Here is a 142,172-nt window from a genome sequence, read left to right as displayed (position 1 = left end):
ACAATTCTGCAGGACCTCAAATATATATTTCAACTTGGGAGGGGCGGGGGGTCAAGGTGATTAGGCACCACAGACCATCTGTGTTTGGGCACCCAAACAGTTAGCACTGGCTTTGCTGTCTTCACTCCATTACCACTCTAACACCAATGTTGACTGAAATGTCATGTAGGTCCTGACCTTTCACAAGAAAGTAGCTTTGGTGTTTCTTCAATCAAGCTTACCTTCCAAAGCCGCCTTCTTCTGTAAACCACACAGCAGCTTTCACTGAAGGAAGGAGCAGTGAAGAACCCGTTAACCCTTTCAGAACAAAGAAGCTTAATTATCTTTCATTTCTTTTTCTTTCCATAATTCAACAATTCATTGATAAGGTTAAAATCCAGATGTCTGTAATGCAGAATGTGTTGAAATGCAGGCTTTCCTAGGTTCAGTTTGCACCTGAGGCAAACCACAGATCATGGCATTTTCGCTGAAAAGCCAAAGAAGGAAAATGAATACAGTGCCGGGAGAGATATGAGCAGAAAAAGGGCCATGAGAAAGATTTCATATCTTCCCTCTCCTGTGCTAGTGCACACTGCTAGAAAAGAACTATATTTATTCACAATGATCTATTCAGAAACTCAATTTTAACTCAATTAAAGCTTCTCTCCCTGTCGGTCATGCCTTTGTTGCAGTAATTGTCAGACTCTGCTTCTCAGACTTGAGTTCTTTGAACATGAATCGTGGTGGAGCTCAAACCTTCAGCAGAGTGAGGGGGAACATTTTAATTCAGCCACACAAGAGCGAAGAAAAACCATGACAGAGAAGCAGGTAGGAGTGGGTTTGAGAGCCTGGAGCAAGCTGTGCCAAACACACACACAAACACACACACATAGTGGCAGAGTAAAGTGAATCTATGCAAATTGTTGAGCTAATGAATTTCTGAATTCCAGCCTTGGCTCCTGCGAAGGTAATGCGCTTATTTTGGCATGAGCTCATAGAAGAAAAGGAAAATGAACAAAATCACACACACATGCACACCCCCTCCCTCTCTGTCCCCCCTCCCCCACACACACACACACACGCACACACACAGGCATGAACAATGCAGTGATCGAAGCCAAATGGTCTCCTGCTGACAGCAGCTCATCACACCTCCTCACTTCTCTCTGGTCTGTTGTCTTTCCAACATGCCTTTCTTCTTCCTGATGCCACCTGTGTAAACTCATTAGGACATGTAAACAAAACACACCACAATGCACAACATCTGCAAATCTTTCTTCACACAAAGTCCAGTATATGTGTTTAGCTCCAATACATGAAGGGTATCATACTTTTGTAACAGAGCTGATAGAGCAATTAGGTCCTTCATTTTATCTCCAACCAAAACAAACAAAGCTACATCAGAACATATAAAATGCTCACATCCATCTTTCTTTAGCAAACTGAAAAGGGTTCATGAAAAATGATAACTTTTAATTCACTGACCTTTCCCTATTCTTTGATTTAAAAACCCCATAACTAAAGAAGCCAACTCTGTAAATACTAAAATCAATTCAGAGAAGCTGAAACACAAACTAATAAAGCGTGATGCAGTAGATTTATGTTCTTAAGATCAAAAGTCCAGTTTTTACACTCTTTTCAGTCTTGACGACATTATTATGCATTATACACTGTAAAATCCAATAGCTACCCTGACACAAAAATTAACCTTACTAACCTTACTACCAACAAAATGCACTTATGACCTATATGTATTAAGTAGCAATTACACAATGAAAAACACAAAATATTATTGGTTTTGAGTGAGCATTATTTATTTTGAGTTAAGCTCACAAACAGTAAGTTACCAACATCTCTTTCGCTGTTCATTCAAAGAAGAAGAAATGTGCTTGCAGTTCAGTCCCTTCTGCTCAGTAACAGATCAGTTCATCACACAGGAGAACGGAGGGAAACAATGATTGTGAGACATCATAACGTTTGCTTGTTTTCTGCAGTTTCCTGAAGGTCTTACCTGACAGCTGCAGGATCTGTTACTGCTGGGATGTGAGGTTGTTTGAGTTTGATTTTGGAGTTTTGAGGTTCCTTAGTTTCTTCTATTTAGTTCTGCGTTGTTTTCCACTGCTGTTCTTCCTTAATGATTCTAGTTATGTATATTTCATGTTTCTACTTATTTTCTGTTGTTCTAGTTTTGTTAGGTTCCTTTAGTCCAGCTATTCCTTAGTGTTTGTATATGTTCCCCTGTGTGCTCTCCCTCGTTTCCCTCTCTCTCGATGAGGCCGAGGCTGCCCGGGGGGCCGCCGGGGCTGGTAGCGATGCCGCCGGGGCGGGTAGCGATGCCGCCGGGGCGGGTAGCGATGCCGCCGGGGCGGGTAGCGATGCCGCCGGGGCGGGTAGCGATGCCGCCGGGGCTGGTAGCGATGCCGCCGGGGCGGGTAGCGATGCCGCCGGGGCGGGTAGCGATGCCGCCGGGGCGGGTAGCGATGCCGCCGGGGCGGGTAGCGATGCCGCCGGGGCGGGCCCCACGGCTGCTGGTGGTTTCGAGGTAGCCGGTGCGGATCTTGATGCTACTGGAGCCGCGGTTGCTGGTGATCCTTCTGTTGTTACTGTAGCGGAACAGCATGAGGTGTGAACCTCTATAACTGGTGATCACTTTAATGAAGGTGATACCACTGATGGTATCATGATCAATCTATCAATAGGTTTGAAGCAGATTCAGAGGAAAAAAGATCTGATGACATTTTTTGTGAAGACCTTTGTGAGGATGACAGCATGCTTGATGATGATTTGTTGAAATTGTCTCAGAAAAGGAAAAGTTCTGAACCTGCTAACAGCAGCACTTAAGCTCTCAGAGCTAAGAGAGCAAACAAAGCAGAAGAGAGCAGTTTAGAGTCTGATAATAGCTTTTCTTTGAGCCAAGATCAGCAGAATCTGTATCCTGCTGCTGAAATTCAGAAGTTTTTGCAAAAACCTAAAGGACTCAGGATTAAAGTAGAAGAATATTTTCCAGATCTAAAATTGTTTGTTGAATCCTCTCGGGTTTTAACAGAAAACTGGACATTTTGTTGATGACGTGTCAACAGATCAGGAAATATTTCGCTTAAAGAAACTGATTTTGAAAGTCAGAGCCCAAATATTCGCTGCTGATGAAGATGGGGACATTTAGAGACATTTTTTACATGTCTTTGTGTCTTTTCTGTTGTTTCTTCATTTCAATGTGTGACTTTAAAATAGGCACATTAAATCTAAATGGTGCCAGAGATGAAGACAAGAGGGCTGATTTTTTTAAACTTATGGCTCTAAAGAACATTGATATAATGTTAATTCAAGAAAAACACAGCACTGCTGATAATGAGAGTGATTGGAAGAAGGAATGTGGAGGGGAGGTCTTTTTTAGCCACAAGACCAGTTGTAGTGGAGGTGTTGGGATTATGTTTTCAAAGAATTTTTTGCCTATTTCTTGTGAAGTAGAGGAAATAATTGAAGGTCACTTATTAAAAGTTAAAACCAAATACGAAAATGTGAATACAGTTTTTCTTAATGTGTATGCTCCATCTAAAGAGGTTGATAGAATGGTTTTATTGAATACTTTAGGTGACATTGTAAATGACTGCAGTGATAATGACTGTTTTTGTGTGGAGATTTTAATTGCACTGAGAATCCGTTAATTGATAGGAACCACCTAGAACCTCATGCTGAATCCTCTCGGAGGCTCAGGCAGCTGACTGCGACCTCTGACCTTTCAGATGTGTGGAGAGATTTCAACAGGAATCAGAGACAGTTTACATGCAGTCATTTTAAAGATAATATTTTATCCTTGGCAAGATTGGATGGTATACATGCTTTTAAACATAATTTGAATATATTTAAAAATTGTCAAATAATTCCTGTTGGTTTTTCTGATCACTGTTTGGTTTGTTGCTCTATGTTTATTAAAAATGTCCGTATACAGAGTGTCTATTGGCATTTTAATACAGTTCTTTTGAATGATACAGCTTTCAGAAAAGCTTTTGAGTATTTCTGGATCGGTCATAAACAATCTAAGTCAGTTTTTTCTTGTGTCCAACAGTGGTGGGATTATGGTAAATATCAAATCAAGCAGTTGTGTCAACAGTTCACTCGCAATGTCACTAGAGACATAACCAGATCTATGAGGGACTTGGAGGCTCAGATAGTAGAGCTGCAGGGTTTGACAGCGTCTACAGGAAACCGAGGGTTTTTAACTTCCCTCAAAGATAAAAAGGCCGTTCTGGCCAACCTGTTGGGCACAGCAACCAAAGGAGCCTTGGTCAGATCACGTTTCCTGAGTGTATCGGAGATGGATGCCCTGTCTCACTTTTTCTTTGGATTAGAAAAAAAGAATGGACAAAGGAAGATTGTTCACTCCCTAAAGACTGACTGTGGTCCTACTATCTCAGCTGACAGAAGTTTGCTGTCAGCTTCTATAAAGACCTTTTCAAGAGTGAACATTTGGAGAATCCGGATGTGAGCGATGGTTTCTACGAAGGACTTCCTCAGGTGGATGCTGAAGCCAATCATAAACTGGAGGCTCAGCTAACGCTGCAGGAACTGTATACTGCTTTGATGAGCCTAAAGAGTGGTAGATCCCCTGGATTGGACGGTCTTCCTGTTGATTTCTTCTGGTCTGTGATTGGCGAGGACATGTTGGAGGTGATCACAGATAGCCTGCAGAGAGGTTGGCTGCCTCTGAGCTGCAGACGGGCAGTCGTTACTCTGCTTCCAAAGAAAGGAGACCTACAGGATCTAAGAAACTGGCGACCAGTCTCTTTGCTCTGCACGGATTACAAGATCTTTTCCAAAGTCCTGGCTACCAGACTTAGGGAAGTGATGTCTTCAGTCATTCACGGGGACCAGTCGTATTGTGTGCCTGGCAGGCTAATAAGTGATAATGTCACTTTAATCAGAGATGTTTTGGAACTCTCCAACTCATTGGGCTTAGATATTGGTCTGATTTCTATAGATCAAGAAAAAGCTTTTGACCGGGTTGAACACCAACATTTGTGTCAAACTTTGACTGCTTTTGGTTTCAGCCCTGGTTTCATAGCTATGATCCAGGTTTTGTATCGTGACATTGCGAGTGTACTTAAAATAAATGGAGGCTTAAGCGCTCCATTCAATGTTTTAAGAGGAGTGAGGCAAGGCTGTTCTTTGTCAGGGATGCTTTATTCCTTGGCATTTGAACCTTTGCTTCATAAACTGAGGAGAGATTTATGTGGTGTTTCTATTCCTGGGTGTAATGTCTCTCTAAAGTTGTCAGCTTATGCTGATGATCTAATAGTTTTTGTAAACAAGCAGGAAGATATTGATGTTTTAGTCAACACTGTTTTTCTTTTTGGATGCATTTCTTCTGCTAAAATAAACTGGAGTAAGAGTGAGGCTATAACTGTTGGATGTCGGCTGGGGGATCAACTCAGTCTGCCTGGAGACCTAGTGTGGAGAAAAGGTGGGCTCAAGTATTTAGGCGTCTTTTTAGATAATGAAACTTTTATGCAAAGAAATTGGGAAAATGTTTTAGATACTGTTAAAGGTCGACTTTTGAAATGGAAGTGGATTTTACCTAAAATGTCATATAGAGGACGAGTTCTTGTTATTAATAATTTAGTTTCTTCCGCACTGTGGCACCGGTTGATGTGTGTTGATCCTCCAGTTTCTCTTTTATCAAATGTTCAAAGGGTTCTGGTGGACTTTTTTTGGGATAAGCTTCATTGGATTCCTCAAAGTATTCTCTTTTTGCCGAGAGAGGAAGGTGGACAAGGTCTGGTCCATCTGGCCAGCAGAGGTGCTGCTTTTCGTTTTCAGTTCATTCAGAGACTGCTCACAGGACCCACAGACCTGGTGTGGAGAAGAATATCGTGCTGCATTCTTCAGAGAATGGGATTTGCCTCTCTTTCTGATGGACTCCAGCAAACTGAACTCTTCTCTTCTTCCAGGTTTTTATAAGAGTGTTTTCTCTGTGTGGACTTTGCTGAGGAAGGAGAGGCAGCAGCAGGGTGAGTCTCTGTACTGGCTGCTCCAGGAACCGGTTCTGTTTGGGAGTTTGTTGGGATTGCCCTGTGTGGGGAACAACAACCTGGTCCAGACTGCTCCACACTGCAAAAGTGTTTTGCCTTGGGAGGGTGGTAGAGATGACTGGACCTCGACTAGACGATCCTGTGGAACTCACTGCTTGTTTGGGGAAAATATCTGTTAGAGTTGTTGGTCAGCTTTTGAGCTACTGGAAACACAAGTTGAGTGAACATCAATGTTCCATTTTGACTGACTATTATGAAGGAACTGTGCTACCGAATCATCTGGACCCGTTTCCATCCATCAGACTGTTTCCTGGGATCAAGAACTGCTCTGGTCCTTTACTGGATTCGGGGGACAGTAAAGGAATCTCCCTAGAAGGAGCTTCTGGGAAAATGATCTATAGGCTGATTGTAAAAACTCTCAATCAAAACAAACTGAATGGACGCAGTGACACAGTATGGAGAACTCATCTCTCCCTAACATCTGAAGTCAAGCCTGAATGGAAATGGTTGTATAAGCCTCCACTACTGAAAAAACATGCAGATTTACAGTGGAGAATCCTTCATGGTATTGTAGCCGTTAACTCATTTGTTTCTGTTATTAATCCTGCTGTAGGAGAAAAATGTCCATTTTGTGAACAGAGAGAAACAGTGTTTCACTGTTTTTCTGACTGTATTCGTCTGTCAGCTCTTTTTGTGCTTTTGAGAACTATTTTTAACAGATGTGGTGAAGTTTTCACTAAACAGGGTTTCATTTGTGGTGTTAAATTCACACGCCAAAGAAAGTGAAAATGTGAGCTGATGAACTTTTTGTTAGGACAGGCTAAAATGGCCGTGTACATAAGCAGAAAGAGGAAGGTAGAAGAAGAGTTGAATATTGACGTGGTTTCTTTATTTGTTAACCTGGTGAAATCTAGGTTATTGCTTGAATTTAATTTTTATAAATCAGTTTCAGATTTAGATACTTTTTGTCACACTTGGAGTTATGGGGAAGTAATTTGTAGTGTGGTAGAAGGAGAACTCATTTTTGGAAGGGTGTTAATGTAATGTATTGTGTGGAGTATGTTTAGTTTTTTTCTGTTCTTTTTTTTATTTTTATATAGTTTGTGATAATATGTCAATTATTTATTGAAAAATAAATGAGCTATTAAAAATAAAAAATCTCTCTCTCTCTCTCTCTCTCTCTCTCTCTCTCTCTCTCTCTCCTCTGTCTACCTTCACTCCCTCCATTCACACCTGCAATCAGTTAGTTCATCAGCCCAGGTCTATTGTTCCTTCGCTAAACCTTCCAGTGTTTGAGCTCCTCATTATTGGTCACTACTGGTTTGTCACGTCACTTCTCCCTGGTTTCACTGTGATCTCTTTGTATCTTCTGTTTGGCTTTGTTTGGATTTTTTTTTTTTTGTTCCCCTATATATCCGTCAGTTGTCACCTGAACAAATTTGCTGCAACTTGTATGCATGTACAGTGGAGTAAGTTTCCTGTAGTTGCTGTTGAGGGAGACTACATTACCTGCTTTCTGCTGCAAAAAAATCAGCAAATTATTTACATTTTCATTGATTGGATTACAGCAGAAGGAGGGGCTTGCCCATGGAACTATTCCTGCAAAAAGTACAACTTTATGCATATTTATGTTACAAGTTATTCATACAGATTAATCATGATTATTCACAGCACAATAGTGCCATTAATCTAATAAAATGTTTAAATTGACTGACAGCACTACTTTAAACTGAACTAAATGACATTGCTTACTTAGGTAGGTCTTTGTGAGAGCTCTTTTCACTGTTCAATAAAAATTATATGCCTTTGATAAAAATGGACCTGATATTAGACAGCCACTTAAATCCACATTACCAACTTGAAAGAAATGACTGAGTAGATCACCCCACACCTCAGATATTTGCGTCATCCCATTTCAGAGAAAGTCAGAGAATGTGATGGCACTCAGACAAGACAGATTTTGCACATGCACAGAGCAAAAGCAGAATGGAATGATGGGAAGAGAGATCGATCAGGAGACAATAAAAAACAGATTACAGGCGGCTGTTAAGTTAAAGACCTGCCAGAGCTAAAATCAGACGCGGTTGATGGATGATTGTTTGAACTGAGTACTTTTTTTGTGTAGTTAAAGATGGTTTTAAAAATAAGCTCAAATAGAAACAATATTAAAAACAAGACTATATCTGATGTAGCCTCAACAGAGGGAGGTTACTCTGTTCTGCTACACCGTGGAGCTGCATTTGTGGTTCTGCAAACTTGATTTTTCTTTCGTTTCTATGATGTTTTAATGATTCTGTCTTTCCTCTATTTCTTTTACCTGCACACTGCTGCACGCTTACGTGAACATGACATATTTGACTGGCTACAGTCACATACAAACAGAAACTGATTAAGCAGACCAACACTCATTAGAGAGGGTGCAGAATGAGGAGAAGATAAAAGCAGAACTTGCGTTCCAATCTTTGCTTCCCTTGGTGTGTTCAGTGGAGCCCAGCACTGGGTCACTCTGTGTCTGTTCCTCAGTTCAGTTCAGTGTCTTTATTGTCCCCCAAGGAGGAAAATTAGTTCTGCAGCCAGTCGTTTCAAACATACAAAAACTGCAAAGATACACAGACAATGTTAAAAAGATACAAAACATGCAAGCAGCAATTCATAAATATATAAGATGGAATTTAAAAATTCACAAGTTTAGGGACCTGACTGCTTTGGATACAGGAAGTTCTTCCATCTGTTGCTTTTAATCCCAGGAATCTTAAATCTCCAGGTGGACTTGAGTGTTGCACTGATGGGAAAAAGGATGGAGAACAACATTTCCTTGTTAAATTAGTTAATTAGTTTTATTTATCAAATTACCAAAATAATTGTTTGCAACAGCCCTTTAAAAATGATCCTTTCAAATACTGACATGCCCTTTGTCTGTGATCTGACCACCCACACCCTCAAAACAAAAAGCAGCAGCTTAGCAGTAGTCGTGTCAGTGTCATGCTCGTGTATGCGCTGCTCACAAACTCCTCCTTGCTCTCTGCTATGCTGTAGCTCCTCCCCCACAGCGGAGCCCACTGTGAATGCTCAGGCTAGTTAGCATGTTAGCATGGCCTGCCATGATGGTGGATGAGCTGTTTTCCTGTAACGTTCAGATGGCAGCAGGTTCACAGGGAGAAGGCAGAGGAGCTCCACGTTTTCAGATTATGTCTCATATCATACTATCAGAACATAGATAGTTTAAACAATTAATTAAGAAGAATTTTTGTAAAAGTTGCTTACTGCAGCTTTAAGGTGAGCTTACTTTCTTTTTCACCACTGCTGTATGAAATATTTTTTTCCTTTTACATCAAAACTTCAAGGTGATGTTGATGGCTCAAGTGGGATTCTGTTTAGATGCAGCGGCCCATCTCCTGTATACATACCAGCTGTTTATCTGCTTCCTTTTTCTTTCGTGGCCTTGACCGATGATCTGCCAGGTCATCGGTCTCCTCTACATATGAGAGGAGGAAGTTTAAGTTTGTCTGACTTTTCTTTCTCCTACCTCCAGGCAGCGTAGTGTTTAATTTAGGTTGTCTATTCCTAGCTTTCAGTATTCAAGGTCAAAGCCTAAATGTGTGTTTTTGTGTGTAATGGTAATTGTGTTAAATATGAACAAAAACTAGGACTGAAAAAGCAGGAAGATTGGATAAATTGTGTATGTAGACGGCAGCAGCTGGGTGACATGTTGCAGTGGTTCATGCTGCCCCTAGCAACCACACATTTTGTCTGTCCTGCTTCGTCCTGCTCCAACCTGCTCTGCTCCAGCCACAGTCTCACCTCTTATCGCTGCTCCCACTCCTAAATCTTGCATGTAGACATTTAGGGTTGAGGGGGTGAAGAGGCTCCGCCGACTCTCTGGCCACCACCCCGTCTCCTCCATTTTAAATGCACTATGTAACAACACGCATCAACACCAGCACAAGAGTCTTATCAGTTATGTATTTGTAAACAATGTCTGAGACAACTATTTAGCTGTTATGTCCTGATGGTGGTGTCTCATTTTGTAATTTTCATCTAGTTTTGTTTATTATTACCCTAAGCAAATATTTATAATCATTTATAGCCAAACCAGACTGGCAGCAGATGAGCGTTTCAGCTTAGATGGGGAGTCAGGGCCTGACCTTCTATGTGAAACCTGGCTGAGAAAGAAAGGGTAAAGATTCTAAAGATTCTATGTTTTAACAAATAAAGATGTAAAAGGTTGCAGGAGATCGTCTGAACAAGTGTGGGTTTGCTTTGTGTACGTAGTATCTTCCAGGTTTAGCTACGCTCGGCTTTGTCTTTCGGTCAGTCTGGAATCCTTTTTAATTTCTTCTTTCATAGTTTGTGGCTTGAGGCAGCAGCTGCCCTGCCGCCCACACAGGAGCCTGGCTGATGAAGTAGCTTAATCTGGAACCTCTGATAATAAACCCTGCAGGCAATTATTCAGATACATGGAATAGTTGACATTTTCTCCTCAGATGCATCCTTCTTCTACCCCTCCACCTTATTTACCTCAATCCCCGTGAATAGAGATTATCAACATGGCAGTTTGCTGGGTGTTAATTGAACAAAGTGGTGCAGCCAAATAACCATGTGTGTTCAGCAGCACATCAGAGGCCATGTTGTTTCCATAGGTGGGAGCATTTGTCACAGCTCAAGGAAAGTGTTGTGTTTATCTCAGCTATGAAGCAGAAAGAGATAACAGTAACAGTAAAGGTCATATGCAGGCATGTTGCACAAATAGCCACATAAAAATGAACCACTGTTGTTAGGAAAGCAGGATGTTCAAGTAAATTGTGTATGGTAGCTGATGTGGGAGTAAAATAACATGCCAAGAAGTCAGCATGTTGTGCTACATACAAGAAAAGCAACAGTTGAGTTAAAGTTTAAAGAAAGCGATGAGTCGCTTCTTTCTGTTCTTTGTTTCATGATGTTTTATTGAACCCATTTTAGGAATCTTTAAAATTGTTTCTGCAGCCAAAGATTACATAGGCTCTGTGTAACTGCTAACAAACTGTACCCTGAAAAAGGATTTGCTCCCTTCAGTCTTTTTTTTTTTTTTTGTTCTTATTTTTTGTCACATTTCATCTAACAAATTTTAATGTCATTCAAAGATAAACTGTTAAACCAAAATGAATAAATTGCTTCTTTCATTTTGGGGGAAAAGCTGTCCAAACCCACAGGGCTGAATATGAAGTGTAATGACTGAACCCTGGACCCGATGGCTGGGTGTGCTTCCCTTTAGGTAAGTGGAAACAGCCTGATGGAAGTTACATGACAACATCTCAACCAGATTTTAGCCCTCTCTTGGACTAGGCCAACTGAAAACCTTTTTTGAGACGTTGAAAGCTGAACGTGCTGCTGTTATTTGGTTCAGCAGAATAACCCTCAGCAGACTGTATCTCTGCTTTGAGAACGGATCCTGTCTCTGCCAGAGCAAGAATGGAGTCAACATACAAAGGTCCCACTAACAGATGAACGAGCACATCTGGATTTTCAAACTAATTCAGCAAAGATGTAGACTGCATATCCTTACAATTATAGCTATTTTAATAAATATATGGGTATATCCATATATGTGTTGTCAAAATGTATCATATGGCTATGCATACGCATATAATATTAACAAAAATGTCATTGTGAAAGTCAAGTCCTCGCGCTAATGTTGTGGTAGGAGCATCAGACAAGGCAGACAAATGGATGGAGAAATATTATTCTAGAAGTTGAGAACTACAATACTTTATGATTCCACTCATCACTGGCTTTATCACGCGATGACCAGACATTCTTCTTCTTCTACTGCAGAGCAGAATTTACACTCCGTCATGTCCAGAAAGTATACTGAATATAATCAGAGTTGCTCCCAGTTTCTCAGTGGGAAATCTGACTACGGAGAATGTTCCAGTTTTTTTTGTCTGAGAAGTCAGAATGTCACATTTGTGAGTAAAATAATTTTCGTTCGTTTAAAATAAAGTAATTCTAGGATCATGACAACTGAGACTATATACATTTCAAATGAACAAACCTAATTTATCAGCTAAACCAATATTCTGTCATTCTGAACACAATCAGAGATGTTGCATGTGGCACCAGACTGCATTTGTTGGTTTGTCTTGGTGTGACATTATTCTCATCCTTTTCTCATTGGTTGTACATGTGTAGAAACTAATGTACACTTGAGAAATAGTGGGAAAAAAATCAGGAAATTAGGAACATAATGAGTCCAATAAGCATAACTTTATGACTTCATTGTAGTAAAGCGGCCGCACAGTGGAACTCTTAAAAACTGATATTGAGCTTAAAGAAAAGCAAATTAATGTGAACTCTCCCTATAGAGCTCTGAAATCTAGCTACACATAAGAAATTTGAAGCCTTTACATTAAAGGAGCATAGAGTTATTCTGTTAAATAGCTCATTTGACTCTCATATTGAGCTAATTCTATCTTCACTTCTCTGGAGTTCTCTAAATGTGAAGCAAAAACTGGGCTGGAGTGATTATACTGGAGAATCAAGGGAAAGTGAGAAAAGACAAAACGTTCTGCTGTTTCTCTGCTGTGAGCCTCATTAACAATAAATATATTGTTAGTAGTGTAAAGATTCACCACATGTAGGCAGAGGGCCATGTCTCCTGGGTCAACGTCTCAACTCCCAGAAAGGTTTTCAGAGTAAAGCTACATTCTTGGGTTCTGAAAATATAAACGAATCACCAACACACCAGGCAGAGTCCAACAAGTCTCTGTAACTGAACGGGAAGTCGTAGAGTGGTGGATATGTTAGTATTTGCATTGAGTAAATAAATTGTAACAAAAACACAAATTAAATGTTAAGAATGATTTTTACATTCATTTCAAATGTCCAGAAAGCCTGTGAGCTAAAATACAACATATGCATAATGTGTCATTTTTATATTTATATAAAATGTGTTTATTAAATGGTCTGATGCTGAGAAAAAACAACTGAGACAAACAAAACAAAACCATGCATGGATGAATGTAATAGTTAGTTGTGTCAATCAATTAGAAGATGTAATCAGATTAATCACACATGCAATTATCAGTTTTTGGTTTTTATTTTTTCTTTCAGCAGGAAGCAGCTAATGTAGTTTGCCAGAACTCTACAGCAGCTAAGGGAAACTAACCCCACTACACATGAATACAAGTAGGAGCAAATATGTTCAGGAGACAACTGACAGATAAGATTTAGTTTATTCCCTAGTTCTTAGGCACTCCATGCCTTTCTGATGCCGCCCTGGGCAACTGCCCACATAGCCCATATCAAAATCTGCCATTGTATGCACATTTTCTAAAAATGTTTTGTTTCAACCAAATATGTCTGAAGATGATCATGTTTCCAGATTTTTTTTATATTCAAGATTTAAAGGAAGTTATTTTGTTCCGTTAATTTAGAAATGTAAAAAGTTTGGTAGTAACTAGTTATATTTACTCAGTTACATTTACTTGAGGAATTTTTTGGGGGAAAATTTACTTTTAGGAGTATTTTGACTACGCTGTACTTTTTACTTTTACTTGACAAATTTGATCATGACATATCGCTACTCTTGCTTGAGTAAAAATATGTTGAAGTAGTTCTACTCTTACTGGAGTACAGTTTTTGGGTCCACCTCTGGAAATGTCCCCCTCTCCCTTGCTGGACATCAATAAAACGTAACTCTCTGGTGTGCACCAGAAGGTTCGTTTATCTTTCCTTCAATGCCCCGTTAGATCAGCGTTCTCAAACTGCGTTCCTCGAGGGCCGCAGCCCTGCAACTTTTACATGTGTCCCTTGTCTTACAGCTTGGATGAAATGGATAAACTGCATCACCAGCATGCAGGCGGGCTCTACAGAGCTCTGCTGATGAGCTGAGAATGGAACCAGGTGTGATGAAGCAGAGAGACGTCTAACTGGACACCGGCCCTTAAGGACTGGAGTTAGAGACCACTGCTTTAGGGTCTCTCTAGGATTTCACTGTTAGGTCTATTAATATCATCCACATGAAATGAAAGCGTACAAAACAGACACTCGTAAACAGATCAGAGTAAAGCTCTGCTAGACATAGTCAATATATCGGTTTTATAGTAAAGGACAGGAATTATGAACACATGAGACAATCTGGATCCCAAGAAGCTGCAGAAACCAGCCTCTCCAGGACAGCTTTGGGTTCGCAGCTCAGATTGGTTATTTCAATGAAAGCTCATCAGCATTAAAATAAAAACAAAACATGGCCATAAGCTGTAATAGTTCCTCTGCTATTCTCCTGAGCTCCACTGCAGTTTTCAATCCCCTGGACTCTGTCCTGGGTTTTCCATACCTGTAGGATTCTCTGTGGATGGCAGCCTGTGATGTTCCAGCTGTTATTAATCAAGAACTGCTCTGAGAAAATGGGATTTTAGCCTTTTACATGAAGCTTAACTCACTGTTTAAATGAAACTTTAAGTGCTCATTTATAAAGTCTGACTGTATATGTATGTGATGAAGAAAATAGTCTAATCATAGATGTAGCCAGGTTAAATATTTACTGTCCCCGTTCTGCTGGAATTCTTCAACCTTTTTATGTGCAGATGGAAAATATGCATAAATTGGGCAAATAGAGCAAACAACACAATCTGCTGCTATCAGGATTATTTAAAAGTTATAATAATAGCTTAAGAATCCCTCTGAGTACAGTTCATGTGAGCAGCAGAACTCAAAGGCAGTTCCGGAGGATGTTAAAGAAGGAATAAAACAATTAATAATTCAAAAGTCAAGCATTGCTGAAAAAAATAATTCTAACTTAAAGCTGCTGTTTCTGTGAGGTTTTATTTTCTTTTTCTTTTGGCTTTTTGTGTTAGACTGATGTGTGCCAAAGTCTTATCTCAGATTGAGGTAGATAATAATCCAGCTGGACAGATATTGACAAAAATAACAGCTTTTATTTTCTCACCCAGGTTTTCCGTTCCCTTCACTTAACCATTCCTGTTTTATTTCTCAGTCCGTGCCTCTGTCTCCCCCCACCTGTCCCCTCGTCTCGCTGCCATCCACTTGCTCTCCACTCTACTTATTTCTGACAGTTCGACAGGTCTGTAAGATGCCACACAATGATACCCATTTACAGCAAGGAGTGTTAATAATGACTTCAAATCGCCTGTAATGGCTCATAATAGGCACTTCCCCTGCAGGCATGTGCGTGGTACATTGTGTTCTTATCGTTTCTTATTGTGCCTGTATGGTCATCAGAACAGTACAAACATTGAATTTAATGCATCTCCTATTGCTCATGAAAATGTATGAGCCACTGAAGAATATTTTACTGCACTGCTGTGAGAAAGTATTTGCTCCACGATTTTCTTTTTTTCACATTTAAATGTTTCATGTCACCAAAGCAAAAGTATAAGAAAGAAAATAAAGTAAACACAAACATTTGTAAATCATATTTCAAAAGATAATTTTATCAGTTTAAGGAATACATGAATTTTAATAGATTTTTTTCCTCTCTTTGTCTTGTCCAGCTCCCAGTCTCAGTCAGTAAGACTGTCTGCCTTTAAGACAGAGCTTTAACGTTTTCCTGTGGATAAAATAAATAAGTAATGTTTGTCTGTCACAGACAGATATAAATCATGTCAAATTGTGTCATCAGATGAATGTACTTGATGCGCATCTGATCTGAGGTGAAATATATATATTTTTAAATCCCCTCCTTTTTGCTGCAGGGTAACACTGTTGCCCTGCAGCAAAAAGGTGGGTTCGATTCCCGGCCCTGTCTTTCTGCATGGAGTTTGCATGTTCTCCCTGTGCATGTGTGGGTTCTCTCTGGGTACTCCGGTTTCCTCTCACAGTCCAAAAACATGAATTGCTGCCATGTAGTTGGTTGATTCGTTTTTTGGGGGGGTTTTTGTTAACAAGCATCTAAACTGATATATCTAAGATTGTGGTTTTATATATATATATATATATATATATATATATATATATATATATATATATATATATATATATATATATATGCATGCATGTATTTGACATTTGTTTTAACCCAAGAGCTCAATAAGTATCTTACTGTTGCATTCAGCTTGTTTCTAAATGCATCTAAAAATGAGATCACAAGAAATCTTTCAGCTACAAGGAAAACAGACAGAAAGGGAAAACCTTGTATGTGTGCGTTCAGATCAGTTTACTGCTAAGAAAAGCAATCTACCACTTACAACAGAGCTGAACGTTGTGGCTTTTTTGATTAGCTTGAGTACCTCTTGTGGACAACTTTACAGTAAACTGAACATTTTTACTACTCTTCTGGTGCATGGTCAGTGCAGCATTTTATTTCCTTTCTAGCACACAGTGGGTAGCACAGAAATAACAGAGGGGATAACTGATGACACACTTGGTTGTTACTGAGGGTGCTTTAACGCCGTCAAGAGGAAGAAGTCCATCAGAGTTCTTTCTTCAGCACAAATAGACCCGGACAGAAGAGTAGAGTGATGCTCCATGTCTTATGACATGACGTGAATCTTTAGCATTCTCCTTTCCAGTCGTATGGTTACATGTTTCCCTTAGTAATGATGAATTATGTAATGTTAGCTCTTTCTGAATAACTCAATGTTTTTGATGCTGTTGCAGCATAATAAAAAATAAAAATAGTGGTTAGTGTTGTATTTCCATTAATTGTGTAACAGAGCAGGACAATGACAAATGGTTTGACTCTCTAGGACTTTAGGAATTACGACGTTTTCAGCAGCATCCAGCAGAGCCAGACCTTAAGCTGTAAGGCTTTTAGTCTTAACTTGTTTGAGACAAAGTTTTACATACTTGGATGCCAACCAACCTTTCAGTTTCAAACTAGGTGAAATCTATTTATAAACCAGTGAAAGGTTTCTCCGCCAGTTTGGAGCACTGATTTCTTGGATGTTCAAGATAAACGCTTTGCCAGCAAAAAAGTTGATTTTGACGGTTAGTTGTACTTTATGTCTGAAATCTGTGTTTTTGTAACTTGGTGTGACTCAAACTAAAGTCATAATCTCTGCATATAGAAAAGGTTAAATTCTCTTAGTGCACAGAAGCTCAGAAGCTGCAAAGCTTTCTGCATGAAGATGTTTCCTTGTGGCTAAATGAGACAGACAGCTCATGAGTTAAGATGAAAATCAGATAGCTATTTACTGAAGACTTGTTCTTTTTTTCATCACTGCTCTTTGCTTAGCTCAGTAAACAGCGACTCTAGCGCTTTCATTAACAGACATGACAGTAGAAGTATTGGACCTGTTGACTCACTGTCACTAAACTTTGTAATTAGCTGATGTATTTGCTTTGACAGACAAATTAGTGTGTTGTGTGTGTTGACAGCCTTGTGTTTGGTTGCTGTTGACAGAGCGCTGTCTGTGTGTCACCACTCCTCCCGGCATGCTCTCTGCTTCACACTGAAACTGATTGCTGGCTGTCAGCTCCACTCGTGTTTGCTCCACTCAGTCTCTTTCTGCACGTGTCTCCCTCACAGAGCTGTCACAGCCTCTAATGTCTCATTCTCTGACAGTGCCACTCCTCTTCTTCTTCTTCCTCTTCTTCTTCTTCTTCACTCTTGCCAACTTGCATTCACATTCAATAAACCTCTATTCATCAGAGTAGCAAATCAATAAAATCAGCCAGTTCTGACAAATTCATTTGTGAGTAAACGCTTTGGAGCCTTTGAGGCCTGACTCTAAAATAAACGGATTCTTGCTCATCTTAGATTGGGAGATAATGCATCATGTTTGTCTGTGGTTAGATCTCTGAGGGATAAATATCCAGGACTCAGATGCTTATAAATAAAATGCTGTTTCTGCATCACGATAGTAGAATATAAATAAATTGGAAAAGCTAAAGAAATCAGCCAAGTTATCAGGAATAAAGTTATGGACCTGCACCAGTTTGGTTCATCCTGGGGAACAAATCCCAGAAGCCTGAAGGTGGCGTCTTCATCTGTTCAAACAATTATAACAAGTTTAGACGCAATAGGGATGTCCAACTGCCATATCACTCAGGAAGGAGACGGGTTCTGTGTTTGTGGAGTTCTATTTTATCTCCACCATGGATGACAGGCTGAGGCGGTTCTACTACTGTCTTTCATTAAAGGACTTTTTCATGTCAAATTATTGCTTCAAATATTAGCTGCTCTTTGATTTAATTATGATCTAAATCTACAAAGTAGAGCCCGTCAATGGCATTCTGATTTATCAACCACCTGTATCTGTTTCATGTTTTCTCTCAGGCTTTCATGATGTTTTTTTTATCCTTAACAGTCACACTAAGTAGAATCATCATTACTGGATGTTTCAGGATTTCTCCCTAATACAAACTTTCAGTGAGAAAGCTGAGCAATCTTTTCGTTTCTCTCATCTGCTTTTCTCTCCACTGTCACTACATGCATGCTCAGCATGAAGGATTGCTGTAAAGTCAGCAACACAAGGCAAGCGATTGTGACTGACTGCTGGTCCAGCAGTGAATGCTGCAAGTCAATGAGACGATGCAATCTGATGGGTTTCCTTAGACAGAAAATTTTAAATCTTTGAATTGTAAATTCAGCTCATTGTACTGTTTACACAGGAGGCCCTGGTGACCTGGTGGGGGCCCTGACTTTGGCCTTTTGGACCATTGGAAACAGATTGAGCAGCTATTGAAAATGTATAAAGGGAGGAAAGTCAAAGTGAGGTAAAAGGAATGGCCTAATTTTAACAAAATTTTTCCTTAATTTCTGGCAAACATAGATCTAAAATACTGTTGTCTCAAGCTTGGTCACAAAGAGTTGCTTCACACCTTGAATCTGTTTATGATTTTAAGAATTTTTTTTAATAAATCAACTCTAGAAATGTGCCACTAAATGTCATGTTGCAAACAGTGAGTGGGCTGCAAAAACACAAATCAAAGAAAAAGTGCAAATTAACAAGCAGAGACTTCACATCACCCACCAGTTCACCACATTCCCACATCACAGTGGTTGAAGATGTTTCATTCCTAAACCTCATATCTATTTAAATAAAACACATTGAGCTACAATATGCTTTAACAGGTTAACAAGTTACAGCAGCCAGCACACTTCCTCACACTCTGGTAGAAATGTGTAAAGAAACTGAAGATAAATTGATATTGTATTACAGCAGGATATTCTCTCACTGATTTTTTTTTTTTTTTGATAAATCACATTTTTAATTTTACCTCATGAAAAACAACGAGCAAATGCTGCTTCTTGTTTTGTGTGTTTGTTTCTTGAAAATTCCTGCTGTCCCTCTTTTTGGCAGCTTTTATTGCTAATACTTCCTTTTATAAATGGGACTTTATTTTTCTTGAATCAAACATCATTAGTTATGCACTTTGTTACTGAAAGTCCAGTACAACCAAATGTCTTCAGGAGTCACTTAATCATTTATTAGCAGAGTAATACTGCATATGACATAAACCCAGCAGTTCTCTAAAGGCTTTATAGTGAACTCACCAATGTGATACATCTTTTTTTTTATGTTTACACATAATGACATTACATAATGCATATATTTCAGGGTGTTACTTTAACCCTCGTGCATGCGAGGACTGAGGCAGAGGACTGTGGAAAATGATACAAGTTTTACGTGTGTGGGGTCGGTTGGACCCCATTTATCCATACAAGGGTTAAGTAGCAGTATAAAGACAAGAAAAAGGTTTAAATAAGGCAGTGGTATCAGTTCTGCAGAAGATCTTGATCCGAGGTCTTAACTTTCAGATGTGTCTCTTGTCCTACAGCCTGAATGAAATGGGCTATTTTTTAATAATATTTAATATTTTTAAATTAAATTTCACTTCATCTGACATTTTGGGAACCATCAGTCTGCAGAGAGTCCATCCAGAGTGTGAAGTGTTGGTGTTGGTCCTATTGCTTATTGGACTACTGACATGATCTCTCCTGCAAGGTGGAGTACAACGTGACAGCAAGCATCATGGTGAAGTGACTTAAAGATCCATCCATCCATTATCCATCACACTTAGTGAGGTTGCGAGGGGTGCTGGTTCCTATCTCCAGCAGTCAATGGGCGAGAGGCGGGGTCACCCTGGACAGGTCACCAGTCCATCACAGGGCAACACAGAGACACACATGACAAACAACTATGCACACACGCCTAAGGAGAATTTAGAGCAGGGGTCCCCAAACTACGGCCCGCGGGCCGGATCCGGCCCGCCTCCACATTTAGTCCGGCCACCTGAACAATACCAGAGAGCATTCAGATTTTTTTTCATCTACCGCATTTTCCGGACTTTAAGCCGTTTATATGTGGATTTTTCTTCAACCACCAGGGGGCTCTTTAGCAGGAAGTGAATCATTGGAAGTCTCAGTTACTTGCGCGCCAACATTGAGCCCACAAGCAGCAAAATGAGTAAGAAGCAGATCAAATGTCTTTGGAAAGTTTCTTTGCAAAGAGGAAAGGCCCAGGGAAGAGACAGGAGAATGGATTTATCCCGGACCGGTAGGTGAGTCCCACATTACAAGCCCGCTCTGCATAACATGCGGCGACCGGCTGCTAATGAGGCAATGAAGCTTCAAGCTGCTTTGCCACATTGAGACCAAACAGGCTGTGGATATAAGCAACACTTCAGGTGTTATTGTCTCCCATCAGTCCCAGGTGGGACCGTCTCGTTGCAGAGAAACAAGCTCAGGGCTCCCGTTAGTCAGGTGAGTGTGATGGACCGAGTTAAAAACAGGAGGAGTCACAGAATATTAATTAGAAAAATAGGTTTTTTTTATTTTAACCCAAAGATTATATAATGACAAAAATATGAACTGAGCTCATAAAAGAGGTCAAAGAAACAAAACTGAACTCAGGCGAAAATGTAAACAAACTGGCTGCACAAACAAACATAACTGACCTAACAAAGAAATGACACACAGGGGTTTATATACTGGCTGATCAGACCAATTAAGACACAATAGGGGAACTAAACAAATACAATTAAACACAAGAACAAATAACAGTACAGCTAAGTTTGGCTAAACTAAAGACTTCAAAAATGAAAATATTAAAGTTTAAATACTAACATTATCTAAACAAAGAAACTACAAACTTCCCCTGCCAGCAGGAACTAATGGTGTAGTCCAATCAGCATTTAAGCCTGCTGAGCCTTGACCCCCATCTTTTGTCTGGCCACTCCAAGGCAGGTAAGTACCGGCAAAACACAAACAAAAGGTCAGTCTCTAGCAAACAAAGTTGATATAAATACACATGTTAACTAAATGTGCGCGCCAACATAAAGAACAAATGTATCCATATCAACTAATAAATGTTTTACTGAAACTAAAGTGTTGTGTTTAAATAAAAAAATTAATTGTGCATAAAAGAGTTACCAACTTCAGAGTGCGACCATGGATTTGGCCATCACAGTGAGTTAAAATTTTCACGAAAGTAAAATGTTCGTTTTTGTGGCGCTTCTGTTATTTTGAAGGGATATATAAACGTTACCATAGCGACCAGTCAGAGCGTTTGGGCAGTGGTCGAGAGGAGATGAGTAGAGCTTGTGAGTCTTAAGTCTGGTTTAGACGGAAAGATTTAAGAATGTCGGCCGATTCTCCAAACCTCTGTGACCACAGAGCTGATAAAAGTCCAACAGGTTCGATCGGTTCGTGTGTCCAAGGCAGGAGAAGCATGAACCGATTCCAGTCACGAACATCCCGATTCCAGAGGATAATCCAGTAAAACCTCCAACATAGAGGGAATTTAGAATAACCAAACACAGATGACGATGTAGAAGCAATAGTGATAGTTTGTGGAGTCATTTTAAGAGATAAAAGACGTAACAAAAAGAAAAGGCGGTGGATAAAAGACAACGTGAGCAGCCCCTCTATTTGCTGCACTATGATTTGGAGGTCAATATGTTTTTTCATAGTTAACATTTTTAACTGAATAAACATAATAATGACCTTTAGATTTAATAATAAACATTTCCACATATCATCTCCGATAACCACCGGACTCTCAGATATGTCAGCTGTTTGGGATTCCCCTCTGTTCTGACGTCACCGCGCTTTCTGATTGGCTACCTGTCACATTCAACTGGTTTTATTCTCGTTCCAAGTCAGGGAAAAACCCCACAGGCTGCATAAAAGGGGCCAGGGCAACCCAAATAGGGCATATTCAGTATTTAGTGGGAACACCAACATGCAGAAGCCTTATCTGACTGTTCATCCCTCCTCCTGCCCCGGTCCGCAACAAAATTTCCAAGTCTTGACCGGTCCGCGGTAATAAAAAGGTGGACCACTGATTTAGCACATGCTAGTAGCAACACGAAGGATCAGCACTTTTACTGTTACAGTTACCGTTCGGAAACTACGGTAATCAGTTCTGTTAAATCTAATCTTGGCAACTTTTTCTTTTTCAACCCTAATAAATGTGATATTCAATTGACCTGTTATGACTCAAAGTTTGGGTGTCTGCCCCCCTCTGCTGCTGCTGCATTGTTGTTGATCTGTTTCTTACTCATTTTGCTGCTTGTGGGCTCAATGTTGGCGTGCAAGTAACCGAGACTTCGAATGATTCACTTCCTGCTAAAGAGCCCCCTGGTGGTTGAAGAAAAATCCACATATAAACGGCTTAAAGTCTGTAAAATACGGTAGATAAAAAAAATAAAATCTGAATGCTCTCTGGTATTGTTCAGGTGGCCGGACTAAATGTGGAGGCGGGCCGGATCCGGCCCGCGGGCCGTAGTTTGGGGACCCCTGGTCATTAGACCAGTGTGAAGTTTGTGTTTCAAACTTCACACTCCCCAGTATTTATTCACCTCTCTCTTGTTCTTCCCATTAAATCCCATTATGTATATTTTTATCCTGCTGGCTTTTTGTTGTGGATTCCTCCACAACCTGGATTCCTCAGGTTGTGTTTTTTTTGCACTTTTTTTTTTATCAGTTTTCATTAAACATTCTTCACCTACGATCTGCCTCTGACTGTTTGCATTTGGATCCATTTCACCCACCCAACATCATGGCACAACCAGCTTGTAGTGATCAGCTTCCAGTCAGTTTTTTCACTGCATCTCTAATGTTGTATATTTAAATATTTAAGAAGATCTTGTGTTTAAAGTATTTAGAACTGCCTTGTTGCTGAAATTTATTCTGCAAGATGTTTTTAAAGACAGTACATAGGCAGTCCTACTTGTGTGATTTCAGTCTATCTTGATTTTATTTGGCTACATTTATTATAAATATAAAGACTGAAAACAGATTTTTGCAGATCGTAGCAGTTTGACTGCTCAAAGTCTGTGGTGTCCTTGTATGGAAAGTGAAACCCTGGCAGGCAGATCTGCAGCTCAGACCCCTGACCTCTTCTCCTGCAGAGAGGGGCCAGGAACCTCCCGGTTTCTCCTTCAGCGAATAACGTGTCACTAGTGGTGGAACACATTACCCTTCATGAAAGACAAACCTCTGTATGCTCTAATAGCTTTGTTAATTCTGATGTGACGTGCTAAAGTGAAGGTTCACCTGTCATATGCTGAAGTAACGCCTGTGGGCAGGTCAGAAGGGTTTGCTTTGCTGTTGCACACACACCTGTCTGCGTGGTGAGCAGAGGGAACATTCAGAAAGACTTCAGCCTCACTGTGAGGCTGAGAGCTAAACATAGTGTGAGCCCAGCACATGGTTTTTATTATGAACTGTCCTTTATCTGAACTTGATCACACAAAGTGGAGAGCTATGTTAATTAGGCCATTTATTTGCAAGATTTACCATCTGATATAAGAACTGTGAAGTTGTATAAATATATTTTATCATGATTAAAAAAAAAACAAATGTTACTTTTGGACTACAAAGAAATGAACAGAAATGTTTCTGAGGACTGTGGGGATATTTGATTCTTTTTAGAGAAGAAGGTTCTTGCTGACAGTGAGGAGATGGTGTTCAGGTGGCAGTGAGCATATTCACCGAAGCTGAGGTCAGCAGGGGACCGGTGAGTGGGATGGGTGGTCTATTTCCAGGGTGGAGTGGTGGAGTGGTGGAGTGATGGACACTGGAGGGCGGACAGGCAGAGGAGTGAGAGATGGGAAATTCTTGTCGGCGTGTCCAGGAGGGCGGCCCGAGGAGCTGAGGAGAAAGTCCTGATAGAATCTGCAAACAGACGGAGGGGAAGAGGAATCTGAAGACCAGGAACAGTGTTATTGTTGATGAAGTGAATGGAACTTGTGAGATGGCAAAGGAGCATCACAGTGCTTGTCCTCATATTTATCTTCCTATAGATCACACAAACACACCAGTCACAACCTCTGATCCCAGGATGTCATCACGCTCTGTCTTCTCTCAGTCCATACAAAATTATTTTTCACACCATCAGCCTGGAATCATCTCAAAAACAAACGTAACCCTTGTGTGTGCGAGGACTGAGGCAAACGTAGAGGACTATGGAAAATGATACAAGTTTAACGTGTGTGGGGTCGGATGGACCCCATTTCTACATACAAGGGTTAAACGTCCTGATCGTATTTCTTTGGGTGTATTTAAAATGCGGGTCAAAAATATTGAGAAAGTAGCAGTAGACTGTTGCTTTTCTTCTTATTCATAATGCTGTAATTATCTTGCACATTGTCACTCTACACTGTAAAATGATTTGGTCAGTGGATTTTTCTGGAAGAGGCTTACAGGTTTTCCAGCCTGGTTTTCAAACTTAAACACAGAACGGAGTTAAAGCTTTTAATGATAGTCTTAGTGTAGCCTGGCAACTGCCTTCTTGTTTAATTCTACTTGGGGGGGAAAAATCCTGGCTTCCAGCAGAGTCTGGGCTCGCTCTTCTTCACTTGGATTCTCTCCAGTCAATTTTCTACCAGGCCAATCAGAGAACAGAAGAAGTTATTAATGATGACTTAAATTATCTGCGCTTTCTGTAGTTTTAGCGATGCAGCGGAGGAAACTTTAAAAAACAAACTTGCTCCATCACTCAACCAGTTTTCCTCCTGTGCAGTCTGTTTCTAACCTTGCTCCCTCCAGTCAGTCTACAGAGGAACCCAGTCAACTCAGCCAAGCCAGTGAGTCACCTGAAGAAAAGCAGCACCGCATGCAGACACAGCCTGTACTGTGGCCAGCTGAGTCCTTTTGGTGCTGCTGGTCTGCTGCTGGTCAGGGCCACTGGCAGACTCTGACCAGTTCAGAAATTTGATTCCTGACTGTTTTCTTTCCTCTTGTTGTTAACCAGAACCATTTTCAGATCTATGCACTGGTTGACTCAGAGTGTGAGCAGAACATCCTCAATGAAAACTTGGTTAAACAACTCCAGTTACTTGTTGTTCCTCTTCCAACATTTCAGGTGTCAGTCCTTGATGTCAACGCATTACCCAGGATCGCACACAAAACCAAACCATTAACCTGTTGGTTTCAGGTAATCACTGGAAGTTGGTCACCTTTTTTTTTTTTTGTGCTTCCTTCCTCCCAGACTCCAGTTGTCCTCGGCTTCTTTTGGCTGCCTCTCAATAATCCTCACATAAATTGGAGAGAGAATGTCGTGGGGCTCTGATTGACTCATTTCCCGTCTCCATCCAGCTCCCCCTTATGACCTCCATAACAAATCAATTTAAAGATTAAATAAACTGAACTACCAGTTTAGATCATTTCCGCACAATTAGCCAAATGTGAATAAGTTGTAAAATGGCTGTATACCTGAGTTTATCTTGCATGCAAAAAGTGGGACTTTTTGCATGCCTGGCCCTTTAATGCCTCAGCACCGAGGAGGTGCTTCTTGTTTAAATAGGAAAGTTCTGTTGAATAAATGCAACAGTTAACCTGCAGAAAATATGAAAAGTAAACAAAGACACTTTGAAATGAATTTGAATTCAGATAGATCAAATGCAAACTCTGGGAGGAAGAGAATGAAACAAAGAAATTAAAACAAGCACCTTAACAGAGAAGAAGAATAACATGAGTAGATGAGAGAAACCAGCAAGGAGTGACTGAGGATAAAGTTTTTAAATACTAGGGAGGTTGTTGCTGAGACAAAGACCTAGGCTGAGCTAACTGGTTGCAGGTGTGAGTGGAGAGCAGGAGACAGACTGAGAGGTGTGAGAGAGAGGGTGGCACAGGGGGCGAGGAAGAGAACAGGATGTAAATCTAACACTAAAGAATAACTGCATTTAAGAAACATAATAAAACTAAAGTAACTAAGAATAACTAGAAACAAGAAGTAAACATAACTAGAAGCACTAAGAAGGATTGAACTAAAGTAAAACAGGAACAAGACTTATCTAATCAAAGAAAGAGAAGATCTTTGTATATACATATATATACAATACACATCTAAAACTACTAAACAACCCAGGATCCTAACTAAAGTGTCCTGATAGTTTGACAGGACTACATGTTGGATGTGATTTTTGTTATATTTGTAAAAATCCTGGTGTGAAACAAAAACCCTGTAATCCTTTTGATATAGTTACATGCCTCATATGAGACCCTTGCATTTCTGCTGAATGTTTCTCTTTCACACCTTTCTAATCCTGGGCTTTAAAAAAACTTCCATTTTTTATCAGCAGGAACTCCCACTCTGTAGCTTGCCTGCTCAGTAGTTATTTGAGACAAACCCGTGTTATGCATTTGACTAGCATCCGCATATTAAACAAGAAAACAGTATAATCAGCAAGCCAAGAGTGGAGGCAGTAAAAATGCATAAATAGAGTGAAAATGTTCAAAAAGACAGACAGCTATTTCAGCAGCTTTGCCCTCATGGCTCTACCTGGGTGAGGTAGAGGACGGGGTCAGGATAGATGGATTCACACGCAGCCGGCTGGGGGGAGCGCAGGGAGAGGATGTTAAAGGAAACTCATCTAAAAAGTAAAGGAGTGATGGAGAAGGAGGGGAAGAGGGCATGGGAGCAGCTAACATTAGTCATTCTGTCAGTGTTAATTGGTGTGCAATTATACGGCTTTCGGTCCTATTAACACTCCTATAGATGAACCATTGTGTCCATCCATCAAATGATGTGAGCATCCCAAATGACGTTGGCGTGAGGGAACGTTTCCAAGAGCAAGCAGGAGCAAGACGAAACCTGAGGGAAAGTGTTAGCTCAATCAGAAACAATTTAAATCAACAGTCAAGTTTTATGTTGGCAGTCAAACTAGATAGATAATCTCCCTTGCATGTTTCTAAGATACTAACAGAATAAATATAACAAGCAGTTTTCCAAAGGTGATTTAAATTATTAATCTATCAGCAGCAGGATTCTGTTATTCAGCCACATAGAAGGGTTATCAAATGTAAACAGTCAATTTGAGTTCGTCAGAGTTTGACCAGGCTTTGTGTGCTACACAGAAGTGGAATTTTTGGTGTGTTTCATGACTTCCTTGCTGAATAATTGAAGCTAATTTGAGGCAATACTCAAATCTCCATCAGGATTCTCCATAGAACACAGGATCAGGCAGGTGGTTGGCTGAGCGGTTATTGTTAGGGAAGCTTGCCATCTTCTCAGTTCCCGTCTATGCATCTTACTCTGGTTTTATATTTCTGAAGTTTGTCTGCAAGCTTTTCCTCTAAAGTTTAGAGGTTAGGCAGTGAACACAAATCAAAGAATTCTTCATTTAACATGTCCAAACTGAACTTGGAACTAGTTCTTGTGAGTCGTGAAGTGGAAGGACACTTTCTGGGTTACTTCTGAATATTAAATATTATGGACCATTAATCATCAACAGTCAGTGGAAAGAAGTGGGAAAGCATAGAAGTTGTTAAATCGTTTATAAAAACACCTGCTGCCTTGGAATATGTGAATTTTTTTCAGCTTTGCATTTTTCCAACAGTGATGTCGTCTGTCTTAATTTTCTGTCTCCTGTTCCAAATTTACGCTCGACTGCCTGCTGATTTCATCATCTGCCACCTCTCCATGTCCCCCCGCCGTGTTCCCTTTATCTGGGCTCTCCGCTGGCCAGTGACTGCAGAGGAGCTGAGGTGAGAACATGCCAGCTCTGATCCTTCTCTGTCACATCAGCATGTGCTCTTATCAGATAGTGGAGCAGGCGTGCAGGTCTGTCTTGGTTAGCATTCAGCCTGCGATCGGCGGCTTCCCGCAGGCCTCTGTTTTGAGTGACTCGGATGGGAATGAGATGTCAGTGAGCGTGTAAGGGGACGAACACCTGCCAGCATCAATCACAGGCCTCCAGCCCCAAGAGCAGCACAGGCGCACACAGATACACAAACAACTGTGTACCGCCACGCACACATCATCACAGCTATGCCCTTGTCCTCTTTAAACTGCAATTTGCCCAGCGAGACTCTTTACACATATACAGTTGTGACTTGGCAGGATACACACACGTCTGGCAGCTAAAAGCTACCATTTTTTTGTCTGCTTACACATTATCACTCACGTATTGCTTTCTTTATGATCACTTAGGGTGTGTAATGGCTGACACAGATCCCTGTTTTATAAAGCAATACTCAACTAGATGTGGTGGGATGGTGTTCCACCCTCCCCCACTCCGGGCACCGTTGATTGGTGGGCGGGGCGAATGGCTTTATAGTTGGGCGGGCCGCTGCAGGGTGCGTGCGTCTTTGTTTCTCCCACTGTTGCTACGGTCGGCGGCTACATGTCGGCTTGTGGGTTTGGTCGACTCGTCTGCGATCGTAAGTGGCAGTTTTGCTATCCGTGGCTGGGATCATGGTTGGTTTTTGGATGCTACACCTGTCGTGCGTTTCTGCAGTGTTGCTCTGATGGCGTTACAGGTGTTACGTCAATCCGCGTTTCCCCATCAGATACGGTTCCCCCTGCGTCTTCTTGCCGCTCCGCCCCGCCCACGCGGCAAAATACGCGCGTGCTCGTGCTGAGCACTGAGAAAGCACGCGCGTAGGGAACTACGGACACCGTGAAAGCTCAAACAACATGTTTCGGCAAAGTTGTCACTTTCTTCACGTTTTAACGGGAAATTAATAATAATACCAATAACGGCAACAATAATAATACTAGTAATAATAAAAAATAATTAAATGTATATATATGTTTAGTTATATATACATATATATATTTATGAAATAAAAACAGGGCAATGTATTTTAATGCTCGATATTACCCATCAAATACCGTTCCCCTTGTTTTACAGCGGGGGGGGGCGGTATCTGATGGCCATATTTCACCCATCAGATACAGTATATATATATGGATATATATAAAGTAAACATATATACCTTTATAATAGTTATAATATGTGACATATATGTATTTATCATTAGTATTATTTTTTATTGTTATTAGTATTATTACTATTTGTTTCCCGCAAAAACGTGAAATTACAACTTTGCCGAAACATGTTGTTTGAGCTTTCACTGTGTCCGTAGTTCCCCACGCGCGTGCTTTCTCAGTGCTCAGCACTAGCACGCGCGTATTTTGCCGCGTGGGCGGGGCGGAGCGGCAAGAAGACGCAGGGGGAACCGTATCTGATGGGGAAACGCGGATTGACGTAACACCTGCTGCAGCTGGGGGTTGGTTGCTATGTCCGGCGGCTTCTGTCTGGTCCTCATCTGCTATTTAGCTTTTGATTTATTTTATCTGGATCCACCGTTAATAGGTTTTCTGTTTCAGGCACCTGATTGTGTTTGGAGCTGCAGCGCTTTGGACGCTCTGCTGTCTTGTCTTGTCTTCCCGTTGTTTGTTTGGGCCGCTCTCAACTACACCTGTTGCGGATTGGGCCGGCTGTGTGGGCGGGGCGTTACTCCTCTGGCCCCATAGAAGAGCGTTTGGAACTTAATGACGACAACGATTTGTTCCATTTTCTTTTATAGTTTTGTGATTGAAGTTACTAATTTGTTTTCTTTTTGTTTGTTTGATTTACTCATTTCTTTTGCATTGCATGTTTCTTATTTTGGAATAATTGATCTTGTCCGTCCTTTTTCCTTATGTGTTCCTTTTGTTCCAGGGACCGATAGTAGACCTGAAGCCTCATTTTTTAAAAAGGATTAAGAAATTGTTAAATAAAATATTGTGCACTGCTAAGTCTGTGTTCGGGCGCATCTTGTTACTTTTAAAAAGATCTCCACCTGTTCACATAGAAAACAATAGCTAAATAAAAAGAGAACTTGACCTGGACCGAGCATCCATGTCGGTCTGAGTGAAGGTGACCAGAACAAAATGTCAGTCACAGCTACACCTGGATACACAGAGGGCAGGAAAAAACCCTTATTTATTTTAGTGTCTCAGGTTGAATCAAAAAGAGAATGAAAAGGATTCAACAAGGAGTGACCTGGTTAAAATCACATCTAACAGATCCACGTTTGTTCATTTTGATAATAAATCTTCCATGCAGACCCAGGTTAACAGAGGCGTTGCACAGGATTTTGTTCTTGATTCATTACTGTTTGAAATTAGATATTTACAGACACTGTACTGAAATACTCATGCTCTGATAATAAATCATACCAAACCAACGAGTCAATTGACATTACAGAAATTACAGAAAATGACACCATCTGTACATTTGGAGGAAAAATAAGAGGCTGGCAAACCTAAAGCTGGTGGATACATCAGCCTGGAAGCTGAAGCCTGGACGCTATTGGATCTTCCTCAGACACTGACCTGAGGATGCCAGTACATTACGTACCAATGGACATAAACACCAGAGTGCTTACAAATCTGATTTGGTTCTGTCAAGATGAAGGAGCTAAAATTCCTTTATGAATAGTATAAAGAAAATATGCTGATGTCGTACAAAAATTTATTTCTCTCATTGAGGAATTTAGCAAATAAAAATTATTTTTGACAATCCTAACTGACGTCAAAAGGAAAAGCCTTTTCAGCCTGATTTAATTTTTGGCAGTGCCTTGATGTTATCTGTGTCATGTTGTGAAAATCCAGTATTAAAGGCTCCCATGACGTCCTTCTTTCCACCATGCAAATTATGTATAAATATCCTCAGAGTGATGCAGGGAAACCTCCCTTTGCATATGTTGCTTCTGAGCTGGACTGTTATAACTGTTTTTTATTATTTACTATAATCGTTTTAAACCTTCAGTATTTTTATGCAGTCATTTCATGTCAGCATTGTGTTTGTCTCAGTCTGGTTCTGCTGGAAGTTTCTTTCTGTTCAAGGGTCGTTCAAGGAGCTGAAACTGAATCCAATCTACCAGTTTTCTGAGATAATCTATCAGTATTAGTATATTAGTATCTGTCCCTTTGTTTTTTCTCTTTTTCCCTCTCTTCTGTCTGTGTCTGTTACACTTTAAAAAACCAAACAACTTCTAAAAATGCTAAAATGACTGAAATAGTTGAAAGTCACAGAAAATGCTACCTAAGATGCTACAAAATCATTTTTATTGGATTTATTATTTAATAAATACTGACATGATGAATGTGGTTTCAGGGTTGTGTTTAACTCAACTTTTTACAGACATTTACACAGTGGCTGACCAAGATGCTCATGCAGACGGCCTTACTCATTAAACGTAAGCCAAAATAATATTTACATAATGTCCATATGCAATATTTGTTACCATAAAAATATGAATCTGATGGTTTTGAATGAATGAATGTATGCTTGTCTTTATCTCTTTTAGAATGTAACCTTGAATAGAGTGTAGTACTCTGGCCTCCAACCATTGAGACCTCAGTTTGTTTTATAGTGTCTCTGTTCTCAAACTGTACAATACAGTCTGAGCAAATAATGCATGTGACTTTATTAATGTCTGTCTTATGCAGCCTGTGACACTTTTCTAAATCTCCCTGGTTGCAGCCTTCTGGATGCTGGCTAATGCTGACCAAGAAGAAAGTCAGGGTGATGGACTCAGTAGGAACTGAAGACAAGTCTGATCCCCTGGTTTCAGGATCAGTTTGTTCACGTGTTCATCTTCAAAGTTCCATCTTCATTTCTTTGACCTTCAAGCTAGTTTCTTCAGCAGGATGACCTTTCAACTCTTCAAGAAATCAGTTCTACGGTCCAAGTGAGGAAACTGACTGAGGCAGAAAAGGAGCTGATATCCAGTGTGAGAACGACCTTTGATTAAAAACAACAGTGGTGTGTGTTGAAATGTTTCCCGTCACTATGACCACAGATTGGGAACTGAAGTGGCCTAAAGCTCCATATTTCCTGCATGTTTGTAGTGGTTCATGTTGTCCAGAGCTGATGAGCCCAGCGTCATTCACCTTAAGGTCATTTCTCTTTTGCTCTCAAACATTTTCCTTAAGCTTCAGACAAGTATTTTAGAATTCTAAACTCTAAAACTTTAGAGTTTAGAAATTTAAACTCTAAAACTTTTGAGTTTAAATTTCAGAAAGAAAGATACAGTATATTATTTGTATTTCGGTGAAGTTAGACCTTTAATCAGTAAAAACCATGCCCAGAACTTTCAATTTCTCTTCTTCTTCATCATTTTGGAAATAAGTTTAGTTTTAGTATCAGCTCCTATCATGTTTCTTGACTGAATTAATCATAAGATGTACGAGTGGGATTAATAATAAGATATTAAATAAGACGGTCTATAAGTGGTCTGGTCCGATTTTAATTGAAGTGTCAATACTGCGATTCTGAGAAGATTTGTATTTTTTCATTATATATTCATGTCTTTGCTTTCTGTAAAGTATGCAATTAATGCTGACTGAATTAATAAAATATTTGATCAAAAATAATTACTGATAGATTTTAGATTAATATGAAAAATATATTGTCACTCAATGCATCCTGCAGACAGGCTCCAGGGCACAGACAACCAATCAAGTAGGATTCTTATTTCGACATTTTGTGGCTCTCATACTCCATGCAGCACCGTGCACAGTAAGGTGCAACACATTCCTTACTTTGGCAGCACAATGGAGACAAGCCAAAACCGTACTTTTTAAGATTTTATTGTTTGTGACTTTTCTGTCTGACTGCGATGACATTCATTTGTGTTTGTAAGACAGGCTGTTCCTGTCCGAATCCACCTGCTCTGTTCCAGGAGCTTCAGTGGGATTTAGGATTCTGCAACAATTACCTCAAACATACTCCTAGATTAGAATCACAGTTTTATAAACTAATAGCGCGTGTTTATATTTGTCCAGCCAATCATCTGTTTGGACCTGTCCAGGAACCACATGTAGAAGCACAATTGAAGTTTAAGGTGAGGTAGCTCAGAACTATCCTTCATCTACCTCCAGCCCCTCCAGCTGTCTCTCTCTGAGCCTCAAGCAGAAAAGTATTGTTTGTTTTGACAGGCGCTGAAATCCATTTTTCTGTATCTGTCACATGCTGGATGAATCCCTTTGAACTCTATCTGCAGTGTTTCTGCCTCATGGATTTGTTGGAGTGTTTGTAAGTGACAAGAAGCCTCAACACACCAACATATGTCCAACTCCAGATACACTGGAGAGACTCCAGCCTGTTCCTCCACAAAAATGTATGGATGTGGAAAGGTGCAAAAAAGACTGCTGAGCACACATGAACGGATAAACACATACAAATCTGGTGACCCATCCTTTATCTGCCATTATTTAAACATGAGCCTACTGCTGTCCCCGGGGATGGAGCAGCAAATGAGGGTTTGTTAGGACAACAAACCAACAGAAAAGAGCAGATTGGCAAAAACAATGAGGAGGATGCCTCACAGTGAAACAGAGAGACAGCTGAGTATTGTCTATGTTTTCTTTGGTTGTTCAGATCGCTCCATACACTTTTAACTTTTCATTTTCTCCTATTGTTTATTCAATCTTGTCTTGTTGTAATGTTAATGTTTTTGCTTTGACCTGTTTCATTTTCTTTGGTCATTTTGGCTTTGTTGGTTGTCTTGTTTTTATGTTTTTCTCCATCCTAATCACATAGAAATCTTCCTGTCTATAACATGTTACATCCTACTGTTACCACTGATGTCTCGGGGGAGGTGGGAGTTTGTGCCAGAGTTGTTTCAGAATAAGCATTGATGCATTTGTAGGTTCTCCTGGGTTCTCCAAACTGCCTGACCGCTCATACCCCAGTTTCTTCTGTCCTCTGATCTGTCACCTCAACTCTTCCAATGGAAATCTTCTGGGCCGTCCACCTGAACCGTGTTCCTTCTAAAACCCCCTCGGCTGGATCGTTGGATCGTTCTGGTAGAACATAGATCACATGGAGGAGAGGGCAGGGGAAGCATCTCAGTGGTCCTCACCAACAGAAATAGATCATTATCAATCAGGGTAAAAAAAACAGAAATTTTAAAAGTAAAATCTTGTAATTATATTTGGTATCCATACATTAGAATCAGGGCTGAACAGTCACACAGTTGGTAGCACTGTTACCTTAAGCAAAAAGGTCTTGGGTTCATATCCTGATCTGTGGTCTTTCATTGTGGCACAGTTAAAAAACCTGATTGTTAGATTGTTGTTTTTGTTATTACAGTGAGAGTTCCTTGCAAAAGATCTTGCATGATTAATGGTAAATGGTTAATAAGATGCCAGTTACCAGTGTGTGTATCATAGTTCTGATCAAACCCACAGAAAGGTTTCTGGTATATAAGCTCTAGCCACTACCTGTCCAAATCTTGAGGAACTTTGCAGAAACTCCACTGAGAATGCTGCAGCATCTCTGCAGCACCATGTGACACTGTCTGCTGCAAGAATCCACAGACAGCTTCCAGCAGCGACTCCATCCACATCCACTTTGAATGAGTCACTGAGCACCAGGGTGGCACAAGGCCAGTCACTGTGAGCAATCAAAGCAGTGTAGAGAACCAGAGCTGCCACTGTCAATCAGCATAACAGCATCACTCTCACTCATTCACTTCCCTGTCAGTCTGCATAGGAGGAGAGGAGGATATTCCACTGAGGTGGAGATGATGAAAGTCAGCTTTCCATGTAGTTTTTGAAACCATTTTGATCAAATTGTACAGAATATGCCAATGTTTTCAGACCCCTTGAGCTTTTTGTAACATTACAATCAAAAGCTTTAACATATTGTTTAGATTATATGTAAGCCAACAGTAGTGCATTTTGTTTCATAGCAGAAGCATAATAATTATGTGAATGACTGAAGTGTGAAGAACTTTGGGTCCTCTGGACTTGATAAGGCGCTGCACGAGTACAGAGCCAGATCCCATTTCTCATTCATTCATCTTCCTTGTTTGCCTATAATATAATATTTTTTCAAAATACAATCACATTTTTGGTTTTAACTCCTTGTCACCTTCAGAACTTTTCCATGTAGTTGAATGGATACAGGAGGACACCAGTGTTATCATGATGGTTGAAATCACAATGTTCAATATGTATTAATGCCTTTATAAGGAAATGTAACTCAAAGTCTCAACATTTTCCTTTTTTTTTTGCACTGTCAAGATGCATTTTAACAAAGCTAAAAGAGAGTTACCTCAGATTATTATTACTAAACTGGCTGATAGATGAAAAATATCAGTCTACATGGAGACAGTTCTAATCCATGGAAAGAATATAGAGTATCTGAGTTCTTCATGGAACAGTTTTCTCTTAACCATAACCGTTTCTGTGTCCCATAGACATTTCTCTCTGGTAAATGAATTATTTTTCTAACATCAGGAATGAACTATCTCAAGAGTTCACTGCATTTTTCACAGCAAAAATAAACAGAAACCAAGGAAGCCTTTATCCTCTGCCAGCAGGTATTTAAGTGTGTCTCGGCTGTGTTGTGCACACGAGACACACGTGTCCACTCGCACTTTGGAAGGTTAACACTTGGCTGACCCCTGGGGTGGAAACGTCTAAAACTGCCACCCCAAGACTCCAGCTGATTAACATGCAGCTCCCTGCAGACCTGAACTGACGCCTCACCTCGACACCCATCGCTGCAGAGTGACGGATGGGCAGACAGGGCGGCAGCATTGGAGCACACAGGTGAACAGGCTTACAAGCTGGAAGAAGATTTGCATTTTACTTTTGGTCAGGAACTAACCCAATGTAAAGAGGATAAACCTGAACTGGGAGAATTCTGGAGTAAAGACACAGATGCACAGAAAAAGAGCTCACTTAAATATATCAGTCTCATTTATTTAATCATTAATTAAGCAATTTATTTACCAATCTGACCTGAATTTGTTTCCTTACCAGTGTAATGATCAGTTGGGAAAAGAGCCCAGGAGCTTCATCTCTTTCTCAAAACTATGACTTATTTTCATCCAGAGAAAATAACTGGTAATCCAAAGAGAAGGGGATAAATATCAGCTACTGATTGAATCAAACTATACATTTATTTCCAATAATAACTGGGCATCTTGAAGCTAACAGGCGTACATCCTTACTTCAGAAAACACGGCAGAATTATTTACATGATTGGAGGCATTCATGGCTGCAGGAGTACTTTTCATTTCCTCATTGTCAAATTTCAGAACTTCAATTGTTTTTAGAAAGCGATCATGATACATAGCATGATACCAGCATGCAGATCTGGGCCTCTGCAGCCGGGCCCTGCAAGACATGATGGAAACCAGGCGGGTCTGAGCAGTGCTGCATGCCTCGCTGACTAGCTGTATCTAGTAGCTGTGAAATGAAATAATTATTTATGTCATTCTGTGGGCTGAAAGAAAACATTGTCTAACGTTGTAGTTAATATTATCTTTCACTCATGTAGGGTTGGATCATCAGCCCAGATTTCAAATGGGGGAAGGAAGCTTTGCAACATTGTTGTAGCTGTTCAGGTTTGGGGGAATTTATTAGGATCTTTGATGCCTATTTAATCCCTAATCTTGCTTCCAGACAACCAAACATTTAAATGGCAATATCTTCTTTATTTTTCTTTCTTTCTTTCTTTCTTTCTTTCTTTCTTTCTTTCTTTCTTTCTTTCTTTCTTTCTTTCTTTCTTTCTTTCTTTCTTTCTTTCTTTCTTTCTTTCTTTCTTTCTTTCTTTATTTATTTATTTATTTATTTAATTTCTGCGTTTGACATCAGAAAACCTACAATCCACCACACTTTCTGAATCTGTAAATAACTCAGCAGGCCTCAGGGGAGACTTCCTGAGGTTGTCATGCCCAGTCACATAGAAATCCAAGCAGCAGAGTTTCTGCCAAATAGCATTCTCTCCTGGGGAAACCTGTCAAATGTTGGAATTATGGAAAATGTATGTTTCGTTTGTTTTTTTTATGTTGGATCATTATAAAGATAAAAAAATAGGTTTAAAAAGTAAATAAAAGAAAGCCAAGCCTCTGACCCTATACTGTTATAGGTGTGAAATTTCTCCCCATCAAATGAAGTGGATTTCATCAACTGGCACAACTGGACTGTGTCCTGTGGAGGCTGCACAATTATACATCATTTAAGGGAATCAAATCTGCTAAATGTATTGTGGTTGTTTTTTTATTGTTATTCTATCATACGAGATAAGAACAGCTTCACAAAGACACATTTAAAAACATGTTATTAAATTTCATACATTTTTAAAATCATATTTCCAATTATTAAAATTTTAAGACAAATAACTAAACTGTTATTGGTTATATAATCCAGAAACATTCCTGTCCAGTAATTTGTTTAATATTTACATGTTTAAAGGTTTTGTTTCTGCACATCTAGTCCACAACATGCACAGCAAATGAATTCCTCAACATCTGCACACAAATTTATTAAGATGTCTTTTTCAGAGCTCTTTCCATTTCTTATTCAGCTGCAGTTCCATCAATTTGAACCCCAGCTAAATGCCATCCAGCTTTTGAGAACATTACATTTTACCAAATGGTTCTGTGCTAGTGATGCACGGCTGCAGTTGCCTTCCAATCTTCAAGCAAAATTGAATGGAAGCTCAAGGATATTTATCCTGAAAAAAAAACACATAATCTCTTGATTACCAATTATATTTTCTGAAATTCTCCCAGGACATTATAGCCAGCTGTGGGTTCATACAAGCATCAGTACTTGGGCGTGGAAGGAGTTTGGAGAATTTGGCTTCGAGGCAATTCTGGTCCATCATCCAACGCTGTTTGCAGTTGGGATGATGGACCACTGCCTCGACTCTGGACATTGTAGGACAGTGGGCCAGTAGGTCGGTACTTGGAAGACCTCTTTAATCCCACCAGTATATCTTTCACTGTCGCAAGGGGATGGCTGAGATTCACCATTGGTTCCTTAAGGATGAAGGCTTTAAGGCTCTGGATGATGCCTTGTGCTACAAAGCTACAAAGCTACATGATGATGCACAGCTAGTGATGCACAGCTGCAGCTGACTTCTAATCTTCAACCAAAATTTGTAGCTTTTGACTTGGAGAAGGCGTTCAATAGTGTCCTTCTGGGAACCCTGTGAGGGGTGCTCTGGGTGAATGGGGTACTGGGCCCTTTGGTCCTTTCATATGTGTTGTTAGGTATCTGTATAACCGGTGTCAAAGTTTGATCGGCATTGCTGGCAGTAAGTCATGCTAGTTCCTGGTGAGAGCTGGAGTCCACCAAGGCTGCCCTTTGATAACGTTTATCAATAGAATTTCTAGGTGCAGCAAAGGGATTGAGGGGATCCATTAGGGATTGAGGGGATCCATTTGGGATTGAGGGGATCCATTAGGGATTGAGGGGATACGTTTTGGTATCCTTAGGATCGCATATCTGCTTGTTGCAGATGTGTATGTGTGATATTTGTTTGTTTTGGCTTGATCAGATTGGAATCTGTAGTTTCTGCTGAAGCAGAGTGTGAAGTGACCAGAATGGGAATCAGTGCCTCCAGGTCCAAGACCAGGGTCTTGAGCCACAAAAGGATAGAGTGCCTTTCTGTGTCGGGGAAGTCGTCCTACCCCAAGTGGAAGAGGAAACTTGTTCACAAACGAGGGAAAAACGGAGCAGGAGGTCAATAGGTTGATTGGTGATGTTTGCGCTGTCATACAAATAAACATGATTGATTGATTGATTGTGGTCACAGGAACATGAAGCTCCTTGTAGATTACGTTTAGCCTTTAGCTTTAAACATAGAGATCTGTGTTCTTGTTTGGAGCTCATCGGACAGCTCTAGCTTTAGCTTCCTCTGCTCCATGCTTAGTGTGGTGAACACAATGTTCCCAAACTACCCAGTAGCTTGTTTGTTCTCCTTAAATTGGCTGAATGGCTGATGAAAAGCTCTAAGGCATCTGTGATTCTAATTAAGGTTAAACCCTGAGCTATATAATCATTCTCTCTGGTGGAACAACAAATTTTGCTATTGCTGTTGTAAGAATAAACAAATTATTTCTTTTCACTTCTTTATTTATCAGATAATCAAGACACACAGGTAATAATTCCTTGTTTCGGTGTCTTGTAAAAGGGTCAAACAATTTGTTGTACGAAGGGAGAAAAAAAAACATAATCTTCCATGGGAGTCATTTTAGAGCTGTTTCCTCTAAGTGCATGTAAAGTTCAGGTTGAACCCCTCAATCAGAGTTTGTGACCAGTGTTTGGGTTTAGCAGCCATTCAAAGTACTGCTTTCATCTTTCGTAAGGTCTGTATGAGATGCTGCTGGCACTTAACCGACGCGACTCTCATCTTTCAGCTGAACTTTCACGCATGACCTGCTGGTATTTGGGAGACGCTGCAAGCATCTGAGATGGAAGAGAAGTGAACATCTTCATCCTCGTTCACCTTCGGTTTTATTACTGGACTTCAGAATGAGACGGCAGGATCAATACCTGGGTAATCCATTACAGTACCACAGCACCCCTCTGTGGTCACCTGGAGATCTACAAGCTTGGTCAAAGGTTTCTGATACAAATAATCGTTCATATTATTATTATTATTATTATTATTATTATTATTATTATTATTATTATTATTATTATTATTATTATTATTATTATTATGTGAACAATGTTGTCCCGTCTGTAGTGTACTCTGACATATTAAATTGTCAACCACATCCTAACTGATGATGCTTGGAGTTGATCACCATTTGTTGCTTCCTGTTTCTCCTCCTGCTGACCACAGGTTCTCAGTGGGGTTAAAATTTGGAGTTTTTCTTAAGCGCAAGGATCCACATTTCTTTGTTCTAATCGTTGAAACCTTTTATTATTTTGCCTTTTGACTGTATATGGAGACCCATTTCAGCCAAAATAGCAAAAATATGGAGAACTGAAACGGCTCTCCATATCCATACACTGTTGCATTCTTGTAAGTTGCTTTGGATAAAAGCATCTGTCAGCTGAATAAACATAAATCCCACTCATGGATTCAAACGGGAAGCTTTACCACTCAGCTCATTCTTGCTCTCATTTTTTCAGCTTCGTTCAGTTCATCTAGATATCACAACATTCACAACACGTTGTCTCAATGCACTTTACCAAAAATAAATATAGAATTGAAAATGTAATCCAATCTTACAACAGATTCACAACCAATACATTTCAGTTGATCCGGTTATCCAACAATACAGTCAAATTGAGTTTAAATTGGTTGAAAATAATGTAACATACCGCGATCAGCGAGTGAATGTGTGTGTGAATGGATGAATGTCTGAGTGCTTGATAAAGTGCTGTCCAAATTCAGAACATCTATCATATATTCAAAAGATTCCTAGCTGAGGAAACTCAGCAGAATAATTTAGCCAATGACTTTCAGCAATCACTCCGTCTGTATGAGCAATACTCTACTGCCACTTGTATTGTGTTTACTTTGCAGCAATCAGCAGAAAGTAAAACTCCCTGTAACTGGAAGAAACTTCAAGCAGAACCAGAACCAAACTCAGTGGGGTTTAAGTTAGTAGCAAAGCGAATACGTTCAATGCTAAAGAAAAGCATGAAGTCCTGGTAGCAGCAGCTCCTTCACTTCATACAGAAACACATGAAGTCATGGCAGCAGCTCCTTCACCTCATACAGAAACACATGAAGTCATGGCAGCAGCTCCTTCACCTCATACAGAAACACATGAAGTCATGGCAGCAGCTCCTTCACCTCATACAGAAACACATGAAGTCATGGCAGCAGCTCCTTCACCTCATACAGAAACACATGAAGTCATGGCAGCACCTCATAAAAACACATAAATGCACAGCTCCTTCACCTCAACAGAAACACATAATCATGCAGCACACTCCTTCACCTCATACAGAACACATGAATCATGCAGCAGCTCCTTCACCTCATACAGAAACACATGAAGTCATGGCAGCAGCTCCTTCACCTCATACAGAAACACATGAAGTCATGGCAGCAGCTCCTTCACCTCATACAGAAACACATGAAGTCATGGCAGCAGCTCCTTCACCTCATACAGAAACACATGAAGTCATGGCAGCAGCAGCTTCTTCACCTCATACAGAAACACAGCCTAACAGATGAGCTGCGATCCAGCTTCCTGGAGAGAACATGCAGTTATGAGCAGGGGAAGCTGAGCTGAGTTTAGTTATCTGAGCAGAATATTTATCTGAAAAAGCAAAATGCATATTTATATTATTAATTTGAATACCTATTATAAGTTATTAATTTATTGTTAATTTCATGAATTGTTCAGCACTTTGGTCGATTGCTGTAAAACATTTTGACAAGACTTGTTTTGAATTTTAGAATGTCCATTCAGAGAGGTCAATGTTTGGTGACCTTTAATACACCGAGAGGAAAACGGTTCATTTTAAACTCCTTCACAATAAGTCTCCAATTAAAAACGACTTTTCCTCAGTCTGAACGCCCTGAGTTCAAAGCTTGATTAAAGCAAAGACTAGCTGTGTTGGCACACTGATGAAATAATAACTTTGTGATAATCATGGGTCATTAGTGCATTATTAAATATAATGTAGCATAATCAGAACAGATTCTTGGCAAATATATGGGCCAGAAGGTTCCCGCTGTGATTAATACTGAATTCCCTCTTGATTTTTTAAATCACTTTTATATGCAGTAATATTATAATTATTATTTTGCCAACAGTTTCTGAACAAAACCTTTTAGTTTGAAGGTTATTTGGGATTTAGAGTCAAAAATGACTGTTTTAATGGAAAAATGACAAGAAATGACAGAATTTTCTGTCCTGTCCTGACCAATGGGTTTAACAAGAGGAGACAAAATCAGCATCCCAGATTAGGTGGACCTAATCCTGATGTCACACAGAAACAATATATGATAAAATAGCAGTTGCAGCACTGTTACAGTAACATGGAGCACCACACTTTTGTTAGGTCCATCATTGGAAATAAAAACATGTCTTCCTGTTTTATTCCAGCATGCTTCTTTATACAGGAGTGTTTTCAAGATTCAAGATTCAAGATTCAAGAGACTTTATTGTCATTCACATCACGTGTTACATGAGGTGGAACGAAATTGAGAGTCACGGCCCCAGTTACATCCAAATATAAGTATATAAAAACTAGCTACAAGATCAAATTGTTATAAATAGGAAAAATATTTACAAATATATAAAAACAAGAAGTAGAAAAATGAAATGTATATTAATAGGAATGTACAAAATGGATGAAGTATGAATAATGTAGCAGCATGGGAAGATAAATTTAGCAGTGCAACATTTTAAAGTGTCCGAGTGTAAAGTGCAAATACAGTATCATTGGGGGGTTAGGGATTGAAGTGACCAAGTTATTGTTAGGGACAGTGCAGTGAGAGAGACTGAGAGGAGTTTGAGAGTCTCACAGCTTCAGGTATGAAGCTGTTTCTCAGTCTGGTTGTCCTGCATTTGACGCTCCGCAGCCTCCTGCCTGAGGGTAGCGGGACAAAAAGGGAGTGTGCTGGGTGAGTGGGGTCCTTCATGATGCAGGAGGCCCTTTTCCTGCATCTGGAGGTGTAGATGTCTGTGGTGGTGGGGAGGTTGACTCCAACAGTCCTCTGTGCAGCCTTCACTACTCTCTGCAGAGCTTTCCTGTCTGCAGCAGAGCAGCTACCGTACCACACGTTGATGCTGGAGCACAGCACGCTCTCCACCACACATCTGTAGAAGGAGGTGAGGACTGAGCTCCCCAGTCCTGCACGCTTCAGCCGCCTGAGGAAGTAGAGCCGCTGATTCGCCTTCCTGACCAGAACGGAAGTGTTGTTGCTCCAGGTGAGGTTGTTGCTCAGGTGCACACCCAAGTACCTTTAGCTAGAGACAACTTCCACCGCAGATCCTCTGACTAGCAGGGGGAGGTGGGCGTGTCTGCTCTGTCTGAAGTCCACAATCATCTCCTTCGTCTTCTTGACGTTGATGCAGAGGTTGTTTTCTCTGCACCAGCCCTCCAGGTGTTCCACCTCCTGTCTGTAGCTGGACTCATCACCGTTTGTGATGTTTCCAACCACTGCTGTATCGTCCGCAAACTTCACAATATGACAGCCAGGATGTAGAGGAGAGCAGTCATATGTGAGCAGCATGAACAGGAGGGGACTCAGCACACAGCCCTGTGGAGAGCCAGTGCTGAGGACTGTGGTGGAGGAGGAGATGTTGTTGATCTTCACAGACTGCGGCCTGTTGGTCAGGAAGTCCAGGACCCAGTTGCAAAGTGAAGTGCTCAGTCCAAGTGAAGAAAGTTTATTTATTAGGGTCTGAAGGATTATTGTATTAAAAGCCGATGTGAAGTCCACAAACAGCAGACGGACGTAGGAGTCCTTCTGCTGCAGGTGGGTGAGAGCAGTGTGGACCACAGAAGAAATGGCATCTTCTGTGGAGCGGTTCTTCTGTAGGCGTACTGGTGAGGGTCCACAGTGATGTCAATGGTGGCTTTGATGTGGGTCATTACCAGTCTTTCAAAGCACTTTGTGACTATCGGCGTGAGGGCTATTGGCCGATAGTCATTCAGACCCATCACTGTGGAGCTCTTTGGGACCGGGATGTTGGTGGCGGTCTTCAGGCAGGCGGGAACAGCCGCTTGGAAAAGGGAGACATTATTAATGTCTGCTAGGACCTCGCAGAGCTGATCAGCACAGTCCCTCAGAACCCGTCCGGGGATATTGTCCGGGCCAGCAGCTTTTCGTGGGTTGATCCTTTTCAGGGTCCTCCTCACTTCTGCTGGCGTCACACTGAGTGGCACTTCTCCAGGTGGGGGGTGAGTCTGGTGCTGGGTGGAGTGTCAGGGTCCTTAAAGCGGGCGTAGAACTCGTTGAGGGCTTCAGGCAGAGAGGGGTCTTTAGCGCATTGTGCATCACTGGTTTTGTAGTCAGTGATGCACTTAATGCCCTTCCACATGCTACGTGGATCTTGGGAGGTGAAGTGTCCCTGGATTTTCTGAGCATATGAAGCTTTTGCTGCGAGGTGACTGGACTTTACTGCAGAAAACAAACAAACATTATTTCCCCCTCAGCACCGTCCCTGACAGCTGGTGTACAGCTAATATGGCAAATAATATCTGCGCTTTGGTATTATTTTGAGCACATTGTCAGTGTCCTGAAAGTTGGTTGTGGGGCGAATGCTTTAAATAAAGTGAAATTAGTCAGACGTTTTGCTAATTAAGCCATCATAAAATCTACATTTCATCATGTTCTGTGAACCCTGAGTTGGAGACGTTACTCTGATTTTGCAGGCAGATCACTGCCCAGAATGAACAGCAGGGACTCTTGTAAGAGTGAGGGATGGTAGATTATTGGTAAACTAACTTGTAAACATTTTCAGTGAAATCTGCAAGATCATTACTAATGTCTTCCCTTATAACCATTGCTAGTATGCCTTAGGACAGAAAACTAACAGCAACAAAAAAACATCAGATTTTACCAGGTTATTTACCTGAAACTACTTTAATTTTTCTAATAAAGTCATAGTCCCATAATATTAGACATTTTGTGTGTTGGTAAGAACACCTGTTTTAGGGCTTTTCCTAAACTAACTCTGCTCCTCAGGTTTAGTTGTTCTGCATCATTTAGAGGTTTTCCTGCTCCAGCACAGCTGAATCAAATGATTGCATTAACTTTATTGCATTCCTGAAATTTCCGCAGAAGTTCGTTAATCACCCATTCATTTAAACCAGGTGTAGTAACATCGAAATACCTACAATTTCGATTGGAGGACTGGAGTGGGGACCTCTGGTGGAGGACAGAGCAGACTGTCTTTCTTGAGGAAACTAAGATCCTTCAAGGTTTGCACCAAGATACTTCAGATCTTTTATCAGTCTGTTGTTGAGAGCATCATCTCTTCTGCCATCATCTGTTGGGGCATCAGCATCAGAACCAGGGACCTAAAAAGGTTCAATAACCTGATAAAAGAGACTGGTTTTGTTCTGGTTCTGATTTGGGATCATCTGTGGAACTTCTGAATGTGATGATGCAAAGAAGGATTTTACATAAAATCAACAAAGTTTCTGGCCATCCTCTTCATGAAACTGCTTTACTACCACAGTATCTCCAGTTCCTTCAGAACAGACTACAGGAGATCCTTCCTGCCCACAGACATCACTACCTACAGCAACTCTTTGAAGAACCTTTAGTACTGAGTTGAAACATTTAATTTTCTATTAAGAAGAATAAAGTATTTTAAATAAAATTGCATTTATTACTTCTTTATTTCAGTTTTGTTGGTTTCTATGCTTTGCCACTTTAAGCTCTCCATTCAGTGTCTGCAGCTGCAAGAACAGATCAAATTCTGCTCTCACTGCAGCCTGATGGGGAGCTCGTTCTCAGTCTCTCTTACAAATATTTTTGCACTTCTTCGTTGGTTGGTTATAAAATATGTTTTGAACAGTGAGTCAGAGCTAACACTGAAGGAGCTTTTCTGACACTATTTGCCCTTGTGTTGCACTAAACAAAAACAAATGAATACTTTCCAAATTTTGCAGCACATGGATCATTTCCTTTTTCAAAGCAGTGCTGTCGACAAATCAGTTTCAGTTCAGCTCAGTTCTATTCCAATTGCATAATTAGACATTGGGACATCACTACTTCAGTTAGTCAGCTGCCCAACACTGCAAAATAAAATAAAAATATGAGAAAAATAGCTGGAAAAACAGCAACCTAAAATATCTGGATAAAGAAGTGAAAAAATGTAAATCCTCACCCAAGACTTTACATTTTATATAGTTCCCTTGGTGTGAGAACAAAGACTGTGAATGCAAAGTGATCTATTATTTAGGTGTAGTGATATTGGGTTAAAGTAAATTATGTCTAGTCTAATAAATTGGAAATAAAAGCTGTTGAAATCATTCTGAAGAAGGAATTCTTTACCTTCTCAAGGTGTTTTCTTGCAGATGTTATCTTCACAATCTGCCATACATGCTCTCCTGTTGTTCCAGGTTTAAAGAGTGGCTAAAAGAAATCTAGTGAAAATGAATTCTCTGGTCATATTAAATAAGTGGAATATACATTTTAATAAGCTAATATGTCAGATTAACTTGATAGGAATTGTAAGGGGAGCCGTGAGGAACTCTTTTCTCAAATGTAAGGTTGAGTTTCTCTTCATTTCCAATGGTCAGATTATTCATCTGTAAGAAAAGATGAATGAATGTAAAACCTTGTACACATCTGGCTATGAATATAGATGTTTCATGATACATCGTACATTTAAACACAGCCATGGTAAAAACAAAAATATTCAATATATTTTCTAAACATCTGGGTTTGTAGGGTGAAATATTGCACATGGCATATTTTGTCATGTAATCCAGTTCCATCTATGTAAATATGCAGATAATAAAAGCCACTGAGGCAGCAGCCTTTATTTTACAGTCAGACATGAAACCCGAGGCACCGACAGGAGACATTTAGTAATAACACATGCAGTTTCTACTGAACCAGTCAATAAGCTCACAGCGCATAAACACAAACACAGTTTACACAGATGAATGGGAATTTAAAACGACTCGTACACAGAGAACAGGAACACGGACATCATTTTACACAATCATGACCTGAAGACATCCAACATTCCAACACATTGTTAAAACACAGGCAGCTTTACTTCAGGTGATGGCTTTGCCATTACAGGCATGTCTGGCTTAAAAGGACCACTAGAACAATAATCACTACAAACAATGATAAAGAGCTCCAATCAGACCATCACACCGTCCAATCAATGTGTAGCAGAAACAAAACAGTCTGAATCCCTCAGGTTAACAATACAGCTCTGCTTTTAAAGTGTTAGGAATGATTTGAATTTCCATATAAATATATATATATAAACCTTTAAATGTACTTTTGATCTTAAATTTAATATATTTAAATGATGATATAAATAAATCTGAAGAAAAATAAATATTTTCAGATATACATATAGAGTTGGAACTGTTGATGGAGAATATAACCATCCAACCAATCACAGGACGAGCTGAAGGAGCTATTAGAAAACTAAACCTCAGCAGCAGATGTTCAATATAAAGACAGCAATGAAACACACTAAACATGTTGAGTTTACAGTCAGCGTCAACCACTCACACCCAAATACAGTAATTCAGCTCATGGTCTGAAGGGAACATAGGAACCTTTATAACAAAGTGATACTTATTAAATATTTTTGTTTCCAAACAGATCTTAACTCCGCTGGACTCAAACAAAGGCGGTCGAATTAAAAACTTTTTAAAAAGGCCAGAAGACATTTTATATTTTAGTTTCATTGATTGAGTTCTCTTCATATCTTACATGATCTAAATAAAACACGACGGGCGCTGAGAACAGAACTAAACATTTAACAGATTTCCACCAAAAAAAATAAAAAACTGAAAAAATTGAGGTGAGATAAATTCATTTCAGTACATTTTTAAACGTATCATTCATTCTATGTTGATGATGATCTATTCAGGGACAGCACAAGGTATCAGCTGACTTAAATGTGTCCCATCAGATCTTAAATGTGTGCTCTAACCGTATACAAACTAAGGGGAACCTTTTAATTTTGAAAGGAGAATTATAAATTAAAGTTAATTTGATCAGTTCTGCAGCTACAATCTGGGCTGGGATAAAACCGCAGCTTGTAAATACATCAGTGAGAAACAGTCTTTTTTTCCACAGTTACCTGTCAACAACAATAAACCAGGAGTGGCTCCATAACTCCACTGGTGTCAATTTCCTGCTTACAGACATGAAGCTGAAGTTTTTTCTCTCTGGTCCGGTTCTAAACGAGGCAGGTTTGTCTCCAGAACCCAATCTCTCTGTTTGCATGGTAACTGCATGTTGTCCTGTTTTTCTGTCATATGTAAAGGGAAATGGAGCTGCACAGCTCAGACTGCCCTATATCTTTAATATGGATCAGAGCCCGTTCTGACTGACACCTCGATAACAAGAGTCTGTCGAGAGAAGCTGAAGGAATCAGGAATGGATTGTGTTTCCATGAATGGATCGGCTGGCTTGTTATCTGATTTTATATTAATATGAGCATTAAAATGCATCCATCTAGCTGGCTGGTTATAAACTGAGAGCAACATACAGTTTCTTTATGATATATTCAATATTTGACAAAGCTGCTGAAAGGCAGAATTTTTTTATGGGGATAAAAATCCTGAGAAGCTTTTGAGAAGCTCAGGCCTGTTTATTTGGTATAATAAAGCATTTTTCATGCTTTCCTTTATGTGAGCTGTCATAGTTGACATGGATAAACAATGGAGCAAATTTACAAAACGATATCACCCTTTTATACAGGATATGTTTGCAACTGGTAAGAGAGTCTAATAAAAAGTTTAAATGCTTCAGTTAGAAGAGCAAAACTGAGCAGAACAAGGTGAGTTTAATTAAGGTTAAGTTATCAAAATTAAACTGTTTGACTGAATGATTTGCTCCTTTTCTGCGGTTTTCTTTCTGTATTTTTATTTACCTTTAGCTCACTCTGACTTCCTGAGAATCAATCAGATTTTCTATGCCTCAGAAAGAAAACATGTGGAACACATAAAGCATTCAGTGTTCTTCATGCGATGACAGAAATGATGTAGACATTCAGTAAATAATGGCGTTCCCTTAGGCTTCAGAACAGATCCCTCAGATGGACTTAAACTCTGCCATGTGCGCCCTCTAGTGGCTGCTAACAAGTCCACTTCATTTTCTTGACATATTTAATGTGCACATTCTTCTCCACAGGAAGCTCTTGACATTCACTCTGGAGACAAACTTCTAAAAATCCAGTTCAGTCTTTTTCTCTTCCTGTTTATGCCGGGACGATTTACCCTCAATGTCAGATGAAAGCAGCAAGCATCGGCATGGTTACAGCGTCACAACACTACACTGTATTTACAGAGTGAGGCCTCAGCCGGAGGAGAGGACAGGAAGCGGAGCGTGTGGGGGGTGTGCATATGTGTGTGTGTGTGTGTGGGGGGGGAACTAATGTTTGGATTCTCGGGGGTAGAACTCAGCCAGGGTGTTCTGAGGGATTCTCTTCAGCATTTCTTTGGGGAAGATCCTCATGAGCTGCCATCCGATGTCCAGAGTCTCAAACACACTCCTGTTCTCATAGGCTCCTGAACACACACACACACACACAGCACATGTTAAATAAACCAGCCTTCTGTTGGTCTGTGTACAGGTTCTAATCAGGTTCTGATCTTTAAACCTTTAGAATAAAGTTTCATTTCAAAACTACACTGTTCCAAGGTCGGTGTAAAATAGGTCATTAGAACGGCTCCAACTGTGATCTCAGACTAGAGCCAGAGAACTTATCCTTATACATAACACATCACAGCTGTGATGTACTCGTGGTGCCATATTTTAAGAACACATAGAAACCTAGTAGATTTGTTTAGTTCCACCAAGGTCGTGCTGCCTTTGGTTAAACTTCATGGATTTTCTTCAAAATTCAACTTCATTAAATCTATTAGGAAGGCAGAGAAAAAACAGGAGGATGACTTCTGGAGGTTTGTTTCCAGTTTCCCCATCAGTCAGTTTTGAAATGAAACTCTTGGTGAAGTAGGGCTGCAACTCAGCCAGAGCTCTGCACTGGGACTGAGATGTATGAATGGATGGATGGGTGAATGAATGAATGATTTCGAACATGATAGAAGTATAAAATCACACACATGAACAAGGAATCAAAAGACATGTTTTTGTACTACAACAATCTTAACATGTTCAAAAATGAGTAGGATGAAGTAAGATCACCACAGGCAGTGGACAAAGAGTCCAACTGAGGTTGGTCATAAAATCAACTCTGGAGAAACATAACTTATACAAAGGAACAATATGATCCTTAAATTAAAAAATTATATTCAAATCAAAATCACATAAAAAGCAACTTAAATCTTTTTAGAAATTAAAATTTGACCAATTTCATTCGAAGATACAAAACAAATAATTCACAAAAAAACACCAACAAAATATCCAACCAACCAATCCATCAAAAAACAGAGAATAAATCAATAAATAACCTTGTACAACTAAGAAGTTAAATGTGATGCAGTTGGACAATTTTGTTGCACCAGTAAAACCAGTGCATAACGTTACCCAGAACTTTGCATCAGCATTATATGATTTGACTGGACTGCACTGAATTAAAAATGTGATCAATTTTGACTGTATGCAACAAATTCTAACTATATTTATTAATTTATTATGTTATATATAGATATTAAATTATCATAATTGGATATGAATTGGACTGTTGGGAAATATAAGCTGAATTAAACAAGTTACTAGCTGAACTTTACAGCAACCATTGGAAATAAATAATTGTAGAATATGGAGGGATAACGATATGTAAAGCTCATGAGCCAAGAAAATACACAAATATTGAGTTCAACAGAAGGTATCAATATTGTATCAATATTTGTGAAAAGGAGTCCCATCTATTTAAAGAAAAGAACTGAAATTTAGTTTTGTGAATCTATGTTTAAATATTATTCCTGCCAAGGCGTGACTGGTTCTTATATTGTGTTTTTTTTATTATTATTATTATTGCTTGAGTAATTCTGAGGCATTCCTAACAATTGCAGTCCTAACTTGTGAAAAAACTAAATCAGCCCTTCAGAATCAGTAAAGTTATCATCTACTGAGGTACAGCAGACGATAGCTTTCATTTAAGCTGCTAACAGTCGGTCCATATATTACAAAAAGAGAGACAATTTTCAATCTATTATATTTAGTCACCCCAAGAGGACAAGAACTGCTTCATTTTTTCATACTTCTTACAAATTAAGATTCTCCAGCACGGACACAATAGTTTATCAAGCTTACAGACTTTGTTTCTCTACCCAGGGATCATAATAACAGCTGACACTGTGGTGAATGCTGAGCAAAACTCCTGACAAGACCTCGCTACACCCCTAAATGTTGAACAAAGTTCACTTTTGATTTCAAACACACATATTTCATATAAGAACACAAAACATCTGGTCATCACTGCACCTTGGGAAATGAAGTTCTTCTCAAACTTAGTAAGGAACTCCAGATATAGCAGGTCATCAGCAGTAAGAGCCTCTTCTCCCACCACCGCCTTCATGGCCTGGACATCTTTCCCTATGGCATAGCATGCATACTACACACACACACGCACCCGCACACACACACGCACACACGCAAACACGCACACACACACGCACACGCACACACGCACGCGCACACACACGCACGCACACATACAGGTTAAGTAAAGTGTAGTAAAGCTCTGTTTGTGCAGAATGGAGAGAGATTTGAATATACAAGCTGGTTGGAAACATCAGAGTGGTCTTTGCGGGTCATTCCCTCCCCAATAGCAGACTTCATCAGTCGAGAGAGAGATGGAAGAACATTGATGGGGGGGTAGATCTGACCAGAGGAAGAAAAGAAGATGAGGACAGAAGAATTTTAAAAATCACTAAAATATTCTATTCAATCTACAATAAAAGAAACCTGACATGAAACTAATCCATTTGTTTATATACTGCAAATCAAATGGAACAAAAACCAAAGTTTTGTTTGAAACGTGGGAGAATGTACAGTTGACTCATGGAGGAGATGCTACCTGTCTGTTGTGAAGCTGTCTGTCCACATAGATCTGTCCCTCAGTGATGTAACCGGTCAGGTCAGGAATAGGATGGGTGATGTCTGAAAGGCAGAGGAAGGATCAGTCTGTGGCAGCCCTGGAGCTGCCACCATGCTGAGCTCTGGCAGAGGGAGTACCATCATTGGGCATGGTGAGGATGGGGATCTGGGTGATGGAGCCGTTTCGGCCCTCTACTCTGCCGGCCCTCTCATAGATGGTGGCTAGATCAGTGTACATGTAGCCAGGGAAACCTCGGCGGCCCGGCACCTCCTCTCTGGCAGCAGACACCTGGGAGAGAACATCCAAAGCCCGGTTCCACTTCCTGCAGTTACATCAGAATTAATGCTAGAGCAGAACATGGCCGACCTCTCGAAGGGCCTCGGCGTAGGAGCTCATGTCGGTGAGGATGACGAGGACATGCTTCTCACACTGATAGGCCAGGTACTCTGCTGATGTCAGAGCTAAACGGGGAGTGATGATTCGCTCAATGCTGCACAAACCAAGACTTCAGCTTAATTTACACATTATTTACAAAGCCGACATCCAAACACATCTGAGAAAAAAAGCCATACGTGGGGTCATTGGCCAGGTTGAGGAACAGACAGACATTGTCCATGGATCCATTTTCCTCAAAGTCTGACTTAAAGAACCTGGCAGTCTCCATGTTGACCTGAGGAGAGAGAAAGGACATACCGATTACTCTACAGCCATGTCAGAAATCAATTTAAAAAGATATTTCAGTTTTAGATTAATTGAGTGGTTGGTATGATTAGAAGAGTACAATGGCCAAACCCAAAAACACCAAAGTATTCTGAGTCAAATGTGAGTAACTCTGTTTCCATTAACTGTAAAATTGTGCAAACTGAAATTACGAAAATACATTTGCTTAATGGAAACACTGTCACTTTAGCATGACTAATGTTAACTCAGTTCAGTAATGGTTAGGGGTCAGGGTGGCTGGAGGCGGGGCTTCAAGCCAGAACTTCATCCATCAGGTTCTCAGTGGAAACACAGCAGGTTCTGTTGGAGGAAAGAATGAGTAGAACCATGTGCAGCTGGAGCTAACAATGAAAAAAGGGGCATAACAGAATAAAACGCAGTGATGTTGGTGGTTGTAACATCAGACAGTATGGAAACGTTTAACGTGAATGAGAGTGAACGCCCTGAAGCACAGGGTGTCTCAGTCAGAGTGAGTCTGGGACACAACAGGATCAGGATCTCACCCCCATGGCTGCAAAAACAATAGCGAAGTTGTCCTCACTGTAGTCCATCACGTCCTTGGACTTCTTCACCAAACCGGCCTGTCGACAGATCTGAGCTGCGATCTGACAAGACCAGGGAAAAAAAGAAATGAGTCCCAAACTCTCGGAAAATATGATTTATTCACCTTCCAGCTTAATTAGAGACAAGAATGTTCAACATTTTTTCATATGAATAAAATCTCAAAGGAAATGAATTTATCAACAGACAGGAAATTAACTTTCTTTCAGTTTTATACAACCAGTAATTAAACAGAACCTACACATCTCAGATATCCACAGGGAAAACAGAGTCTAGATATTTAGGACAAAAGAAATAAGAAGCTGACAGAAATATATGAACAAGTAAGAATTAACTTTGAAGTGACAGATAGACATGTTTGATGTTTTTGCTCTCCTTTAATGGAATGTTAAGAAATGAAGACTTTGGGTAATGCTGCTGCAGGAAGATATCTCAGTGGTACCAAAGAGCAGCAGACCACCACCCCATGCAGCTTCATGCATTGGTTCAGTTTCCAGTTTAGAATTTATTTTGAGATTCTTGGGTCCTGAATGGTCCAGCCCACTTCATGTGGAGCCAGCTCTCCATCATATGTCAGTAAGTTTAGCCTGAAATTGATTTTTCTTTTTTACTTTTGGCATTTCTAGCTTGTTAACTTTTCCATTTTATTTGTGTTTTATGCGTTGTTGATGTAGGATTTTGTTTTATCATTTTTAAATATCTTTCTTTTTCTATATTTCTATTGTAGAATTTTTAAGATGTTTTCAGATATATCTGTAAACAATCTGAACTGTTTACAAATGGCTCGCATTGCATAATATTTCACATTGGAACAAAAAACAATGACCTCAATTTGTATTGGCCATAAACTTCACTTTGCTAAAATGGTCAATTAGAATAAAACCTGCAGTATTTCTCAAACACTTGTCCTTCAGTCTGGTTAGAAGCCTGAGACTGTACAGTTTTTGTTTGGTTCATTAAAAAATCATGAATAGTGAGCAGCTTGATCGGCCCTGACAGGTGAACAATGTCAAAAATCAGATCCTGTTCCGATCAGTGAATGCAGCATATGAGAATACTAAATAAAAGTTTATCCATTTGATCTTTCTGCCTCTGTCAAAGAGAACGATGGGTTTAGAAATCCCAGAGCTGTGCTACAGATTTACGTTCTCTTTGGTACACAGAGACCGCAGATTTTCTGCTGAAGAACAGTTCAAAAAGTACATTCTGTTAACTTTGATTCAATGAAAAAACCAGTTCTGAAAACTTAGAATTTTTTTGTATTAATAATTAATAAATAATTAATGTATTAATACTAAAAAGTCACACTTTTAACAATCTGCGCATGCATTAAAATACATTTTATTATTGATTGATTTTATTATTATTGAGTCTTCACAAAAACATAGAAGTTGCCATAACAGTGCAGTGGTGAAGGTGAAGGACTCTATTAGACTCAATAAACTCACTACAGAGGCTCAGTCAGCTGAAGGAATGAGGCGGAGCTCTGGAAGAGTTAGTGAGAGACAGAAAGCTGAAGAAGATGGACAATGTCTCACTCTCTCCTTATGGACATGGTGGACAGTCTAAGGAGCAGCCAAAGGTCACTGCAGCTCCCAGGTGTTAATGAGGACTGCAAGTCTTTTCTCCCCGAAACTGTCAGTTTTTAACGTTACCTCAAGATTTGTGTTCTAGATAATGTCAATATTTTTATCTGTCCACTGAGTGATGCATGTGTGTGTGTGTGTGTGTGTGTGTGTGTGTGTGTGTGTGTGTGTGTGTGTGTGTGTGTGTGTGTGTGTGTGTGTGTGTGTGTGTGTGTGTGTGTGTGTGTGTGTGTGCGTGAATGTGTGTGTGCGTGAACGTGTGTGTGTCTTGAGTTATCAATAAAGAACTACCTATCCTTCTAAAAACAGAATCAGTGGGCCAGAACTCAAGGAAAACCAGAATTTGGTGTGGGCCAAGTCTGATCAGAACATCTACAGAATGAACTCTGCCTGACTCACACACATTTTGTTAACACCTTAGGAAGTCCGTCAGTTTGTGGACAGAATCTAATCTTTTAGGTGTTTTGATGCTCTGAGAAGGGAATACATCATGTTGGTGAATGTGTACCTCATTGTGTGGCAGCCCAGCAGCAGAGAAGATGGGGATTTTCTGTCCCCTAGCAATGCTGTTCATGCCATCAATGGCAGATATGCCAGTCTGGATCATCTCCTCTGGGTAGATGCGACACTGGGGGTTTATGGGCTGGCCTGTGGAACAACACACACAGAGACACACACACACACTGAGGAAGACTGTGTCACAGTGATTTTAGAAAACATGGGGAACCGTCTTCACTTCAGCATTTTACACTGAGTGAATATTCTGAAAACTAAAAGTCACAACAGACATACATACCCATGATGTCCAAGAAGTCTTCTGCCAGCACTGCCGGTCCTCTGTCGATGGGTTTACCAGAACCATTAAACACACGCCCTGAAAACGTATAAAAAATGCTGCTCTGCTGTCTCAGAGGAAACACACTTGACTAAATACGGCTGAACGGAGAGCGAAGACATGTACCCAACATGTCCTCAGAGACAGGCGTCCGTAAGATGTCTCCAGTAAATTCACAGCTGGTCTTCTTTGCATCGATGCCTGCAGTGCCCTCAAACACCTGCAGAGAATTTGGACAAATACAAACAGCAGAATGGCAGCTTATCAAATGAGGTGAGCGGGAGTAATACAGTAATAAAGGAGTCTGTCTAGTTTACTGGAGACAATTTGGTCCAATCTTCTTTAAAATTTTGCTTCATTTTTTTGGTAGAAGGTTTTGGCTGTCCTGATGTCTTCTGATGTTTTCATCAGTGGGATCTCTAAGCTTTTCCTCAGGGTTGTTTTCTTCAACACCTTGATTTTGTTCTCTTTCAGCCTCCCTGTTGCAGAAACTGGATATTTGAGAGTTCATGGTCAAGTGAATCACTGCAAGGTGCCCAGATCCTGCGGCTGCAATACAAACCCAAATCACCAACACCTTTAATCACCACCTCTCCTCCACTGCCGTGTTTAATGACTGCTAGAAGATATTGGTGCTGTATTTTCCTGACTTGCTGCTCTGAACTGAAGATTCCCATGTTGGTCTGGGAATTATTGCTGTTGCTCTGGATGTTGCTCTGACAGTGAGACCTAAGAGGGGATTTGCTATAATAATCAAAGGTTGTCTTTAATTTTCCCATTATTTATGAATACAAACAGACTAGTTGTTAACAAAAATTCCAGCACAATTACTAATTTCCAAATAAACATTCCATGTAATAATGGCTCTGCAATAATATTATCACTGTACTGAAGCTATTACCTTTTTTCTGTACAGTATTATACAGCTGAAACCAGAAGTTTACATACACCATAAAAATACATTTCTTTCCATCATTATCTCACAATAAATCAAATGAGACTGTTCCTGTTTCAGGTCAGTTATTATGTAGCAATAATCTTTAATACTGTAAAATGATTTATTTTTTAGTTGGGAATAATGCTAATGACCATTCTTCAACTGATTAGCAGCAGAGGACCAACTTTAAGGCCCAGTGGTGTTAGTGGTAGAGGTGCACTTTCTTTCAACTATCACTAATTTGTACCTTTTTAGGAAAAGTTGACTGAACATTAAAAGCATGAAATAGGAAAATAACTTGCATTATGCAACTAGACATAAATGTAACATCCTAACATTTAAAGCACATGTTTTTATTTTACAGTTTTTTTTAATCTGTTTTCTTAGTTTTACCTGATAAGCTAAGATTTCCTACTAAGACACACAGAACTAAACTGTTTGGAAGGTTTGGGAATGTCTGTCTCACCTGCACCACAGCTTTGGACCCAGTGACCTCCAGCACCTGCCCACTCCTCTTGGTACCATCAGGCAAAGTGAGATGGACAATCTCAGCGTACTTTGGAAACTGTTCAAGTGACACATGACCAACAAGCATTAACAACACCATGCATGTTCCATATCAAAACCAACTGAACAGTCCTGACATGTCATGGCTTGACAGACTCAAGAATCCTGACATTTATATTTTATTCTAAATGAAATCTGCAGCAGAAACGGATGCGGATGTCATCCCATTGAATCACCACAAACTGTTGGTGTGAAACATTGTGAGCTGGGTTTCAGGTGTCTGCAAACGTGAGTCTAATCGTAGTTGGATTAATGTGGACAAAATAATAGTTTCCAGACTCTACAAACATCTCTGCTTCTTACCTTGACTTGATCCAAAATCACCAGAGGACCATTGACTCCAGAAACAGTTTTATAGGCTGAAAAACAAAGAGCAACAACCCAGTGAAACACAGCTATCTTCAAAAACCAGAATGTTTTTTCTTACTGACATGAAGTCGATTCGAATTCTCTGAATTTATTTCAGTGCTGAAAACAGATTTTCTATGGGATATTTGAGAGCTTTTTGATGGCCACTCCAAATATTGAGAGCTAATAGGCCTGGGGTCATTTTCCACTTACAAGACCTGTTTGTGGCCAAGCTTTAGTCATGGTCAATGTCTATAGATGTTGATATGGTTTAGAAAATTATCTTTTGTTTATCACTTCAACATCTTGCTCTGTTCTGCTATGGGGAACTTTGTGTATGCTGATGCTGTTTAATGTCTGGATCCAGAATAGTTTACACGTCTGAAAATAGATTAGGATTGAGGTTAATAACCTATGGACTGCCAAACTGAAGGGAATCAATATGGATGGCAGAAGATGTTGATACGAGTGAAGCACTGGGAAAAATAAAAAGCTTCAGATTATTGAAGTCAGCAAGCAAATACATTTTATCACTAATAGTTGTTGGCCTGGTCACACAGCGCAGTGAACAGCAAATCCTTCTCATTTTTCGACTTGCATTTGGAATATAAGCAAAGTTCTGGCTTTACGAACCAGCAGCTTCAGTAATGTTCAGGAGACTGGGGGGACGGTGGCAAGGATTAAATTCTGCCCCAAGCCCTCCATAAAACCGGTGGCCAGCATAAAGTAGCCTTGGCATTTCTTGACTGAGACAAAGTTGTTGTAATGTTTACTGTCACTTTAATCCCCAAACTGTCTCCAAAAAGGTCTGAATAAGCTGGAAAAATGAGGACAGAAAGACAAAAGTGAGCAAAGGATCAGCTGTTAACAGATGATGTTCAGTGACTGACACCTTTCTGACCTTCTCCTGAGCTGTCAGAAACAAACAGCACCATCACACACATCCACACACTCACTCAGGCGGGGCTGGGAGATGTAATCCCGGCTAACAGCCATCGCATGCTCCCTGGAGGCGGCGGCGGCGGCCGGGTGGACCGAAGCGGCGGCCGTCGGTCTGTTCCCGCTGACGGCCGATGAAAACTCGCTCATGGCCCCGTTCACCATCCCTCTGATCGCCCTCATCGCCATGTTTCCACCGCAGAAACCGCAGCAATGTTCGAGTCGTGACAGCTGAGGCGCATGCGCACACCGCAGCAGTTGCAGCTCATTAAAAGGTAATTTATATTTGGCAAACATATTCTAATCTGTAGACAGTTGTTAAACTTTCTAAATAACATATATTAATATATAATATTATACTTTTATTTAAAATATTAAATTAACTGCAAATTGAAATTTATGTGTGACCTGTGTGCAAAAGTCTTACCAGAATAGAATGTCCGCTTTCTTTTCTTTGCTTTTGGTTCTGGACTGCTTTGCATCCAGAACCAGAAGACCTGAGACATAGTTCTCTAATCCTGGAAATCTTCTTCAGGTGATAGAAGGCCAACTTTGTAACTGTCTGAAGGTTGAGGTCACAGTTCATCACTACACCCAGGTTTCATTCTGATCTGTAATTTCCAGCTGTAAAATTACATTACAGCCATACAGCAGAACTACGGCCTGTAGTTTTGTCCAGGTTGTCCAGCAGGCCCCTGCTGGCTCTCACCTGTTCTTCTCCAGGTGTCCAGAACTGTCTGAAGATTTCCTCTCAGGTTACTTTTCATCTACTTCCTGGTTGATGGATGGACAAGCTCTGCACTGGTGGCAATGCACTCTGCAACAGGAGACCATGCAACAGCCACCTTTTCTACAGCTGCAACCTGCGACCTTTAACCCCTCAATGATTCAGAACGTATTATGCCTCCTCGGATTCAGTTTGACAATTTGACTACACTGGCATGAACTCAGTAGATAATTTTGTTCCACAACAGAAATACAGTAAAACATTTATTTTTATTATGAAGAAAACAGATTCATGTGTATCTGAGATGATCACATACAATAATTGGAAACATATGGGATCTGTCAGCACAAAAAGTGAAACACATCCTTAAAGGGTTTTCACCAAAATGACATTGAAGCTGCACTAAACAACACAAAAAAAGAAAAACTAAGTTTCAATGAAATAAAGTTTTATTTGAATCATTTGGGCAGGGTCGCAACTACATATTTTTCAGGTGGATGCGAAAACATAAATCGGCGCCTCAAACCTCCTCAAACCTCCAGTCGGTCGCAGCAGATGGCCACTCATACTGAGCTCGGTTCTGGTTCTGTTGGAGCTTTCCTTCTGTTAAAAAGGCATTTTCCAGGGCGTTATGTGGCGCAGTGTTTAGAGTGGGCGCCATGCTCTAACTATACAGAGACCTCAATGCAGCCGTCCCGAGTTCAAGTCCCATCCTCGGGTCCTTTACTGCACGTCTCTCTCCCCTTTCTCCCTGCACACTTCCTTTTAAATACAAACCAGTACAGTCAAAAAAATTAAATAAGAAACACTAGAGTCAGGGTGCGGTAAGCACAACCCACATGGGTCCTCGCCTGGTGACCTTTGTTCCCATTTATTCTCTCTCTCTCATTACCTACTTTCCTGTCTGAACACAATAAAGGACATTTGAGTAAAAAAAACACTCGAGTCGAAAAAATATAATAATTTTGACTAGAGTTAAAAGAATTCTTTAAAAAAGGCATTTCCATTTGTGCCGTCACTACATATTGGTCCAGGAAAAATCAATCTGCTGGGTTTCCTTAGGAAACTGTTCAACCAGTTTGAAAAATAAACTGAACTTAACCTTGAATGTGTGTTTATGATTCAGTTGAATTGACTTTTTGGGGGAGTTTTTGGTGAGACCACATATTGTGGACGGGATCCATCTGAACAAACAGACTGAGTTAAATTAGGTTTAGCTCAAAAAGTGAGGACAGCCTGAAAACCTGGACCTCAACTGCACATGGCACTACTAGAGGCTCAAATTACACAAAAAACTGAATTTAAGGGCTTAAAAAATGGGTTTTGTACGTTATGTCCCCTTTAACCTGCTTTGTCTTGATAACTAACAGCCATCGTATCTGTTAGCGCTGGGTCGCTGGGAGGTTCTGACCGGGTTCCTTAAATTTGGCCCACTCCTGTCGTCAGCTGATCCGTCTCCATTAGCAACAGATGTCCAGTTGGGGGAGTAGCGAGGAAGGTTGGGCAGAGCTCCACCTCTGTCTAGCAAGGCAAAGGAGGGGTGCCACTGTGGGTCAGGTAGAGGGGGGTGCCTGGACCTGTTGGTGCCTGAGTGAGGGGCTCTCCATTGAGCTGGGGGCTGAGGGGCCCATCTGATGGGATGGAACAAGACTGGTGGAGGAGCCAGAGGAGGCTGAGCGAGTAATGGAGGGCGGGGTGTGTGGGCGGGGTGAGGGGCGTACGGGGAAGGGCGGTGGCTCGGTCCTCCACGCTGATGTGACCTGCAGGATTCATGAACAACAATGAATACTGCTGCATTTTTACAAACATATTTGCTTTGTTCTTCAGGATTTCCTTCTTACTCATAGATAAATGAAACATTTATTGAATTTCTTTTTTATTTTATCACATACAATAATAATTAAAACAATAATTAATATTTATATTTTAAAAACAATGTTACGAGGCATTTTAAAAATATTTTTATGACATTTAGTTTTGACATTGTTCATAGCTTTTTTAAACCATCTGTGTTTGGATTATTAAAATATGTTTAAATCTTTGGTATGAAGACAGTTTTATGCTTTAAATATGTTTTATGTCACAAGTACTGTAACATTTATGAATATTTCCTCAATGATTTAGAATTATTGGAACAGTTCATTTCAAACCAAGGAATTTTATTTAGCTTTTAAAAGTGTTCTGGATTTCTTGTGACACCTCATGTCTTAATTTAGAAAATACAGTAAAACATCCATCCATCCATTTTCTTACACCCTTGTCCCTCAGTGGGGTCGGGAGGGTTGCTGGTGCCCATCTCCAGCTAGCGTACCGGGCGAGAGGCGGGGTCACCCTGGACAGGTCACCAGTCTGTCGCAAGGCAACACAGAGACACACAGGACAAACAACCATGCACACACACACTCACACCTAGGGACAATTTGGAGAGGCCAATTAACCTGACAGTCATGTTTTTGGACTGTGGGAGGAAACCGGAGTACCCGGAGAAAACCCACGCATGCACAGGGAGAACATGCAAACTCCATGCAGAAAGACCGGGGCCGGGAATCGAACCCAGAACCTTCTTGCTGCAAGGCAACAGCTCTACCAACTGCACCACTGTGCAGCCCTACAGTAGAATAGTGTATTTAAATATTACCGTATTTTCCCCACTCTAAGGCACACCGGATTATAAGGCGCACCTTAAATGAATGGCCTATTTTAAAACCTTTTTCATATATAAGGCGCACAGAATAGACGCTACAGTTAGGGTTGCCACCTGTACCGTATTGAACCTATACGGGACGCGATTTGTTCCGAACTCTACAAATGTGGATGTGTAATAATAAAGTAGTGGTCCCCGAGTACTTTATATAGTAGGCTGCCCCAGTCATTGTTTCACTCACGGTGTTGGTGTTGCGATATTGTGCCCAACTGCTTTCTGGGTAACACAGACCAACCGACACGCTGCCACCACAGTCTCTGTCTCTCTTCCCCCGCACCTCCCCGGCTTTAAATGTTTAGGGGCTGGTCCCTTGGCGAGCTTCTTCTTCTACGGGCGAAAATGAAGTCGGCGGCTGCTTACCGTAGTTGCTAGACCTGTTGTGGCTCAATATTGGTCCATATATAAGGCGCACTGTCGGCTTTTGAGGAAATTGAAGGTTTTTAGGTGCGCCTTATAGTGCGTAAAATACGGTATTTACTAGAGATGTGCCGATCACGTTTTTTCCTTCCAATTCCGATTACGATCACCCATGAGGGCCGATCACCGATACTGATCACCGATACCAATCACATAATTAAAAAATTTTTAATCATATGCACTACGGTTAATTTACGTGGAAAAAGGAACCATAAATTCACCTTAATGTAGACAAAAACGTGTTTTTAACAACTTTTTCCAAGAAGAAAACAAAACAGGCATTGTGCAAATTGTACTATCGGTAATACTATCTTTAACAGACTGAAAACACATGAAGGCTCTGAAGAGACTAAATAATAAGAGTCAAAATAAAACCTCTCAACATTGCCAAAAAATTCAAGTATAAAACTTAACATTCAAAGGCAAATACAGGTTCCATTACAATAAACAATCCAGAGTTACTGAATGAAAACTTCCTGATAGCATGGCGGCTAGCTGATTACTGCTAGTTCTGAGTGGCTGTTTCTGACTGAGCGGAGTAATTATGCAGAGCAGGGAGGAGATCGATTATTTTTTCAGAGATTATCTGTCTCATGTTAGGGCAGTGAAAGTTTTAATACGTATGTAAAATGTATTTTTTTAAGTTAGATGCTGCAGCTTTAAACAGAGGTTCGGTGTGAGAGTCACTACCAGGTGGAGCAGAAGCGGCGCTCCGTCTGTGAAATATTACTACCTGTAGCGCGTAGCAGCGGTTCAACAGCGAGAGCAGAACCAGCGTCTTACATCGCAGCTCGAAGACTTAAATAATTTTGCGGGTTATTTGTTTAGCTTTCTGACCGTCATGCTAATCCTGGTGAGTGTTTGTAGCTGTGCGGTGCTTTACCTGCTATCTGATCCTCCATATGTCTTTTTCACTGCAGTGAGCCTCGATGTAGCCAAACTCCGTTAAGTATGACATTGTTTTTATGCCATATTAGATTCGTATGTTGATGCATTTTGACGTGCTTCAATTTTCCGCCGCAACACGCAAACTTCCCCGTTCACTCAGTGCGTTATAGTTCCACATCGCTTAGGATTTGTTGCTGCGCGTTTGCTCAGTGAGAAGGAAAGAGGAGACCAGCTGCAAATTCAGGCTGCGAAATAAGATGCATGTGATCAGTTTGTGTGATCTGCAACAAGAGACCGTGATCGGTAATCACCGATCATACATTTTTTCACGGAAATCAGCCAATTATGAACCGTGGCCGATCAATCGGCACACCTCTAGTATTTACATTTTAGCAGAAATTGTGGGTTAAAAAAACTTATGTGTTTTTATTTTTACATTTTAAGATTTTTTTCACAATTACAGTAAAATGTTAGCAGTTCAGAGCCAAGTTGAGTCAGTGGGAAGGAATGTGTTGCAGCTCCTGAGAAAGCTTTCAGATGTTCCTACTGCAACCTGCTTCAAGGAAACTGAGACAGTGACATGTCCATAAAGGGATATAGGATGTACCTGTAGTAGTCACGGCGAACTCTCCTGAAAGGAGCTGCGACAGGCGGCCGCTGGACGGCCTGGCCTCTCTGTGGCTCCAGCTCAAACTCCTCCATTCCCGCGTTACTGTGGTAACAATCAGAGCAGATGGTCACCCAGCAATCATCCAATAAAAATCACTCAAAAGCATGAAGAGTTTAGGTTTAATTTTTCTGCACAATTTAACAAACACAGAACAAGCTTCCAACATTTAGATGAGTAAACTCTGTTTCCACTTTCCCAACTACTGTCCCTAATGATCCAGCGGTCAGAGGGGTCACAGGGGTCAGGAGTTGGTCCACCGAGCTACTCCCTGTGCAGAGCAACAGTTTCTCCTCCAGATGTTAATAAATCAGTTATTTTAACTGACAGAGATAATACAGGAAATGAGGGAGGAGGAATTTTAAATGTGAAGCATTACCTTGTTAAGCCACTAGGTGGCGCCTGTAAAATTTGCTGAGAAAATCGGCCTTATTCTGCTTTTCCAGAGAACACCAGTTAAAAAACTAAATAGAAGCTAGAACAGTATGAGTGGACTCATCTTTCTGTAAAGCTCAAACCTGTTGATGTGTGTGGTCACTTCCTAAACTACCAGTCTACCAGTCTACTGCGGTCAGAGCTGTTCTCACTGCCTGGTGGTTTGACAACATCACTGTCTGGATGGTAACAGGTTTAATAAGCTGATCAGAAAGTGAGAGCAGACTGTTGGGTTGGTGGAGAAGGACATGATGTGTCACCTCCGTTTTGGACCGTGCTGAAGGTCATCCAGGTAGTTCTGTCTCTCGATAGCGTAGCCCCGGGACGAGTTGAACACTGCAGAGAACAGCAGCAGAATGAGATCGATCACAGAATCCTCCTCCTGGGGTCTGAAAGCACGAGACTTACGCTGCACCGCCTGGGCCGGGTCCATCCCGTCCACGTCGATCAGATACCTGCAGGTCACACACAGCGGTTAGAGCGGCCTGTGGCTCCTGCTCACACTTCAACGGTTAGGATGAACCTACCTGCAGATCAGGTAGCCGGTGCGGTTCAGTCCGTGGGTACAATGGACCCCGATGAGCTTGTCTGCAAGAGAACTTGGTGGTTAAACAAATAGAAAGAGAAATGAACAAGGACAGAAATAAATGTTCATATAGGTCAACTTTTATTTAGAAAGTTATCTCATTAAAACCAACTCTTTATAGTTATTGGTTTTATTGTCTATTTGTGGCTCAGCTCTTCTCTCACCATTGTCCTGGTTGTCTCGGAGGAACCTGTGGACGGTGCGCTTGAAGCTCAGGATGGTTTGGTCACTGGGAACCTCATGGCCAGCTGTGAAGATCTTAACACACAGCAGTGACTGAGGAAGGTCCTGCAGAAACATACACATGCACACACACGCACACACACGCACACACACGCACACACACCGCACAAGTTCAGCAACGTGAAGTTGCACGTCCATCCCCAGGGGCTGTTGAAGTAAGAGACTACTGGACTTATAACTTTTCAAGTCAGTATTAGTGATGGTAAGGGTTTAGGCTGTAAAAAGTGAATGGAACTCAATGTAAAGTCCCCACAGGTCACAAAAACACAACTGTGTGTGCATGTGTGTGTGTGTTCACCTGCAGATTGTAATAACGTGAGGTGAAAGTCAGGTCAATGATCAGCCCCAGCTCATGGTTGTCCTCCTTCAAAGCATCCAGCAGCTCCCAGGGACCAAACACCTCGGAGGGGGGAAGCGTCCTAATCAAAGCCTGAGCGGAAGCAGACAGAGTGTCACTGGTAAAAACAGACACACTTCTGTTCCCACAGAGTCCACTGTGACACGCTACTGACCTGCTTCAGAGGGACTTTGAAGGCGATGAAGCGAGTTCCTTTCAGTCTTTTCCCCACCGCTGTGTAGTCCTGCCACCTGTTGGACACAAACCCACAGTCACCCTGTCTGTCTCCATGATTGTCTCTCTATGACTGTCTCTTAGTGTGCTTCAAATCACAAAACACACAATGTTTAGCACAGCTTCTGCTTCAGGTCTGTAGCAAGTGGTTATTTCACAGATTTACTTCGATGGGCTCCACTACCAGCTCTGTAACATTCAGATCTGTTAAACAAGGACCATGATGTCCATCGCTGATTACTGCTGAGTTCTTCAAAGCAACTTTTTGATATATTTAAACTGTTTATAAAGATTCCATAAAACAGAGATAAAGACCCACAGGTCTGGCTAAAGCCTGATCTAAAGTTGTCTAACGACGAAAGAGGTTGGAAGAACGACTTTTACCGTTTCTGGCAGAGCATGCATTTATCAGCTACAGTCTAGAAACATGAACAATTATCCATTTTCATTTCCTCCTTCAGACATTTACAAAGTTTTTAAGACCAATTGTGAACCTTGTAAAAAGAAAATCATGCACCACTGGTCAATTTCCCCGTGAATGTATCTGATCAGAGATAAATCAATGAAGTACTCCAAAAACATTTTCTTTTTCTTTTGTGTTCAGAAAAACCAGCAACAGCAATAAAGCAGGCATCAAGTAAACCTGCAGAAAGAGGAATCATCTTGTGTTTTCTGTCGTTTCCATTTAACAGCTAGCTGCCAGCTTAATTCTTCTTCAATGTCAATGTATAGAATGTCATCACTCATGTTGGCAGCCTGTTGGAGCAGATTTGTTATGTTAGTTGTGGTAAGTTCTTTTTCTAGACTTTAGCGCATCATTTGCCTGGGTTGAGGCGTTTCATGTTTGGACTATAATTCACTGGTTCTGGATACTGTACAACAGCTGATTAGCATATTCAACGTTTAGACAACACCTGAACTATGAGCCCAGATCTCAGAGGAGTTGATCAGGAGGTTCCATGGAGCAGAGACAGAAGGAGGAAGTGTAAACCATCTCTGCCATCCATTATAACCCAACTACATCTGCCTGGCATTCAACCACACAACCAGGCAGAAATTTAAAGAGCAGCAGCAAAGCAAATAAGGTGGAAAAGCAACAACTGATGGTGTCATCCAGGACATGTTAGTGTGGAATACCATCTCTGCTTCCTAGATATTGACCTGTTAGCACAGGGGTCTTCAAAACATGTTGCTACACAAAACCTTTTCCAGTTGCTCGCCAAGGGCTCAAGAACTAAAGTGGTCAATAAAATAACACAAATATAGTTAAGATGATTTTACTTGACAAAAATAGCTGGAGGGCCTAGTTTGATAAGTTTACTGAATTTAAAATAATCCGATGTTTCAGAATTTGACCTGCTGCCTAATTTATTCCTTTCTTTCTTTTACTAACTTGGTGAATTGATATGGATTTCTCATACAGGACCAAAGGAAAGCTTGTTGGTTTCTTTTCAGTTTTGATTAGATTTTCTTCCTCGTACATCCATAAAAACTTAACTAAAACCTACTGAGAACAATGAGGCAGGTCTGCAAGCTGCGGGTGTTATGCCCAGAAACGCATGCCTAACTAAAATTGCATCCCCTGTCCCCGGAGCGCGCATCGCTCTAAGCTCTCGCTTATTGACAAGAAAACTGACTGAAATATGACCAAAGTAGAAATTTGAAAGATATTTGTAACATTATTACGTTTCTTAACCATGTAATCCCTAAAACGGTGGGTTTTATTTTGCAAATTACTTGAGATAACTACGTTTTTTACACTTTTACTGACACACAATGAGTCAAACTTTTTTCAGTCCGTGTCTGTTGAAAACGTTTTCCGCAAATGGTTTGAAATTCTCTGTTTTGTCTTTTGATACCATAATAGCTTAAAAGCATTACAACAGAGACCCATTATGTAGAACACTTTATATCATGCTTAACTTCTAGTCTGTTAATGTAGGAGGGAATGCAACTTAATTTATGAGCCTGAAAATATTTGCATCTGTCTTGTTGATATGAAACTTATAGCATTAGCTCAGAGAACAAGTGTAATTACATAGAAGAGATTAAATCCTTTCAGTTCTTTATTTTCCCAAATTAGCACAGGGATGCATATTTTGGCAAAATGGATTTCCAGCCTGCCACAATATGCATGTCCTCTATTTTCCTCCAATATTATCCTATTGATATAAAACTTATACCAGCAGTTCTTGGAACTACTCAGATTATGTAGAAAAAGTTATTTCACTCTTTACTCTTTAATTCTTCAAATTAGCACAGGGATGCGTTTTTTTGGCAATATGGAATGGGGTTAGGATTCAAGCTATCTCGATGACCTTCCCCATCTGGTCCAATGACTCAGTGGTTAAACGGAAGGTCAAAGGAAAATGCACTGGCCGTCGCACATCGTCAGCGATTCTCCAATCCTACTGGAAGCAACTGACCAGGAAAGAGTCAATATCATAATTAATGAAAAACAGACTGTTATGGAAACAGCTAACAGCGCCTAGAACTAACAAAATCCTATAAATTGCTAAGTAAGTTAAAAAATCATTGTAATACGAAAGGAAAAACATTTAATTTAGTGGATAATATGTATAAAGTGTGTACAAAAAATTATATACAAGAAAATTATTAGAAACATCATGGAAGAAACTAATATTCATGTATACAAAATAAAATATATATACATATATACAAACCCACACACATATATACCCACACAAACACACACATATATATATATATATATATATATATATATGCAAACACACACACACACAAAACACACAAAAAAATTCACTCACACACAACTCACACAAAAAAGGGACATAACATAAACACACGTGCACATATATATATACTCACAAACATTCACACACCCTCTTATACCCACCACATACGCTCACATATATACAAACATTTATAAAGACACACACACACACACATATATATATATATATATATATATATATATACAGTTGTATATATATGCAACTGTGTGTGCATATATATACATGCACACACAGTTGCTTATGGTCCTAGAGTTATTTTTACCTCCTTACATGTCAGGAACATGATGTCGCCTTCTTACAAAATGAGCTACCAAACAAATATTGATGATTAAGAATAAGCTTTATGTTGACAAAACCCAATATCAGTGCATCCCTGTGCTATCTTGGAGAAATAAAGAGTTAAGAGAGAAATAACTTTTTTCTACATAACCAGAATAGTTCCATGAACTGCTGGTATAAGTTTTATATCAATAGGATGATATTTGAGGAAAATAGAGAGGTGATGCATATTTTGGCAGGCTGGAAATCCATGTTGCCAAAAAATGCATCCCTGTGCTAATTTGAAGAATTAAAGAGTTAAGAGTGAAATAACATTTTCTACATAATCAAGAGTAGTTCCAGGAACTGCTGTTATAAGTTTTAAATCACTTTGATAATATTTGAGGAGAATAGAGAGGGGATGCACATTGTGGCAGGCTGGAAATGCGTATTGCCCCAAAACGCATCCCTGAGCTAACTTTGAAAAATAAAGTGTTATGGGTGAAAAAACTTTTTCTACATAACCAGAATAGTTCCATGAACTGCTGGTATGAGTTTTAAATAAGTAGGATAATATTTGGGGACAATAGGGAGGGTATGCATATTGTGGCAGGCTGGAAATCCATATTGCCAAAAAATGCATCCCTGTGCTAATTTGAAGAATTAAAGAGTTAAGATTGAAATATTCCGGGAACGTTTACAACAGACACGGACTGCAAAAAGTTCGAGTCATGTGTCAATAAAGGTGTAAAAACCGTGTTTATCTCAAGTAATTTTCGAAATAAAACCCACCGTTGTAGGGATTACATGGTTAAGAAACGTGATAATGTTACAAATGTCTTTAAAATTTCCTCTTCGGTCATATTTCAGTCCGTTTTCTTGTCAATATGCGAGTTTAGAGCGATGCGTTTCAGGGTATAACACAGGGCAAGTGTCTCTCACCTGTCCGGGATGTCCTCCTTCCTGCGCGGTCGGAACATGTCTTCTCGTCCCATTAAAACACTATAATTGCTATAAAAGACTATAAAACCACGTAAAACTCTGGAATCACATGGAGAAGACAGACCAGCTCCTAACAAGAGCACATTCTTCTTAAAACTCTAACAGACATCATGTCCTGTCTGTCCTCTGCTCTGTCTGTCCAGAAAAAAGGTCAGTTAAGATGTCCAGCTTCCAGTTTGTCAAAAGTAAAACTGAGCTCAGCCACCGGGGAACAACTGCGGGCGCATCTAACTGACGTCACAGGAAACCGCAGATGCCTCATCACCCCCTGGTGGAAAACATGAAGTATTGCTTCCTTGACGGACTATATGCGACCATCCATCCATTCATCCATCCATCCATCCATCCATCCATCCATCCATCCATCCATCCAGCCATCCATCCATCCATCCATCCATCCATCCATCCATCCATTTTCTTTACACCCTTGTCCCTCAGTGGGGTCGGGAGGGTTGCTGGTGCCCATCTCCAGCTACCGTTCCGGGCGAGAGGCGGGGTTCACCCTGGACAGGTCTCCATGAAATACAAAAATAAACTGTTTTGTGAAACATATTCTAAAAGATTCCAAAATTTCACTGAGAATTATTAACAAATCCTTTATTATAAAACAATGAACAAAACAATGGAAATAATCTCCTACTAAACAAAAATTACATTTATGTGAAATAACAGAATTATTAATAGATACTAAAGCATTAAATGTATAATACCATGTCAAATTCTTAAAATGAATCAGTAATTTCGGTCAGAGAGGTTACTTAATGCACATTTGTTTTAAAAAGTCTGTTTCATCAGGTGTTAAAAGTCCATTAAAACATTCATATTTTAGTATTTTGTTATCTTCTGATAACACTTCCTTGATTTTCATCAATGTCAAGCCTACAATGTGGAGAGTAAATCTCCAGTAGTTTCAAGAAACACCATCTTTTATTCCAGCTCCAACAAGTTCAAGTAAATGTTCTATATTTAAATAACTTCATTATAATAACTCCTTTTTTATCAACAGTACATTCATTTGCCACATGGACAGACGATAGACTTAATCAAAATCCCTTCAAGGTAGGTTTCAGTTACAGCCAATACTAAGATGTAAATGTCCAAACTTTCTTGTTTCCATCAACTTCTAGATTCCTGACACACTGACAAAAAAAACCGGGTGATAAATACTGTATACCTGGAGTGATCAGAAACAATGTTTTACCAACTTCAACTTTTGAGGAAAAACATTGTGCAACTTACTTTGCTCACTGTACAAAAAGCTCCATAAAATCTGAATCTGCTTTTCTACTTTCAAAATAAGATTTTCTTCCTTGTACATCCATAAAAACTAAACTCAAGTCTACTGAGAACAATGAGACAGATCTACAAGCTGCCTGGGATTCCCTCTCACCTGTCTGGATTGTCCTATTTCCTGTGCGGCAGGTCAAGTCTTCTAGTTCTGATGAGAAGACATGCATTGTTGTTCTTGAAGAAGAAAGAGGTGCCAGAAGAAATTAAATCTGAGGAAAAAATGGTGCACCTCACATAGAGGAGCTGTACTTAATACGGAAAAATTGCTTACCATCTGTCAACAGAAAAGATTCCTAAAGCCTTATGAACCATAATTCCTTCTGGCTATCATACCCAGTGTGATAGTCAAAGTTGAGCCAGGCACAAGTTTAAATTAAAAAAGAATTGGTTTTTATTTTACCCAAAACAGAAACTCTGGTAAATAATAAAAAAGACAAAGTTGGGCCCATAAAAGAGGACAAAGTAACAGACTTCAATTCAGACCAACTCAAACAAACAGATCTCTCTAACTGAGACAAGGGGGAAGCTGCTCAGGCCACATAGAAGACACAAAGGGGAGAACACACAAAAACCTAACTGAAACTAACATTAGAGAACCACCTCCCCCCCTCCCCTCCTCTTAATGCTGAGTTGTGGTATGGACCAGTATGCAGTCTCCATAGGTTTTCTCCACCTCTTTGTTCCCCTGAAGGACTGGAGGTAACTCAAAACAAAGGTTAAATCAAACAAAACATATAACAGTGTAAACTAAAATGTGCGTACCTATTCTAGAATACAGTGTTATGGTGTGTTGCATTCTAAACAAAAACCAGTCATTCTGTAAATTAAATCCTAGATTTTAAAGAAACCCAAATATGACTGTGGTGAGACTGAGTGAACTATTGTGTGTGGTGTGATTGAATGTTACCTCATTTGTGAGGCTGTAACAGCAGCCATCACACCCAGCTAAATGTTTGGTTCTGCCAAAAAGAACACCAAAGAAATACTGGTAAAAAAAAGAGTGAAATAGCCAGCTTCTATGCATATTCCAACATATTCATAAGTGAATTAACAGAAACATAATGAACTCCTTAAAGCAGTTCATTTGCATCTGCAATGGGATGGTAGAAACCTCTCCACCAACTTAAGATGTCCCAAGGTCCACAAATGCATCAAAGGCCCCTGAGCCTTTGATGCATTGATGAAATGATGTGTTCTTTTCTCAGCACAGAAAAGACACAGACATTCTGGAACAACAAGATTCCTCTGTTTCATTTTTCTGTCAACGTCAGTATTCCACTCAAAACCGATTGCTAACATGTTCTGACAGATCAGAATGTTTCCACCTGAATGACGCTTTGAGATGGACAGTTTTGATCACAGATTGGGACTAAATGAATGTTAATCAGATGGAACAAACAGGAATCTGCTTCCCAGCATTTATAACAACTGTGGGTGGAGCAAATTGCTTTCCAGAAGAGTAAATGTTGCAACAATGAAATTTCAAATCATGTGACTTCACAACTCAACCTACAAGGTAACAAGGTGTGTTATCAAAGAGGCGTGGTTAGGGATTTATAGCTGAGCTCGAGTTTAAATGGAGAATGATGCACAGACTCAAAGTCTAACAGAGATACTGCACACATCCCAGCTGATAGACAGAAGTTCATATGAACTACATGCCAATGTGGAAGGGAGTCATGGACAGAGCAGAGGAGTGCAACAGGGCCGTGTTGGTGTCTGTGGCAACCTTTGACTATGGGGTTCCCTTGGAAAGGAGACGGGGGGCCAACTGTGACGATAAGAAGCTCCATCGCATCCTCACTAAACTGGGCTACAAGGTGGAACTTCACATGGACCCAAGCAGCAAGGAAATCTACAAGCTGTTCTCTGAAGGTAACAGATCAATGTCAACTTCTGAGCTGTCAAATTCATTCATTCATTTCCAGAAGGGTTTGTTTAACTCTGTAGAGAGCAAATGGATGTTCTTTGTTTTCCTTCTTATTTGGATCCATGTAAATTTTTTTACTGTAACAAGAAAAAGGATGTCATGCCAATACCAAAGCTCTCAGACTCACAGACAGTTTTCCTGAAGGACCTTGCGAACCTGGTTTCAGTTTCCGTTATCCCTTGACTGATGATTCCCATGGCAGCCTCTCCAAAATGAGCTAAAAAGTGTTGTATCATGTTAACAAGAGGTCTTCTAATTTTTTTCTGAGCTGTATATCTATATAGAAAATGAAATGTGGTAATAAAGCTGTCTGAGCCATGGAGAACAACCACTCTCCATGGCTCAGGTTCCATCCCTTCAAAGATCAGCTAGAGCTGAACTTTAAGGTCCCGAAGCTCAAAGCTCCACATATCTTGGAAAAAGGTTTGCATTAGTGAGCTCCAGTCTAGAATAACTGAACCAGCAGGTCTGTGAAATGTGTTGATCTGTCGGTTTTCCATTAAACCTTAACGTCTTATCTAATGGCCTCGGCAGAAAAAAGGAGGTTTCCACAGAATATTTAGAACCCGATTGGACATTTTAACCAAAGTCTTCTGTTTTGCAACTTATTGAAAAAAATCAAATCAGACAAAAACTTCAGGACTCATACATAACATGTCGCCTATAACAGCTATATTGTCAAATATTGTCACAATTAACAATAATACATGATTGAAAAGCAAGTTTTCCAGTTGGGATTATGTAACACTGAATCAGAAAACTATGTGTCATTAGAATCAAGAAGGAGGAAAACCTCAGTGTTCAGGCTGGGTTTATTGCTTTGTGTCACTAATAGATAAAACTTTATTGACTGAGATGAATGAAAGAGGAGTGCAGGAACACCTGGTGCCTGTTTCTCTGTCAACACCCCCTTTGATTAAACACAGTTCAGTGACTGTTACACAGAAAGGTGCATGTTTAACATTGTGTACAATCACATGATGCTTGTTGCTTAACCTGCTCCCTTAGTCACTGACAGTAATGTCTGTAATGTTGGCTGTTTGCGTCGCCTCAGAAAGCAGGCGGCCTGTGAAGGACTGCTTCCTGGCTGTGCTGTCGTCTCACGGGGAGGAGGGCTGCGTGTTCGGATCGGATGGGAAACCTGTCCAACTGTCTCGTGTCTTCACGTACTTTGATAATGAATGCATGGAGAAAAAGACCAAACTGTTCCTCATACAGGTCTGCCTTTATTCTTAGTGACCCACAAACAGCACAACAGTGACGATTTCATTTGAATTACAGAAGACTTCAACTCTTCTCACACTGATGTTTTCTTGGTTGGTTTGATGCATCTCCATTCCACCCATGCAGGCGTGCCGGGGAGGCGCTCTGGATGATGGAGTGGAGGTTGATTCATCGGTCAGCACATTCACACACTACTTTTCTGTTCCCGTGGATACAGCTGTGATGTTCGCCACAGCACCAGGTGAATAATCAGTTAGACTGCAACTTAAAGAAGCAACCAGTGATGTCTATTAAAATTGAAATCTGACATAAATCATGAATGAACATAAATTAATCAGTTTAGAAATCTTTTGTCTTTTCCATCAGGTTATGGTGCGTTCATGAACGTCACTGGATCAGTCTTCCTGCAGACGTTCTGCTCATTATTGGAAGAGGAGGGTCACTCTAACCTGGAGCTGACTCGACTGATGACCCGACTCTCCCACAGGGTTGCCTACACCTTTGAGTCCAAAGGGAGAGAGTATGGTGGGAAGAAAGAGATGCCATGCTTTCTGACACGACTGACCAGAGATGTGTTCCCGTTTGCAGAAATGGAGAAAGACAGGAAAGCAGAGACAATATCTGCCACATCATTGGTTGTTTCACAGAATGTTAGACAACGGATTGTTTCACTAAGTTAGGGAGTAGTTCTCCTGCATGCTGACTCAGCACATGTGTATACTGGCATGATCAGGAACATCACAAGGGGCTGCACAGTGGTAGAGCTGTTGCCTTGCAGCAAGAAGGTTCTGGGTTTGAATCCCGGCCCCGGTCTTTCTGCATGGAGTTTGCATGTTCTCCCTGTGCATGCGTGGGTTTTCTCTGGTTTCCTCCCACAGTCCAAAAACATGACTGTTAGATTAATTGGTCTGTCTAAATTGTTCCTAGGTGTGAGTGTGTGTGTGCATGGTTGTGTGTCTCTGTGTTGCCCTGCGACAGACTGGTGACCTGTCCAGGGTGACCCCGCCTCTCGCCCGGAATGTTAGCTGGAGATGGGCACCAGCACCCCCTGACCCCACTGAGGGACAAGGGTGTCAAGACAATGGATGGAAGGAGCATCACAAACAGATGACGACAGATAAAGTGGGAACCGTGTAACTGATACTTCTGTAAAAATATATTTTGGTAAAGGAAACATTGAGTTTTTTGTTCCTACGTCATGTACAATATGACAATATGTATACATATTATATATTTAATCAGGAGAAAGTTATTTACTTGTAATGTATTTAAAGTAAAATGTAAAAACTTCAATTTTTCATTATCTTTTCTTACTCACTGACTTTTCTAAATGAAAACAAGAACAGCTATAAAGAAATATTGCATGGAATCTGTGAAAGAACACTAACAGAAAAATGATACGGTCTCTGCAGGGTTGATAATCCAGGCTGGGCACAAAGATACATGTTAACATTACTGGAAATTCAACCAAAATTTTAGCTTGATTTTGTCTGAGTAACAATGCTTGCAAAGAGTTTTGTTGTGATTTAAAAGCAGTTCAGCCTGCTGGCAGAGATTTCAGATGACCAGCAGCGTTTAGTGTCTATTTCATTTTTTTTTTTTTAACCAAGATTATCTAAGAGAGGTGTCACAGCACAACTTGTCAGCAGAGGTCTGGGAAACTTCAGTCCATTTCAGGTGAAATCATGGGTGAGCTGAATCAGATAGAATGTTGATAATGATAAACCTGGAACCACGAGGAGAACATGATGCTCATGATGACCTCCTGGCATCTCCCAGTCCAATGGAGTAAAAATACAATCAGCTCAGAGAAATCTGACTGCAGCTGCAACAGGAAGAGGGAATACATTTATTTTTAAGATTATCCAAAGTGTTAGAGAGACGGTATTTTCTAAAATCAGAGAATCAGAAGGAAGTATTAAATGTCGTAGTGACATCATTCTTAAAAGAAGGAAAAGACCTGGTGCTTTTTCCCCTGAGGAGTCGCCTTTTCGGTACGCCTTTTTCTCTTTTAAGACTTTTGCTCCCAATACTATGATTAATATATAATGATAATTTGCAAACCAGAAAGAAAAGTATGGGTTCATATAGGCCGAACAGCCTCATCAATGTAAATATACTTTTAGGTTATTGAAGATGAGACTGGAGGGCCATCTCCCATCTCTTATGAATCCTGATCAAACAGGTTTTATCCAACATTCAAAGTTTTTTTCACATCTCTATTTGACAGAGTAGATTGATATCAGAAAGATTTGGCACACATGTTATGTTTAAAGTCCCAATACCAGTTTTTTTCCAGACCAAGTACACTTACTTCATTTAGGCACTTGCTCAATCAGAGTAATTATACCAAGTAGTCATCTATCTGGCACTTATCTCACACAATAGCTTTTGAAAACTAATTTATTTCATTTAGAACAGGGTGGCTCTTCTTTTTCAGCCTTCAATTCCTCTGATTGTTATCATAAATGCAGCATGTAATAAAGAGTGTTTAATCTTTAAATGCTTTATCATATTACTCATTTAAAGGCACATTTTTTTGCTAGAGTTTAGATCTGCAGCAAAAGTCCGACCCAAAATTCAGGCTGTCAAAATTACTCTCTTGATTTTTCGGTCAGATTCAGACTTCTGTGGTGCATTTCATATTCTTGCAATACATACAAAGAGAAAACCAAAACGTGTGATAAAGTTCTGTTAGTCTACTTATTAAAGTCTAAATAGAGGAGCAGGTCGCATGTTGAGTGGCAGAAAGAGAGGTGAAGATAATCATTAGACTGTAACAGGTGCAGCACATCGCGCTGCCCTCCACTCACATCACAGATGACCAGTTAAAAACAGGAAGTTACACTGCTTAATGGAGGTCTAAACACTAAAATATTAAAAGCTTAAGGAGTAAAAACATATTAAATGGATGCACTCTCTTTTTATGATTATAGAACAATAACTGCAATATGGGGAATACATAATTTAATTACTGAATGTCTGCTGACTTCTGGGAAATAGAGTGCTCAAAGTTCATTAGATATGAATTACTTGACCTTATAAGTGAAAGTGATAGAAAACAATTTTTTAATACTCAGAGCAATTTAGGTTTACTCTGGTAAAAGCTGTTTCTGCATAATGTGCAGACTTGAACCCAGAGAGAGACAGCTGCTGTGATTTCAGATGGTGATTTATTTATGTACAGTATTTATATGACAACAACCTGAAACTTCAAAAAGAAACGTCTGTGAGATTCCAGACTGGCTCAGCCAGAGCAGAAGAGTTGATTTTAGCTCCAAGAGTCCAGGAATCTAACACTGATCGTCTGTTGAATGGGAAGATGAAGCAGCATGTGGTCTAAGATCATGACAAATTTTGCCTCTGAACCATGTTGGAGAAATGCAGCAACCAAACATATTTCAGAGATTCTGTTCTTTCATGAAGAACCACACAGGGTTTATAGAAGGCCCTACCTGGATCTATGCAAAGTCCAACAACTGGAAAGAAATTGCAGAATTCTATATTTGAATATGACGTTTTTTCCACATCCACATTAGCTACTCATCCCATTTCAAAATGTTCAACAAATAGATAATCAAAATTGTATAGATGTTCAGTAGGAAGAGATGATTTTGAGCTAGGATACTAAAACTCCTGTAAATATATGACCAACATTGTTTTGTAGCTCCGATTGATTCTTTATTTTTTACTTTTTGGGAGGATTCCAGGAAATATTATTTTGAGGGAAAAGTCTTGGTTTTAGGTTCCTGAGGAAGAAGTGATCTTCATTTCAAGCTTCACCTGATCAAACACGTCCCTGGCCTCGTTCCACCCGACCACGGCTTCATCCATCTGAACTGGCTCTGCTCTCGTCTGGAGCCAAATGGAAAGCTGTGAACACACATTTATTTCCGCCTACTTCCTTATGTGGACTCTACTCCGGAGTTGTTTGAATTACGCAAGTGTCTCTTTCCTTCAGTGTGCTCAGATAAACAAGAAACACCAGGCATTTTACACAACAGCATGAGTCGCTCCTTAACCTGTAAACAAGAATTCATTTATGGTCTGTCAGGAAATGGGTCTGTGCTTTGAAAAGGTGTTTACTGCTTACAGATCTCTTGTGATTTTCCTTTATTTGTCTCACTTAAAGTTAGGCTAAACTAATGTTAATTTTGGGATAAAGCTAACATGAACAAATAAATAAAAATGCCTAAAGCCACCAGGTTCTATGGGAAACATTCCTCCTCCTAAACTAGTTGTCCCACTCTGGACATCAAATTTGATAATTGTCCATGCATTGGCCCACTTTGTTTATAGCAATGTTTTAAGGTTTTTGAATACGTGTGTGTGTGTAAGTATCATACTAAAATACATGTACTGAATTTAAGTCTAGACTTTTACTAGGCCACTCAGATTTTTCTCTTTGGAGTCAGAGATGGGGAAAACTGACAAGACTTTTGTGAACAAAAAGTGCAAGCTAGCAACAAAAACAGCAGCTTTTGTCTGGCCTGCTCCTCCTCACTGGGCTACAGCCTGGTATGAGGTCATGCACCTGGCTAGTATTGGAGGTCAAAGTTCACTCCCCCCAAAACTGAGGAAACGTATAGGGTAGGGTTGAGACCGACGCTCCGGAGAGAAAAACCTTCGTCATCCAGTCTCTCTGGCAGAGACAAAGAAAACAAAGAAACATGCACATGACAATTGTTAAGCCCGTTTTAATGAATCATATGACTGATTTATTGCTTATAATGACAGGCTTAACCACGTCCTGATTTAATTAACAGACTGGAAATAGACAACAGGTTGTCTGCATAGATCTTTACAGATGCTATATAGAGCAATGCAATTGAAGCTGGTGGCAGAAGAAGCAGAAGTTTGGGTTTAACACTTAAGATTCAGTTCCATAGTTAGATTCAGGTCCATAGTTAGATTCAGGTCCATAGTTAGCATGCTCTACCAGTAGATTCTTGGGTTCTCCAGTTTCCTCCTCAATCCAAAAAGTGTGAAGCTCATCGTTGTGCTTTAATATCTCAATGGTTGTTCATCCAGTCTGTTTTGCTTTGATAGACTCCACCGTCACAAAGCCATCTTTCCTCTCTTAGTCAGTCAGGACTACCAATATGAGGAGATTTTTTTATTGGCTAAATGCCAAAATAATGAGAGCATGTTTGTATTCTGTATGAATTTATTAACATGAAGAACCATCAACGAGCTTAACATGAAGAACTACAAAGGGAAAAAAAGCTTTTCTGAAACAAACTTTTGTGTCAAACCTCACCTTCACATAAAAACAGTTTCTTCCTAGTAAGAAAGTAGAAAAAGTGAAATAGTCAAAAAAAATAATCAAAAATACAGATTTTAGATGCAGTCAAATATTGACCAAATATGTCCTTTTCATACTGGTATAAAATATGACAAGTCTATAAAAAGTAAAAAAAAAATAAAAAATAGCTTATTTACAGGATGTAGAAAGAGGCACGTTTCATGTTTCAGATGCTCTGACCTGATTGGCTGTTCACAGGAGATGAATCATCGGTGGGAGGAGGAGGGAGGGGGAAGGAAGAAGGAGTGAGGCAGTGGCTGAGGGGAGCTCCTGGAGGAGGCTGTGGGGGGGGAAGAGGTGGGTGTGTCTGTAGAGGAGGGGGTGGAGGGTCCTGGGGTGACGGCGTTGCGGCTCACAGAGTGGGTGGTGCGGGGGGGCTTGGTGGTGAGGGAGAGCGGCTGTAGCTGCTCGCCGTAGGGGGAGCAGTGTCCACTGTGGCTGTAGGAGGAGTGTGTGTGCTCTGTGTGTGTGGCAGCCGGGCCGGCGGGCGAGGCCAGCGCCGCGGTGGGGGTCGCCGGGGAGTCCAGGGATGAGGCGGGGCTGGCCTGGGACAGCTGGGTGTGTGTCAGATGAGACACTGTGTGTGTATGCGTCAGGTGAGGGCGTGTGTGTGAAGATTGTGTGAGCGGAGTGTGTGTGTGTGGAGTCTCCTCTCGAGGTTTCTTTAGCTGTGGAGGGAAGTCGTCTGCTGCTGCAGCAACTGCGGAACATAGAGACACAAACACACACACAGAGTATGAGAAAGAGAGAGAGGTGAAGCTGGAGCCGCAGGTCAGATCCAGGTTACAGCAGCTCCATGAGTCATTTATAACTGGATGACTGATACAGGAAGTAACTTGCTTTAATTTGAGTTGAGGCTGCATCATTCATACCAGTCCTGTTCAGAACTCCAGTCTGCTGCGATTAATGATAATGTTCAGGTTTTTATTGGTTTTCTGGGGACCAATAAGCATCCTTATAATGACTGACGTGATGAATGGAGTGCAACAGATTTTTTGGTGGGTGTATGCATACAGGTGGAGTGGAGACTGATGCAGATAGATTGAACACATCGGGCTGCCGTAGGTGATGCTTAGCACAAGTGTAGCTTTACAGATGAACCTGAAAATAAATTTTCTATCATCTTGGTCACAACAAGCACATATTGGCGGTACATAGCTGGTAGATGTGTTTCTGTGTGATGGAGGTGCCAAAATCCTGTCACTAACATGAACACAAAACCCATAAATGTCTGGGGAAAGTGAGAGGTCTGCAGCTGCTGCTCTGCTTTGGTGCTTACAGAACAGAAGCTGTGCTGGATGAGGAGCCTCCCTGACTCAGGTTTAGAACCTCATCTTTTTGCTTGATTGTTGCTTGATTCAGATTTAAAAGCAGCCAGACTTGAGTTTAACCAGTTGGGGAAAAAAATTAACTGGATTTTGTACCATTTCATAGAAAAAAAAAACTGAGGTGTTTCACATCCAAATTAATCTGCCTGTGTCTACAGTAGAACACAGCAACTTACAAACTCAAAAACAGACATCTGATCACTAGAGCCATGTTCTACAATATACAATGACTGAGTAACCTAGCAACATGTCACCTCACCTTCCAGCTGAGTTTCACTCTTCACCCTCTTCCTCTTCTTCTTCTTCCCCTGCATAGACATGAGCCAGGTGAGGGTGTGATGGTGTGTGCTCAACAATGATGGTGTTTGTTCAGCAGTCAGTCAGTCTACTCACATAGTTGTCTCTGGCTGACCAGTTGGGGTACAGCTTTGAGTGCAGCAGTCTCTCTTTGCGAGCCAGATCATAATATTTGGCTTGTTCATCTTTTGACAGAGAATGCCACTGCAAACACATGGTAACCAAGGGTAATTAATTCAGCACACACACACACACACACACACACACACACACACACACACACACACACACACACACACACACACACACACACCTGAATGGTGTGCGTGTGTGTGTGTGTGGCTGTGACTCAGCCTGATGACCTGACCACATTCAGTACAGGATACCTGAAGACGTTTTTTTGCTATGGATAATGTCAAGTAACAAAGCGACTGACCCGCTGGCCCAGGATCTGGTTGATGGTGGCGCTCTCCTTCACTTTGCACTGAGCCACAACTTTGGGTCTCTCTTCTCTCATGTAGAGCATGAAGGCGTTGAGCGGCTTCTTGATGTGGGGCTTACGCTCCTCTTCCTGGTCATGCTCGGAGCCGGAGGTGGGCTTCCTGCAGGGGAGCAGAGGACTCCACCTTCAGGAAGTCATCACAACATGGCTCCTCTTAAACCTTTGAAAGTTTTTAACAGCGTTGCACTGAGAAGTAGCTCATATGAACTCACTAGATGGGCAGTTCCACCAGGTGGTTGCTAATTGATGGTGGCTAGTCTTAAGGAGCTGAGTGGGGGAGTTGAGGTGAAGAGCTGCTCTGTGAGGTGGAATCTTAGAAACTACAGCTCTGTAGAGGAGCTGAGCCTCAAAGGCAGAGCTAGATCCATCCAGGCAGAGCTGAATGGTTGCCATGGAGACTAGAGAATTTTTTCCAACATGAATGAAAGAACCAAGGCAACACCCCAAGTGTGTTTTGATGAGGGAATAACATTATAACATGTTGGAAAACTCAAGAAGTTAATTTTACATAAGACTGCCTGTTTGAAAAGAAACTGCAAAGACTATAAAATATTTTTAAAACTGGTTTTAATTTTAAACATTCCTTCTGTGGGTTGACCTGAATTCAGAGTCAAGATAAATAGAAGCTGTAAAACACGTCAAACAAGATGTTAAGCAAGATGGCCGCTTTGGGTGAGCTGACATTCTTAATGATGGAAATCTAATCAATGCGCTGGTGGAAACATCCAGATTTTCTAAAAAAAAATGAAATCTTCAAAAACGGAAAATTCAACAGATGGATCAAATTAATTTGCCGCCCAGCCCAACATTGCACAGAGTGTGGTTGTTGTTACCCAGGCTGCTGGCTGTGACCGGCTCCAGGTTCCTGCTTCACTGATGCAGGAACAGACGTCTGGGGGGGCGGAACCAAACGTGGTGAGAAGCCACTCGACACCAGACTGCAAGGAAGCATTCAGCGTTCCATCAAACCCTGCTGACCTCACCAATACACAGTGATAAAGCTACATCATCATAACAGCATTAAATAATGCATTTTGTTATTTGAGAAGGTTGTTCACTAATTAATAAACATGAGCACAACTAGAACCCAGTAGGACCAGCAGAACGTCATGGTTCAGTTCTGTCCTGAAGCAGACCTGGAACACCAAGAACCTTTCATTAGCTGTGACTCAGCCTGATGACCGGACCGGCCCAGAGCTACGGCAAACTGCCTCTTAAAAGCCTTAGAGATGTTGTCATCATGGTGTCCTAACAGCAAAACAAGCCAGCCGTACTGAGGATTTATGATGACTCATCTATCAGGAAATTCTTCCACTCAGAAACACTGGGAAGGTAGAGTCCAGCAACACAGGCTGACAGCAGAGGTCGCGCTAGACTTTTTTGTTCTCCGTCTTGACCGATTGTATTAAAAATTAAAAATAAAAAAGCGGTCATTTACCATTTTTACCCAGCAAACTATAGTCACATTAACATCGGCTATTTAAGCGCATTTTTATGCGTTTTAGTTAATATTCACCTAATTTAACTGAAACCAGATCCCATCACACATAAAGCAGATGAACGCATCTTTTTCTCCGTAGTGACAAAAATCACTGTGGCCCCAATAACTTATAATGAATGAAATTAAAGACTCCACTTAAATTACGGTCACTTCACCTGCTGAGATCTGAACACACAGTGCCTCACAAATTGTTCCTGGTCACATCTACAAAGAAATCTGTGCAAGTCCACTAGTCAGGATCAGTTTGATCCAAACCGATCAATTGAACTCAGCAAGTGTTTACCCTGGGTGCGGTCCAGATGTGCGCTTTTACAATGATCTTTTTGCGTGGTTTTGCTTCCCCGAAACGGACAGACGTTACATCTGCCGGGCTCCTCCAGAACGCCGCTCTCCTTCTGGGCGCGGGAGGGTAATGTGAACAAAGAAGGCTCCTTTTATTGAAACCACAGGATGAGTTAAGTTTAATTCGTTGCAGCGGCGGAGCCACGTCCACATTGGTTCTGCAGCGCACTGCGCATGTTACGGTCTAATTAAATGTTATTAATACACCTTTATTTCCTCAAGATAAACTGCCAGTTCCTCTGTTTAAACCATAAATGGATTAACACAACATTGCATTCTCTTTAGTTTTTTTCTGCTCTGTATGCACTAGAGACTTGAATTAAATGCGCCATTTCTATCAAAGGCTTGGAATGCTGAACCAGTCATGCGCCAAAGGGTCCAGTCCATAACTCTTCAACACGCTGTCATGTCTGGTCAGAAAGACGCATTTAGTTCAGAGTCCAGGAGATGATTTTCAGAAATGATTTTTTTATTAACTGATTTTAGTTGCCTCTGCGATGAACTCTTTGCGTAAAGTCTATAATGTCTGCCCATGTGAACCAGTCATGGGTTTTCATTATAACCTGTCAAAATGACAGATGAACTTTAAATTTTCCCGTCGTTTAAGAAAAACAACCGGTCAAAGACGGAAAATATTCGGTTAACGCGACCTCTGGCTGACAGAACCTTCTACTATAGAGGAGGCTCAACCTACCCACAGTTTGCAGGTCATGTTTCATTAAGCTTCCTCCTGCAGAGTGTACTTAACTGACACTAAGAGGTGGGTGTCAGTTTACTGACCCCAAAATGTGTGCAATCATGCGAAACAGGAAGGAACAATCACAGTTCAGAAGTAGGAAGGAAGTTGGACATGAAAATCTGACAAATTCATGAATTCAGTTTATTATTGTAGCAATAGTATTGAAATGTTTTGTACTGATTATGTTAGGGATGCAGCTGACCAGCTGTCCTCATATTGTAGACCGGACACAGGGTAATATTGTTGTTTCTGCCCCCTTCTGGTCTTTATACAGTCGTCTTATAAAGATACCTCCTACTGATAACTATATTTGTAGAGACAAAGCAGGATCATTGGGCCTCCTGGTGTTTTGGCAAAATCTTAGGATGACTTTTGACTCCGGTTTTAAGCTTGGAAATCATGTCAGATCTTTGGTTTAGTTCTGCTGCTGTTATTTGAAAAATATTGTTAAACTGAGCTCTGTTGGCTTTTATCTAGATTACTGTAATGCCCTCTAGACATGTTCAACAGAACGTGCCTGGACCAGCAGCAATTTGTTCAAAATGCTACTGCCAGGCTCCTGACTAGACCTCCCACATCATCTCATACTCCTGCCTCAGTATGACCGGGCGCTATGGTAACGGCACAGTAAAGGACAAAAAGGACCGTCACCCAGATGGTGAAAACTGCACAGAGGATGGTGGGGGGGTCAGTTACCAGACCTGGACTACTACTTTTTATCTTAAAAGTAGCATTAAATACAGGCATCATAACTTATATTAGCAGCATACTTATAATAATTTTATTATTTTTAATGGAACTTTATTAAATGCGGCAGGTGGACATCTGAGATAGTTTGAATCTAGATCTCTCTGAAACAATCGGACGGTTTTCAATCATTTTAACACAAAATGATCTTATAAAATTCAGTCCAAGGGCCAGTTATTATAAATATCAACTTTTTTTATTTTTGCCAGCAACATTAGTATAAAAATAAAGGTACAGTGCATACTGTGTGCTTATGGTAAATAAGATCTTTGAAGATCAGCCTCTGTTCTAAGTAGATATGCACCAAATATGTAGTCATTTCTCAGAAAATGATTTATAAAAAAGAATAAACATTACTTGACCTTTGTGCAGCAATGTGGATGTTGTACTGTCAACATGTATGGTGACTGCCCTCTAGTGGCAGACATTTAACACTACAGCAGATCCAGTTAATCTGCTGGATCGGATCTAGTGGAATTGTAAACAGCTAGATAAATGGCAGAGATAAAGTACCGGTTTTGTGTAAAAGCTGCTGGAAACTCGGCTCTAATCTCAATCAGACATGATTTACTGAGACAAACCTGAAACAAACCAAGAGGAGGAGGACAGATTAATCCAGCATCATTCAGAAGCTTACAGTTCATACCTGGACATGGAGGCATTCATGGCTAGAGCTGCAGGAGAGAACCCCCCCGCAATGGGATACATGGGCTGCCCCGGCCTGCAGACAGAAACAAACACACACACGCACGCACACAGTTCAACCAGCTGCAGACTACTGAGTCACAGTTCAAGGTAGCAGCAGGTTGATGTGTTGGCTTGCACGAACACACTCTGCTGGGGAATCTCTGCATGTCCGACAGGTTTAACGAGTCCAGTGGAAACAGAACTCCACGGTGTGGAGGAGCAGGATGTGGAAGCTGGTATGGATGGCATGTGATGATAAAGACATGGCAGCGTAACAGCAGTTAAATGGAGGAACTGAATGTATCCAGAAGCCTTTTAAAATCCCTCTATAATTAGCAGAGTGGGTTGATATTCAACATTCTTAGTAACGGAGATAAAGATGGATGTGTTGGGGTGGAGCCCCCTACAGCTGAAACAGGGGTACTGTAGAAACACTGGGGATGAATCCAAAAGGCAACAGAAAGACAAAAATCCTATGTGTTTCTGATAAGCGAACACATCATATCCATGTGATCGCTGCTCTTCAGTGTCAATACTGTTGCCAGACTCCAGCTTCACTACGTCCAATCTCAGTGATGCATTAATTCGGGCAGAGAGAGCATTTAACATTTGTGTCAGGCTGAACACACACAGGTTCTGTTCCGTTCCGCTAACAATACAGTGAGGGACGGGCCACATGCACAGAGAAACTCAGTTCAACTTTTTATGGTGTTTATAGAGATGTACCAATACAATATTAATATCTGTATTAGTTCCGATATAAAAAAAAAAATTCTACATTGGGTATTGGTGACGATGTGTTCGATCCATAAGGGCAGATCTATTCAGTCCAATTCTATGCTTTATTGTCAACACTGACAGGATCACGCCTGTGTGTGTGTGTGTGTGTGCGTGTGCGTGTGTGTTACTCACAGCCAGCCCAGTGGGTGTGGGATGGGAGTCATTCCTCCAGGAGACACAGGATAACAGGCAGTGTGAGGGCTCCTCGACATTCCTGCTTCCCAAATAGAAGAACAGATCAGAGTCACGGAGGAGAGACGACCTGGTGCAGATGTGTCTGGCAGCTGGCAGCAGGAAGTAGGAAGCAGGAAGGAGAAAGCAGGAAGAAGAAAGCAAGAAACCGGAAGTAGGCAGCAGGGATGCAGGAAGTAGGCAGCAGCTGCTTACCAGGCTCAGGAGAGAAGCCAGGAGACGCCCTCTGAGGGGAGAAGGCCTCTGGACTGTAGGACAGCAGGGGGCGCAGGCGGGTCATGTGGGGATGCTGCACCACAGGGACGCTGTTGGACTGGAGACGAGACAGAGGAAGCTCAGCACGTTTCAGCGGGTTGTTGCTGAAACACCAACAGCAATCCATCAGCGTCATCTGGAACTGATCAGGTTAATGCTGCTAGTGTAAAACAGCTGCAGCCCAGAAAACCTGCTTCACATTTATTTCCTTTCAGTAAACACAAGCGGATTTCATCTGACAGACACGGTAGAAGTAACTACAAAACAAATTTTTAATGTCGAACAACCACCTGTGTGGAATTATTAGTCTAGTTGTTACATTCACACACACATCAGGTGAGTGTGACCCAAATCTGTTTTTTCACCGCAGTCTGAAATGTCCAATTCCGATCTTTTCACCCCAAAAAAATCTGACCTGTGCCACTTCCACATGTCAAACTAAATTCTCTGAACATAAACAATGGCTGAAGATTACAATGATTATGAATTATGAACTTGTTAAAGCAGTTTGTGTCAGTGAAGCTCATCACATCCCAATCCCATCGCTCCTGGCTCTGACTATACATCCAGACTTCACTGAAACATTAAATGTTGTGTGAACTTTTTTCACAAAAGAAACTTTTCTAAACTTCATCAAATAGGATGAAGCAGCGAGGAACCAAAGTGGCTCACTGATGAGGAATGTGGATCATTCTGTCAACTAACTGCCCTCTATCCTGGTTTACAGTCAAACAGGTGAAACTGTAAAACAGACTAAATTCTGGGCTGATCTTTTCATCGTTGTCAAACAATCTGAACAACCAAATGATAGAAAAACTAGCTTTTTATAGAGGACATAAAAAGTAGTATCAATTCAATTTTTTCTTAATTAAACTTGATTGAGAAATATTGTTTTGCATGTGGACGAGGTTTAAGAGCCGCTGCTGGATGTGGGACGTTTCTGGTGAACTGCAGAGATCAGAAGGAATAGCTGAGAGGAATAGAGAAAAACACGTCTGGATGGGAAAAAAATCTCTTAATCAGAACTGTGACTATTATAATTATAATAATAATAATAATAATAATAATAATTGGCTGCACAGTAGCGCAGTAGGTAGAGCTGTTGCCTTGCAGCAAGAAGGTTCTATGTTCGATCCCCGCTTCCTTCCACAGTCCAAAAACATGACTGACAGGTTAATTGGTTTCTCTAAATTGTCCCTAGGTGAGTGTGTGTGTGTGGATTGTTGTGTGTCTCTGTGTTGCCCTGTGACAGACTGGCGACCTGTCCAGGGTGAACCCCACCTCTTGCCCGGAACGTTAGCTGGAGATGGGCACCAGCAACCCTCCCAACTCCACTAAGGGACAAGGGTGTATAGAAGATGGATGGATGAAAAAAGTTGATGATGATAATAATAATAATAATAATAGAGGAAGTTAGGTTGCGGTCTGAGAGAGAAATACCAAATGATTGGAAAAATTAAAAACAGTTGAATATTTTTCATTTGTTCAGTGTCATGTTACACTGAACCTATGAGATTTTTTGCTGACAGAGTTCAGTTGTTTCTCTTCATTGGTAAATAAACAGTTCATGTTAGGAGATCCACTGCCTTCTTCAGGCAGAGAGGAAGTACTGCAATGTTGGATTAAAGCAAATGATAAAGTGAACACCTTATTTGTGCATAATGTTTGTTGAACATTCCACATCCTCTCTACTGTTACGGCAGCATAAAAACGTGGGAAACCCAACATGCTGTGTGTGTAGCAAAGAGGGAGAGTCTTACCAGGTGTGTGGGAGCAGCAGAATCTCTGATAGCTGCTCTTCCTGGGATGTCGAGGAGAGGCCACTGAAACGGCAGGTACTGCGGGGAGACAGAAGTTGCCATCAGCTGTTTTATTGTCAAGTTGTGGTGCACTTTTGTATTCAGACCATTTTAGCCATTGCTGGCTAACCGACAAAGCTACAAAGTTGGGGTGCACCATTATAAATTGGCCAGCCGATAATTTGGCACCGATGTCCTTAATGTTGGTAGATGAGTGATCGGCAGATACTTGCATGTGAAGCTGATCTTATCTACTGATCTCAGGTCTATAGATCAGCTGCTGCCGTCTTTTACTCTGCTGTGAGAGAAGTTTGAGTGACAGACTGGCCCACCAGATCATGTCTGCATGTTTGCAGTCGCTCCACTTTTGCTAACTCAGCAACTTTCTTGCTACATTTAGCAACATTCAGACAAAAAAAAAAAAAGATATAAAAAAACAAGTCATTATTGGAAGTCAAAATCGGAATCAGCAGGTCAGGCTTTTTAAATGTCGGTAATCAGCCAGGAAATTGCTGTCGGTGCAGCTCTACTAGAAAACAATGGCTTAGATCAAAAAAATTACTCGTGTTAGAACGGCACAGTCAAAGTCTAGACCTAAATCCAGTTGAGAATATGTGGCAGTACTTAAACCATTGACACTCACAGTAGCTTTCCATCCACTTTGACTGAGCTTTACAAAAGAAAAAATAGAAAAACCTTCAGTCTCTATCAGGACAGCTGCAGCAACACTCCCAAAACATGCAGAGGGTCATAAATGCACTGATCCCATATTAACATCTGTATCTAAATCAATTCGAAAGTGGGCATCAGGGACAGGGACAATGTCTCCAATACATAAGGGCAGATCTATTCAGTCTAATTCTATGCTTTGTGCTCTGAGTGACTATGCTTTATTATTTATTTTATATTATATTTAGAATTCCTAAATATACTTTCTGAACCATTTGAATTATTTGTTAGTTTATTTTCAGATGTTTGACCAAAGTAGTCAACCTGTTGTTTTTGTAAGTTACAGGTTTTCTTTATTATTTACTTCACATTGGCTGTCCTTCTCCTAACTGCACTGAATGAACAAATTAAAGTTGTTTTTACATGTTTATGCATTTAAGTGAGCTGCACTAGTGCAGAGTTATCAAATTAATTTATTAATAATTAATTCAGTAAATTTGTGAATTTGTTTAAAAGACATTTTAAGTCAATTAATCACCATCTTTCTTTGTTGGCCGGTACTATGACTCAGATATCGGTATATGCAAGCCACACTTTTCAGATCTGTTAAACCATGTGAATATTATTATTCCACTTCATAAAGGGAAGGGTCTGTCAGGCTTCCCAGTAACAGAGGTAAGCAGACTTTAGGAAGGTGACAACTTGTGGGGAGCAGAGGCAGAAGGCATGATGGGAACTTTAAATGACCAGCCTCAAGAGGAGCAAATATTGGCTCTGGGATTCTAACACAAGATAAGGTGGTTAAGTGTCCTCCTCTCCTCTTCATTTGTCACTTGTTTACATTCCCCACTGCCCCCCCCAACCTCCCCTCATCGATGCTGAGCCTCCACAGCAGGAAGCTGCCTGCAGATAAGAACTCAGAGCTGATGGTCCTGATGAACAGGCTGCTGGGTGGAGATGGGTCTGCTGAAAGGCCCTTTGGTGCTCCTTCAGCTGTGAGTGACGCCTACAGGCTCTCAACTGTGACCTTTGACCCTGACTGACAGAAGATAAACCAAAGCAAGGCAAGGAGGCCTTCTGACTCTAACCCAACACTTTCAGCTATTTATACATTTTGGGATATTGATTTTTGATTTATGATACTGAAAATGCTTTTACAGCTTTCACCGTGGTTGGAAAGTAACAGAGGAAGATTTTAGCTACTTGAGTTATCAGCTCAAATAACAAGATAAAAAAAAAGAGCAAGAGGCAGGGTTGTGCTGTTATGTTTTGGTTAAATTATTACAATTAAAACACTGAGCAGGATGGCCCACTAGTATGGATCATCTCCGGGAGTCGCCTCAACACTAGGCAACCATTAAACAGAGAGTACATTGCAGAGATAATGGAATTATTTTTTTAAAAAGTAAGGATTTCCATCAGAGCATTATCTCTGACCAGAATGCACAGTACTCCATCATGGGAGAAGAAGTGGAGGAATAGAAATAGCTCTGTTTTCATCTGGACAACAGACTGGACTTGTTGAGGAAGCTAAGATCCTTCAAGGATAAGTCTGTTGTTGAAAGCGTCATCTTTTCCCCGAGTCATCTGTTGAGGCAGCAGCATCAAATTCAAATCTCTGCACTAATGACTAGGAAGCAGGACTTGAAACAATAACACCAAACCATGTTAGTCTCATCACTCCTGGAACTACATCAGACAAACATATAGGCATGAATGAGCGAGACCCCCTCACCCCCACACCAGAGCAACAAGACCGGCCCCTGCACACAGCCGGTCTGTGGCCCGGCCCCTGCTTCAGTGCTCAGAGGAAGCTGAGGATCAGCGCTAACTGGATCCAGCTGCTGGAAACACCACAACACTGCTCCACTCAAACACACACACACTACGAGCCCATTACTAAGCCTCGGGTAAGGATCTGAGCTCAGGGGAAACTTGTTAGGATTACTGCTGCTTACGAGCGGCAAACAGCTCAGGTTCTCCACAACAGACCAATGAGAGGCCAGCGGAGAACGGCTACAGGAGTTCAGGGGAAAATCTGGAAAATCTTGATGATCTGCCTTGGGGAGTGAATTTGTGATTCTAGTGTCAGAATGATTTCCTCGACCAAGTCTATCAGGTCAGACACTAATGATGGAGTGTTTCCTGAAGATGGATTGAGCCACCAGATCACAGACCAAAGTCAGAGAGGAAGCATCTAAACACACACAGGAGCAGAAAGTGGCTAAAATGTCTCTGGAGTCAGAAACAGAAAAAGTCACAGATTTATCAGCAGGAAGCAGCAACCTCTTCTGGAACCTGAACACGAACAAGACATTCTGGGTAAATACAACCAAACTAAACATGCACATGACCATATACACCTACAGACAATTTACCATGGCTCAGAGTGGGACAGATGCTTGCAGATTTAAAATCTCTCATTTTTAGCAAAAAATTATATATATCAAATCTATAACTCTGTAAAACTCTGAGAAGGTGTCACTGTTGAAAAGATTTAGAGATGATGTTCGACCACTAACATAAGAGGAGCTGGCTGAAGGAGAGAGTCTGGGATTTCCACCAAGTGGCCCTAAATGAGGAGTATCCAAAGTGTGGCCCCTGGATCAGTTGTGTTTGTTCTCCATTCCAAGAGAAGCGCATAGTGTATCCTGACCTGGGTCCCCCAAATCTGTATAACTGATTTGTTCAACTTGGCTAAAAAGCAAATGCTTAATGTTCGTCTCAGTCAATAGAAAATTAAAATTTAGTCAATCCTCCCATTACCCCCATCTGCAGCCCCCCAAATAAAAACTGCATTTGTTATAATAGAGGGTTCTATAGGCCTGTGTTATGTTTTGGATCTGCAATGATTTACAGAGTCCTCACCCTCAACAATGTTTGTTAACCTAAAATATCTTGGGGTGTGTGACAATCAATTAAATAAATAGATGGATGAATAATCTCAATTTTTATGGCTCAAAAACCATGAGATTTTGATATGCCAGATTTTGTCAATTTGTGCTACAGTCCCCAAAATACGAGGTAATCTTGTATTTGGCTATCAGTAGTGGCCAAAATTGGAGGAATGGTCAGGTCAGGTTTTCAAAGATTGGTGATTGGCCATAAAACTATAATCGGTGCAGCCCTACTACTCAGCCCATCATGCTGCTGTAATGGTCACGTCTACTTTCTGTGCAGAATACTGAAAAACTATCAACAAAAAATGATTCATAGATCAGGTCAGATGTCAAATAATTCAGACATACAGCTGAACATTGTTAGCTATGGTGCGAGTCGCATATCACTGTGGTGAAGCAACATAAACAAGGAAGTGTGCATCAGGCAGCAATGACCTGATATAAAACAGGGGTCAGAGTGGAAAAATGAGGAGGAATCATTTCACTGAGAGTCCAAAGCCATTTGCTGCTGGTCACATTCTATTGTTATTGTTATTTTGTTTATGATCTTTCAGCCACAATATCTGGAATAAAGACTAATATCGCCCGTTTTCCCACCTGCGATCATGTGACCAGCATGTTTTCTAAAGAGACGTCATTTTAAGTGATGAGCAGGTTTACAGGTTGGATCATGAGCAGACGTCCCTCAGTGTTGAGGCTTTTCCTGTCGGATGAGTCCCTGAGCTGCAGCGGCGTGCGGCACTGTGGGGAGGAGGTGGGGGAAACGGGGGGGCGTTATGGGAGGAGGGCAAAGTGAGTAGACAGGTCGTCTCTGTACGCCGCCTCCTGCTTCCTGCCTGCACCCATCAGCACAATAAACAGTCTGTATTATAGTTCAGCTAGCGAGCAACCAGCAGAGGTTTGTTTACAAAGACTCTGCTTGAGATAGCCGGTCCATCTCCTCATCCTCCATAAACACTCCCAACAGTCTGAGGAGGCAGAGAGTGACTCCTCTCTGAGAAGGTCTGATTAACAGCAGAACAACTCTGGATCTGAGGCTGAATGTAGCCTTCAGAGGAAACAACAGCCTCAGTGAATGAATGATAGTGACAGCGTGTCATCACGTCCCACAGAGGCCCGCTGAAGGTCCATCACCAACACCAGAATCAAGAAAACAGCCAAGCTGAAGGCCAGTAGTGGAAACAATGAATCCACTACTGAAATAATCAACTAATTTAGTAATCAAACCTTATCTGGAGTAGAGACACTCCCTCAATCAGACACACAACACACAGAAAAAAAAGGCACAAAAGCCTGCAAGGCAGCAAAGCTGTCTGACATGCTGAAGTTCATGAATGTGACTTGGCCCACCAGCTTGGTGCCCTGGTCCTGACACGCAGCAAATCAGCCATCCCTTTGGTTTAGCTGTCAGAGGGGAAATATCCCCCATGGCTGCATAACACTGAGCTTAGTAATACATCCATGATAGTTAAAGAGGGAGAGGAAAATGTACAGTCGATAAAAGAAAGAATTTATTGAAGTGATATATAAATACAGTTCATAATAATAAAGATGAATAGAAAACATTTTCAAGACTTTTTCTTTATGAATGTTCCTTCAAATATCTAGACACATTCAGGACATGTTCAAGTACTTCTTTGATAGCAGACTGATCGCTGTTATTAAAGTAGGGATGCACTGGTTTCTGACTGATCACCAATATTTAAAAAGCCAGACTGATTTTGGCCTTTAGAGATTTGTTTCTGTAAAACTAGATATAGAAAAAAGTAGCAAAGTAGGCAACAGTAGACAGGCTGCTGTTACACACAGCCCTCAAAAAGCCTTGTGGTGGTAGACAAGATTAGTGGGCAAGGTTGGTTCACATGCAAGTATCACCCAAAATTAAAAGAAAAATTAAAGAAACCAGGCCGATAAAGCAGCAGCTGGGATACACAGAGGGCTTAAGGACCATTCAGACTCTGTGACAGACAACAATGAGCCAGAAAGAGAAAGGATGGCTGCTACAAAGCTGAGCAATGCAAGTGTTTGTGTGAGGTAGCTGGGCTGTGTGTTTAACCTGTGTGTGTGTGTGTGTGTGTGTGTGTGTGTGTGTGTGTGTGTGTGTGTGTGTGTGTGTGTGGCTTAAATAAGTAGAGGCAAGACTTCCAAAACAAACACGCAAAGGAAAAAGAGAAAAAGAAAGACAGCCTGAAGCTCTGAGTCTAAAAGCTTCAGCTGCAGCGTCATGTGTGGCTTTAGCTGTGAGTTGACAACTTCAGTTAAGCTTTTCCCCTGAGGTCATCAACTCAAACTTTCCTTTGCTGTAACACTTCACATTAAACATCCTGAAACTTGTCCCACTTCCACAGAGGCAACATTTAAACATGGCTGAGAGCAGAGATGTATTAAACCATCAGACAGCGGCCCCTAATCCAAGCTTATCCTCCAAAACGCTGTAGGGACGGGAAATTGAGCAACACTCTGCAAATCCTGCCTGGTACCTGGCAGCTACAGCAGCTAATCTGCAGCAGAGAATCAGACGCAATCAGAGCTCATTCCTGCTGGAGGCAGGCATGCAGGCATGCAGGCAGGCTGTGTTCAGGCCTGTCTAACACGCCACCATTACAAGGCAGGTCAGAAACACACACACCGTGCACACACACTGTACACAGCAGACCTGCAGGCAGTGGTGTCTGGGCCTCAATTTGCTAAAATATAATGTCCCTGCAATATGAAGCAGCAACTGCAGGTTTCAGCTTCCTGAGTGACCCTTTAGTGTCGTCGGTTTCTGATAAGATTTAACCAGCAGGTCCCTGAGGAATTCACAGCCATGTCAGAACATCCACACATGACAGAACCTTGCAAACTGCTTAAACTTCTTCATGTTCCAGCTCCTTTCCTGCACAAACTTCAGGTGTTTCATGAGAAAACGTAACAAAGTTCACACACATGGTTTAAGGTTATCTCAGTTTTTCTTGATTGTTTAAACACAAATAGTGGTACTTGAGACACAATGACAACATGTAACTCATGCACCAACCTCTTGTACTAATTCTGTTACTTTACACTGAAACTGCAGTTGCAAATCACACTTTTTTCCAAAACACTACACACAATTTCCTGCATTTGGCACCAAGTTCATGAAGAAAATCTCTTGTTTTCACAAGGAACACACCATCATTCAAAATCCTAAATTAACTGCCCTACTATGAGCACAGATTCATCACATGGCCAAACACCTGTCACACACACACCTAGCCCTTCTCCAAGCTATGGGAGATGCAGCAGAAGCTTTTCATACCAAGATGTTTAGTGCTAGTCCAGGGAAACATTGTGTGGTCAGTCCCAAACAGAAGAGAGGAGGCAGCATAGTTTGCTTTTTATAGTTTACAGTAAATTATTCTGTTCTGTATGTAGACTGTTATATGTGCAACCTTGTGTTGGTTGGGATGTACAATGTGTTAATTGTTTTTGTGGAAAAAAATAAGATTTGTTACTGTGTATTTGTGTATTTCGAATATATAAACAATATTCTAAAATATTTTACAACACACTTGCATGTACTATGTGCAGTAAGTGCAACACTGAGTCATTATGATGAATGGAGTGTTTTACACCGAGAACATCAGTGTTCAGCTGGTGCTTATGTCTAATCATATGAGGCTCTGTGTGTGAATTTGAAAACAAAATACAATGGACCTTACGACAGGAGCCGCGTTTCATTGGCTAATGCCCATTTTACGTCACAGCGCAGCTATCACGTGCATGACCGTCTCACAAACACAAGCTAATGTACATTGTGGACTACCAGACCGACAAAGTTTTTGCGTCAGGACTTGAAAAAGAATGGTTCTCCACCGTCAGTGGGGTATCTGTACAGGTGATGTCAGGTATCCTGATCGTATTTGTGGAACTAAAATTCACAAATTTCCAAAATCTGAAACGGAATGTCTGGCTTGAATTAACGCTTGTGCACGACCGCATTTGCAACTCAGCCGTCGTAGGATCAATAAGAACAAAGGAGTGTGCTGGCGTAAGTATTATTGCTTTGCTTTCTTTGTTTTTAGTGAATGCAAAAAAAAGTCAATAATAAACACATCCATTATGACAACCTTTTAGCCAAGTACAGCATAATGGCAGTACCGATACAACTTCTCCACCTTGAAGCCTGTCTGTTACACAGTCTTACGTTAGCTGAACAGATCAATATGCAATGTGTACCGTATCTGACATACATTAAAGATTTTATTTTACCTGAAAAGGCTTTTTACTAAACTGTAATCATGTTAGCCACGCTAGCTTTTACTAAACTGTAATCATGTTAGCCACGCTAGCTTTTACTAAACTGTAATCATGTTAGCCACGCTAGCTTTTACTAAACTGTAATCATGTTAGCCACGCTAGCACCGAGTACCGTGCTAGGCACATTCAAACCCTCTAAACCATGAATGTCCAACTTACTCAGCCTTGCAAGAACAATAGGCGTCAGTCATCTTGTCCGCAGCTATATTTATGCTGAGTATGTGAGGATCTGCTGTTTTCCTCATCGACCGGTAGCATTTAGCTGCGACGCACAATGTTGGAGGCATCGTGTGGCTCAAACACCTTGATGTCATCCAAAAAAGATGACATGAACTTGTTGGTTCCCTTCTCCATTGTCGTGGCTGATATTTTGTGAAAATCCGGCAGAAATGCTAAACTAATCGACTCAGAAATACTCTGCAGAGAGTCAGTCGAAATGAAAGACGCCATGTTTACACATAGAAGCTAAGCACCGCGAGGCTCTGCTTGTGAGACATGCAACCACATGGGACTTTTGAGGGGTGTTTCTGGGTAGAGCTTGGTAAGGTCCATTTTAAGAAGATAGAACATTGTTTTGAATGTAAGGTTTCATCTTGCAGGAGAATTGGAGGGCTTTGCCCCTTGTGTGTGTTTGTGTTTTTGATATGTGTGTTGAGTTCTGAGAGTATGAGGCGTCCTTTCAGAAAATGTATGTAAACAATCAAGAAAAAATGTAATAAGAGCTTCCACTGTCATCCAGAACATGTCACTGTGGAATATTGTCTCTGTTGCTCAGATATTGAACTAGTAGCAGGTCATGATAGCCGTCAGACTGACAGTCTTCAATCAGAGGTCTCTTCAGAGTTGTTGTAACACTGCCTGCTGCAGACATCCTGTCCCTGCACAGCGACACTTTGAAGAACCTTTATGAGTCATGGCAGCCTTTAACTTCCCTTTGGACGAATAAAGTGTTTAACTGAACTGTAAAGGAAAATGTATGTTTTGTTTTTTTTTAATTTGTCTACAAATGGTAAACAAACAACCAAACAAGAGACATAATGAAGCAGTGTGGCATCCTGATGGTCAGCCATCAGGATGCCGATCAGTGTTTGGTGCTGACTTACCGTCCGGCCGGTTGGGGCCAGAGCTCCATTAGTGAGGTAGGGGCTGCAGAGGTTCCCAAAGTCCGAGATCATAAAGAAGGGATAGCCAACATATGGAGACGGCTGGAAGAAGCCCGTGTCATGCTGCTTCCGGGGCCCTGAGGAACAACATCGGCCTTTAGCTGGGGGAACCTGCTACAATAACTCAACAGGGCTTCTGGGAAACTGAGTCTCTATTAAATCTAGACCCAGAAACACTGATTCCATATCTGATGGACAGACGGTGACATGCAAAAGTATTCATTCCTCTTAAACTTTTCTATATTTTCCTCATATTACAACCACAAATATTTTTCATTGGGATTTCATGTGAAAGATCAACAAAGTGGTCTACCACTGTGAAGTAGAAAGAAAATTATAATTCAAAACATTTCGTACAAATAAAAAACAATGAAAAGTGCAGTGTGTGGAAGTATCCAGCCCCCTGAGTCAGTCCTCTGTGGAACCAGGTTCTGCTGCTATTGCAGCTGCTAGTCTTTAGGGTTTGTCTCCACCAGCTTTGATCTGAAATTTTTGCCCATTCTTTGCCAAACAGCTCAAGCTCAGTCAGACTAGATGCATTCTGTTTGTGCGTTTGTGAACAGCAGCTTTCAGATCTTGCCACAGATTCTGGATTGGGTTTAGGATTGGACTTTGACTGGGCCGTTTTAACACATGACTATGCTTTGTGTTAAATCATTCCATTGTAACCTTGGCTTTAAGTTTAGGGTGTTCGTCATGTTGGAAGCTGAAACTTCACCAAAGTCTCCAGCCCTAAGACAGGTTTTTTTTTCCTTTATTTGGCTCCATCCATCTGGACCATCTTCCCTGATCCTGCTGAAGAGAAGCAACAGCAGACCATGATGCCGCCACCACCTTAATTGACAGTGGGCATGGTGTGTTCAGAGTGATGTGCGGTGTTAGTTCTCCTCCACACATAACGTTTTGCAATTTGGCCTAAAAGTTCAGTTTAGGTCTGGTCTGACCAAAGCTCCCATTTGCTGTGTCCAACATGACTTCTGGTAACTGCAAATGGGACTTCATATGGTTTTCTTTTAACAATGGCTTTGTCCTTGCCTCTCTTCCATGAAGACCCCATAGTTGTCCCGTGGACAGACTCCCCCTATGAGCTGTGGATCTCTGCATTTGGTCCAGAGCTTTGACTGTCTACATCTGGATCGATCAGGAGATTCACACTTTCTTCTGGAAGAATGTCTAGAGAGTGGCAACAGCAGGAGTTGATGGTTCAATATGGCCCAGAAGGTTTAGGGCTGAATAAAATGACAAAAAGATTCTCAAGGCAAAATCTATTTTCATTACCTCTGTATTGTACAATGGTCACACATGTCAGGGGATAAGTCTAATAAGAATAGAAAAGTGTAAACTAGAGATGCACAAATCAGGCTTTTCCTAGCTGATGCTGATTTCCTGTTTGCGCTGAAGCCTGACTGCTCAGGCCAGTTTGTTTCTAAAGACTGAAAAGCTCAAGAGAGAAAGTGAGCTGCAAAGTTAGAAAACACAGGAATTACAAGATGGCGAACCTTTAGTTATCAAAGCATGTCCCTAAGTTTTATCCGATTTCTACTGAACTTAAAAGTGCATCCATGAACTGATGCCTTTACAGACTGAAGATAGCAGGAGTTCTTCAACTCATGTTTATGTTACTTTTAGATTTTGTAAGGACCTCCTTGAAGAAGAGATGCTGCATCTGTATGGGATAACCTTGAAATAGAAGGAAAATTTGACCAAAAAATATATAAATATATCAAAGATCACTGAGCTGATAAGGGAACAATCTGCTGTTCTGATTGGTCTATCTCCAACCATGTCCATAATCTGTCAGAAGCACAGGCCCAAATGTGGAACTTCTGTATAAATATTGAAGTTCTACGACGTGAGCAGAGAAATTTGTTTTTCAGGGCTGAAACATTTTATTGAATTAATTGTGAATAACTGATTATTGCAACAATTGACAATCAATTTAGTAATTGAATTGAGTACAGAGACTCATAAAAAAGCAATTTGCTGAATGAACAAGAGCAAACATTTACAAAAATAGTTTGCATTTAAGATAAAAAACTTGTATACATCTGTCCAACCCAAAACTCCTCAAGTAACAGTTTTTGCTTGACCTACCTTCAAGTTCTGTAAAAAGAATATTCTTTTATAAACACCATATCAGTGCTACTTTGTATTGATGTTCAGACCAGCAGAAAGGCCTGAGTTGATGCTACAAGAATATTTTAGCTGCAGATGCATCCTTTGCTACAAACCATCAAATGTTGACTAAAGAAATGCTGTTATTGCATTTTGGTCAATAACATGTTTATTATGTTATTTAAAAATGAATTGCATTATTTGCATATTTTTATATTTTAATGTATGTCTGATCTTATGTAAATGGGAATAAATAGTTCAATTAAAAATCTGCAGAATGTGGTCATTTTTTTCCAATTAAATTATTCATCCTCACAATAATTGATAGAATAATTCATGACCAAAATAATTGTTAGCATCCTCAATGTTTTAGTTCAAATTTCAAACTGCAGCTCATAACTGTTGATCTAAGACTGTATAAACTATTGCTTTGATAAAGAAGTCCCATATAATTTTTACCACTAGAAGCATCATAGTCCAGAATGCCATGCTGCTGCCTACCTTCCTGAAACAGCTGGCCGTGCCTGGCCCTGCTCTCAACATCTGGATGCGGCTTGGGGCGCCTGTCTGCCTGCACACAGAGCCACAGCAGCATAAAGACACCCGGAGCACAGTGGGAAGCATTCACGGACCTCTGCTCAACTCACCTCCGAGTCGGAGCTGTTGGTGGTCTCCGACTCGTTGACTAGGGACGACTTGACATCATCCAAGTCCCGCTCAGAGGACACATTGGGTTTCTCCTCCTGTTCCCCCTCGTCTTTGAAGGCGATCAACTCATCGTTAGCCCCCAGGTCGTCTCCGTCTCTGCCCAGCTGCGGCATGTTGGGACGTTAGCCGCGGAGGCTAAAGGTGGAGGCTGAACTAGACCCGAGTTGGTTTAAACAAAATGCGACCCTGGAAAAGCTCACACAGAGCATTTAGCTCACGTTAGCTGTGTGCCGAACAGCCCAGAGCCTTCGTTTGAGTACAATTAGGCCTATTATGTTTCTCACCTCTATCAGGAGATATTAAAACAATCCTAAAAGTCTCGAGCAAGTTAGCTAGCTACCTGCGGCGTTCACGGACCCTTCAGTTCCTGGCGTCGAATTCCTGAGATGTGGAAGTCTCTCTCTCTCTTTTCCACTTGGAAAACCGTCCATATAAAACACAGCTCTCATAAGAAATGGGGGGGAAAAAATCATAAAAGCCACTCATAACACACACAGAAGCCCTGACATTATAAGACCGAGCCCAGACCAAAAAAGTTTACGTCCACTTCTGCTGCACGGTTACTTTACTGGAAAAAGTCGAGGCTCCTTCTGATTAAATTCCCGCATCTGTAGTCCGATTTGGAAAAAGCATAATCCCCCAAAACAGTGATTTAATCCGTGTTTATTCCCGTACAGATTGTTTGTTCTAAGGGTGCAGAGGCGTGGGAACAGCCAGCCTGGTTGGCGTCTCTGAAGTGGAGTGGAAGTGGAAGGAAAAGGCTGCGGAGTGGAGCTGCTGTCGGATCAGAGCGCGCGTGGGGAGGGACAGAGTGTAGGGGTGAGGGGCACTGATCTGAGAGCAGCACAGCGAAGGATCCACGCGCTGAGGAACACATCACTAAGCTGATCCCACATCAGGGCCAACAGGTTGGTACTGTTTGTTTGCGAAGGAGGCAAAGAAAGGAGGAGAGGAGGAGTTTAGATCGGAAAAAAAAGTCATTTCGAGTTTAAAGCAGCAGTTACACATTTTTCTGACCTTATGACCTACGTGACTATGAATGTGTCATGTTGCCAGCATGTTCACGCGCACACACTACGGCCTCATTAACCTATAGTGGGGTATAACACTAAGAAAGTAGCTTGAAGTAACACCAAGCAGGACACAGGTCACTACAGTAAATGCAGGCTTGTTTCTTTAAGTTTCCTAAAACAAATACTGCAAAAAAAAAATAAAAACTAAAATAAAATACGTATATTTTGGTTCAGAAAAATAATTTTCTGTGAGAACAGAGCAGATTTTGAATAGGAAAGGAATAGGCAACTTTGCACTCATGGAATTTGTAAAGACAATAACAACTACAGATAATGCAGAATATGCTTTAGGTAGATCTGATCTGAGAGAAGTTGTTGATTTTCAAATATGATAAAAGAAAAACAAGGATATAGTAGTAGCATTATACTTGCACTATATTGGTGAAGTGCTTTCTACAAAATTGCAGGAGATTTCAATAAAAACTTTGGTATTCAAAGAGGCTAAATATGGGGTTTCCCAAGGTTCAATACTGGGACCAGTGATGTTTCTTTTGCATGTTATTGATATTTGTAAAATTTTTATAATTTATGTTTGCGAACACCCCTGAAGTATTTTGTCATGGAAATGACTCATTTCATCTACTGCAGACAATGGGAGAAGAATACATTTTTAAAAACTGATTAATGTTAAGATTATATGATCTAAGATTAACAACATTTACATTGTTTTTAATTTACAACTAAACTTTTGTATGTCTGAACAAATATGTAGGAAATGTAAATAAAGGTAAATGTAGTGCTATGTTTAACTGTAGAGTATGGCCAAATGAGACCATTCATGAGGTGCAGGGGAGCGTATGTTCATAATTCCTGAAAGGCAGGAAGTGAAAAGAAAAAAATATTTTCAAATCACAACTTCCTTTACATCATCAGGCACAAGGCTGGAGCTCCCTCACTCAGGCTAAACCCTCATTCAGTCAGCATAGACATTTTACTAAAGATATGTAGAAAACTTTCTACAAGAATATGGAACTAGGAATTTTCAAGAAGATTTCCAAACTCCAGGACTTATTGGAGGTTGGTAGTAGGGACGCTAGGCTCTATGTCTACAAAGGAAAGATTTTAAAAAGTTCCAGCACTACTTCTTAGTTTTCACTAACATTTTTCCACAGCTGTCTTTTTTGATCAAAATGAGACGTATCAGCCCATCCTGCAGCCCATATCTGAGAGCTGCCTCGCTGAGGAGGTGCAGCATGCAGCAAGATGCACAAATATGTGCTGCTGCAGGACAAAGAGCACATAAACATAGCCATTACTGGTCCCACTCACAATTCAATCGGGGCCCCATGCAGAGAGCAGCCTGGCGGCAATTAGCATGCATTACCTCGTAACTCACCCTCTGTGTTTCTTTGTTAGCTCTCTTCTCTTCCTGAACATTCTCCTGTTTGCTCTTTGTGCAGCTCGGCTTCTCACAGATTACATTTCGAAATGAGGTCACAGTTTGCTGCCAGTTATAGTTTACATTTTGTTATTAAAATGAGAAGATCTTAAAAATCTGGGCTTTTTAAGATGTATGATGTTAATGATTATTTTTCCCCTTTTCTGTTGAAATTAGAAATTGAAACTATTATAAAAAATAAAGTAAAATGCAAAAAATGTGTGTTTCCTGAAAAATAACAAGCATATGGTTAAAACTGGTCTAAAGTACTACCAGGACATCTTCATTATAAAAAAAACATAATTGGCAGCTGAAAACAATAGGATGTTCTGGGTATATTTAACCTTAATTTATGCTCCAATACTTTGCTTAAAAATATTGGTATAAAGTCAAAAGACTTACGGGACCCAAGCAGCTGATTGGCTAACTAAGTGGTGTTCAAAGTCACTTCTTATTGGTTGGTGTCCCGAATGGTTTAGATGTTGTCCACCCTTGACCTAGACATTTCATTATGACTGTTAGCACATCTATAAAACTAGATTTTCCAACAATGAAACATGTCACTTCCTTTAATCTCTAAATAATTAGAAATGTTACATTTAATAAAGGGCTACACAGTGGCGCAGTTGGTAGAGCTGTTGCCTTGCAGCAAGAAGGTTCTGGGTTCGATTCCCGACCTGGGGTCTTTCTGCATGGAGTTTGCATGTTCTCCTTGTGCATGGTGGGTTTTCTCTGGGTACTCCGGTTTCCTCCCACAGTCCAAAAACATGACTGTTAGGTTAACTGGCCTCTCCAAATTGCCCCTAGGTGTGAGTGTGTGTGTGCATGGTTGTGTGTCCTGTGTGTCTCTGTGTTGCCCTGCGACAGACTGGCGACCTGTCCAGGGTGACCCCGCCTCTCACCCGAAATGTTGGCTGGAGATGGGCACCAGCACCCCTCCCGACCCCACTGAGGGAAAAAGGGTGCAAGAAGATGGATGGATGGACATTTAATAAAATTCTGACTAGAATTCCTCTAGAGCAGTGTTCCCTGAGGATCAGGACTTAGAAAGACTGTTTTAAATAGATGTAATCTTTTGTATCTGTTTACTTTTGGTAGTTCCTTATTTGAAGTATGTAAAGGTGGGTAAATAATGTACTTGTAGAATGCTTGATCTAATCCAGACGACTCTGAAGCACTTCACACTACATTCAATCATTCATTCTCACACTGATGGCAGTGAGCTACACTGTAGCCACAGCTGCCCTGGGGCTCACTGACAGAGGCAACGCAGCACCACAAGACCCTCAGACCACCACCAGCAGACAAGGTAAAAACACAGCAATGAGTTGGACAGGGGGCGTTTGAACCAGCAACCCACCGGTTACAGGCTGAACTCCTACCTGCTGAGCCACTGTTACCCAGGGTAGGAAGACAGGATGGGCACAAATGACAATGATGTTGGTGTGGGGGGTGGAGGGCCACCTGGTGCACAGATGAGCTCACATTTGACGGTGACGACAGGCCAATATCCAGGGAAGCAAAGCTCTGATCAGAAGTCCTCCAAACCTTTTAGTGGGCGTTTTGAACCAGAACATGATGGAGCTGAAAACCTCTGGAGTTGTCATGGATACCAGTCATGTTGTTCTGCTTGTTATTTTATACATTTGTTTGGTCCTTCTGGTTTCTATTCAGGAATTTTATCTCCATCTGAACACGCAGCCCAAACAGAGTTTCCCCCCTTTCTCTGAAATGAAGAGGTCACTCTGTCGCCTCTTGTCTGAGCTTGTAACGCAGCAGACATGCAGCGGCCACCCCATGCCTCTTCCCCGTCTCTCCCGGGGTAACGGATCTTCACAGACTGGAGCTCTGCCAAACACTGAAGCCTTTTTATAATCCTCTCCTGCCGATACACACAGCTGCTGGTGTGTGTGCAGCACCGGAGCACAATGGTTGTTTCAGTGTGCACAAAGTTTTTTTTCCTCCAGCCTGTCAGACAGGGCTGCAGAGACCCGTGAGGAATGAGATGGAATTCTGGCGTTACACAAGCCGAACCCTCTAAATCAACCATGAACGTTCGCAGGTCTCAGGTCCATAACCCCCTTTTCCTGCTCCTAATGGTGGAAGTGAAACTGGAGACCTGGGGTGTAGTCATGAATCCAGATGTGCCAATTCTCCCTCTCTTAGCATTTTATACTTGTTGGCTGAGTGGAAAACAAAGAACACTTCTGAGTTTGGGGTAAAGAGGTGGTGTAGCAGAAACTCCAAATGAAGCTACTGTCTGTGGAAACAATTAGATTGGAAATGAAGTAAGAGGAAGTTACTACTGATAAAACTGCTTTTTATTTGTGAAGGAACTATGTTTTTATTCAACATAGGCAGGACTGGGAGGGATTTCTGACATCCAGCCATGGAGGAACAGAAAACAAATCACAAAAACATATTTTAAAGACATTCTGGGACGGGGGGTTCTTACAGCCTGTTAGAATCAGCTGAACTTCTCCATAAGTGTCTTTGAGTGTCCAAAAAATCGCTATAAAATTTGGCTGTAAATTCTACAACTTTTCCAGCGGCTTGTCTTTTTTCCACAGCCCTGGTAAGAGTTCATGCCTGAGTTGGTCCTTGCAGTCTCCATCTGCTATACCTTCAGTCGTTTGTTTGGATGTTTTACCAGCTTTGGTCAATACTAAATGCAATTCTCCATTTTACCATCAGTGCATATTTTGGTTTTGCACAGGTCAAAAGAGAAAAGCTCTTCTTCACAACAGTAACTAGATATGTTCCTTATTTCTTTTCATTTTGCTGTAAACACAACCTCAGCTCCACATTATTAAATCAATCCAGAATGCTCTAGCTGAATGTGAAAAAAGTTATGTTCACCTCAAGATTCCATAGCTTCTGAAAACCAGCATGAGAAGTGAGAGCTTACAGCCAGCAATCTGTTGCAATGTTGTAAAGGAAATCTGACCCAGTTCATTGAGGTTCTCTTGTGCACATCTCACTCCAGAGTCAGGTTTGGGGTAATCTGTCCAATGGCTAAAACTGAACCCAAACTGGGTGCACCAAACCACAGCAGCAGCTCTGCAGCAGAACAACTGTAAAACAGGATGGGATGTGAGAGACTGGTGTAAGAAGGAATCTCCTCTCCAAGAGGCATCAAGTATATCTTTCCAAACCCCCATTGATGCATCTAGAAGCAGTGGAATCATGCAGCGGGCTTCCTTCAACTGGTCCTGCATTCTGGATTCCTATTTGCTGAGTATAGACAATTGATGTGATAAAACCTGGTCAGATAGTTTCATGTGTCGCTGGTCATCCAAGGCCACATTCATTTCTCTAAACCTTCTGAAGTTGTTCCTGGTGGGGGTTTAAGCAGCAGCTTTTTACAGCTGTGAAGAAAACTGTGGCTGGATGTGAATAACATGGCCCAGCAGTGAGATCATGGACAGCTGTAGTGAAAGTTTGCTGCTGGAGGAAGACAGCTGGTGGACCAGCACCTGGAGCTGAGCATCAGCCCCCCTCCCCAGGCCGGTCATGGCCTTTAACTCTGGGATTGCTTTTTCTCCTCCGGCTCTACAGATCACTACAGAATCTGTGCAGTTGAAAGTTGCATAGCGGACTGTTTCCCACCATGGTGATGTTGATGCCAGAGCCAGGGAAAACAGATTTTTGTTACCAATGGCAACAAGTTTCATTTTGATGTTATGTTGCCAGACAACAAGTTTGGATTTTCTAGTCAACTGTCAGCTGCAGCTGTAGTTAAAGGAAATAACTCTAAAAGCTGTTTCACACTTTCATTAAAGACATGCTGATGCTCATTCAGTGAATCATCAAACACGCCTGCTCTGCCTGGCTGACTCAGCTGTTCACTCCCGCTTTGTGCTTTTCTTAACTCGCATTGAATTTCATGCAATGTCCTCAATTTTTGTCAATCCCTTTATACCAACGGGAAGAAAATCTCAAACGGCCAGATTAAAAGGCAGAGTAACAGAAGTTTGTCCGAATGAAGACTGCAGGTTGCTGATGCTTTAAGATCAAAAAGAAAAAAATTAGCTAATCCTGCTGTGAAGGACAAGAAAACAAATATATACAATTATCAAATGATAGAATCAATGTCCAGGTTTGAAATTGCAGTAGAAAGTAGCTCTGGCATTAAGAGTTGCCACAGTTCAACTGGTTGGAATTTGGGTATTTAATCAGCACCATGTGCAGAGGAGAAGGTGCTTCTTTACAAAGTACTGAAGTTAAAAGGAACAAAGAGGAAACGTAACATTCACCTAAAGGCTTGAGGGATTTAACAACATTTTTTAAATAAAGATCTTCAGTATAGAAGTAAACTAAATTAATTGTGCCCCACAACTTGGACCTTTTAGTCCACTTCCTGTTGCATTATTGTAATAGCAATCCTCCACCCTGCCCCCTCTCCCTTTTTTAATTCATAAATTAAAGCTTTAATGTTGACACCCTTTTTATCCAAGGCAGATCTATCTACAGAACCAGTCACAAGGACAGCTAAAGCTGTCTCTGCTGACCACTACAGGCTGCTGCGTTCTGCTAGATAAATGACGATAAAATGCAAAACTAAAAGGTCCAAATGTTCATTTACCTGTTAGTTTCAGTCTTGATAATGATTTGAGATGATAAGAAGAAATAGTGACTAAGAGTGAGGATTTTTTGTGTGTTGTGATGAATGGTCCTGTTAACTCCTGAGCGGTGAATCTCTGTAGCTCCCCCAGAGTTAGCATCACTGGCTTCTCTGATTAACATTGTCCTTCATCCAGCATACTTTGGTGGGTTTCCAGCTGTCACACCCTGTTCCCACCACTAGGTGGAGTGAGCACAGTTCTGGAAGACACTCAGTTAGAACCCGAGCTGCTGGGTTCACTGTCTCCATGATGCTGTTTGCTCTATGAGGCCTTCAGAGACCAGCTGCATTTATACTGAGTTTATACACACTGCACTCAATTCTGATTACACAAAAAATAAATCCTTCCACTTCACAATTATTCTCCAATTTGTGTTGGTCTAACATAAAATACATTGATATTGTTGCAATGTGATAAAATGTGTTGTGATCACTTCTAGAAAGGCACAGAATGCACAAGCTCATCTCGCTATATTCATCCACCCATCCATCTTCTTCTTCCACTTATCCGGGATGGGGTCACGGGGGGTAGCAGCCTAAGTAGGGAGGTCCAGACTTCCCTCTCCCCAGCCACTTGTTCCAACTCCTCCGGGGGAATCTCAAGGCGTTCCCAGGCCAGCCGAGAGACATAATCCCTCCAGAGTGTCCTGGGTCTTCCCCTGGGCCTCCTCCCGGTGGGACGTGACCGGAACACCTCACCAGGGAGGCGTCCAGGAGGCATCCTGACCAGAAGCCTCATCCCGGCGGCTTCACACTCGGCTGTGAATCGCTCCAGTGAGAGTTGCAAATCACGACCTGATCAATCAATCAATCAAATTTTATTTGTATAGCACATTTCAGCAGCAAGGCATTTCAAAGTGCTTTACATAATTAAAATAAAAACAGCATGTGACATTAAATAAACAGTGAGAAAGATAAAAAAAAAAAGATAAAAACATTAAAACCCGCACCCCTTTAGGACTTCAGTTAAACGCCGTTTAACTGGGATTCTAACCCTCAGCGACTTTAGTCAAAAGCACCGTTTGACAAGGACTCCAACCTCCAGGTTTTTAGTTGAAACTCAGTCAACTGGGACTCTAAACCCCGTAGAACTTTAGTTAAATGTCATTTAACTGGGACGTTTTACGGGGGGCTTTACATAATTAAAACGTAGAAAAGAAATAAAAAGAAATTAAAAACATTAAAGACATAATAACAGGGAAGACATCAAAACCCGCACTCTAACCCTAATTTAGCCATAAGCAACTCTGAACAGGTGGGTTTTAAGTTGAGATTTAAAGGCACCCAGTGTTTCAGGTGTTATACAGTTTTCTGGAAGTTTGTTCCAAATCTGTGGTGCGTAGAAGCTGAATGCTGCTTCTCATCGTTTGGTTCTCGGGATGCAGAGCAGAACCAGAACCAGAAGATCTGAGGGGTCTAGACGGTTGGTACAACAATAACAGATCTTTAATGTATTGTGGTGCTAAACCGTTCAGTGATTTATAAACTAACAACAGTATTTTAAAGTCTATTCTCTGAGCTACAGGGAGCCAGTGTAGGGACTTTAAAACTGGTGTTATGTCTCTATCTTCCTGGTTTTTGTCAGAACGCCAGCAGCAGCATCTGGATCAGCTGCAGCTGTTTGATTGATTTGTTAGTCAGACCTGTGAAGACGCTGTTGCAGTAATCAATGTGGCTAAAGATAAACATGGATGAGTTTCTCTAGATAGTGCTGAGACATTAGTCCTCTAATCCTAGAGATGTTCTTCAGGTGATAGAAGGCCGACTTTGTGACCGTCTTAATGTGGCTCTGAAGGTTCAGGTCAGATTCCATCACTACTCCCAGGTTTCGGGCTGATCGCTGGTTTTTAGTTGTAATAACTGAAGCTGTGCATTGATTCTAGTTCGCTCCTCTTTAGGTCCAAAGATAATAACTTCAGTTTTGTTTCTGTTCAGCTGGAGAAAGTTTTGGCCCATCCACACATTGATCTGTTCTAAGCATCTATTCAGTGATTGGATGGGTTCAGAGTCACCTGGTGACATCGTGATGTAGAGCTGTGCATCATCCGGGTAGTTATGGTAGCTAATCCCATTTCCTGTTATAACCTGAGCCAGTGGGAGCATATAAATATTAAAAAGAAGGGGTCCTAGGATTGAACCTTGGGGTACCCCACATGTGACCTTTGACCTCTCTGATGAGAAGTTTCCGATTGAAACAAAGAAATCCCTGTTCTTTATGTAGGATTCAAACCAGTTGAGCACTGGACCGGAGAGTCCGACCCAACTCTCCAGTGGATTCAGTAAAATGTCATGGTCAACAGTGTCGAAAGCTGCACTGAGGTCCAACAGAACCAGCACTGTGGTTCTCCCACAGTCTGTATTTATATGGATGTCATTGAACACATTTACAAGGGCCGTCTCCGTGCTGTGGTGGGCACAAAAACCAGACTGGAAGGAGTCAAAGCAGTCCAGGTGCTAACCAGGCCCGACCCTGCTAAGCTTCTGAAATCAGATGAGATTGGGGGTTCTCAAGGTAGTGTGGCCGTAAGCCACACTACCTGATGAAGCCAACAGGACCACATCATCTGCAAAAAGCATCTCGCTATATGTTTATATTTTTTGCATATTCAGCTTTTATGAGAGCAGCCTGAGCTGAAATTCATCTGAATGATCCTGAAACAGGAGGATATGTCTCCACTCAGGGAGCTCTTGCAGCAGTTTATAAAGCACAGAGCAGAGTTCGTATGACCCAATATTTTAATAAGAAAACCTAAGATTAAAAAAACCCTATGAAAAACAGGCCAGGAGTTGAGTGTAGCTTTGAGACGTTGTGTTTCAGAGTAGCTGCGGCTCCTAATGCTGCTGCGCCGGCAGGTCTGCAGGCAGGGTCAGCAGCTCGTCCACTTCCTCCTGCAGAGCTGCAGCCTTCTCATTCAGGAGCATCTGGAAGAAAGAGATGCATCAACTGACAGACACAGCTAGGTTACTATCACAGCGTCACACACCACCCAGTTGCTGTCCTAGCTTACAGAGCTGAGGCTCACGTTGAAGCAGAGGGCCTCTGCTCCAGACTGAGCAGCCTCAGCCGGGCTCCACAGGGACCCTCACCTTGGCTGAGGCTACCATCAGGTTGGCCTGCTTCTGGTACAGGTGCTCCAGTGTTCTGCAGAGGACGGCAGGGTCGGCGTTGGCCAGGTGGCTCAGCGTCCTGTAGCCAGCGTTGTACAGCTGCTTTGCTCTGAACTGCACAGAAGGAGAACGTCAGCAAGCAAAGCGCCTCTAGGTAAAGCCGTGGCAGAACGGTGTGGTCCTCCAGAGACAGCAGCCGGTCCTGACCTCCAGAACTCCGGTCACCTCCATCAGAGGGATGAGCTCGGCCTTCACGCAGTAACTGAGGCAGCGGGACAGCTCCAGCAGCAGAGCTTTAAACGGCCACAACTCCTCCAGCTCCTGAACGCATCACCAAGACAAATGTTAGCAGTGCGTACACAGTATGTGAATGTGAGAATATGTAGCACATCCTGCAACTTTACAGCCACCGCATGCGATGTGCTAGCATGCTAGCCGTGGCAGTGAGGCGGTGGTACCTCGGTGAAGTGCAGCACACAGCAGCAGAAAGCTGAGGCGGAGCTGAGCAGAGTCTGAACGAAGCCTCTGGTGAGCTGGAAGCGGTCAGCCACGGCCCACACGTCGGTGTCCCTCAGCAGGGAGAAGAGGACCAGAGCCAGGTACATCCGCTTCACTGCCACCAGATCCACGCTCTGCATCGCAGACAGGCAACCAACACAGATACACACCATTCCTCTGTGCAAAGCGCTCATTTTGGATAAAGATTCACAGTTAGGCTCAGGTGTTTACTTTGACTTGGACGATGTAACGTGATCCAAACTTTACTTCCAGGAGTAGTTTGATGAGAATTCTGAATTCAAGCAAATCCACTGGATCCTCTGAAATATCCTCATCATTTCAGGATCATTTCCTAACACCCTTTCCCTGGAAGCTTATCTGAACTATGACATTATGTGAGCATCATTTAAACAAATCTGACAGCTGTTGTCTTCCCATTAACTAACACTAACATGTGATATCTTTAGATCCCTCCCATGCTGCTGCTCATCCCCAGGCCTCCCTCTCTCCCTACTCACAGGCTGTGCTTAAACCACCTGCTCCTGCTCTGACATCATGGACCCCCAGGGGCCTCCCAGCATTCACCGTCCTCAATGCAGTGCATGGTAACATGTTGACCCCCGTTACCTTATTGACTGTCTGTCCTGCAGCCTTCTGGGCCACGAAGCTCTCTGGGACTCCGGCAGCAGCAGACATCTTCTGCTCTGAAGCAGACAGCAGGGTGAACTGCAGACAGGAAGCAGCAGCCGCTCAGCAGGAAGCACTGAGGCCGGCTGCTGAGCGGCATCTGATGGAGGCTGGCTACCTGTCTGAAGTAAACCATCCAGTCAGGGTTGCACTGAGGGACCAGATTGTAGGGGGTCACCAGGTAGACCAGGTGCAGGTGGCTGCTGAGCTGCAGCCCCTCCAGACCTTTCAACAGGTCTTTGTACAGAACAGAGCAGTAGGACAGATCCACTGAGCCTGCAGGACAACGACACGCATCAATGACGGTCCACCTGGCTGGTGTGTGTATCTAAACGCCCCTCAGAGTGTGCTGATGAAGGCAGAACGGTTTTCTGATGACCAGGTCTGGGTTTACCTTTGTACGCTGCCCTGCCCAGTCTGGTGACCTGCAGCGATGGGGAGTGTGTTCCTGTGATGGTGATGAGCTCCTTCTCCCGCAGCGTGGCTACGCAGCGCTGGACGGTGTCCCAAAGGCTGCGCTCCACACACAGATGCTGCTGCTGCACAAACAGCAGCGTCCCACGCAGGAACTGTTCCACCTGCTGCAGCGACGAGGAGATCTGCAGCAACACCACACAGCTCACAAACACACCTTCAACCTCAGCCTCAACCACTTCCTCTTTTCTAAGGAACACAGAAATCCAAACTGGAAAACAGGTCAAAATATAGAATAAGAAGCAAGAAAGTCTTAAATGGAGAGACAGTCATCAGAACTTCATTGCCAACATCTCTGGGTGTATGTCTGGTTAGAGATGGAACTTTGTGTTCTGGATCTGTTGCTCACATGCAGACATTCATCTTTCTGACATTAAGACTACAGCTGATGAGAAACACAAACAGACCTCGGAAGGAAAATGACCAGACAGAACTGCACCAAGGAGATTTTACTGTGTGTGTTTAGATGCAGACAAAAAAAAAAGAGAAAAGAAAAGACAGGAAACAAAAGGAGAGACATTTACATTTAATCCAATCAGTGACAGGATCAGACTGAGGATGCCTTTCCCATCGTCCTGCATCAGGTTGCTATAGCAGCTCTCCATGGGGGCACACACCAGCTCTTTGGCCTGAAAATAAAACCACCATTTGTTGGGTTTTACAGCTCTGCAACCATCAAGAATTTACTGAAGCAACAATACTAAACATATGAAGGTTCCAGTGCAAGTTGATAGACTTGAAGAGCAGGTGAAGCTTCAGCTCTTCCATATTTCCTTACACAAGTTTGAACATGTCTAATAAAAAGCAGTCAGACGTTACCATGCTCCTGTCCTTCTCCTGCAGGATGAGGATGCTCTCCCCGATGGTGTCGATCCCAGCCCGGCCTGCTCTGCCCACCATCTGTTTGTACTGACTCCTCTTCAGGAAGTCCATGGCCACATAAGGGGAGCGCAGAATCACCCTGCAGGAAGACAGCCACAGAAATATTCCTGTTATTGTTTCATTTAGTTTTGAGTCACCACTGAAACTACAGTTCACTGATCCATCCTTCTGCAAGAAAGCAAACATTTCATTCTGAAATACTTTATTCATCCCAAAGGGAAATTAAGTGTTGTAGTTCATATAATCTAAGTAAACTCCAGGAGTTGCTGTGGATGGTGATGCTGTGGGCAGGAAGGATGCCTGGTAGCAGTCAGTCTCACAACAAATCTGCAGTAGTCTCTGACTGAAGACTGTTGCTGTACGACAGTCTCCTGACTGTTATGACATACTAATAGCTCAAGTTCTGGACAGCGGGGACAAAATCCCACAGTAACATTTGTTGCCGCCTCCATCAGTTGTTAGGAAGATCTGCTCATCCATTTCCTTTGCTTCTTCAGCTCCTCTAGAAACGTGTCAGCCCGTCTGGTTAGAAAGCCGGGCAGAGACACAGGATATGATCCTCCCCGTTATGATGGATGGAAGAGACTCTTCTGCGATTTGGGGTCATAGTTCAGGTGTTATTTAAGCTTTTTTCTTAGATGCATATCAGTGGCTCCCATTTGTAAAACCAATAGACTATGGTTATTGTCATGGTTACAGATTGCAGCTACTGACCAAAATTTAAAAAACTAAGAGCAAAGATCCTTCCTGCTGCATTCAAAACCAGAGGAAATAATTAAGACTGCACCGATTGAAGCTTTGTGGCTGATTGATGATTACTGATATTTAAGAAGCCTGACCTGCCGAAACAAATTTTTTTTGTGTGATTTGTTGCTAAGCATAGCAAAAACGTTGCTGAGGTAGCACCAGTTGGGTGACTGCAAACATGTAGACATGACCTGGTGACCTAACATCAGGGCATGTCAGTCAAAACTCTCACTGCAGAGCAGAAGAGGACAGTGTCTGGTTTGTAGATCTTTGTTGAGGAAGATGGGCTCGTTGGATGAGATCGCCTTTACATGAAAACATCAGTCGATCACCATCTACCAACATTAAGGAAATCTGGGCTGATTTACTGGTGAAATCCTAGGAATAATTGTCCAAACCAGCAACACCTCAGCCAAAGGGATGATGAACAGAGCAGAACTAAGGTAGCAGAGCTGCTCCAACCTGCTGCCACTATAACGGGGCTATTCTTGGGAAACACACTGTGAACCTCTGGACATGAACAGAAAAAGCTGCTTAGGTAACTGTGCTTGTCTGAACATGGAATAAAAACAGAAGAGGGGCAAAGAGCAGCAAGATGAAGCGAGTCAGGCAGCGTGCAGAAGTCCAGGAGGCTGTGGAGGGCTTAAGTAGAGCAGTGAAGCTGATCTGACCTGCGGGCTGGCAGGTTGATTCCTGCTGCCAGGGTGGAGGTGCAGGCCAGGAGGCAGAGCACGCCCCTGGAGTAGGCCTCCTCCACCAGCTTCCTCTCCTCGGCGGTAAGGCCGCTGTGGTGATAGGCCACGCCATAGGGCACGGTCCTCCTCAGCACCGGGCACATGGAGCCGTTCCCACTGGCCTTCAGCTCCTGGAGCAGGACGGCCTTCTCAGCCTCACGGTGCTGCAGAAAGTCTCTGAGGGGAGAAGCAGGAAGTCTGAGCAGCAGCGGGTGGATGCATGGCTGCAGGGGACAAACAGGTGGAGCAGTTCACTCACTCCTTTAGATACTTGCAGATCATTCCTGCAACATTCTCACAGTTTTTCTTCGTAGGACAGAAGACCAAACATGAATGCAGAGGGATAACTTCTGTTACCAGGGCAATGATGTGGTCTGGGTCAATCTTCTGCATGGAACTGGAGTACTGCAGAATGAGAGAGAATCTGGTTTCACCTCGTTACTGACGACCTCACAGCTCTTCTCATCCTGCTATCTTTGATCTAAAAACTGAGAATCCTTCACGGATGGTTTGTTCTACATCATAGATGATGCTGCTCACTGCCAGTCAGTCACATGGCAGAAATAACTCCTCCATGACAACCCATTCCACACAATCTGATCAATGCCAAACTCACTTTATAGTTGAGCATTCTGGAGAATCTGAAGCAGTTTTCCTCCTTCAGGTCAACTTCATATATGGTGTCGTTCAGTTTGACATGTTCTTTCAGCTGAACCTGGAAACAGACAGCAGAGTGGAGCTAGTGCAGAGTCTGCTTGACAGAACCAAACTGACCGTTTCTGTCCATGGAGCCAGCGACAGGATGTTTGTTTATTTTAAGATGATTGTTTTTACAGCATTAGCAGTGAGAGCAAAGACAGGTTCAGATAGGTTTATAGTTTACATTGAGCTGGGTTTTTGGGGTTGGCCTGATGCTGCTCATTGACACTATGACTTGCCTGAACCTCCATTTTTTCTAACTTGGACCAGATCGCACATGCTCTATTTGGAAGATGTTCCTGCAGAGCAGCTTCACCTGAAGGCTCTCTTTTCTGTGAGTACTGCACCAACCTATACATCAAGTATAAAAGCCTCACTGCTCGCTCAGTTTCCACAAGCTCAACGCGAAACTCTAAAAGCTCGATTAGAAAGGCTGAGTTGGGCTTCTAGAGGTTCACGTTATGTGGGTTTGTTGACAATTGCTGTTGGTCACAGATAGACCAACAGCAAGTTGACTTTGGTCAAACACACTCATACAAGGCTGAGATCTGATGGAGACATTGTTCAGACTCTACACCGTTCACTTACTGGCCTGAAGTCATTTGTGTAATTTTCTGCCCCCAGAAACGTCTGCAAGTCCTGGATGTTCCCCAGGGTGGCGCTCATTCCAATAATCTGGGTTGCTTCTGAAAAACAGAGGAGTACTTTAGATTCAATTATTGATTACAATCACAGAATCAATTTCCTTCATCATGTTTGTGGGGACAAACAAAGAATTTGAATTTGGTCTCCATCAACTGCATTATAATTATGGTGCAGTTATGAAAAAAAAAAAATCAAACAACAATATAAACACAGAAAAACACTTGGTGAGTGAGGACTAGGCTTAATTAACTCGATCATGTCTGACAGAAGAAGCCACTCACTGCTCATGTACTGAACCTTGGCCAGAGTCATTTCGATCACAGCCCCTCTGCTGCCATCACCCAGCATGTGAAGCTGCAAAAAAAACACAGGAAAAACCCTGCAGTCAACTTTCTCTGATTCCTTCCTTTCGCCTCAGCTGCCACTGAACTGAGAAGAGTTTGCACCTCATCAACCACCAGCAGCCCCAGGTGGTTCAGCCTGCTGCTTTCTATCAGCGAGTTGACCAGGCTGTGGGCCTTCTCTATGGTAGCGATGTACAGGGATCTCTTGTTTCTTCTCTTCACAGGTGGAAACTTGCCTTTGCTACCAGCGTACTCCTCCACCATGAAGTCCAGCTCCAGGCCAAAGGTAGCCAGCCCACGGACCTGGCAAAGCCCGATGGAGATATAAACACAGATTGGGGAAAAAGAGCAAAAGTCTGAGATGAATCTGACTCCTGTCAAGAGCTTTAATTCTTTAAGCGTTTGTCAGATTTTTTTAAATTTTGAGCTCCATGAAGGATAAAAAATTAAGAAATCAACTTAAAAGTCACCAGCTCATGTGTTTACTTTGTTTTTATCCGTGTATGACTGGAACTGTGGCAGGTGCCAATTTTACCAGAAATGAGCAGGTGTGTTCAAGTACCTTCTCCTGCACCAGTGATATGTACGGTAAGATGAACAAACAGTCCTTCCTCCTGCACAGCAGCTCTCTGAGGATGAGGATCTCTGCCACCAGGGTCTTCCCTCCGCTGGTAGGAAGAGAGTAAATCAGGTTCCTCCTCTGCTGAACACACTCCAGGTTCAGACACGCCTCCTGCCAGTCTGACGCACAAAAGCAGATCAGTCGATAGATGCTACGTTATTTTGTAAAGTTTGTAGCTAATCAGAGGCATTAAATATAGAGCTCAGTAGCACCCTGAAATCCCTCTTGCAGCTTTTAATGAATATGTTTCTGCTACAGACTGCTGGAAACCTCTACAAGAGTACTCTGAAAAATCTAAGATCTTCATCTGCCTGGCAAAAATGAACCCGAGGGACTGAAAAGTGTCCGTATTTCAGTGAGGTATGAGTTTGCTACAGTTTCTGCAGTAACTCTCTTGATGAACACTTTTCTCACCATATAACTTCTGGATTCCTCTCAGCTTGTGCATCAGCTCTTTGACCTTGCTAGGAAGTCCAAAGAATGGTCCGAGGTCTGGAGTCTCAGCTGATATGTTTTCCATAGCCTGCATGGCGACACTGATCTCCTCAGAAACAACCGCCTCCTTCAGCAACGCCGTCCGAGACACACCGACAGGAGTCGCTGCGTTCCCCAGCATGGTCTTCTTCAGAAGGTCTGCCACACTCCTCCTCGCCTTGCTGTGTTTCCTGCTTCCATCCTCAGAGTTTGTTTCTACTGCAGTCTCAGTGTGAGAAGGCGTAGATGTTTTGCTTTGAACCTGCGGCTTGCTTTTCTTTGCCTGATCTTGGATTTGTTTCTGAAACTGCAGCTGACTGGTTGGCAGGTCATCAAACGCCTTGTCCTCCAGCTCATGGAACACCGAGTCAATGAGTGGGCCCTTGGGGGACTGGGGCATGGGGTCTGCTGTAAGCTGCTGAGTCCTGAAACTCTGCAGGTTCTCTGATCGCAGTCTTTCATGTTGTTCTGCTTCCTCCAACTTTGCGAGGATGGAGGTATCCCCCAAGATGCTGTCATAGTCACCAAACAGATCTTCACTGTCGCTGCAGTCCTGCCACCAAAAGACAAGAAGAGAGGTAAAAATGGCCTTAGAAATGTACAACTTTTAACAAGCAAGTCGCCAATGTGATTGTACTGTTGTGCAAACAGAACAAATCTTTGACTTGTTTTTGTCGAGTTTCCATGCTGTAACTGGTAGAGTAAATACACGTCCAACCCACAGAACCCCGCTGTACCTCCACAGCTCTATGTTCTGCCATGGTGCTGCTGCTCCTCCTGGAAGGGAGGCATGGCGTTGACCCGGCTTCTCTTCCTCCTCCTCTCCCCTGCTTTCGGACAGAGTTCAGGTGAGTCTTAAAAACGTCTCGGGATCTCTTCCTCGCGCACACTCGCTTAATTTTGACGTGGAGCCTCCCGCAGCTCATCCCTGACTGGGCCCGGTGTCACTAACGCATCTGAGGCACCCTGGAGCATACACGACAATAACTGTCAGCTTCCGGCCTGTCGGAAAAATAGCAAACATGAACTCAGAACACTACAACATGCGGTGTAGACAGCTACAGTTAGCTGTTATCACTTCTCACTTTGTTCCCACAACAAACTAAAGTCCAATAACATTTTTAAAAATTACCCTTCTAAAAAAGTTAAAGGACAGTAACAGGAACTGTGCCTGAAATTATAAATAAAATGCAACAACCGCTCAGCACATTCAAACTGATAACTGCTGACGTCAGAGAGAAACAAACAAAAATCTGTCGTCACTTCCGTTTTCAGATGTCCACTAAAATAATGTTTCTCTTACAATGATTACTGGAGGAACGGACGGTGTTTTGCCAAACTAATCGTGCTGCTGTTGATGGACAACCCAAAGTCACGTAAACATAGTTAATTAAAGATTAAAAGGGTTGTAACTGGTTAGATTTTGTTGATTACAAATATTTCGATCTCGATATATTTCCCATTTACTATAGATATTCATTTAAAAAGTTATATAGACGCATACAATTTCTCTCTGCAAATATTTTTTTAACACGGTGTTTTTTGTTTGAACCTTTGTAACTGTAGGGAAGTTTTCTATTTGGTATTTTTGGATCAGCAAACACGGACCGTTATTAATTATATATAATATAATCTTTCAATCATCGTCATCGATTGATGGAAATTTTATATATATATATATACATACATCCATTATATTTAATGTTAACAAAAATGTGTTTACCTTTATACATTTTAACTAAAACTGGAAATACGGTCGCTCGGAACCATAGTGACACTGCCAGTGTTTACCGTCGTCCCGGAGCTTCTTCCTGTCCTGTGTCAGGTCAAAATGTTGTGCGTGAGAGGGTTCCAGAGGCTAAAGGCTGTTTTCTATCTCCCTAGGAGCACAAGTGAGTATCTGTCAGTTTGAACGAGTTTCCGCCGTGTAAGCTATAAAGCCTCAGTTTGTTGAAACGAAACATTTGTCAGTGTGAACGGGCTGCTGTTTTCTCTGTGCAGCACACAGGAGCCTCACATCCGCTGAAGTCCTTCCGAAAGATGACGCTGTAAGTAAGACACTGATAGATTGTTATGTGGCTGCAATACGAGTCTGTAATAACGGGATGTCTTTCTGTGTAGCTTCTAAAAGTGGAGAATCTGTCCAGAGAGTCCAAAAAAGGCTGCATGCTCTGCAACGTCACTGTGGACTTTAAAAACATCCAGGTGGGTCAGTGAACGCCTCATAGTTCCAGCTGCAACCAAAAACACACAGGTGGCTCTCAGGCTCCTCCGGAGCACATGTCCTTCATCTAAACCTACATCTCTAAAAATTCTAGCCCTGCCAGAAAATGTGGAATAATAACTTTAGAGGATAATCAGTGTTTAGTAACAGTTCATTTTTTTTTATATCCTGCAGTGGGATAAATGATAGAATCATCCAGTGTTTAGAAAAATAACTATTTTTAGAAGAAACGCAGCTCAGCTGGCAGCTTCCATTCCGAGGCTAGAAGTTCTAACCATCCATCCATGTTGCCCTTTCATTAAGTTGACCTGTATTTGCTGAAGGAAGCATTCTTTGCTCAGTGGGCAGATCCTCAGTAATCTGGACTGACTCATCCCTGCATCATCACTATGGAGACCTTCAGCAGTTTTATCCCTCCGATTTTTTTAGACGGCATCAATAAAACCATTATATATTTAGCCAGTGCATCTTAGGATTTACAACTCAATCCTGCTTTCATCCAATCATATTCTTTGTAAGGTGTTGATGGTTTCTATATTGGTCCCATCTGTACATGAATCAGATTGCCTTCACCTAGTTTTGTAGTTTGCTCACATGGATTCCCATTTCTGTCATTTTGTGTTCTAATTTTTCTATTCCCTTAGAATGTTTCCTTTCTTATTACCTTCCAGTTTGTTTGGATTCAAAGTTTTAAACCTAGCTTAATCCATTGGTCACCAGGAATAAAAAAAAAACCTCTATGCTGTTTGAACTGACAGCTGTCTTGTTGAGGCTGTTTCCTGTCAGTTTCACATTTCCAACTCTACTTGGATCTTCTGTTAGTAAGAAGATCCAGTGGCTGTACTGTGCTGCAGTAACCTGATCTCCACCTGTCCTCCCTCAGCTTCTGTCTCAGTTCGTCTCTCCTCACACTGGCAGGATCTACGGCCGACACATCACAGGTGAGCTGCGGCTGCTCAGCCTTGTCCAGAGTTGAAGGCTGCTGCCACTCAGTGTCTCTCTGTCCTCCAGGATTATGTGGGAAAAAGCAGAAGGAGATCTCTAAAGCCATAAAGAAGGCTCACTCACTAGGTGAGTTGGATTCTAGCTTCTCCCAGCGTTACTAGTGGGTTGGAATAACACGCATACAGAGGTGGTGCCAGCATCTGATCAGGTGGTTGGCAGCGGGAGCAGCTGATGGTTGCGTGTCAGCAGTGTGATGGACTCGGTCTGCTGTGGTGTTCTGATGAAACTCATTCCATGGATTTTCTGATTTATTTGATATACCCAGAAAGTTTGTATTACTCGCATTGTTTCCTCATTTTGCTGAAGGTCTGGGTTTTTTGTTCACCTGCAGGTTTCATGCCAGTGACCCACAAATACCCAGAGTTCATGAAGGATCCCAGGATCTGCAGCATCAAACATCTGGATTAGAGGATCAGCATTTACTGTTCCCAGTGTGTAAAGTTAAAAGCTGATTTTGTTTGTATTAAACTTAAAAATGTCCACCATCCCTTCCTGCCTTTCCCCTTTTTGTCCTGCTGAGGCCTGTGATGGAGAGTGACCCATGTTCTGGTCCTCAGAGGGACGTTTAGTGGCTCTGGACCAATGAGGAGACTGTAGACCATCAAGCAGAACCTGTTGAGCTGCATTTGGAAACCACGGAAGACCTTTCAGTCAGTATTAAATATGGCCGAGACGCCTTTATAAATAAGAATTTATTCCAATGAATTCTAAAAAACAATTGTTATTCTGAACCAACTCCAGGTGACAAATTGTAACATTTGTTCATTTGAGAACTTAGAAAATACTCATAAAAAAATGTTTTCAAATAAAACATATCTACATATTTTATTTCTGCAGTTAATTTAGGCCTAGCATTTATTTTAAGCTTTATTTATTTCCCCTGCATCAGGGACAGACTTCCCTGATGCAGGTTGCTGAGTCAGCAGTTGTTCCTCTTCCGTTTCCTGCCCCTGGCCTGCAGCGCACCAATCTGCTTCGTCCCACAGCCGTCCTGCAGCGGGACAGGCTGCTCCTGCTCCCTGTCTGAGTCTGCTGCCATTGTGTCTCTGCTGGGGACAGGGTGGGCCTGCAGGGACAGCGTCTGAGTGAGCAAGCGAGGGCAGGAGCCCAGCAGCGCTCTGACGGCCTTTAGCAGCAGCTGGTTGCTCCTGGGCTCAACTGGGCTGCTGGTTCCTATGGAAACGGGCAGCATGAGGACTTGCCTGGAGCTGAAGCAGGAGCACCTGCAGGTGGATCTGGATCTTACCTGCAACGTTTCCTGCTGAGCTCTGCTGCTTCTCTCTGAGGCTCTTCCTCAGGGCTGAAACCTCCATCTGCAGCGCTTCTACTGCACGCTCACTCTCCTCCACCTCTCTGCATGCTTTCTGTCCACAAACACAAACACAGCAAGACTGTCTGAAGACACAGGGCTCCCATACATTCACCATGTCAAAACATAAGACTTCCACAGTCAGATTAGCATAGGAACTCAAACTTTTAATACAACAGTAAGGAGGAGAGGAAGGGAAGAAAGAATAAAGTGGTTTATCTGGTTCTGCTGGAGGTTTCTTCCTGTTAAAGGAAGTTTTTCCTCTCCACTGTTGCTACATGCATGCTCAGTATGAGGGATTTCTGTAAAATAAACCAGTTGCCCATCCCTGATGTAAACGATTGTCTACATGTTCATCCAGGAGGAGTGAATCCTGCAAGTCAATGATTTGATGCAACCTGACAGGTTTCCTTAGAAACTTTGTAAGCTACTTTAATGTACAACTGTTAGATAACTAGTATCGATTGGAATGTATGTGGGATTGAGTTGAAATGAATTTTTGTGAAATACCTTGAGACATTTGTTGTGATTTGGTGCTATAAAAATAAACTGAATAGAATAAAGGGAAGAAAAAAGTACAAAATGGATGGGAAAAAAGAAAAATGGGGCAGATGGAATGGAGAGCAGATAGAAGCTAGGAAGTAAGGAATGACAAAAAGAAAAAGAAAATGGGGTGAAGAAAGAAATGAATAAAGGAAGTGTGCATGGAATCACACTCTGGAAATAGAAATATTTCTCCACACTAATCCAGAACGGAAAAATAAATCAACTTCTAGACTTTTCGAGACTGTAGGAATCCTGATGAGAACGTTGTGATGTGCCTTCACTCCTCCCTCACCTGCAGCTCCACCTGCAGAGAGTCGTTCATCTTGTTCATCTCATCCACCTCCTTCAACATCCCACTGGGGGAGAAGAACCTGGACCTGGAACAGACGGTGGAGCTTTGTGAACAGGAGCACGGTTGCTACCCGTCTGGGCCAGCGTGAGAGCAAAGCTACCCGTGTTTGTTCATGGTGAGGCTGTAGCCTGAAGCGGAGCAGGGAGCGGACACCTTCCAGTAGCCCTGCTGCTCCAGGAGACCCAGGTTGGTCACCAGCACCGGGATGTTCACGAAGCGCCTGTAGAGAGCAGAGGACAGCACTCCCCGAGTAAACACACCGAGCAAACCCGTCCCACTGGAGCGGGCGTCACCTGGTGCGGGACGTGAAGGCGGAGTACTCCATGCGGTGGGTGGAGTCTGTGGGGGTCACCCTGCTGGACGTCAGCAGCAGGAAGATCATGTGGGGGTTCTTCAGAGCGCTCTTCAGCTTGTCATGGACCAGCTTCTCCCTGAACGTCATGTGCTGCTCCGAGTGCCGGCGCTGCCGGTACCAACCGATAACACTGTCCTGCACCACAAACACTCTACTTCACCGAGACACACTCAGACCTCACCTGTCATCACACAAAGAGTGCTCAATCTACACTGGTAAAGATGCACTGATGGGATATTACTATCTATACTGGTCCAGATATTGAAAAAAAATTCAGATCAGGTATTGGTGACAACATGCCTGATCAACAAGGCAAATTCTATGATTAGTGCTCTGAGTGACGTCATGCTTTATTTTTTTACATAATATTTATATATTTCCTAGCTACATTATCTGAACTATATAAAACATTCTTATGTTTTATATAGTTTACTTTCAAGTGTTGCGTTAGTGACACCGGGCAAAATCCTAAGTATCAGTTTCAGAAGTGAAAGAAGTGGTTCAGTGAGCATCTAGTTCAATCCTGCTGAGTCTGTATACCACATGAAAACATCCACCATTACTAATGTCATTAGGCCCACAGTCAACTCTGACTTCAAAATGACATAATAAGACATATTTGTCTCTTAAACACTGAGATTTTGGACAAAATGTGAAAGACCAACAAAACTGAAAAACAATGAAAGCTGACGTGGGGTTTGGTAAAGAAAATGTTGAAAGGTGCAGCATGCATGTGTATGTCACCCATGTTATTTTAATGCCCTAAAATGAAAATAAAATCACCTTCAGATATTAACTGCAGCTGTGTCCAGTTTTATCTCAGTAAAAATGCATCTATTCTGTTTCTGCTCAGAGATTCTTTAGGGAACAGCCAGCATCATAAAGACTAAGAAACCCAGCAGACGGACCTGGGAGGAGGTTAGGATAAAAAACTAGATCCCAAGCTTTGGACTCCTCACAGAACTCTCATTCATCTGAACATGGAGCGACTGTGGAAGGACCAAAAAATGGCAGAATGGCCTAGTCAAAGGTCAGACCTTCAACTAAGAATATGTGGCATAATTGATTTTGAGAGAGGAGGGAGATCAGCTTTGTGTTGTGGACGTTATGAGCCAATTACACAGAGAAGGGTAGAAATACTTTTGCAAGACTGTGATAATAAGGTAAGTCATACAGGTTAGAATACAATACCAAATGCATGCTGCACATTAGATGATAAGGCCACATATATTAAACACCCAAATTAACCTCAAAGTCATGTTTTTGGACTTTGGGAGGAAACTGGAGTACTCAGAGAGAACCCCAAACCCCAGGGAGAACATTCAAACACCATGCAGAAAGATTTGAACCCAAAACCTTCTCGCTGCAAGGCAACAGTGCTAAAACTGTCACACATTAAACACATCATGCTACATAAAAAAAAATAAAATGTATATATATATATATATATATATATATATATTATATATATTATATATATATATATATATATATATATATATATATATAAAAGCAGAAATGTCACCAAACCTTCCACAGTGAGCTGAATCCATCCCTCACCTACCTGCTTGTTATCTGCAAGCATCTCCTGCAGCACATCCAGGTTCACCTCCCCAGAGCTGCTGTACAGACTGACACACACACACACACACACACACACACACACACACACACACACACACACACACACACACACACACACACACACACACACACACACTGTCAAACAGCACACACACACATACTGTAACAGCAACACTGTGCTGATGGCTGATCTGCAGGACTCACATGTTCAGCTTGAGACAGCCGACGTGCTTCTGGATGTCTGTCAAACACATTACACACACTGATGACACACAACTGCTGAGCTCTACGCACAACTGAAGATTTCTTGGAGGTCAGATAACATTTTCAGAATTTTTCTGTACACAGAGCATGTGAATATAACACACCAAGACAAATAGCAATCCTACATGACTCAATAATGGTGCTGCACTGGTGGGTACTCACTGTATATTTCCTCAATGTGAATGTGGTCAGACTGGGCGTCACTGATGGTGACCTGTTCATGGAAGATGCTTTCTCCCAAAACCAAGCCTTCCTGGCAGAGAGGAGAGAGCAGACAGCAGACATCAGGCTGCAGTCCAGCATGCACTGCTCTCTGCTGCAGGAAGTAGCTCCTCCAGGTTTTATGAACAGTAAATACAGTCATGATAGAGAGATGTGCTGCAACAGCCTCTCTGCTGTTTCTCCTACTGGTTTATGTGAACTGCTCCTCTTATGTGATCAGATAACTTTTGTCTGCAGAAGTGGAAGAGTTCTTTCTTGCTCTGCCCACTAAATTAGAGTACAGGCGTCTTATACTGTTAATGTTCCAAAGCCTTCAGCAACATGGAACATACAGTTAAATGTACTGTATATTTAACCCTGTGTGGATTAAAGAAAATCACTTTAAATTATAACGTGTCTCTTTCATTATGCCCTTTTTAAAAATGTATAATTGAAAAAAAACTTCTCAATTTAAAAAAAAAAACCTCTCAATTTAAAGCTTTAAAAGGCCAAACTATGAGTATTACTGTATCCAGTCCTGCCATCACAACAGGGCTAACATTCAAGTTAAAAATGGCCCTCTGAATCTCACTGTGAAACTAAATGTATGCCGGATATATCTACAGTGCACAGTAGTTCTGCTGATGCACTTAATCAGTTTCTCAGTATGTATTTTCTACTTGTATGCATTACTCCTCAACTTCAAGAATACTTGAGCAGTCAGCGTTCTGATGCTAAAAATTAGCATCAATGCTAAAGAAAGCTGCAATGTACTCAACAGCATGTGGAGTCTCAAGCATTTTGAGTAGCATGGACTTATGCCATTCTCTATGTTAAAATTAGTGTATAAGCTAAAATTGGCCAAAATGCTAATGTTAGCCTAAATGCTGGCAGTAGCATGTGGAATATCACTAACATGTTTTAATTTGTCTTGCTCCATTCAAAATACTAAACATGTCTAATTAATAAGCAAACTAGCCAATAGCTAACTTTAGGAAAAAGGCTAATGCGCAAGGCAGTGCACTAGTGGGAGACAGTGAAATGCTAATGTTTGTACTAAAGTTAATGAACTAGCCTGAGAGGGCTGCACAGTGGCGCAGTTGGTAGAGCTGCTGCCTTGCAGCAAGAAGATTCTGGGTTCGATTCCCGGCCCCGGTCTTTCTGCATGGAGTTTGCATGTTCTCCCTGTGCATGTGTGGATTTTCTCCGGGTACTCCGGTTTCCTCCCACAGTCCAAAAACATGACTGTCAGGTTAATTGGCCTCTCCAAATTGCCCCTAGGTGTGAGTGTGTGTGTGCATGGTTGTGTGTCCTGTGTGTCTCTGTGTTGCCCTGCGACAGACTGGCGACCTGTCCAGGGTGACCCCGCCTCTCGCCCGGTACACTAGCTGGAGATGGGCACCAGCACCCCTCCTGACCCCACTGAGGGACAAGGGTGTAAGAAAATGGATGGATGAACTATCCTGAGAATAAAAGATAATAAAGGCTAACATTATTGCATCGCCTACGGTGGTATACTAACCTGAGAGGATTATTGAGGCTTTTATTTTGAAATTCTCAGTAAGCTTCATTTGAAATGGCAACACTAATCCCATGCATAACAGTTCTTTGTTTAAACCAGTTATCTAATGCCCAAAAGAGCAATTACATGATGTAAAAATTCTCAAGGCTTTTATTTTGAAATTTTTAGTAAGCGTCATTTTAAATGACCACACTAATCCAATCTGTAATAGTGGTTGGGTTAATCCAACTATATAATGCCCAAAACAGCAAGTAGTTCTAAATGCCAGCTCAGCCCTATTCTGTGGTATCCAAGAGTTCCGCCATGTTGTAGTTCTGACCTTCAGTCATTGTAGTTCTAAAGAGCAGCTCAACTATCATGTGAGTGAGACACACAGGGAGAGATAGAATTCTAACTGTTTGAAGCAGTTTTTCTAACAGCTGCTTGCTGTTCAGGATCCGTAAGAGTGATCCGAAAATCGTTTGAAGCATATAAGAGGGCAATTTCTTGTCTCCGATGGTACCGTGATTTATATCTGTGGCTCACTCTGCACTAACCTGAGAGAAAAATATAATAAAGGCCTGAGAGGAATATTCAGGCTTTTACTTTGAAATTTTCAGTAAGATTAATTTTAAATGGCCATAGTAATCCAATGTGTAACAGTGGTTGGGTTAAACCAGTTATATAATGCCCAGAACATTCCGCCCTGTCTGTAGTTATAACATTCTGCTCACCCTCCTTCTGTAGTAACTCAGAGTTCCACCATTATGTAGTTCTTAACTGCCAACTCAGTCCTCTTCTGTAATAATTGAGTGTTCCACCACTTTTGTAGTTCTGACATTCTGCTCTGCCCTCTGTATTAAAGTGTTCCGCCATGAGATGGCGTCTTTGTAGTCCAAACAAGCAGCTCTGCCTTTCTCTGTATTCTGTTGCCATAGTGATTAATCCTCAGCCAACTGCCGTGTGTGACAGAAAGGTGAAGGATTTCTATCTTTATGAGACACCCAGTCAATTTTGATGAAAAAAGCAGTCCAAACAACTGCTTACCGTTCAGGATCCGTAAAAGCGATCCGAAAACCGTTTGAAGCGGATGAGAGCCAGTATCTCTACCTCACTCAGTAATAACAGCGATGAGAGAAAGATGGTGTGCGCTGAGCTCAGACAATTTGCAGAAAAGTCTGAAAATGAATGGCTGGGAGCCTGTGATTACACTGTCACTTGATTTTGCTCTGAAGCACCTGGACCGAAAACCGTCAGCCCTGGACAAATTTCAAAAACATTTTACCGGAGCAGGAATTCGGTGCGATTTCATGACCTACTTTCATTCCAATAGAGCAATTTTTGTAGGCATGAGAGCGATTTCAAAATTGTTTTGGGGTCAAAAATCCACTAATTTTCTCACTCTAAAAATGCGGCAGTTGGTGTCAGTTATACTCTAAGGTTCGGCAGTTGGAAATTTCGCTCGTTTTTAACTTTTTACGTCGCCATTTTAACATGAAACCCCAATAAAAATAATAGCCCGGATGCCGAGATCAAGCCACACGTTTTATATCTTTTTTAATGGTGGGCACGCAGCGGTACGAGCCGCATTAACGGTAACGGAAGATTAATAAATAAATAAAAGAGACAATCTTTTAGGTGTATAACAATAGGTAGGTGCCTGCGAAGCAAGGCAGTCACTGCTCTTCCCTGTGTAATGCTACTGGCAGGCCCCAAATAGGGCAGTTTAAATGCAGCTGACTATAAATTAACTTTGCTCCCTCTTTGCCAACTGCCATAACTAGAAACAGCATCGCATCGTCAGCAGGGTTCGGAAAGCACGACTGTAAAAGTTCTAAAAGACGTCCTCACCACATCTGAGTCGCTGTTAACATGTTGGAACATGAGAGAAGCTAAAACAGTCCCCGAAATACGAACACTAGGCTCCGACATTATGTCTCTACATATATTAAATCCAAACAGCCGCCTTCTTCTGTTTCTTCTTCTTCTACTTCCATGCACATAACGGCAACCACAATACTATATCTGGGTACCTACCGCCACCTACCGTACCGGAGTATGTAAGACAAGGAATTGTCTTACTCCGGGTTTCTTGATATCTTGACGTGCTGCAGATTTGAAAACGTCCACAGGGACCGTGTCCTCGTTCTTCTCTCCGTGGACCAAACACATCCAGAGGTTTGCTAAGATCAGCTGGACGCTGAAGGACCATCCACTATCAGGTCTGTTCTGCTACATCCACACATGTTATTTTTGCCAGTTATTGCCAGATTCGGTTCGGTTGTTTAAATCATGGAGCGGTCACTCTGGGTAACGTTTCCCCAGTAAGTCCTCTTCTTTCAACAGGACGGTCACTGCAAGTCATTTATTAAACTTTTTGCGCGGTCAGACTTTCATTTACATAACTATGTATAACTTATTATTTCTTGTGTTTTATCGACTAGTGTACAGTAAATGCACGTGTACAGTTGACGCAGTTGAGTCCTCAAAAGTTTCTGAATTTAAAGAATATTTCATATTTGAGCTGTATCGTACCTTCCTTTGGTCGTGTTTATTAAATTAATAGTAAAATTACTTTAAAATGAAGCTTAATAGTTTAAAATCAAATGGGGTGTAATATATTGTGTCTCAGTAACCAGGAATAACAGCAGCAGTTCGGTGTGTGTTATGCGTATGTGTGTGTTTAAGTATTGTCACACTTACTTACAGGAACAGTTGGGCGTCAAGTTAAGCTTTAAGAAGCAATGGACCCGTTAGAGTCCTCAGGTCCTCATGTGTTATCAGGCAGTAACCCCAGCGTTGGACAGCTGCTTCTGGTCAGCAGACACACTAAGTCTAGCCTCACTAGTTGCATTCTGCAGCATTGTTAGCTCTGGTCCTCTTGAAATTCCCCCACTTATCCTCTCTGGTTCCCATTTAAGATGTGCCAGCTCTTTGTAAATAGAACAATGTCTAGTTTGCACCAATTACTCCTGGAGGAGAGAAAATATAATTAGTGAGTCACAGCAGTTAGCTTGTCTGACTGAGAAGGATGGTTACTGGTTTGTAGATGATGAGGTGACCTGAGAGCCGCGGTGATGGAGAACCTTTGGTATGTGGCTGGGACCATTTTCCAGCTGTGGATGTTTGTGGTGGTGTTCTTCATCATGCTTCCTGCCATGTTCGGCCTTTCTCTGGGGGTCACCGAAGTCTACATCCAGGTTCTGGTCAAAATACTTGAGGTAATGTTTTTATTCTCAGTCCTGTTTGAGTCCTCACTAGAAAGTTGTGTGTGTATGTTTAAGCATGCAGCAGTGTGTTGTTCAAAATCATCTGAAAAAAACCTTAATGTGTTGCAGTGGGCCACGTTACGCATCCAGAGGGGCCGGCAGGAGCAGCCCAGCGCCCCAATGCCTCTGCATACAGGTTAGTCCTGATAGCCAATAGAAGCAATGCAGGTTTTTATGGAGATATTCAGATTCTTTACCTCAGTCATAAATAGATATATGTTAGACTGATTTGTGACTCTACATCTGCTTGTTTGATTTTGATGTGCTGGGATGGACTGGGCTGTCCCCCACCTGTCACCTGCTGACTGTGACAATATGCTCCACATAATAATGGACTTTGATGAAAGAACCAAGTAAAATAACTAGTGTAGAAATCAGGAGTTACCTCACTTCAGTGACAAAAAAAGCTTGAGAAAAGCTAATTTAATATAATTAATATATTAATTATATTAATATTAATTAATATAATTAAAATACTAAAAATAACCAAAGACATGAAGATAATTGGAAAAATGCACAAATAATGATAAAACAATAAAAAAATGTAAGATAAAAGAAGCGATTTATTACATAATAAAGGTCATGCAATTAAAACTTAATAATTCCATAAACTCTTAAGCAGCAGGAATAACCTTTAATTTCTATAAATAAAATAAATGACAGTAAAAATGGAACAAAGTACCTAAACATACAGGAAGAAAATAAATAAGTTCTAAAATAAATAATTTTGAAAATAATAATAATAATAATAATAATGCTAAATGAATATTACAAATGAATAACGTAAGATTGAAGTTTGTTAAAACAGAATGTTTGAAGTTCTCCGGTGCACAGTGAAGACACTGTGTTCTAACATCACTCAGCTAGAGGAGGAACTCTGCTCTGGGTTAAAAGGTTTCCCTCTGAAATGGGACCCTTAAACTTTGGTTGCAACATGTGGAGAAGTTCTGCCACGCTGCTGCTGATCCACATGAGGCGGTCTTTGGCAGATTCTTGTTTGGGCTTTAGTACACAATGTTCTGCTGCAGGAAGGATTTGTTTTTCTAACACATGGAGATCATGTGACGCTGTGAGAGAGAATTGGGACTGCCCATTGGTCAGCTGCACCATCTGATGTTGGGGTTGTCGCTCAGTGTGGGAAAACTCCTGGCTCGTCTCATGTTGATGATGCAACAGCAGGTTGTGTAACGGTAGCCAAAGAGCAGACTGGGATCACATTCAGTTTAAACACACATGTGTTTGTTTAAGCTGAATTTGTGTGTGTGTGTGTGTGTGTGTGTGCGTGTGTGCGTGCGTGTGTGCGTGTGTGTGTGTGTGTGTGTGTGTGTGTGTGCGTGCGTGTGTGTGTGTGTGTGTGTGTACACCAAGAAACACTGAAACACAGTGAAGCACTCCTGAATGAAATGTCTCCTGGCCTGAGGTGATCATTTATTTTTGGAAATAAGTTTGAGAAAACAAACAAGCAGAGAGATGATCATTAATCTTACCTGCAGCTGTGGACACCCATCTGTTTGTGAGAATACCCACTGTACGACATTGCTGTACTTACACAACAGAAAAGTATTTACTCTCTGGCTTCTGGAATAAAAGCACATTATTAGTACACAAAGCTTAATGCGATAGCCAATCCTTTGTGGACATGGTGTGTAGGTGTGGCGATGTCACCGTAATGCCCAGGCTGGAACTGTTCAGTTCAGCTTCAGGTCTGTCCATCCTATTCATTTAATTAGTTCTCAGAAAAACTGGTATGAAAAAGAAAACAGGAAGCTGAGGGAGACTCGGCTGTGCCTGTGGGGGTAAACATGAGGTCAGCAGCCTCATGATCCTCCACATGCTGTCAACATTACACACATTGTTCAGCACTTGCCTGAATCTCATTTCATCTTAATTTTCCCAGCACACAAACAGCTGTGTGAGGAATTACCAACTATTGTTTTCACATTGAGCTTTCTGTGTGTAACTATGCAGGGAGCTGAAGCTGCAGACATCTATGCTGTGAAGATTGTTGTATTTGGTGGTTTACTCTGTGATCAAAAGTCAACATAAAAACAACAAATAAGCCTAAGAAATATCCAGTAGTTTTATAAAATGACTTTTTTTTAGTGTTATTTAAACTTTATTTAACCAGGAAACACCCAAAATGGGACTTCTGGCCAACATGACAGCAGGTCCTGTCTTTGCAAAATAAGCTCACATCACAACAGCTGCCAGTTGGTGTAACAGTTTGGACAGATAAGCATCATCAGTCCAAATGATCTGGGTTTGGTTTGCAGACGCAGAACCTGGGCAGCTTCCAGTTACTGAGTAAACTACATGGCACTCTGCATGCCAGTATTATTTGTTGGTTTCCCATAAATACAATTCCTTAGAATAGACTAAGGAATTGTATTTAAAGACTGTCTACCCACACTCTATGGAAATACTGTGATAGGAAATAAAGTCACTAAGCCAACCCTTTATGTTATTTACAACTGCATTCTAAGTACTGCCTTATCTACACAAACTGACCAAAAGCGTCGTCATGCATGAACTGGAGGGGAACTGGACCTCCAGTTCCCCTCCAGTTGAACCCTTGAACGGGTTCAAGGTCAACCCGTTCAAGGGTTGACCTTGAACGGCACTTCAAGGTCAACCCTTGAAGTGCCGTTGAGACTCTGCACTAATGTAAATGACCGGATGCCATATCAGGTGCAAAAACCCCATTGTGGGTCTGAACTGATGCATTGTCAGTATAAAGTCTTGTTGGTAGCTGGTATGAGATGTTCTTAACAGGGTGAATCAACCAGTATCAATCTGTTTCTGTAACTTCAGAAAAAGCTATTGCGTTTTTTTCTTTTTTTTTTATTTGTCTAAAGATTTTAGACATTTTTAAATAACTTTGCATCTTAAAAAAGCGTCACTGGATCTTTACTGGATTTTTCTATTTTTAACTTTGTGTCTTGCTGAAGCTCAGTGGAGGTTTTAGTCCACCTCTGGGCATTAAACAGTTTTTGAAATGAAAAGCTGTTTTAATCATTTTAATCATTAACACATCATGTGATGATGAAAAAAATATGTCAAACAGTATGCTTTCCCATAAAAATCTAATAACTTGAAGTCAAAACTCCATGACCTTTTTCCTGCTGTGACATGAAGGTAGAACTACCTCTGGTTCTGCTGGTTGTCTTGCAGGGATCATAGAGCGAGTCGGGGGGTCCATGGAGGAGGAGATGTGGCAGCTCCGGTGCTCTCAGCCTGAGGCGGCCGGGGCCTTCTGTTTGAGCGATGGTGTGTATTTCTGTAAGAAGGGTCTGGAGAGCATTGTGGAGGACCAGGTCACGCAGAGATTTTCCTCAGAGGAGTTGGCTTCCTGGAACCTTCTGACCCGCACCAACCAAAACTTCTACTACATCAGCCTCCGCCTCACCATCATCTGGGGTCTCGGAGTGTTTGTGCGATACTGCGTCCTCTTACCCTTCAGGTCAGTCAGTGTGACACAGACATCAGACTAGAAGCTGCTAAGAGTCCAGCTTCCTCTGGCTGACAGTGACCAAACACAAAGACTGAGTCATGGCAGGAATATATTCTGGTTTATTATTTGGTATGGAGCTTAATGTCAGATCAAATGATCTGAAACACAGAGTAGTGCTGGAGCTCCTCTGACAGACCTGCAGGTGTTTCTCTGTTATATATCAGAAAAAGAAGAAGTATTTCAACACAAAGTTCAATCTGTGAGGAGTTTAACATGAATCTGTTAGAAGACTATGTGACTTTCTGCAGGATTGCTCTGGCCTCTACCGGTATCTCCTGGCTGGTGATTGGAACATATGTGGTTGGATTTCTGCCTGAGAGCAGGTAAAATACTAGAAATAAACACATCAGTTCAGTGTCTTGTAAAAGGATAAAATACTTTAATGTATTTTATTTGGATTTTATTACTACGTAACTCGCATTTGGTTTCACGTTTTATTTACTAGTATCAGAGGAATGTGGGCTGAAAATAACTGCTGGCAATTTATCTAAGATTTGTATTTGTAAAAATATCTGCTTTGTGTTGGTCTCTCACGTAAAATACAATGAGTTTCAGGGCTGTAAAAATGTACAATAAGTCAGAAGTGTGATGGGTATTTTGACAGAGTGCTTTGAATAGCATTGTTCTATTTTTAAAGCGTATTCTGAAACCTTCCCAATTCTCCTGTGTTTTTCTACTTATCAGTGCAAAGAACTGGCTGAGTGAGCTGGTCCACCTGACCTGCTACAGGATCTGTGCCAGAGGACTGTCTGCTACCATCCACTACCACAACAAGTCAGTCACACTCCAACCTCCAACACTTTGCTGTATTTTTCATTTAAAGTTTCTGTTTGCAAAATGTAGAGTTTAAAGAACAAAGTCTAAACTTAGACATTAAATAACAAATGATTTTCAAACCGTGTAGTTTCTTCTCTTATTTTGTGAAATGAAATGATTGGTAGAATAACAGCCTAATAATAAAAATGTACTATGCTCTCATTAAAATTAAATAAAGCTAGATGGTAGATAATAGTATTCAGGCATATAGACAGACTCATATTCTTTTCCCATGCCTTATTGTTGATCTGATGAAAATGTTTTTTTCAGACCAGGAACTAAAATAAGCTGGCTCTTTAGAAGAATTTGCACGAACTGTGCACAGTTTGAATTTGGAAATTTCAAAGTTAGGAATTGCTGTTCAGTTTCCTAACTTTAGTCAGTGTTGTGAGATCCACATTGGCCTGTGTGCTGGTGTTTCTGCAGAAAAAACAGGCCTCAGAAGGGAGGAATATGTGTTGCGAACCACACCACCCCCATCGACGTGGTGATCCTGGCCAATGATGGCTGCTACGCCATGGTGAGTCTTACTTCTGGGGAAAATCAGTGAGTCTGTGACTCCTTCTGTAATGCCACCTTGTCCACAGGTCGGACAGACTCATGGAGGTCTGCTGGGGATCCTTCAGAAGTCCATGGTCAGGTCCTGTCCCCATGTCTGGTTCGAGAGGTCGGAGATGAAGGACCGAAACACAGTGACCAGAAGGTGACGACAAGGTTCACATGACAACAAGAAGCTTTATGACAGCTAGTTAGAAAAAACTCCTAAAAAACGCATCTAGAGCCAGAACAACTAATGGACTTTATTTCCTACAGATCAATGTGACATAAAAACTAAGGCAGACAATCGATGTCTAAATGTGAGTCCAGCTGCTGCATTAGCATTAGCCCCTCCCACTCAGAGTTAGGAATAGGACATATATGAATTTCTGTCAGATGAGATTATGTGTTAAACATTCAGTGTTATCAGGAGTGTTGCCTTGATTCTTTGTTTGAGAAATCCTTTATTCTCTTTTGAGCAAAACACTTGACCCACCTTGCCTGCTGGTGTTGGTCAGAGGGTCCAGTGCTGACTCTGTCAGACTGCTGCAGGGCAGCGGTGGCCAGTGGGGGTGAGCTGCTGCTGCTGCCCCATGCAGCAGCAGCAGCTCACCCCCATCAGCATGTGAATGACTGAATGTAACGCGAAGTGGTTTCTGTCAAAGGACAGTCTTGACAAAGTACTGTACAGTATATTTGCCAATTTTCCTCTCCACTGTTGCTCCATGCATGCTCAGTATGAGAGAATGCTGTAAAGTCAGCAACACAATTCAGGCGCCCCCTGCTGGTCCAGGAGGAATTAATTCTGCAATTCAGTCTGCTGGGTTTCCTTAGAAACGTTTGAATCCACTTCGAATAATTAATTGAGCTTACTGTACTGTTTAATTACTAGGATCAATTAGAATGCAAGTGTGACTGGATTGAAATGACTTTTTTTGCAAAGTGTCTTGAGATGATAGTTGTTGTGAATTGCTCCTATAAACAAACTGAATTGAAATGAACTGATGACCAAAGTGCTAAACAAAAAAAACATGAAATTGAAGGAAGGCAAAATAAAAACTTGCAAGTCCATAAAACAAACTAGAAAAATGATCAAGACAGCTAAGCAATACAAACTAAAACCTCAAAGTCACACTGAAGACAACCGATCCAGCGGTCAGCCCAGACTCCCAGTTCAGCTCAGACCGTCACACTGGGTGACTCATTCTGAGTCATGCCTTCAGCGAAAGGGTTCACCTCACACATGATTGGTCACCCTCATGCTTTGTGACCACACTACAGGAAGAATACACTATGTGGTCACTGTTAAAGATGATTCAGGATTTATTTAACCCACCAAAGAACCAGAGGTCGAGGCGCTCTGTGTGAACTCACAATGAGGAGATCTGCTTTGTTACTGAAATCATGTTAAGATTGTTTGATTGTTGTGAGGATGACTCGGGGCTTTACGTCCCTGTCTCTGCAGACTGAGACATCACATCGCTGCAAAGACCAAACTTCCCATCCTCATATTTCCTGAAGGTTTGAGTCTTTTGTCACTTTGCACATAAAGATGATTGTGATCATTTTCATGGTTTGGTGACGTCCGTCTCTTTGTTTCCAACAGGAACATGTGTCAACAACACCTCAGTCATGATGTTCAAAAAGGGAAGCTTTGAAATCGGAGGAACCATTTATCCAGTAGCTATTAAGGTAGAAACAACCAGTTGGACTCTCCTGGTTCTCCGGTTCAGGTTGAAGTGAAGTGGTTTGCTTTGTGTCTGTTCCAGTACGACCGTCGCTTCGGGGATGCTTTCTGGAACAGCAGCAAATACAACATGGTTAGCTACCTGCTGCGCACGATGACCAGCTGGGCCATAGTGGTCAATGTGTGGTACCTCCCTCCCATGACCATACAGGTACTCAACACTCCTTCCAATACATCAGACTGGCTGTGAGCACAATCACAAACTGTAACCCAGCCACCTTACTGCTGATAGTTTTTATGTTTTTGAAGAAACAAAAAGAGCAGAACAAGATTTTAAAAACTTGCGATGGTGATATCAGGTATATGTCTGGTTTCTTCTTTCCTCTCCTAACCTGCGTTTCCATCATTCTGTGACCTTTAGCATTTTGGACAACATTATGTCTAGTGTGAACATCTGCTGCGGTGAGACTATCCAACTGGCTAAATATAAAAAATGCAAGTTTATAACAGGAATATAGCAATTGTTGCTCTCCAAACAGTCCTTAGTAATATGAATATTGGGTTTTCCTTTTAAGACGGAACATGTATGCTGACACCTTTGTTCACTATTTAAAATCATTGCAGACATTAACAATTATTCATCTAATAGTGTGTCTTATAAATAAAGACATAATGAATGAGAAAGTTGCAGATGAATGTAATGTCAGGGCTGGTAACAAACACTCTTCTAATTCTTTCCCCGACATGTTGGTGTATGTTTCATTTTGACCTGTAGGTGGCAGTCTTGTCCTTCTGTGAAGATTCACAGCCATAGCATCGTGTAAAATGTACGTTTTTGTTATAATGTTATTATCTCATCAGTAGTATTGCCTTGATTCTTTCATACATGTTTGAGAAATCCTTTAATCTCCCATGGCAACCATTCAGCTGTGCAAAATGCTGACCTAGCTTCTTAGGGAAGCAGCTCTTCCTCTAAGTTGTAGTTTTCAAGCCTCCATGCTTCCACATCACAAAGCAGCCAAGTGGGCTAGTGGACTCCTTCAAACTAGCCAGCAGCAATTAGTAAACACCTGCTGGAACTGAGCATCTGCTGAGTTCATTATAGGAGCTACTGAGCAACGCTGGTAGAAACATTGTTAAAGGGTTAATAAAGGAGCAGAGCAGGAGTTTTTAAAGAGACAAAGGCCCAATTTCAAGGTGTTAATTTACAAAGTCCAATTTCTTTTAAGTCATATTTGATATATATAACATTTTTATAACAATTAAAGTTAACCGTCAAATCATCTTCACACATTTGATGGTGCTATATAATGGCACTATGTGCCGGGAAAATACATCATACTGTCACTTTAAACTATACACAACCCTCATTACAAATGCAGGCGGCGCAGAGACCTCTAAACCAATCACAATTATTTCTCTGCATGTTTGCTTCTCAGAGTGAGATGCAGAAACCAAAAAAGAATTGTATTACTTTGTTGTTACTCATACAACAAAGTATGAATATCTGGTCCACTTTTGAAAGAGTTTTAAAATTGGATGGAATTTTTTCACCATCAGCCACAAAATAGGTTTTGTAATATCATAATAAGAAATCCAAGCATACAGCTATGTGTGATTGTAATTTTACTGATTTAAATGAATTTACTTGATTTAAGGGTAAACCACATCTCCTGTGCAAAAAAACTCATCCAACGTGAAAGTCTCCATCCAGACCTGCCCAGTTCTTTCTACTGTGGGTCTGAGCTGCAGTGTTTGGTTCTGACTGACTGTTTATGTGTTGTGAGCAGGATGGAGAGGATGCAGCTCAGTTTGCCAACAGAGTCAAGTCTGTCATTGCTCATCAGGGAGGACTGCTGGACCTGGCGTGGTGAGGACGAGCCTCCGCTCAACACACTGATTAGATCTGATCTATTCTCCGGCCTTAACTCATCCCACTGTGCAACTGAATATTGCTCCTAACTTACAAGTTGCATTAGTGAAAATCGTCTAAGTTATTAAATGTTCTGCAAAGGTTTGAATGACAAGAAATAAAGGGAAAAAGAATAGCAGACAGGAAATAAAGCAGCTTATAGAACCTGGTGTGAACAGATAGATTCACAAAGGAAGACAGACGATTATCATCCAGCTCATGAGACGTATGTGGCTAGAGCTCAGGAAGGTCAGAAGGTCACAGAGGCTAACATGGAGATGCACATGTGGGAAGTTCCCTTTCAGTGTAACTGTGATGTATTTGTGCACTGCAAACCTTCACAGTGGGGTGGCAGCCATTTTAAGCTGAATGGTTCTAAACATCAGGTTGTGAATGTGCTTCTTGTAGGGATGGAGGACTGAAGAGATGCAAAGTGAAGGATTCCTTGAGGGAGGAGCAGCAGAAGATGTACAGCAACATCATAGTGGGACAAAACCACGTCAGAACCACAAAAACATGCAGTGAGACCAGAGAGGATCAATAATGCTGGATCAATGAAGAACATGTGATCAGCTGTTAGCTTGGAAACTGATGAAGTATCAGATGCTCCAGCTGACTGCTCCATCGGGGAGGACTGTGTTAATATTCCACCAGGCTTTTGTTTTCATTAAATGTTTTGTATGTACTTTGTGTGTGTGTTCGCGTCCGTGCATGTGTGCATGCGTGTGTGTGTGTGCAGTAATGCCCATCCACCAGCAGGGAGCAGTGTGTGATAACACAGTCTTTCTGTCTTGCTCCTCCCTGGATTGGAGGACATGTCCTGTTTCTCTTACAGACAGTGTCACCACGGTGACAGTGTTCTTTCTGTGAGAATGTGGGATGTTATTTTTATAGAGCTGTAGTTATAGAACAGAAAATAAAATAAAAACATTTCTTATAACAAATAGAAACTTAAAGATGCATCATTCACTGAAAGATTCTACATTCATTGGTTGATTCTTTTAATATTACATTTTCATGCGAACGTCACATATTTGACGGTACTTCAGCACTGATTCCTATCTGCAGGAATGTGCAATGGATTGTGGATTTTTTTTTATGACTTCTTTCCTTTTTCATGATTTTCTGTACACATTAAAGAGAGTAGTTTTGACTTTCACACTTTTTTAATATGGCAAATACTTTGGAATTTTAAGCCTGCACTGCAGAAAGGATAAAACTGGGGATTGAAATGGAAAAAAAAAGTGAAATAGATGAGTTATTGACATTTCTTTTTTCAGATAGTTACATATTTGGTTCACAAATCCTGGAATATGTGGAATGTTTAACATTGGAACCTTTTTTAATGTTCTGATTGCCAGAATGTTACCAGAACCATGTTAATGATTATCATAATTAAGTAAAGTTATTTATAAAACAAAGATAAAAATCACTAAGTACCTTACAGTAAATGCATACATAGTACCAGTAGCAGTTTGAACATTTAAATTACATAAAGATTAAATCCTGCAGGAAAAGCCTAAAACAAACAGGAGGCTTCACGTGCTTCTTACAGAAATCCAAACAGTGTAAAATGTAAAACACTGATGAGATTCTTCTTACGTAGCTCAATAAGTGAACAGCAGGATTTTAAAAATAGTAATTAAATAGAAATTCTGTGTGTTTTTCCTCAGGGGTTCAGTTTCCACTTGAACACTATCATCACAAAACCTTTTTACTAAGACACATTAAACGGCTCAATTAGAAACTTACCACTAACATGAGAATTATACTTATTGCATATAAGCCTCCTTGATTTTTAAATATTTTCTAAATTAAAAATCAATCTCATATCAGCAGTTTAAAATGGCAGACTGATTAGTCAAACCACATAGCTGTAGTATGATATTTTAACCAAAAATTAAATCAGGGCATGATTTTAAATGATTTTTTATTGTCTGTGAAGGAGTTTAGTTAATTGGAGAAATGTGAGGTTTTCTAATCCAGAACACACTGGAGGGACGGTGAGATCTGTTCATTCTGACTGAGGTTCTGCTCGTCTAAAACACAAGAACCCTAAACTCACACTGTCAACACCGGATCCTCTTCTAGAAATATTTCCTTTCAGGGGTGTTGCAACTAAGCATTTTTTTACAGCATAAAAAAAATCTATGTACTGTGTATTCCCAGAACATTAAATTAAAATCTTGGTACATAAAAGGTTTTTTCTCCATTTATATTAGAGCTCCTTACAATGTAATTGTCCAGTGACTGAATTTAACATATATCAATCACACTTTATACAATGAGTGTTAAATCTCCTTGAAATTAAATTCAGTTTAATTATGACAACCAGTTAGTTCATCTTTAATAATTGTAATAATTCATATAACACAGTAGTGATAAAACAATACACAGCATGGAGATAATTATTTAAAATATTGTGATTTTTAAAAAAGCAGTAATAGAGCTGTAAACTACTTACAATGGTGACAATAAAAAAAATAGTGATACTCTTCAAACCGTACATGTACTGTAAAAAAATAAAAATAAATCACAGACTTTAAACCTTAAATACTGAAACAACAGCAGAAAAACCTGCCTCCTGCAGACCTGACTGAACAGCTGTTATAATTCCATAAATTTCATCATTTGTGAAACATGCTGTCAAGGTCAATGATAATACATTCGGTATCATGTTTTAAATTCTGTTTTATTTTTTATTGTTTACTATCTAAGAAGCAGGTCAGAGAATGGGATATTTTTAAAAACTCAGAGAAGAGGTCAGAGGGCAGATCTGACAATGTATCACACTGCCTTGAATTTTATACTATTACTAAAAAATATAAATTAGGTGGCACTGGATTTGAAATGCTTCAAACCTGCTTCTGGTGATAAAGAATAATACGGTAAAAAAAAATCAACATATACTTTATACACATCAATTATTTTTTCAAGAAATTTAAAGTATTTTTGTCAGTTTGCAAAAATACTCTTAGTTGTAGTTCATGAATATTGACGTTCAGCTTCAAGAAATCTTGTAAAAATGACTTTATAGTAATTGAAATAATAAATTAGAATTATTATGAGATCTGTGGATAAACTGAATACAGTAGAGCTTTAAATTAAACAGGCAACAGAACCTGATCCATTTAAAAGCCGTGTTGTGTTTGTGCATTAAAGTGTTGTTGGATGGATCCAACTGCGATGTGCGATGTCTGCCGAGTCGGTCCTCCTGAATAGGACTAAAACCTGTTGGTGTCCTTGTGAGAAGGAGATGCTAGATGAGACAGAAGAGAGCTGCAGATCAGTGCCGGTGGCAACATGTTTACTGTGACGGTGCTTTAATAAAGAAAGCAGAGAGTGTGAAATAGCATGGAGTTATTCTTCCACACACAAGCAGGCTTACATTTCACAGCCTCTCCTCCTCCTCTTCATCCGCCCGCCTGTAATAACAATCCCACAACTCAAATTGCTTGAACAGAAATGTTTGTTCTCCCCTAACAAGATTGTGAATTATTAATAGGATCTAAAGCCGGTTCTATAACCCGATTGTTGAGGTGGGACTCTTGGCGAGCGATGCTGCACCACACCATTTACTGTGATGTATGTGTCTGCACATCTTTATGTCCAATTTAATGTGATTCAGATAGATTTCAGAGGGACATCATAAAAGGCATTGGCGTGACCCCGACTGTGGACTCCATACAACCACCCCGTCTGTCCCAATATGTTAATTCGATTTGGTTCAATTTTACTCTTACCCGCGGCTGATCCATACAAATGCAATGCAGGTACACTAAGTAAATATGAATACATTTCCAAATTGAATTCAAGTGAGTGTAGTCTGCAGAAGACATCATTTTAAATGGTGCTGTGCTGGGAAGTGAGCGGTCACAGGGTAAATGACTGAGGCTCCCTCTAAGACTTGCCATTAGTTGGAGTGTAATGCCTTTAAATACATTGTTCTGCCATCTATTCTGTGCCTCTGTGGTAA

At 41.3% G+C, this 142,172-nt stretch overlaps 8 protein-coding genes across 19 annotated transcripts; 3 read left to right on the top strand and 5 right to left on the bottom strand.

The window, feature by feature from the left end:
* Window positions 1–46,026: 46,026 nt before the first annotated feature.
* On the bottom strand, window positions 46,027–58,353 carry atp6v1b2 (ATPase H+ transporting V1 subunit B2). The gene is made up of 14 exons (XM_008423126.3): window positions 58,123–58,353; window positions 57,122–57,177; window positions 56,718–56,816; window positions 55,441–55,534; window positions 55,276–55,353; window positions 54,988–55,127; window positions 52,836–52,937; window positions 52,185–52,282; window positions 51,979–52,102; window positions 51,750–51,900; window positions 51,592–51,674; window positions 51,291–51,395; window positions 50,997–51,126; window positions 46,027–49,117 (listed from the first exon to the last, which is right to left on the bottom strand). Exons 1-14 carry the CDS (start codon window positions 58,292–58,294, stop codon window positions 48,981–48,983), a joined length of 1,569 nt encoding a protein of 522 aa, XP_008421348.2. The 5' UTR covers window positions 58,295–58,353; the 3' UTR covers window positions 46,027–48,980.
* A 910-nt stretch (window positions 58,354–59,263) lies between these two features.
* Window positions 59,264–69,793, bottom strand: LOC103473138 (RNA/RNP complex-1-interacting phosphatase-like). Its single transcript, XM_081613749.1, has 9 exons — window positions 69,321–69,793; window positions 65,285–65,360; window positions 65,071–65,202; window positions 64,694–64,817; window positions 64,477–64,531; window positions 64,352–64,404; window positions 64,204–64,279; window positions 63,449–63,553; window positions 59,264–60,592 (listed from the first exon to the last, which is right to left on the bottom strand). Exons 1-9 carry the CDS (start codon window positions 69,371–69,373, stop codon window positions 60,196–60,198), a joined length of 1,071 nt encoding a protein of 356 aa, XP_081469875.1. The 5' UTR covers window positions 69,374–69,793; the 3' UTR covers window positions 59,264–60,195.
* A 2,434-nt stretch (window positions 69,794–72,227) lies between these two features.
* casp17 (caspase 17, apoptosis-related cysteine peptidase) lies at window positions 72,228–75,117 on the top strand. Its single transcript, XM_008423124.3, has 4 exons — window positions 72,228–72,545; window positions 73,655–73,818; window positions 73,951–74,065; window positions 74,191–75,117. The coding sequence occupies exons 1-4, from the start codon at window positions 72,320–72,322 to the stop codon at window positions 74,502–74,504; spliced, it is 819 nt and encodes a 272-aa protein (XP_008421346.1). The 5' UTR covers window positions 72,228–72,319; the 3' UTR covers window positions 74,505–75,117.
* Window positions 75,118–78,505: 3,388 nt separating this feature from the next.
* Window positions 78,506–101,057, bottom strand: LOC103473136 (transcription factor 7-like 2). 8 transcript variants are annotated; one of them, XM_081613548.1, is made up of 13 exons: window positions 100,419–101,057; window positions 100,074–100,329; window positions 99,928–99,997; window positions 97,252–97,388; window positions 88,260–88,337; window positions 86,440–86,557; window positions 86,185–86,269; window positions 85,232–85,306; window positions 82,090–82,194; window positions 81,191–81,380; window positions 80,851–80,958; window positions 80,717–80,765; window positions 78,506–79,829 (listed from the first exon to the last, which is right to left on the bottom strand). In XM_081613548.1, exons 2-13 carry the CDS (start codon window positions 100,245–100,247, stop codon window positions 79,336–79,338), a joined length of 1,683 nt encoding a protein of 560 aa, XP_081469674.1. In that variant the 5' UTR covers window positions 100,248–100,329; window positions 100,419–101,057; the 3' UTR covers window positions 78,506–79,335. The 8 variants fall into 8 exon arrangements, with proteins under 8 accessions (XP_081469674.1, XP_081469673.1, XP_081469675.1 ...); XM_081613547.1 differs by having other exon boundaries at window positions 100,074–100,320; XM_081613549.1 differs by having other exon boundaries at window positions 100,475–101,057.
* Window positions 101,058–108,008: 6,951 nt separating this feature from the next.
* helq (helicase, POLQ like) lies at window positions 108,009–118,334 on the bottom strand. Of its 2 annotated transcripts, none has more exons than XM_008423115.3 (18): window positions 117,861–118,334; window positions 117,064–117,676; window positions 116,590–116,768; window positions 116,130–116,330; window positions 115,965–116,037; window positions 115,627–115,724; window positions 114,956–115,054; window positions 114,599–114,744; window positions 114,277–114,516; window positions 112,796–112,937; window positions 112,501–112,605; window positions 111,897–112,101; window positions 111,621–111,778; window positions 111,443–111,541; window positions 110,776–110,949; window positions 110,525–110,638; window positions 110,297–110,431; window positions 108,009–110,131 (listed from the first exon to the last, which is right to left on the bottom strand). In XM_008423115.3, the coding sequence occupies exons 1-18, from the start codon at window positions 118,047–118,049 to the stop codon at window positions 110,042–110,044; spliced, it is 3,060 nt and encodes a 1,019-aa protein (XP_008421337.2). In that variant the 5' UTR covers window positions 118,050–118,334; the 3' UTR covers window positions 108,009–110,041. The 2 variants fall into 2 exon arrangements, with proteins under 2 accessions (XP_008421337.2, XP_081469480.1); XM_081613354.1 differs by having other exon boundaries at window positions 114,277–114,563; window positions 114,697–114,744.
* Window positions 118,335–118,465: 131 nt separating this feature from the next.
* On the top strand, window positions 118,466–121,180 carry mrps18c (mitochondrial ribosomal protein S18C). 3 transcript variants are annotated; one of them, XM_081613355.1, is made up of 8 exons: window positions 118,466–118,499; window positions 118,896–119,015; window positions 119,125–119,171; window positions 119,245–119,328; window positions 120,231–120,288; window positions 120,359–120,418; window positions 120,684–120,783; window positions 120,910–121,180. In XM_081613355.1, the coding sequence occupies exons 1-7, from the start codon at window positions 118,481–118,483 to the stop codon at window positions 120,758–120,760; spliced, it is 465 nt and encodes a 154-aa protein (XP_081469481.1). In that variant the 5' UTR covers window positions 118,466–118,480; the 3' UTR covers window positions 120,761–120,783; window positions 120,910–121,180. The 3 variants fall into 3 exon arrangements, with proteins under 3 accessions (XP_081469481.1, XP_008421340.1, XP_008421338.1); XM_008423118.3 differs by having other exon boundaries at window positions 120,873–121,180; XM_008423116.2 differs by lacking the exon at window positions 120,910–121,180 and having other exon boundaries at window positions 120,684–120,840.
* On the bottom strand, window positions 121,159–128,474 carry abraxas1 (abraxas 1, BRCA1 A complex subunit). Its single transcript, XM_008423112.3, has 9 exons — window positions 128,316–128,474; window positions 124,925–125,015; window positions 124,703–124,739; window positions 124,479–124,545; window positions 122,853–123,049; window positions 122,660–122,779; window positions 122,500–122,584; window positions 121,599–121,716; window positions 121,159–121,525 (listed from the first exon to the last, which is right to left on the bottom strand). The coding sequence occupies exons 1-9, from the start codon at window positions 128,394–128,396 to the stop codon at window positions 121,272–121,274; spliced, it is 1,050 nt and encodes a 349-aa protein (XP_008421334.1). The 5' UTR covers window positions 128,397–128,474; the 3' UTR covers window positions 121,159–121,271.
* Window positions 128,475–128,497: 23 nt separating this feature from the next.
* Window positions 128,498–138,881, top strand: gpat3 (glycerol-3-phosphate acyltransferase 3). Of its 2 annotated transcripts, none has more exons than XM_008423113.3 (13): window positions 128,498–128,686; window positions 129,514–129,685; window positions 129,803–129,869; window positions 132,905–133,193; window positions 133,493–133,567; window positions 133,929–134,018; window positions 134,487–134,580; window positions 134,648–134,763; window positions 136,063–136,118; window positions 136,204–136,289; window positions 136,367–136,495; window positions 138,075–138,154; window positions 138,605–138,881. In XM_008423113.3, the coding sequence occupies exons 2-13, from the start codon at window positions 129,542–129,544 to the stop codon at window positions 138,738–138,740; spliced, it is 1,362 nt and encodes a 453-aa protein (XP_008421335.2). In that variant the 5' UTR covers window positions 128,498–128,686; window positions 129,514–129,541; the 3' UTR covers window positions 138,741–138,881. The 2 variants fall into 2 exon arrangements, with proteins under 2 accessions (XP_008421335.2, XP_008421336.2); XM_008423114.3 differs by lacking the exon at window positions 128,498–128,686 and adding an exon at window positions 129,180–129,280.
* Window positions 138,882–142,172: the final 3,291 nt, after the last annotated feature.

This window comes from Poecilia reticulata, chromosome 12 (assembly GCF_904066995.2).
Source record: "Poecilia reticulata chromosome 12, P_reticulata-male-v2, whole genome shotgun sequence".
In the NCBI taxonomy this organism is placed as follows: domain Eukaryota; kingdom Metazoa; phylum Chordata; class Actinopteri; order Cyprinodontiformes; family Poeciliidae; genus Poecilia; species Poecilia reticulata.
The sequence above is the reverse complement of the archived record's forward strand: the minus strand, read 5'-3'. Positions and strand labels throughout refer to the sequence as shown.

Excerpts from the sequence above, each read along its gene's own strand:
- atp6v1b2 (XM_008423126.3), bottom strand. The coding sequence starts at position 58,294 with ATGGCGATGAGGGCGATCAGAGGGATGGTGAACGGGGCCATGAGCGAG. Across the intron at positions 51,901-51,978 it reads ACGCCGAGGCCCTTCGAGAG|GTGTCTGCTGCCAGAGAGGA; the intron begins GTCGGCCATGTT and ends GTTCTCTCCCAG. Across the intron at positions 49,118-50,996 it reads GAAGAACTTCATTTCCCAAG|GAGCCTATGAGAACAGGAGT; the intron begins GTGCAGTGATGA and ends GTGTGTGTTCAG.
- LOC103473138 (XM_081613749.1), bottom strand. The coding sequence starts at position 69,373 with ATGGGACGAGAAGACATGTTCCGACCGCGCAGGAAGGAGGACATCCCG. Across the intron at positions 64,405-64,476 it reads AACCGCACCGGCTACCTGAT|CTGCAGGTATCTGATCGACG; the intron begins CTGCAGGTAGGT and ends GCTGTGTGTGAC. Across the intron at positions 60,593-63,448 it reads GTTCGCCGTGACTACTACAG|GTCACATCAGCGTGGAGGAC; the intron begins GTACATCCTATA and ends TGAATCCTGCAG.
- casp17 (XM_008423124.3), top strand. The coding sequence starts at position 72,320 with ATGAACTACATGCCAATGTGGAAGGGAGTCATGGACAGAGCAGAGGAG. Across the intron at positions 72,546-73,654 it reads CTACAAGCTGTTCTCTGAAG|AAAGCAGGCGGCCTGTGAAG; the intron begins GTAACAGATCAA and ends GCGTCGCCTCAG. Across the intron at positions 74,066-74,190 it reads GATGTTCGCCACAGCACCAG|GTTATGGTGCGTTCATGAAC; the intron begins GTGAATAATCAG and ends CTTTTCCATCAG.
- LOC103473136 (XM_081613546.1), bottom strand. The coding sequence starts at position 100,247 with ATGCCGCAGCTGGGCAGAGACGGAGACGACCTGGGGGCTAACGATGAG. Across the intron at positions 86,558-88,259 it reads CTGCTGCTCCCACACACCTG|TCCAACAGCGTCCCTGTGGT; the intron begins GTAAGACTCTCC and ends TCTCGTCTCCAG. Across the intron at positions 79,830-80,716 it reads GAGTGAAACTCAGCTGGAAG|TTGCTGCAGCAGCAGACGAC; the intron begins GTGAGGTGACAT and ends TATGTTCCGCAG.
- helq (XM_008423115.3), bottom strand. The coding sequence starts at position 118,049 with ATGAGCTGCGGGAGGCTCCACGTCAAAATTAAGCGAGTGTGCGCGAGG. Across the intron at positions 117,677-117,860 it reads CAGAACATAGAGCTGTGGAG|GACTGCAGCGACAGTGAAGA; the intron begins GTACAGCGGGGT and ends TTTTGGTGGCAG. Across the intron at positions 112,938-114,276 it reads ATCAACCTGCCAGCCCGCAG|GGTGATTCTGCGCTCCCCTT; the intron begins GTCAGATCAGCT and ends GTCTTCCTGCAG.
- mrps18c (XM_081613355.1), top strand. Across the intron at positions 119,016-119,124 it reads CTATCTCCCTAGGAGCACAA|CACACAGGAGCCTCACATCC; the intron begins GTGAGTATCTGT and ends TTCTCTGTGCAG. Across the intron at positions 120,289-120,358 it reads CTACGGCCGACACATCACAG|GATTATGTGGGAAAAAGCAG; the intron begins GTGAGCTGCGGC and ends TCTGTCCTCCAG.
- abraxas1 (XM_008423112.3), bottom strand. The coding sequence starts at position 128,396 with ATGTCGGAGCCTAGTGTTCGTATTTCGGGGACTGTTTTAGCTTCTCTC. Across the intron at positions 125,016-128,315 it reads TTAACAGCGACTCAGATGTG|GAAGGCTTGGTTTTGGGAGA; the intron begins GTGAGGACGTCT and ends CCTCTCTGCCAG. Across the intron at positions 121,526-121,598 it reads CTCAGCAGGAAACGTTGCAG|GAACCAGCAGCCCAGTTGAG; the intron begins GTAAGATCCAGA and ends CCGTTTCCATAG.
- gpat3 (XM_008423113.3), top strand. The coding sequence starts at position 129,542 with ATGGAGAACCTTTGGTATGTGGCTGGGACCATTTTCCAGCTGTGGATG. Across the intron at positions 134,019-134,486 it reads ACCATCCACTACCACAACAA|AAAAAACAGGCCTCAGAAGG; the intron begins GTCAGTCACACT and ends GTGTTTCTGCAG. Across the intron at positions 138,155-138,604 it reads GGACTGCTGGACCTGGCGTG|GGATGGAGGACTGAAGAGAT; the intron begins GTGAGGACGAGC and ends TGCTTCTTGTAG.